Here is a 112,279-nt window from a genome sequence, read left to right as displayed (position 1 = left end):
TCTCTCCACTTGCTTCCCACACACTCTTCAGCGAGCTCCAAGCTCCTGGTCCCCGCACGCTCAGGCATCCCGGCAGCAGCAGCACCGTAACCTCCCGCTCCCACACAGCCGCTCGCTTCCACCGGGGGCCAAGTGGGTGTGAATCGCTGCTGACTCACGGCAGAGCCGGCTCCGGTGCCTCAACGAGTGCCACACGTGAGCCTCTGACACCAGACGGGCTCCTGCCATGGGACCGGCACTCAGGGATGCTCTTCCTGGCCTTGCCAGGCCACTGTGGAGGGAGCAAGTGTTGGCCTCAGCTCAGCCGAGGTTGGTGGGGTGGGTGTACAGGAGATGAGCCCCGATTCACACTTGCCATGCTGTCACCCATTGCTCCTTGTCTCCTTATGGTGGAGATATGAGCTGCCCCCAGTCCTGTCCTACTGTTCTTCCAGCACATGACCCTGCAAACCCCTGCACAGCCAAACCCCTACCCTTAAAACCTCTGGGCAACTAAGCTCTTTGCCATCCCAAGGCAATTTGCCATCCCAAACCCTTGGGCAACCTAAGCCCCAGGCATTCTAACCCTCTGGGTATCCCAAATGCCTGGGCAGCTCAGCCCTTGCCATCCCAAAGCCCTGGGTACCCTGCAACCCTGGGTAACTGCAGCTCCTGCTATTCCCAACCCTGTGGGTATCCCAAACCCCTGGGCAACCTCAGCCCTTGCCATCCCAAAGCCCTGGGTATCCTGAACTCCTTAATAACTGCAGCTCCTGCCATCCCAACCCTCTGGGTATCCCAAATCCCTGGGCAACTGGAGTCCTGCCATCCCAACCCTCTGGGTAACTGAAGCCCCTTTGATCCCAAATCTCTGGGTATCCTGAACCCCTGGGTAACTGCGGCATCTACCATCCCAACCCTCTGGGTACCCCAAAGCCCTGGGCACCCCAAGCCCAGCCCAGCATGACCCCCTCCATCCTGGCCACAGGGCAGGGAGATGCTCCCACGTCTCCATCATGGTGCTGGGCTATACTGGGCCAGCACCATGGGGACTGTGGGTGTCCCCCCAGGCTTGGCTCAGTGCATGGCTCCATTTTCCAACACTGGCTCCCAACCTCGCTGAGGAAACCACAGCTCCAGCCCTGAGCATCCTTCCTGGCTCCTTCCTGCAGCACCGGGCACAGGGAGCTCCCCAGTCCCGAGCCATATCTCCTACATAACCAGAGCTCCACTACTTCAACCCACATTTCTCCCTGTGGCAGTTCTACCACAGGGCTCCTGGGCAAGGGCAGGTTCTGCTGCCAAATTGCAGTGTTCAGTTCTCAGCCACTTTGGCTTCCCCGCTGCTCAGAAAAGAGTCATTATGCTCCTTTCTTTTCTCTTTGCTTTTGTGGATGGGGAGAAAATGGGTATTTCTTATTCTCCCTTCCCACGAAACGGGAGAAGCTTTTCTTCCCTTCTCACACAAACCTTTTATACAAATTAATCTTGGGGCTGAGGCCAAGCCCGGGGAAATTTCATCTCAAATGGTGAATTTTCCCAAAGACTAACAGCAGTAATTACAGGGGGTTAGAAAGCAAACTCCTTCACAACTCGAACAAGAGCAGGCTGTGACCCAGTGCTTGTTCCAGCTAATAAAGATGTTAATGAAGCAGCAGCAGCAATAGGGATCTCCCATCACTCCTTCTTCCTTCTCTCTGCTCATCCTGGTCCTCTGGATGGGTGGAAGTGGGAGCAGCGGCTGCTGAACTCACATGAGCTGTGGAGTTGCTCCAAGAGGATGCTCATCCCTTCGGTGAATTATTGCAGTGTGTAAATGATGCTGATTGATTGACCAGCTTGAGAGTCTGTGTGTGAGTAAGGCCCCTTGCACATGGGCTGTGGGAAGGCAACTGGAAACCCATCCATAGGGACCACAGCAGACCCACTTATCTTATCCCAGGACCAGTGTCCCCCTCAGTGACAAGCCATAGTGGGAGGCTACGTGTGGATAACGGGCCCAGTGGTGAGTGAATCCCTTGGTGTGTGTTTTAATTACAAAGAGGGCATCCGTCGTGTGCTGTTAGTACAGAGCAGCTGCTCAGTGCTGTTTGCTCGGGGCTTGGAGGGAGATTTCATAGATTCACAGAGTGGTTTGGGGTGAAGGGAGCTTAAAGCTCATCCAGTTCCAACCCCCTGCCACGGGCAGGGGCACCTTCTGCTAGAGCAGGTTGCTCCAAGCCCCTGTGTCCAACCTGGCCTTGAACACTGCCAGGGATGGGGCAGCCACAGCTTCTCTGGGCACCCTGTGCCAGCGCCTCAGCACCCTCACAGGGAAGAGCTTCTGCCTCAGAGCTCATCTCAATCTCCCCTCTGGCAGGTTAAAGCCATTCCCCTTGGCCTGTCCCTACAGGCCCTTGTCCAAAGCCCCTCTCCAGGTTTCCTGGAGCCCCTTTAGGCACTGGAGCTGCTCTAAGGTGTCCCCTTCAGGAGCCTTCTCTTCTCCAGGCTGCCCCAGCCCAGCTCTCTCAGCCTGGCTCCAGAGCAGAGCTGCTCCAGCCCTCGCAGCAGCTCCGAGGCCTCCTCTGGCCTCGCTCCAGCAGCTCCACGTCCCTCTTGTGCTGCTGCCCCAGAGCTGGATCAGGACTGCAGGCAGGTGGTTGCATGGCTGGAGACACACAAGCCGGGGTGTCCATGGTACCATTCCCTGCAGCCTCACAGACCCTGAGCCCCTCTCCAGCTTCCCACCCCAGACTGCCCCCAATATCCCTGCCCCAAAGCCCCTTAGGCCCCTAAATCCCTGCTGATATCCCTTCTGGCCTTATCCTGAGCATCCTTCTGTGCCGGCTGCTGCCAGTCCCTGTGTTGGGGAGGTGCTGCCATGTGCTGCCTGAGGGCTGTCACATCTGCCCCCTCCTCCTGTCACCCCATTACCACTCCTTGTTGCCATGTGGTCTCATTTGAGGTGTTTAATACCTCATTTTTCCCAGCTATCCAACACTTCTTGTCCCTTTGGGAGCAATTCTGGCTAGAAACACTTCTGGCTAAGCTCTCCTCTCTCCTGGAGATTCCTGCTTTCCCTGGTGTTAACAAAACAGGGAGAAACAGGATAGGGGGGATTGAAACACGAGGTTTTCCCGTGCCTTATATTGGGGTATCTGATTATGTAGGGCTATACCAGCACCCCAGTGTGGTGATGTAGGGAGCCGGGATGATGCTTGACACCACGGGGATGGCCAGCCTGGCTGCTGCTGGTGCAGGGAGGAGGGTTCTCAGCCCATTGGCATCACCAGGATGGGTTTGCAGCACAGACAAAGGCAGGGAAAGGCAGCAGATGGAGGCTGAAGGTCACAGCTCGGACTTTGCCCGTGGCACCGGGAGCAGCTGCTCTGCAGGTGAGATGGGTGCTGAGGCTGCACTGTGGGCTGGTTCCTCCCCATTCACTCTGAGCCATGGGATGCAGGGAGACCCTATAGATGCAGTGATGCTCCAGGAGCTGCTGCAGTGGGTTTTTGGGCCAGGTCCTGCCCTCCAAAACCATATAGAGGAGGTGGGTGGTTTAGATCAGCCGCCTTGAATTGATGCTTGCCCTGTCTAGCAGCACAGAGCCAAAAGCAGGGCTGTGCCAGGGTCCTTCACTATAGATGCACCATTTCCCCTCCTCCCTGTACCCTGCTTACACTGGGCAGTGTCTCCTCTCATTTGACATGCCATTAAATAAAGGGATAGACAACTGCTGGAGCACTCAGCCTAAAATGAAGGACGTGTGGTCACCCATCACCTCTCATCCTTGTATCCAGACTGCTGTAAGATCCTGGCTGATGCCAGCATCCACCGAGGGCCTGGGACACAAGGAGCAATGCGGCGGCCATCAGCAGCCATTCCCTGAGGAAGGTTTGCATCTTCTAATCCCTGGCTTTGGAATCAGGTTTCGATCGATGAAGAAGTGCCTGCTCCAGCCCCGCTGCCCTGACTCAGCAGGTCCCCGCTGCCCGGCAGCACTGGGCACCGTGCTCACGCCCAGACTCCCCAGGGATGGCCACTGTGCCTTTGGGTGCTGACCGGGAGTGCTGGAACCTGCTGGGACCCCCGCAAAGTGTTTGGGATAGGGATGTGCTCCCAGTGTTTGGGATGCTGGCCCCAGGGAGCTGGGAATGGTGGCAGTGCAGCACCATGGGGGTGTCAGTGGTGACGCTGCTCTGCCTGCCAGGCACTTCCAGGAGACAAGCTTGCAGGGCAGAGACACTGGGAGCAGTTTGCAGCAGCATCAGGCCCTGTTCTTCCCTTTATCCCCCATCCAAAGCCTGCTGAAACCCCATCCTCCCTCCCATTGCTTTCAGAGCCCTTCAGCTCTGGCCTTGGGTCATCTTTATTTCATGAGCGCTGGAAGGCGTTGGCGGTCGATGCCTGGGAAAGGCAGTGCTGGAAGAAGATGCTGCCCTTGGGCAGGCTGGCTGGGGCTGCTCTGCAACCACTGCCCTTCCTAAAGTGCTCCTGAGATGCCAACGTGGGCCTGAGAGCTCGCCCTGCATCCGAAACAAAAGCTCTCCGTGTCCTGATGCTTGTATCATTTGCGGTACCCGGCTCCATCACGAGCAGTGACCTCTATTAGTCATGCTATTAGTCTCATCAGGGGTTCCTAAAGGACGTTGCAGCGAGGTTCTGCTGAGCAACTGTACAATTAGGGATAAATCAGCCCTATGACTGCAGCTGCTGATGGATGGGGGCCGTGGGGATGGCTGGGGGTGATGTGGGATGGCAGGGATGCAAGGGCAGGAGCGAGGTCATGTGGGAATGGCGCCTCTGATGGAAAAGTTGGATTGAAATGGAAAAGGAAAGATCTGCTTGAAGGTCAGGCAGGGATATACAAGGGGATGGAGAGAGAAACTGCTGTTACACTCAGCACCATGACTAGCAGCAGCTTTCTGGCTCTATCCCGTGTCCAGGAATCCCTGTGCAACCACCATGGACTTGCTGCCTCTCCCTCACGGAATCATAGAATGGTTTGTGCTGGAAGGGAGCTTAAAGCTCATCTAGTTCCAACCCCTGCCACGGGCAGGGACACCTTCCACTAGAGCAGGTTGCTCCAAGCCCCTGTGTCCAACCTGACCTTGAACACTGCCAGGGATGGGGCAGCCACAGCTTCTCTGGGCACCCTGTGCCAGCGCCTCAGCACCCTCACAGGGAAGAGCTTCTGCCTCAGAGCTCATCTCAATCTCCCCTCTGGCAGGTTAAAGCCATTCCCCTTGTCCTGTCCCTCCATCCCTTGTCCAAAGCCCCTCTCCAGGTTTCCTGGAGCCCCTTTAGGCACTGGAGCTGCTCTAAGGTCTCCCCTTCAGGAGCCTTCTCTTCTCCGGGCTGAACTCTGGGGTGAGATCTCTTTCCAAAGCCTCATGAGATATTCCACCCACGAACCCTTGTTTTGCCCTGGCATGGAAGATACCTCCCCTCAAGGCAGCAGTAGTGGGGCAGAAGGAGCCTGGAGGAATTAGAGCTCCAGAGAAGACCCCGTCCTGAAAGACCAGAGCCACAGGGGAGGGATGAGGTTGGCAGATCCCAAAAGGAAGGCTCATAAGGGCTCAGGGAAAGCAGGGATGTGGTGGAGGAAGCATGTGAGAAATGATGCGGAGGAGGGTGGAAAGGTGACGGCACAGGGCAGGGTGGTCACGCATGGCTGCGTGCTGCCACATCCGCCTCTAATCCAAACATCTCTGCTCCACTGCAGGTGTAGGAGCAAAGTCCAGGAGAGTTCGTGCCCCTGCAAGAGCTGGAGCAGATCCAGCAGGAAAATCCTCCGGCATCTACCCAGGATGGATCCAGAAAGCCAGGGCCAGGGAGGAGAAGGGAACGGGGAAGGGGAGGGACCACTGTCCCAGCTACGGGAAGAGCAAAAGCGAGAGCTGAGCTTGCCATCCCATCCTGGCAGGGAACAGTGCAGGAGTGTGCTCACTAATGTAGGCTCTTAGGAGAAAGGTTTTTAATAGCCAGGGAGCAACATGGGGTTAGTGAGGACAGGTTGTGCCAAACCCCTCTAACAGCTTCCTTCAGTGTAATGGGTGATGGAGATACAGGAGCAGCTCTGCACCTCCCAGCCGGGAGGTCACGCCAGGGCCACGGTGCTCACATTAAGACAAATGGGCTGCTCTCAATGTGAAAGCAGCCCCAAGGAGAAGGACTCGGGGGTGTTGGGTGAGGAGAAGCTCCCCATGACCCGGCTTCAGTGTGTGCTTGAGCGCAGAACCCCCCCGTGTGCTGGGCTGCACCCCCAGAGCGTGAGCAGCAGGTCAGGGAGGGGATTCTCCCCCTTTGCTGCGCTGTGGGGAGACCCCCCTTGCAGTCCTGATCCAGCTCTGGGGCAACAGCACAAGAGGGACGTGGAGCTGCTGGAGCGAGGCCATGGAGCTGCTGCGAGGGCTGGAGCAGCTCTGCTCTGGAGCCAGGCTGAGAGAGCTGGGCTGGGGCAGCCTGGAGAAGAGAAGGCTCCTGAAGGGGAGACCTTAGAGCAGCTCCAGTGCCTAAAGGGGCTCCAGGAAACCTGGAGAGGGGCTTTGGACAAGGGCCTGTAGGGACAGGACGAGGGGAATGGCTTTAACCTGCCAGAGGGGAGACTGAGATGAGCTCTGAGGCAGAAGCTCTTCCCTGTGAGGGTGCTGAGGCGCTGGCACAGGGTGCCCAGAGAAGCTGTGGCTGCCCCATCCCTGGCAGTGTTCAAGGCCAGGTTGGACACAGGGGCTTGGAGCAACCTGCTCTAGTGGAAGGTGTCCCTGCCCGTGGCAGGGGGTTGGAGCTGGATGAGCTTTAAGCTCCGTTCCAACACAAACCAGTCTGGGATTCTGGGATTCTGTGATTAAGACCTGGCCCCTTTCCAAGCACCTGAAGATGCCACCACAGGCATCAGCCAGAGGGATCCCTCTGCCCAGGGGCCAAGGAGATGCCAGCAGCCCTGGGGTGGGATTGTTCAGCATTTATTAATGGTAATGACCACACTCAGAGCGATGCAGGGGATACAGGACTTCAGGGAGTGTGAACAACCTCTTGTCCCAGCCATGGGACCCTGTGGGGCCATGGGGACAGTGTCCAGGCAAGCAGCCAGTGGAACCAGGTCAGCCAAGGACCCACGGAAGCCCTTGCAGCACCTTGAGTCTCACTCATCCCCCTGGGACCCCAAGCATCCATCAGTCCTTCGGACCTGGCCTGGGATGGACACTTTGTCCTCCCTGTGACAGACCCCATGTTGTTGTACCAGTGTCCCACAGCCCTCCAAGGTCTCCATCTCCCTGCCATCCCCTGGACCACTGCTCTTCATCCTTGGCTGTTCCCCAACCTAGCAGGGGACAGAGGCTTCACCCCATCCCTTCACATGGGTAACAGCAGCAGAGAGCAGGAGAGCATCCCTGATCCATCTGATTCTTCCCTGACACCACCACTAGAGCCTCTGGCACCTGATTTTGTGGAGGAGGATGATTTATGTCCTGCACATGGGATATTGGAGGGGGGTCCCTAATACAGGCTGGTTCTGCTCTGCACCTGCTTCCCAAAGCCCTCATCCAAAGCCACACTGGGAACAGGAGGGTTTGGGTATGGAATGCTGACAGCAGCTCCAATGCCATGCCAGCATCCATGCCTGCGCTGGCAGATGCTGTGGCTGTTAACACCCTGCATGCCTCCAGCATCCTGCGGGTTCCAGCAGCACACACCACTGCCTGGCACCGTCCCCTCCTGCCTCCGTGGTCCCCGAGGCTGGCAGCAGATGTCCAGCTCTGGATCCCTTTGGAATACATCGTGTGCTCCCTCATCCAGGGGCTCAGCCGGTGTGGAGAGCACCAGATGGGCAACCAGTGAGCTCCAGCACAGGGAAGCAATTCCCAATGCAGCAGGGAGCAGCCTGAGGATGAACCCGCTCCCGGCACCTCCTGGCCCCGCATGGTTGACCGAGCCTGTTATTCCCATGTGGATGGTGCAGGATCTGTTCCATGGCACAGGTGCCGGAATTCCCAAAGAGGCTGAGTACATGCTGCCTCCGCCGGGATGTTTGGGAATGTTTAACTGCCTGAACAGGGATTTGCAGTGTTTAAGCAGCATCTGCTGCTCTTCCTGGGTCCTCTCTGAGTGCTGGGAAGGAGCTGGGAATGGTCCTGGGAAGGGAAAGGATGAGGATGATATGAAATGGGAAGAGAAGGGAAGGGATGAAGATGAGGATGATATGGGATGGGAAGGGAAGGTATGAGGATGAGGATAATATGGGATGGGAAGAAAAGGGAAGGAAAGGGATGAGGATGATACGGGATGGGAAGAGAAGGTATGAGGATGAGGATAATATGGGATGGGAAGAAAAGGGAAGGAAAGGGATGAGGATGATACAGGATGGGAAGAGAAGGGAAGGGATGAGGATGAGGATGATATGAGATGCGCAGGGAAGGGATGGGATGAGGATGAGGATGATATGGGATGGGAAGGGAAAGAAGGATTGGGATGGAATAGGGTGGGATGTAATGGGAAGGACTGGGATGGAAGGAGTGGGTGGGATGGGAAGGGTTGGGATGGAATGGGGTAAGGTGAGATGGGAAGGGAAGGTATGGGATGGGGATAATATGGGATGGGAAGGGATGGGGATGATATAGGATGAGATGGCTAAAGTGTTCCTCAAGCAGCATCCAAGCAGGGTCTCTCCATCCCTTATTGATGTTTCAGGGTGTGGGTGAGCTCCTGCTCCCCCATGGCAGCACAACACCCCCGGGATGGGCTATTCCCACCGGGCAGTGCAGAGGGAAGCACGGGGGGGGATGTGTGGGGTGTGAGCTCATCCCTCCTGGGCTCCTGGGATCTCTCCAGCCAGGGGCGGGGGCTGTGAGCAGGAGCTGGCAAAGGCTCCTCTCCCTCTTCCTTCCATCCTCCTCCTCTTCATGGGTACCGGGATACAACGGGATGCATGGGAGGGGGTCTCCCACATGTACCGGGATGCGGGGGGGGGGGGGTTCCCACAGGTACCGGGATGCAGGGGAGGGTCTCCCGGGTGTCTCCCACCCCTCGGATGGGAAACTTCTGACTCAACCACTGCTGCTTCCCTGCTGGAATCCCGCTCCACAGCTGAGTGTCACCCAGTGACGCAAATCCTGCCACCCCCAGTGCCGGGAGCCACATTTGGAAAGGTTTCCAAGGGGTTTCCAGGCAGGAATCAGACACCCCCATGTGGGAGCTGCCGTCGTGTTCCACACCTGAAGGCATGGAAGGGTGAATCCCTGTGTGTGTGGTGCCATGGGGAGGACCCCCCCCCCATCCATAGGGATGCAGGTCACTGAGCCCTGTGATGGGGTCTTCTGAGCTCCTCTGACCTTCTCACTGGGAAGAGCTGCTGTGAGGAGGGTGGGAAGCTGTTGTAATTCCAGTAGAGGGAAAGGTCCATCCAGCACTGAACTTCCAAACCTCCACATAACCTTTTCCCAATGGAATAACATTGGACTTCAATTCCCAGCACACAGGGAGGACCGGGATGGTGGAGCGGGATGTGTGGATTCTGCTCCCACATCCCTTGTGCCTGCTCTCTCAGCAGTGATGTCCCATGTCTCACCACTGTCCCACCACACAGGAGGGATGCAGGAGCCTGAGCAGCTCCTGGGGGCTCTGGGAAAGCCCCAGCCTGGATCCAGCCTAAATCCAGCCCTTCCTGTGGGATGGCAAGGGGGGGACGTGTGGGACATGAGGACAGAGCTCGGCTCCTGCCTGCCCCGGGGTGCTGCAGCCTGGAGCCCTTCCAGCATCTCTGGGCACTGGGGACCAGTGTGAAGGGCTGAGGTGAACTGGGAGCACTGGGAGCACCGGGATGTGATGGCAGCATGAGGAACACCAAGAGGAACCGTAGGGTGCACTGGGAGCATGGGGATCCCTGGGAGCAGAGGGATGCTCTGGGAGCAGTGAGATACTGGGAGCATCGGGATCCCTGGGAGCACAGGGATGCTCTGGGAGCACAGGGATGCACTGGGAGCATCGGGATCCCTGGGAGCACAGGGATGCTCCGGGAGCACCAGGGTGCACTTGGAACAGAGGAAGCACCAGGAGCACTGGGAGCATCGGGATCCCTAGGAGCACAGGGATGCTCCGGGAGCAGTGGGAGCCCTGGGCACAGAGGGAGCACTGGGATTCACTGGGAGCATCGGGATCCCTGTGAGCACAGGGATGCTCCGGGAGCAGCGGGAGCCCTGGGCACAGCGGGAGCACCGGGACGCACCGGGAACACCGGGTGTCGGTGCGGTCTGAAAGCTCCTCCTCGTGGCTCCCGCGGAGAACTACCGGGCACCGGCAGCGGCCGCCGGGAGAGCCCCGGGGCACGGCCCGGGCCGAGGTGCGAGGCGGGACATGGGGCACAGCCCGGTGCATCCCTCCCACCCCATGGGGACGCAGCCACATCCCGGGAAACTGGGGTGATGGGGGTGCTGGGATGGGGCAGAGATGTCCCTACAGCTGCTGGGATGGGATGAGCATTCCAGATCACTTCCCACGGCCACCCCACCAGTGTGGGCCCAGTGCAGGATTTCTGCTGGCTTCCAGGAAGTTAATCCATGAAACAGGATTTCAGGCTGGGTACGAGTGTGGGGAGTGCTGCAGGTGGAAAATCACTTCTGCTGCCAGCAGCAGTTTCTGGTTTTCCCCTTGCTGGCAAAGGTATTAAAATAAGAGGGAAAAGAAGGAATGGGAACAACCAGGATCCACAGGGCAGCGCTCTGGGGAGACCCCCCCTGCAGTCCTGCACCAGCTCTGGGGCAAGAGCACAAGAGGGACGTGGAGCTGTTGGAGCGAGGCCAGAGGAGGCCCCGGAGCTGCTGCGAGGGCTGGAGCAGCTCTGCTCTGGAGCCAGGCTGAGAGAGCTGGGCTGGGGCAGCCTGGAGAAGAGAAGGCTCCTGAAGGGGACACCTTAGAGCAGCTCCAGTGCCTAAAGGGGCTCCAGGAAACCTGGAGAGGGGCTTTGGACAAGGGCCTGGAGGGACAGGCCAAGGGGAATGGCTTTAACCTGCCAGAGGGGAGACTGAGATGAGCTCTGAGGCAGAAGCTCTTCCCTGTGAGGGTGCTGAGGCGCTGGCACAGGGTGCCCAGAGAAGCTGTGGCTGCCCCATCCCTGGCAGTGTTCAAGGCCAGGTTGGACACAGGGGCTTGGAGCAACCTGCTCTAGTGGAAGGTGTCCCTGCCCATGGCAGGGGGTTGGAACTGGAGGAGCTTTAAGCTCCCTTCCAACCCAAACCATTCCATGAGTCTATGAATTCCAGAGCTCTGTGCCCCTTTCCCTGCCTGAATGGGCTGTGCCAAACACATTGTGTCCCCATCCCAGCAGGTTGCTCCCTGTCCATGCACCTAAATTGCATATTCCTGGCACAAGCCACAGGAATCCCTGTATGCCAAACCCCCATGGATGGAGCAGGGCCTGGCAGTGGCTGGCAGCATGAAGAGAGGAGTCGAGGGGGCTTGGGATCATTTTGGGTGCTGGGACTCTACCCTTTCCAGCTGATACAAGCAGGATGGGATCACACCCCGCTCTGACACCAGCTCCCATGGGAAGGGGTGGCTGGTTCCTTCATGGGCAGAGCTGCTCCCCCTTACGCTGTACCCTCCAGTTATAGATAACACAAGGAAAAATCAATACCTGGCTGCAAAAAGGAGGCAGCTGCGAGTTGCTTTTTATAGCAAGTTGTCCCATTTGCATCCTTCCTCCGTGCTGACCCAGGGACACCGAACTCTGGCTAAATTAGCTGTGTTATCCCAAGGGAAACAGGCTTTAAAAAGCACCAGCCAAAGACAAGGAGCTGACGTTGGAATATTCCAACCCAGCCATCCCTTCCTTTGCTCCTCGCTGCCCCAGTCCCATGCTCCTCACAGGGATATCAAGCTGGTTCCCAATGGCCTTATTAAGCCCCAAACTGGGCTGGGCAGTGGGATGGGGTGGCTGCCAGCAATCCCAGCCCCTATTTGGCATATCCTATAGGCTATCCTATAGGCTGGATGTGGTTCTGGCAACCTCATATAATGGAAGGTGTACAGGGGGTTGGAGCAGGTTGCCTTTGAAGGTCCCTTCCGACCCAAACTATTCTATGATTTTATGTCCCCTGGGATCCTTTCCCAGAGGGAATAATGGCTGTGGGCAGGAGCAGAGCCTGGCTACCCCTTCCCTTGGGCTGCTGTGGGCTCAGGGAGGGCAGAGAGTACCGCAGGGAGCAGGAGCAGCCCCATGGGAAGCAGGCAGAGGGATGGGGGAATGCTGCAGGTCCAGCCTGGGATGGAGATGGGCTGCACCTTTCCTTTCCCCTGAAGATATCCCACTTTTCCCCCTGGATTACAGAGGTGCCAAGGTAGTGGAGCTGAGCACGCTGGCATATCTAGGTCACTGATGTGAACAGCTACATGAGCTCCCTTATTAATTCCTCTGTCTCTGCATTGCACCTATAGGGGCTGGGATGTGCAAATCAGGCTCTGTCCTGACAAGGAGTGGATTTGGGAACCCCTGAGTGAGCGGGATAGACAGATGGGCCCATTATCCCAGTGAGACTGGAGCGAGATGAAAGATGGGGAATCTAATGTCAGGTTGGCAGGTTGAGAAGGCGGAAGGCATGGCATTGACAGGGATGGATGGATGGATGGATGGATGGATGGATGGATGGATGGATGGATGGATAGGCAGACAGGGGAGTATGGGCTCCAGTGTCGTCATATCACCCTTGGCTTATGGCTTCCCTGCCCTTGGAATGCTTTTCCTGCTTGCAGCACTACACTGGAGGCACAACTGAGTCTCAGCTGCCTTCCCCAGTTATCCCAGGTGCTGTCCATCAGCATCACACCTGCAGAAGATGAGGGATATAAGAGCAATCAAGGCAGGTAGGACCCTTTTAGGAGGAGGGCAGCCTGGCTTGTGGTTCTGTGCTGTGTCTGCAGGGAGGGCTGAGACCTGGGGCTCTGCAGCTGATGGTGGTGCATCAGAGGAAGGTGAGCTACATCCTGAAGCCTCTCTAGAGCATACGGGTGGGGGTTTTCCTCTACCTTCCTTCCAAATAGCTCCTTTTCCTTTACCATTGTCTGGCTGTGATGTGCCCTGCCCTGGGTGTGAGCGCAGCCCTTTCTGCTTGAGCTGCTTATAGAGTCATAGAATAGACTGGTTTGGGTTGGAAAGGGTCTTAAAGCTGATCCAGTCCCAACCCCCTGCCACGGGCAGGGACACCTTCCACTAGAGCAGGTTGCTCCAAGCCCCTGTGTCCAACCTGGCCTTGAACACTGCCAGGGATGGGGCAGCCACAGCTTCTCTGGGCACCCTGTGCCAGCGCCTCAGCACCCTCACAGGGAAGAACTTCTGCCTCAGAGCTCATCTCAATCTCCCCTCTGGCAGGTTAAAGCCATTCCCCTTGGCCTGTCCCTACAGGCCCTGATGTAGACTCCCTCTGTAGCATCCTTGTAGACTCCCTCCAGATACTAGAAGGCTGCTATGATAACATAGCACAGATTATAACCTGGCTGTTGGGGTTAAACCTGGCTGTGTGGCCATAAGACTTTTTCTTGCTCTCATTTGATGCTGCTTTTTAGTGGCTGAACCCCAGATCTTGGCCGTGGGCAGATTTGAGCCCTGCTGTCACATCACTGTGGTGCACAAGTTGTGTCCTTCCCATCAGCAGGATCCCATTCCTGGCTCTGGGAGGACTCTGGGTGCTTGTGGCTGTGAAGGGGACACCAGCCTCTGTTGAGGAGGAGAAGCTGCCTCTTGATGGTAGCATTAAGACTTCACTGAGAGGCCTTTGGGAAGCACTAGCACTGTGCTATAAGGCTGTGCTGTGCTCCATGCCTTGTGAATGGCTATAGTACTGGCATCCTCGGGTGAGCAACAGCAGGCAGCAACTGTGTGATGCTGGGTGTGTAATTGGTGTCAGTGTGAGCAGCTGAGGCCGGTGCTTTGAGGGTGAGTAATTACATCAGCCTAATTGTGACAATCAGGCTCTTAATGTGGTGCCAAGCTCATCTGCAGGACAGGCTGGAGCTGCTGGGACAGCATCCAGGCAGTGTGGTACCCGCGCATCCCTGGCCCCATGCCTGCCAGAGGTGGACAGAGCATGTCTGCATGTCCCTCTGCCCCAAAAGAGGAGGGTTTGCTGCCCTGTGAAGTGGGGAAAGGAGAAGGTGTGTCCCCACTAGCACCATCCCAGGAAGAAGGGATGGACAAGGGCCTGTAGGGACAGGCCAAGGGGAATGGCTTGAACCTGCCAGAGGGGAGATTGAGATGAGCTCTGAGGCAGAAGCTCTTCCCTGTGAGGGTGCTGAGGCACTGGCACAGGGTGCCCAGAGAAGCTGTGGCTGCCCCATCCCTGGCAGTGTTCAAGGCCAGGTTGGACACAGGGGCTTGGAGCAACCTGCTCTAGTGGAAGGTGTCCCTGCCCGTGGCAGGGGGTTGGAGCTGGAGGAGCTTTAAGCTCCCTTCAACCCAAACCAGTCTGGGATTCTATGACATCAAAGTCCTTGTGGATGCAGGGGGGGAGAGCTCTGGGGTGCGAGAAGGCTTGAGCCAGCATCCTGTTATTTTACCCTCTGAATTTACTTTTGTCCATGTCCTTTGGTATCTTGGTGGTTGTAAGGAGAGGAGAGACTATTTAGGAGAAAACACTTGAGTCTGTGCTCGAGTGAGCTCCAGATGTTCATGAATGCAGAGCCTGGGCATGGGCTTCCCAGGGTCTCCTGAAGCATTTACTTGCTTTTAAGTCAGTTTTCTTCCATTGAGAGGTGCTGTCAGTGTCCCAGGGTGAGGGTGGTTTGACTGCCAACACTGATCCCCCTGGCCTGGCTGCTCCTCTCCAAGCTCCACCACCCTGGCATTCCCACTCACCGCTGCCTGCCTGACTTTCAATTTAAGCTGCTGTCACACAGGGGCTGGCAATGAGGGGGCTGTGTGTGCCCTTGGCAAAATCCTCTTGCCCTGCTGCACATGGACAAGGTGTACTGATAACTTCTCCTCCCCACCAGGACCACAGTAGGGGGACAAGCTGGAGAGCAGTTAGCCTGGGGGCCAGCCCGTGGTATGTGAGCTGTGCTGATATAACACATCATCTTGGCTTGTCTAAGCATCTGTTTGTTTGTGTGGGTTTATCTCAACAGCAGCCGTGGCAGTTTGGCACGCAATATGGGAGCTGCTGCTCTCTGCAGCTTCTTTGATCAGAGCTCCAAGATGTAGCTGCCTACACAGCCAGCTGAACGGTCTGGGTGAGCAGCTCGGAGCTGGCACTCACACCATCCCTCAGCTTCTTCCCTCCCTTTGTAGGCTATGGTGGCCCAAAGCTATCTCATAGCAAAGGTAGAGAGTGATGGTGGCGTGTCCTGTGTCCTGCCCTGCCTGCGGTGCATCCCTACTCTGCTGCCTTGAGCTATCCAAGGATGTTTTCCATAGTGCTGGCTGCTGTTGCTCCTGGAATAGGCATGTCTGTGTGCCTCCTCTCGTGGATATTAGGAAGATCATCTTCACTAGGAGGGTGCTGAGGCGCTGGCACAGGGTGCCCAGAGAAGCTGTGGCTGCCCCATCCCTGGCAGTGTTCAAGGCAAGGTTGGACACAGGGGCTTGGAGCAACCTGCTCTAGTGGAAGGTGTCCCTGCCCATGGAATTGGATGAGCTTTAAGGTCTCTTGCAACCCAAAGTCTTCCTCCTCTGCTTGGCACTGTGAAGTGGCTGATCTTGTCCCTGCTGCTTGACCCTCCTTGAGGCTGTCCGTGTCCATAGACAGCCCCAAGTGTCCATGTCTATTCCATGATTCTATGTGCAGAGATGTGGGCTTGCTGGGAACAAGTGCCTGGTGCAGGTCCTATGTGGACACTTACTGAGATCTGCAGCTCCTCATGGACCTTCTGGGGTGATTTCAAGTCCAAGAGATGCCTGTGATGGGAGTTTGGGTGGTGGAGTCACAACTGCTGTCCCCAGAGCTTCACAGGTCCCTGTTTTACACCCTGTGGCTGTTTAAGAGGTGGTGGCTGGAAGCAGTCAGAGGGGAGTAGATGTTCCTCAAACCAACAGCATCCCCTGTTAGACCTCACACCCTCAAACCCCAGCACAGAGCTGCTCTGTTCAGCGTGTGTCTCATTCCGAGCTCTGCTGCCGTTGCTGCCAAGTTTTGGGATGGGGTTTTCTTTCCAGCTCTTTCCTTCAGAGACTTGTTTATGGCCGTCAGGATTTGACAGACTCTTGGCACCCTCCCACCCCCAGCAAATGCCATGGTAGCAGCAACTCCTGCCTGCTTTCCCCTTGCCCTGCCACTGCGGTTTGAGACCTGTTTGGAAGCTTGTCTTTGCAGGGAAATCAAGTTGGAGACTTCCAGAGCCAGAAAAGACCTGGCACAGGGATGACAGCAGCAGAAGCCAAAAGGCTCAGATGGTTTTAAATGTCAGGGAGAGGTGTAAATGTATCTCGGAGACAGCATGTCCAGGAGCGATGGTATTTTACAGACAGCCTGATCTCCAGAGCCAGCATCCCTATGGCTTTCCCCTCTCTTGGAGCTGTGACTTTGCCTTGGTGCTGCTGTGTGGCAATGCTGGGGCTTGCCTGTGGAGCACCCAGTGTGGGGATGATGCTGGTGGCCATGGCCTGTGGTGAAGAGGAGCAGGATGAAGGGTTGGCAGGGGGGAGAGCTCTTGATGAGCAGAAGTGCAAATGCATCTTGTCTCCTGCTGCCAGTGTGACCTTTTCCATTCTGAGATGATCTACACTGACACTTGGAGGTGGAGGGGAAGGAGGACGTGGTCATCATCTCAGCTTCACCACTGTGTATGTGCCTGCTCTCCTCTGTCACCCCCCCCAAAAAGAGTTTTAAGTCTCCAAGAGTCAGCAAGTTCCCTGTGCCAGCCATCTGTCCCATTTCCCTTAGCAACCATCCGTCCTTTTCTCCTTCATTAAGTATCTGAAGCAGATCCTGACTGTCAGCCCCTCTGTTTCCCTTTTTGCCTCTCTGGATCATCCCTCTTGCTTGTCACTGTGTCACAGGCTCTTTCCCTGGGAGCACAACGCCTTCCCACGCAGGGGACACAGCCATAGTCATGTTTGGATAGGGTCTGTTTGCTCACATTCTGGGCAGGCTCTGGGTTCTCTGCTGCCTGCTGGCTATTTCTTTCCAGCCTGATCTTTTCCAGTTCCTTCACCTCATCCTGATCCATGTGCTGCCTCCTCAGCTTGTGTCGTGCTTTTGGGGACTGAGCAGGAACTGGCACTATTTCTGTGGCACATCTGGGCTCTGACTCGTTGGGATGCAGGGCTACAATTAACCAGTAATTTCTGGGGAAGAGCCTTTGGATCTGGAGCTGTGGCATGTGTTAATTTGATGATGTAGGTACTGAACTACTGACTTCCACAATAACAGAGCTGCTGTGATTTAAAGTTGAGGGGAACGCTCACAGCTGAGGCTTGGGGTGGTCCCACCACCCCATCTCTCAACGCTTGCCAACCCCTCATCTCTGGGCATGGCCAACAGAGCTGAACGATTGCATTTCCAGCATTGCCTGCTCAGATTCAACCTTCCTTGTGCTGTTTCTGCTCCTCACAGAGGAATCCAGCACCCCTGGAGATGCAGCCCTGCTGTTTTACCTTTGCTGCTTTATCTGTTTCTGCTCTTTCTCCATGCTCTAGTTTGACGCAAAGGTGCACAAGGAAGAATCAGCCTGGGGTTTGCTGCTCTCCTCCCATCAGGAACAGGTTCTGGGTGGTGAAGGCAGCTCCAAGAGGCCACCTGGATGCAATACCTCAGCTGGGCTTGTTTTGTGCTTCTGGGGCAAGGATAGGTGTGTTGATGCCCCATAAAGCCCAAACCTGTCATGCATCTCTCACTGTGGCACAGCAGGGCTCTGCCACAGAGGTCCTGGAGGAGAGACCCACTGGGAGGAAGGCTGCCCTCTGCCAAACCAAGACCATCTTGGAGACTCAAGCCCAGTGGTGACACCTCGGTTGCTGCTGTAAGTACTGAAAAAGCTGTATTTAAGGGAGGGAGGATGTGATGCTCTGCAAGGGAAAACTGGGAATTCTCCATAGGATAATTATTTCAGGATATTGGTCTTCATAGCAACCTCTGCTTTGCTCCTAGGTTCCTTTCCCATCTGCCTGATGGGCTGTGATCCCAACACCCCTGTGCGCTGCTTACTGGAGGAGCTGTGTACTGCGAGGAGGATTAGGATCTCAATGGGATGCTCAGTCTCCAGGCAAGAGCAGAGCCTCCTCCTCACGCAGTTCAGAGCTGGGTAAAAGCCAAGTGGGCCAGAAAGGTCTTTGAGGTCCTGGAGAACTGAGGGATGGCTCTGCAGGAGGTGTGAGCAGTGGGAAAGGAGCCAGGAGCAGAGCCAGAGAGAGGAATCCTTAACATGAACCCTTCTGGTTTGGTACAGATGCTTCAGCCCTGCTAAGAATCACCCTTGGAAGCAGGCACAGGCTCCTGAGTGAGCAGAGAAGGGATTTGGCCTAATGAAGTTATCCAAGTGCCCTGGCTCCAGCTGCCGCTTCTAATTGCATCTGTCTGATGTCCAGAGACATGGCAAGCAGGGAGGGTGGCATCTTCCTTACAGCATCCGCATCCTCTGCGCTGTGCCTGCATCCAATAGTGGTATTCCTGTCCCCTTTTGCTTCCTAGAGAGCCTCGGAGGCTGCAGGTGCTGCTTGGTGAGGAAGAGGCAGACTTGGTGCTCTCTTACAAGTGCTTCTCTCTAGCACTGACAGGCACAACACAGCTGAACCATAAACTTCCCTATCCTGCTGCAGTGATTCCTGTCACAGGAGGTTAGCAAGTGTCTGACACCCGGGAAGCAGCTCCTTCCTGGTCAGCCCTTAGGGTAAAATCTCATGGTTTGCTATCTCAGCCAGCATCCCTCTGCAGGAAAGCTGTGTTAATGCCACCTGAGCCCTGGGATAAGGCCAGCTCTCCTGCTTGTGGGGGTGAATGCATCCCACATCCCTAAAGCTCCTGTTAAAACTCCTGATTCATTTCTGGGCTGGAGCTCTCCTTCCAAATGAGGCTTTAGCAAGGAGGATGGAGCCAAGGGCATTTGCGAGGTGGGTGGTGAGGAGGAATAAGAGCATGTAGGAATTTTGGGGGAGTGGGGGGGGGGGATTCAAGCAGATAAGGAATATGACATGTTATTGCACCTGAATTGATGCTGTGATGGAGCTGAGGTCTCTGCTGAGCTGCCAGCACTGCAAACACAACACCATGAGTCAGGTCCTCGGGATGAGGAGCTTGTGGGTTTGTATTTTGGTCCCCTCTGAGCCTTGAGGGTTCATTTCTACCTTTGTTTTCACTTTCTCTGCAAAGCCATAAGGCTGAAAAAGCAAACTCCAGCCCATGGCTTGTGAGAAATGAGAGGTTTGTCCAAGAGGGAACGTGTGGCAGAGCTGGAAGATGATGGCAAATGTACCAACAGCCCTGAGCACTGCTGCTTTCTGATGGAGAGGCCACCTGCAGCTGCTGGGCAGGAAAAAGGCCCTGAGCTTTGCTAAGCCGCCTCAGCAGTGGTGAGAAGCCCAGTGGAAGGTTATTTAATGTTCCTCTTCAGTGGAGATGGCTATTTACCAGTGAGAAATTTCTGGGCTGAAGAGTCACAGCTTGGCTAATGCTGGATAATGTCCTTGGAAAGGGAGGGGGGAGAAAAGTGCTGGCGGGATTTAGAGCAGGTCTTTGAGGCTTGGCTTCCATAGTTAGATCTGGCACAAATATAGCAAAGCAGCTGGAGGATGAGTTTGTGCTTGGAATCATTAGCAGCGAGGGCTGTGCTGAGTTACTGAATGCAACCTGAGGGGGGGAATGGTTTCTAGGCTCTCTGTGAAGTCCACTAAAATACATATGTCGTGCATGTGTATGTATCTGCTACATGACAAAAGCAAACCAACAATGGTGTAAAGGCATGGCATGCCCTGCTGGGAGATGACCTGTAGGGAAGTGACCTGTGGAAAGGGGGGATCCTGCAAAGCAGTGCCCAAGAAAGCAGCTTTGTGGCTGGGAAGGTGGTTTCACCTCCAAGGCGGAGCTTGGAAGCCTCATGGTTGGGCAAAAGGGGCAGCTGAGCAGTGGGGTGTCTGCTGGGGTGAAAGGGCTGTGCCCAAGGGAAGGAGCTGTCAAGTTGGCCAGGAATACACCAGCACTGCTCTTCCCTGCTTGCCTGAGATGGGCGCTGACCCACACCTCTGTAACGGTCTGTCTCTTCATATGTCACATATATAGGATCATAGAATGGTTTTGGTTGGAAGGGAGCTTAAAACTCATCCAGCTCCAACCCCCTGCCACAGGCAGGGACACCTTCCACTAGAGCAGGTTGCTCCAAGCCCCTGTGTCCAACCTGGCCTTGAACACTGCCAGGGATGGAGCAGCCACTTCAGCTCATCTCTAGAGCACCTCTCCCTGGGTTACACTGGCTGAGGCTGGAAGGTCTCGCCTCTGAAATGATCCTTAGCTTACAGCAGGGATTAACTTGTTTTAGGTGTTCAGGCACACAGGGTGGGACAGGAGCAAATCCAGCCTCCTGGGCTGCTCCATGTCAGACCAGCCTCTTGCCTTTTGAAAGGCACAAACAGGGACAAGGCATCCAGCTTGCGTAGAGTGGGAGCTTGTGTTTGTCCTCAACAGGAATCAAACACCTCTCCTGGGGTGCCCTGTGGAGTGTTTGAATTGGCAGCATCCCTGCTTTGCCTTGTGCAGGTCCCTTGGCCTTCACTTGGGCACTACAGCTGGCTACTTGCTTGTGAAATGCTACTGAGCATCAGTTTAAGAGGAGGGAAGGCTGGGTGCAGAGCCCTTAATGTGGTGTGGGGACACATCATGGTGCATGCTGTGTCCTCCAAGGCATGTTCTGGTGCTTGGAGAAGGACCTGACTCATCTTGAGGAGGATTTTAGCATAAGATGTGCTGAGCACAGGAGAAACACCTTTGTCAGGACTGTGATTTTTAGTTGAGGTCTGAGTAATGCTGTTTATCTGCAGTGCTGCAGCAGCTGGTCCTGCTGTGGGGCATTAGCGCTGGGCTCTATGGTGCCAGGGGAGAGGGAAGTGAGGAGGAAGAGGCAGAGGGGGCCAGTGTGGGAAGTAGTGGATTTGTTTGTTGGGATTACAGCTGCTTCTGTAGGTGTTGAGGCAGAGCAGGCTTCTGGGGAGATGTGATAGTGGTAATGAAGGACCTGGATAGATGGTGTGTATGGGGAGCTTAATCATGGGATGGTTTGTGTTGGAAAGAAGCTTAAAGCTCCTCCAGTTCCAACCCCCTGCCATGGGCAGGGACACCTTCCACTAGAGCAGGTTGCTCCAAGCCCCTGTGTCCAACCTGGCCTTGAACACTGCCAGGGATGGGGCAGCCACAGCTTCTCTGGGCACCCTGTGCCAGTGCCTCAGCACCCTCACAGGGAAGAGCTGCTGCCTCAGAGCTCACCTCAATCTCCCCTCTGGCTCATTAAAGCCATTCTCCCTTGTCTTATTTCCCCTATCCTATTTCCCTTCACATGCAGTGGAAGAAGCTGTGGGATGATCACTTGGTTGTGACAGTTTATGCTAAAGCAAAAAGGGATCTCAAGGCAAGTTTAGCCTTCAAGGAAATAGAATTGAACCTGCCACAACATCTTCAGTGGCCATGGGGGTGATGATGGGGTTCACCTTGGTGTGGTGTTTTGCAGGGCTTGAACAAGAGACAGAAGGTGGTTGAGTAGCCCACATGTTTGAACCACTGTGTCAAGGAGGCTGCTGTGCTCTCAGATGATCCCATATGGGCTTGTTACTATATTTTCCTATGATTTTATTGTAATCCTCATGGAGCGGTTCAGGGAAACTGGCAGTGTTGGGCTTAAGGAAGAGCAGGGCTCGTTACAACAGGAGGAATGAACTGTCTGGTTCTGACTGGGAGGCGAGCAGGAGCAGGATGGCAGAGCAGTGGGATTGGATGTGCTGTGTTTGGGGGTGGCAGGAACTAAAACAAACTGAATAATACCAACAATATAAAGCTCCCCATGTACACAGTTATTTTGGGTAGCTGATGGCTCTGGGGTTTGTACATTTGGGAGCCTTGTTACTTTCCCAAACTTCCTGCAGAGGGGTTTGTTTTGCTTTTAGGTTTAAGAAAATGTGAACCTTGATCCTGGAATCCCACTGGCTTTCATCATAGGGCAGAGCTGGATGGGTTCTCTGTTGAGTGCATCCTCCCTGTGCACTGCTGGGATGTTAAAGATCTCCGGAGCTTTGCCAAGGCTGCCTACAGTGATCCAAATTCTTGTCCTGGAGAGCTGATATCAGCAATTCCAAGGCTGCGGTGACAGCAGCTCTGTACCTGTCTGTGGGGTTGAAGTATGATGTGCTCCAGCTTAAAGAACAACACAGAATGTCCCCTTCCCTGGCGTTCTTGGGTTATTCTTCAGCCCAGCTTGGCTGCAGAACAATCCAAGAGTGAGGAGGGATGATGAGGGCCAGCAATTTATTAAGGCAGTGTTGCTGCTGAAGGTTTTATTGTGAAACTGATGGTGGTGTGTCAGTGGAGGTGGTGTCCTGATGGAGAGGCAATAAAGCAAGCTGTGTAAGTGCACTATAATAGGCATGTATCTGAGCTAGCCACTGTGATAACCCAGCTGATGGATGTCTCTTTGCTCCCCTACGTTCCACTTAAGATGTAGGACTTGTCACTGACACATGTACACCTCTGTGTCATTGCCCTGGGCACTCAAAGCCAAAGTCTTTTGTTTTCCCCAGGTTGGGAAGCTCCTAAGTTAATATTCTTGCTACAGAAGATGTAGGTGGGGACCAGGTTCACTGGGGCTTAGCGAACATCCCACCACCCTTGTGATGCACTCGAATGAATGTCTTAAGTAGCTTTGCTACTGGTGAGTAGTTATTACTGTGAGTGCTCTGCCACCTTCCCTCGCATGCGATGAGAAGGCAATGCCCTTTGTGCGACAGGGGATATGAGGGGTGTGAAGTCCTTCCATTAACACCTAAGGGAGCGTTAAGGAAACAGGTTAACACGAAACAAAGCCCACATTGGTGTGTAAATTGTGTCACTGCCATAGAGGAGTCTGGAAACGAAGAACTGCTCATAGCTGGGATGTGCTCCACGGATGGAGCTGTGCTATAAATATATGCTGGCCTTTGATAACCAGCAGCTCTCATGGAGCCGAGTTAGAGGCGCACATCCGGGCACCACAAGCAGAAAGCCTGAGCTGTATGAGTTTAACTGCCTGTGATGACTTGTGTAGTACATTAATTAGCAGGATCCAGGCTGGAATATACTGGGATGTACTGGGAATAAACTCTTGAGCACCTACTGATCGTATTTTCATTAATACACCAGTTGATTATGGTTTTCCTGACATTCCTGCTCCTGTCTGCTCCAGGTTCCAGTGCTTCCAGCAGCGTCTGCCCACTGGGATGGCACCGGCTCTGCTGACAATGGTTCATGCTGGAGGGGAAGACCTTGGAAGGATAAAATGATTTTGTCTAAATACTATATTTGGCACCAGCTTTTCATCTAAACCTGAGCCACTTTGCACCTGTCTGGAGAGATAAAGGGACTTAAAATGAGCGTGAGTGTGATTTTTGATGCCTGAACAGTATACAAAGACCTCAGGAAAAATGAATACCGGGGCTTCAAAGCCTTTGCTGAATGTTTTTCTACCACCTATAGCACTGTCAGGCTATTTTATTTTCAAGGGACGGTGATTTCACCAAGCAGACCGTTTGAAGGCTGCTCTACTTGCTTTAAGGAGGAATGGACAGATGGGTATGCGCTGCTATTCCCTGCTGGATGAGCTGAACTGTTTTCTGGGACACGCATTCTTACCCACAGGAGACTCTTTTTGCTACTTTTCTAGTCTTGTGCAATAGGAGCATCTAAATTATGACCTGGAGGATTGTGTTCAGCCTTGGGGAGCTCTGGGGATGTGAAGCTGTTGAGCGAGGCCAGAGGAGGCCACAGAGATGCTGCAAGGGCTGGAGCAGCTCTGCTCTGGAGCCAGGCTGAGAGAGCTGGGCTGGGGCAGCCTGGAGAAGAGAAGGCTCCTGAAGGGGAGACCTTAGAGCAGCTCCAGTGCCTAAAGGGGCTCCAGGAAACCTGGAGAGGGGCTTTGGACAAGGGCCTGTAGGGACAGGCCAAGGGGAATGGCTTTAACCTGCCAGAAGGGAGATTGAGATGAGCTCTGAGGCAGAAGCTCTTCCCTGTGAGGGTGCTGAGGCGCTGGCACAGGGTGCCCAGAGAAGCTGTGGCTGCCCCATCCCTGGCAGTGTTCAAGGCCAGGTTGAACACAGGGGCTTGGAGCAACCTGCTCTAGTGGAAGGTGTCCCTGCCCGTGGCAGGGGGTTGGAACTGGATGAGTTTTAAGCTCCCTTCCAGCAGAAACCATTCCATGATGTCCTTGGCTGATACTTTGGTGCTTGCTGAGTCCCTGCTGTGTCCAATCCAGGCCACCGCTGTCCTTCCTCCCACTGCAGTGCCATGACCAGGGGAAGGCTGTTATGATGTGTCCATCCTCATGAAGATTTTGTTGGTAAGTGAATGTGTGAGTCTGGGTTGGTCCATGAAGAGGCTTCCATGGTGTTCTGGGGAGGCTTTAATCGAGGAAGGGATGTTGGGAGGGCCAAGTATGTCCGTCAGTGGATGGTGTTTTGGGGGGATAAAGTTGCTTCATGCTTGGAGTGGGATTACATGGGGTTCTGATGGTGGGGTTGGGGTGTCCCCCTGGCTAGGGGCTGGCAGTGGAGAGGTAACAAGCACCCTCAGAGAGGTTGTGGCCTTGGTGCCAAGCAGGGGCAGGCGGAGGGTGCTGGTGCAGGGACCCCGGGCTCGGGCGGCCGGACCAGGGCTCGATCCCCGTTACCGGCCGCCGCGGCCGCTCCCCTCCGCCCGCACCGCCGCCGCAGGCCCACCAGGGGGCGCCGCCGCCTCCCGTACTTACGCGCGCGTTCTCCCCCCCCCCCCCCAGTCTCCCCAGCCGTCGCCATGGTGACCGCTGGGTGCGTAGCGGCCCTTACGAAGCTGACGCAGTGGGCGGCCCGGCACGGGCGGGGGCGGCCCCTGCACGGGCGGAGGCGGTGTTAGAGAATCGGGGGGCCGCGAGGCCCCCGGGATGGAGGCGGCGGCGGCCCTGGGCCTGCGTCGCGGGCGGCGGCGGCGGCTGAGGTGAGGCGAGGGGAGGCGGGATGGCGGCGGCGGGAGGGCAGGTCCCCGCGGGCCGTGAGGGGCGGAGGCCGCCGCGGCAGGTGCTAAGGGGCGTTGGTGCGGGCTGGGGGTGCCCCCCTCTTCACCCAGCCCCGGCGGTTGGAGGGTGCGGGCCGGGGCTAGCGGAGCCGTGCCCGCGGGGGGAGCCTCTCTCCATCCCGGGCGGAGGAGCGGAGCAGGGCCGGCGCGGGCGGGAGAGCCGCAAGCTTCCCCTCGCTGCCTCCCCCTCGCAGTGTGGCCTGCAGCCGGTGAAGGGGGCGATCTCCTCCACCCTGACCGATGTGGGGGCTCCGAATGGAGGCCCAAGACCCGAGTCCAAGCTGGGTTTGGCTGTCACCGCCAGCCTGGTGCAGGAGATGGGATGGGTGTTGCGGGCTGGCTGTACCGCGAGCAGCTGCTGGTGTGTGGAGGGTGGGTGTGACACATGGATTCTTTCAGTGTTCGTTGCTTTCCCACAGGGCCCGGTATGTCAAACAGTTAGATAGGGGTAAAAGTACTCCAGTGATGTGGATCTGCCACAGTGGGTGGTGAGCCCTGGCTGTAGAAATCCCCATTCAGGGTCACAGTGACCCGCACGCTTATAAAAGTAAAGGATATATCACTCTGAGATCATATAGCTGGGATGCTGCCAGGCTGCTCAGCCATGTGCCCAGTCTGGGAATTGGTACCTACCGGTGTGTTTGGGACAGGCTTCAGTTGCCACTTGGAATGTAGGAATGGTGGTTGCTGAGTCTGCAGGTCCCGATATGCGCAGGATGGTTCTTACAGCCCCAGCTCCAGGTGGGAAACAGCAGAGTGATTGCCAGAGGTAGTATATACAGCTCCTGGGGTGCTGGAGTGTTGCAGTGCTGGGTGCTGTAAGCAGCCAATCTTTGTTGGATGGGTTAGAGGGTGTGTTAAAAGAAAGGTTCTGAGGGAAAGTATAACCTCTGCCAAGGTGGGAAGGCTTTATCCTTGCTTGCCAGGATAAAACTTTGTGCTACCTGGTCTTCCTATATCCTGCTGGCTGTTGTTTTCTGGATGAAGAGGGAGAAGAGCTTGAGCTTTGTGTGGTCAGGCTGAGTGTTTTTAAAGTAGTCGTGGTTGGGAGATAATGAAATTGCAGGAAGTGGCTTTTGTAAAGACAAAGTCTTTAATGTCTTGGTTTTATTACATTGGCTTCGGTGAAATATGTATCTAGTGGGCACAAGTGGAAAGCTTTCTAAATAGGAAACGTTATCAGGGTGAAGTTATTTGTTGACCTAGGTGTTGGCTTTCTGTGTCATAAAAGTTACATTGGGTTCTTAAAGGTGCTGCTTAAATTACTGCTCAGCCCTGAATGCGAGTCAGGCTGCAGTAGACAGGCAGGCCAGGAACAGCTAATGGGGACAAGAAACTTGAACAGCATCTGCTACGTGGTAAATAATGTATGTAGCCTGGAACTTCTGTAACTAAAGCTCTTCAGAAAGGAGTAGGAGAAATATTCCTCTTTGAATCTGTATTTAAATAAGAGATTTGGGAGTTACCATCTGTTTTACACAAATTTTACTCCTTCTATAAGATGCTAAGAGTCAAAATGACTTGAGGATATGAATTATATATGGATTTTGGTAGCACTGACCTGTAAAAACCAGATTTGATCAGAATTCCATTTTAACTTCAGGCACTGGGCTTAGGTCCTTTGCCTGCTGTCTGCAAAATCAAATCAGAAGTCACACAGAAACAGGGGTTGCTGTAAGTCCCTGACAGCTCAATTGCTGTTGGGATATGGTGCTGAGAAAGTCAAACTTCATTGTGCTGCGTCCCCTGTTCCTCTTCTAGAGCCCTAGGAAGGAGCAGTTGTGCAACACGATATGCTCTGAGTGGTTAAAATTGCGAAATGTGTTGCTCCAGGGGGAAAAGTGGGAAGGATGAAAATCCTCCAATGCCAAAAAGTTACATTAACAAAATAGAGAAATAGGGTAAACCAAAATACCTACTTCATTAAAAAAAAGGAGAAAAGAATGTAGATATCAGACTGTTTAGAAGTGTTAAGACTTTCCGTCGGCAGAGACTCAGTGTGTTTGTGTTCTGCTAAACTTTGGCAGAGTTTAATTTCCCGGGAAACTGTCAAAATTCCTATGAACAAAATAGTTACGACCAAAAATATCTGTTTTGTATGGATATGCTTTTGGGCTTGGTGTGGGAATGTAAATGTCACATTCCTTGGGCTGGGTCTACCTCAGTTTGCTCTAAGAGGAGATTTTTATGTACCTCTTAAACACTGCATGCATCTAACCAGAAACTAAAGGCATAAACTTGCAACCCCTCTCGTTGCCCTTTGGAAAATCCACTTGATTTCCATATTTTTATCAGTCTCACTTGTTTGTGCTTCCCTCTTGTGGAAAAAACCCCCCAAATGATTAGCATTCCCCATGGATCTGAGCACAGGAGCTGTGAATTGTCCTTGTAACTCATGTGAAGTTCAGGTTGTGGCTCTATTTGTGATGTGACCTTTAATCCTGGGGCCCTGGAGGTACAGATGTTTAATGGTGCCAAGTGTTAGAACAGGCAGATGGATGTTTCCTGTGCAGCCTCCTCTTAGAAATTCATTAATTTTGAGTTAGCTCCTCAAAATAGGTCACTTTGGTGTCTGAGCTGGGATATAATTGTATGCATTTGCAAAAAATAGATTGATATGCTGCTTCCAAGCCTCTGTGACTTTGAAAACTCTCCTTAAAGCAACAGAAATACCCATGTTCTTGGGTTAATGGGTCTCTTCCAGGTAAGAACCCCCAAGCTGGAGGCTTGTAGGAAATACAGGCTTGGGACAGTGCTCAGCTTTGGGCAGCCAAGAGCCTCTGAGGCTTTGAGCTGTCATTTGCTCCATCCCTGGCAATGTTCAAGGATGGGGCTTGGAGCAACCTGCTCTAGTGGAAGGTGTCCCTGCCCGTGGCAGGGGGTTGGAGCTGGAGGAGCTTTAAGGTCCCTTCCAACAGAAACCATTCTATGATTTAGAGGCCTGCCTACAAGTCATTAAGCTTTCTTGCATTAAACAGCAGCCATTCTGTTGTCTTCAGCCAGGGAAAGGATCTTTGAGACTTCTTCCTTGGGTAGCAAAATGTGTTTGCCCTAGAACAAGAGGCTTTTACTCTGGGGAGCCTGCTTCCACCCTGCTTTTCCTCTGAGAAAGCAGCATGCTCCCTTTCTCAGCTTGCCACCTAGGTAGCAGCAAATAATACTGATTTAAAGCTAGCTGATTCTGACAGTGATCCAGCAGATGAATAAGTACATCCTGAGCCGGATTCAGCATTGGAGTTTGAGGAAGTTCCATTTAAAGAGACAGCTATTGAGATGCTTGGAAAAGAGCAAACTGTTTTCAGCTGCTTTGAGAGAGCTGCAGGGCTGGAGTTTTGAGAGAGCTGGGGGAAAGGAATTTATGAAAGTGGCCTTTGTGCTATCAGGAGCGTGACAAATGGACTCTGGGGATCTGTGGTTAGCTTTAGGATGTTTATTCCTACTAGAATAGATTCTTTAGAGTCGATTAGACTTGAAGTTACTTTGTGCTGATATCTTCTTTATCTGCCCTGTACATGCATGATACCGTTAATTTAAGTGTATCTCTGCCAGAACAGACACACATGGCACATCTATCACAGTGGTGGGAATCCTTGTGATGCTTCTACTTAGAACTACATTCCTTCCCTTTCAAGCCAACACTTCATTTTGTGTATTTCTGAAGAGAAATCAGAGGAAAAACATCTTGCAGATGTGGTTGGGTGCATTATCTGTGCAGCTTTGAACTCTGAAGAGAGAAGAAACTGAAATGATCTCTCTGCTTTTGATAAGAAATGGAAAATTTTGCCTACCGAAACCCTAAAATTACTGTGTATTTTAAGAGCACAACTAGCTGGGAGTTGATAGTTACTCACAGGGCGCAGAAATAAGACTCTGGAGTCTGCTCCCTTTGTGCAACCATGTTATGTTGGTCCTGCTCACTAGCTCTCCCTCTGCTTTCCAATAATACAGTATATTTCTTGTCCCCTACAGCAGCAATTGCTTTACTTATAATTCTATAGTGCAAGCTGCTAAGACTCTTAGTCTGCTTGCTTAGATGCATGAGTTTAAGTCATGGTACCTGGCATCTTGATCCTAAGTTCATATTAAACTAAGCGTCTATAAGAACATACCCAACTGAGCTGTTAATGTCTAAAATACTGTGGAATATGAACTCTTTGAAGCATCACAACAAGCTTAAATTATAATATGAAAATTGCTGGGTTTATTTATTAGAAGCAACATAAAGTGGAATATTCGAGTATAAAATGCATCCCAAATTTGGGCTTTCAATGCAAAGCATAATGTTGCTGTAGCTTGGTGGTGATTTCGAATACAAGGTAGAATTCCTACTGAGCTTGAGGAAAAATGTGCCCTCTGTCTTCAGTCCTTTCTGTGCTTTTCCTTCCTCTTTTTTACCCTTTTTTCTCCTCCCAGTGAAAGAGCTGTGGGTCCCCTACCTCATACACTGGATTTCCTTGAAAAGGTGTCAAGCTAAAAGATGAAATAAAAAACGTTGTTGATGATTTTCCTCTTCCTTGCGGCAAGAGTAGAAAAATTTGCACTGCAAGCAGAGCCTGCTTGGCTAAGGAATAGTTTTGTCGTGGGCTCTTAACCTGCAAGCTTCCAGTCTGCCTGCACTGATGCTTCTTTAACTGGGCTCATATTCCTGCAGACCCCTGGAATTCTTCCTCCTTCCCCTTCCACTGGAGTTTCTGTCTCTCTTTAAGGAGGCCTGGCCTTGTGGTCTCCTTCAGGCTGATTACAGATGTCTGCAACTGTGAATTCATGGCTTTTAGAATCATAGAATCATGGAATGGTTTGAGTGGGAAGGGACTTCAAAGCTCATTTTGTTTCAACCCCCTGCCACGGGCAGGGACACCTTCCACTAGAGCAGGTTGCTCCAAGCCCCTGTGTCCAACCTGGCCTTGAACACTGCCAGGGATGGGGCAGCCACAGCTTCTCTGGGCACCCTGTGCCAGCGCCTCAGCACCCTCACAGGGAAGAGCTTCTGCCTCAGAGCTCACCTCAATCTCCCCTCTGGCAGGTTAAAGCCATTCCCCTTGGCCTGTCCCTCCATCCCTTGCCCAAAGCCCCTCTCCAGGTTTCCTGGAGCCCCTTTAGGCACTGGAGCTGCTCTAAGGTCTCCCCTTGAGGAGCCTTCTCTTCTCTAGGCTGCCCCAGCCCAGCTCTCTCAGCCTGGCTCCAGAGCAGAGCTGCTCCAGCCCCTTCAGTTCTGTTCAAGTACAGCAGCAGCCAGCCTGCTTTTGGTTCTTGCACGTTCCCTTTGTGTGAAATTAAAACAAACGGAGGATTCCTCAGTGATGTCTTTGACCTTAATAAGAATTTCTCCCTGAGAACAGGATACAAGATACACCCTAGAGTCTTAAAAAGTCTAAGTTTCCTTGTTTCTTCACTCGCCTTTTCATCATGCGAAGCTGCTGTTCAGCAGGCAATGATAAAAACCCAGTGGAACTGATTTCTAGTAAGCTCATAATATGCTAAATTCTCTCTTGGTTGTTTGATCTCATTTCCATGACCTTATGCACAGATCTGTGTGGCTGCATTGGCAAGAACCTGGTGCTGAAGAGACCTCTCCTACCAGAGGCCTGCCGGTGTGTGGTTATTATGGGAATCCTAGAGAAGCCTGTTGGGGTGGAGTTTGTGCTTAATGTGTTATGTATATTTTCTAAATGCCTGCTGTTTCATAAGAAGTTTGGTGAGCTCCTTCCTCCACATAGAGGTTTGTGCTGCTGCACTCCCATTTTCTCTGAGTCTTCCTCAGAGTGAGAATGTCCTTGTGCCCTGAGGGGGAACTCGCTGAGAAAGCTGTCCTGGAGGGTGTCTGGGTCACTCTATCTTCATCTCCTTTCTGTCAGGCACTGGCATCTTTAGGGGTGAGTAAGCACTGAAGATCCTTTTCAGGATCTGTGGGATAGCGTCTTTGGTACAGTTGGTGCTCAGTGACATGGGAGATGGGAAGATTTGCTTGTAGCATCTAACTAACGTGTCATATTACTCAAGAGCTTATAACTTCGTGCTGAATGAGAGCAGAGACTTGCTGATACTGAAACTCTGTGAGGTTCTCCTCTTGTGAAGACATGGTAAGATAATTTTAAACAGCATTTATGGTTACTATGAGTAATTAGCTAATGGATAAATATGAGAAGGCTGCCTTAAATGAATAGGTGCTCTAAGCATTTGCCATGTCTTTTTTCCTCTGTAACATGTTTCTTTGTGGTTTGTTGGTCCAGACATACGATTATCAGCACAGACCTGAGAGATCCTGAGCTTAGATCCAGGCAGGCTTCTAGACTGAGTCCTTACTCAGTTGTGAAGAGCAGCAAATATGCAGATAAAATGGTGAATCCCTCAGACCGCCTTAACTGAATGATAGGAAGAAACAGGGAAATTCAGGCCCTGCTATTATAGTTTCATTGCAGTAAGTGCAATAGAAATGGTATGACAAAAACCCGTCCAGTTCCTTTCTCCCCTGAAAGGTTTCCATTCAGATCTGTTGTGTTGCTCCTTGTTAGAAGTTGGAATTTAAACAGCTTTGCACCTTTTGGAAAGAAGAATGAAACTGAATGTTATGTCATGGCTTGTCTTCTCAGCACAGAGCTCTGTGATGTGCTTGCTGGTGTTTACAGCCGTAGATAAAGCCTTGATGTATTTTTGGAATATAGACTCCAGCTCAAAAGTCTGAGCTTCTGAAGGTTTGTCTGTTCCCCATGTGATCTGCCAAGTGATCCTGGTTTCTCTCAAGGGGAATTAACCATTTCAGCTCCCAGAAAATAAAGACGAGTCAGAAGCTGCTTGTGAGTTTGCAGCATCTCAGCCAGCCTAAGGCTGCCCTGAATAAACTGAGTCCTATCCTCTTGCTCTGTCTTGCACATACAATAGTTCTTGGTCATATCAGGATCCCTTAAAAGTGTTCTTCCTGGGAATTCAACTTAGTGCTGTCTAATAACTTCCCTTTTTGCATGGCTTGTCTTTGTCACTGTCCAAAATGTGTTTTCCTTTTGGAACACAACTCAGATTTCAGCGTTTGGAAATTCAGCTGTCATAAGTAGTAAATGAAGTGAACTCGGTGCAGATCTCCATTGCTAAATGGTTCTGGACCACTTTGCTGCTTGTCTGCTCTTGAGATCCAAACAAGCCCCCTTTTGAAAGGGCACCAGCCAGTCTTCAAGAACTTCAGCCTCAGACCCTCTGGAACTGTTAGGTTTTCCAGCCCAATGGCCTGTCTTTTGTTCCAGGATATCCCTGTGAAGAGGCTCTGTCCTTCCCTTTCAACAATCCTCTGTGAGTGCTTCACCTCTCAGCCAGATTTAACCTTTTAAACCACAGTGCCCCTTCTGTGACTGGCTTTGTGTCTGATTCAGTTGTTTGTCACCATCTCCATGGTACCCAATGACAACCACTTCACTAAATGAGAGTATTCAGATAGGAACCTCTGTATATTTGCTTGGAGGGGAAACATGTGCCTCGAATCCTGTCAGAGGAAGTAAAAATGTTCCCTTTTGCTCTGCTGAATGGTGGATAAGTTACATCCTTAAAGGAAAAGACGCAGCAGCAATTTGCAATTTGTCTCTTAAGTTCCTGTTGCAGTGGATGCTCTTTTTCTTCCCTGACTAGAATGGAGAGTAATAACACGTTTCTTTGAGAGACTGTGTGCTGTGGGATTGCTCTTCCCTTCACCTTTGTCATTTTCACGATTTTCCAGCAGAGAAAGAGGCTGCTCTTTCTTTTCAAGTCTTCCTTCCGAGGTTAATATGGGGCTAAAATGATTTGGTGCATGAATAATGAAGCACACAGGAAGCCAGAGATGCCTTTCCTGCGATGTTACGTGCGTGTTCTAAAACTGGAAGGAGTAGAAGCTTTCCTTGAGCTAAAGTGACAGAGGAGGACAAAATGTGGAATTGTGTTCAACTTCATTCTCCAGGAAGCCACTTTTCTCCAGGAGCCCTTTCCCCTCTAAATTTCAAGCCTATTCCTGGTTCAATATCTTGCTTTTAGAAAACAAATCTTTTATCCTCATTGATTTTTTTCTGAACAAAAAAGGACCATGTTTTCCTCCAGACCTTTTGAACACCTTGGGGGCCATTGAGTTTAAGTTGACTTTAATTCAATAGGAAATGTGGACATCCACAAATGAAGTGTTGTCCTGTGTTGTTCCAAATGTTACTAGCCTGGAAGAGGCTGAGATAAAGAACTTTGGGTGCATAGAGCTATTAGTTTACTTTCTTTTATAGGACCCCAGCTGTCTGCTGGTGCCAGGCTGAGAGAGCTGGGCTGGTTCAGCCTGAAGAAGAGAAAGCTCCTGAAGGGGAGACCTTAGAGCAGCTCCAGTGCCTAAAGGGACTCCAGGAAACCTGGAGAGGGGCTTTGGACAAGGGCCTGTAGGGACAGGAGAAGGCTTTAATCTGCCAGAGGGGAGATTGAGATGAGCTCTGAGGCAGAAGCTCTTCCCTGTGAGGGTGCTGAGGCGCTGGCACAGGGTGCCCAGAGAAGCTGTGGCTGCCCCATCCCTGGCAGTGTTCAAGACCAGGTTGGACACAGGGGCTTGGAGCAACCTGCTCTAGTGGAAGGTGTCCCTGCCCGTGGCAGGGGGTTGGAGCTGGAGGAGCTTTAAGCTCCCTTCCAACACAAACCATTCTATGAAAGACAATTTATCCATTTCTCCAAGGCCTTGGTCTGACTTTGTCTTTCTCTTGCCTGAGGGCGGAGGGATTAGTACAGGCGGGTTTGGAGGTGGGAACCACGTAGGATGCTGCAGAAAATGTTGTTCTGCTGTGAACGGGTAGCTGAGTAAGTGTGGTGCATCCATCTCAGTGCCTCATGGGAGGCTGCTGCTAATATTTACAGAGTGTGTGAATTTGGAGTATGCAGTGCATGAGTTTTGTATGATGCAAGCCCAGAAGCATCAAGTGTGTTTGATTTGCCCTGGTGAAGGGGGGTGTGTGTATATGTATAAGTTTGTTCAGGGAGGGGTGGGTACAAAGCCTGAAAATCCACTGTGAGGTGGGGAGCAGAGATTTGGGGAGAAGAAACAGGGATGTGCATGCTTTGGACATTACTGTATAATCTAGTGTGCAAGTTGGGAGGACGCCTATTTGTATACGTGCAGGCCACATGCTTCTGAGTGGTGAGACATGCACAGGCGAGAAGAACAGCTCTACCTGTGCCCTACCTAGCATGAGGAACCTACTTTTAGCCTCAATTTTACTGCCTTCTTGGCTGTTTGTTCCCTGGAATGGCTTGAAACCCTCTGCTTAGGAACCCCATATTGAACTCAGCGTTCATTCTTTGGGACATCTAATGCTTATTTTGTGATGAGTTAGCATCACCAGCTCCTCAAGGAGATGATATCACCACAGAAATAGTGATTTTCTGCTGGGAGTGGTAAAGAGCAGAAGAACCCAGCCTACTGCTCTGTGCTGTTCTTTGCCCAGAACACATCCGTGTTCTCCTCCTGTGTGTGTCTGGGCCTGCTGATGGAGGAGCTGGGGGTGGCTGGGTGAGGCTATAGAAGGAGCTTTCAATACTGGAGGCGTTAACAGAGACACGATGAAGGAAGTGTCCAGTATCAAGCAACAAGCAAGGGAAATGAGCCTTTGCTGGAGGTGAACTTGTGGCACCGTGTGGATTGAAAAGCCAATAAGGTCTTGCTGCTGTTCTGCAGCTTGAAGTCGAGCTGTAGAAAAGCTGGGGAGGTGAAGCAGATCTGTGTGGAGGCTGCTTTTACTGCCTCCAAACTCTCAGAAGTACTTCTTGAGCCAAGAGAGTGGAAGGAAATTCCCTGTGTTCACTCTCTCAAGTGAGCAGGCATGCTAAGATGAAGCGCTGGGTTACTTTTTAAACTGATGTGACAGCTACTACTGGGTGTACAGGGTGCTTTTGTTACCCCCTTTGAGCTGCCTGGGGAGGCTGAGGAAGAGGATGGAGTTGCCCAAGGGAATGTGGAAGTCTCTCCAGCACTGATTATTCTGGACTGTCCCTCTCTGAACCACCTGAGTTGATGATTCTCTTAAAACATTGCAATGTTCTGCAATGGACCAGTCAATGTCCTTCATGCCCCCAGTGCTGTTGTATTTATCCTGTGAAGAACTGGTTTTCCAACTGCTCTGCTCATCTAGTGAACTCTTTTAATTTGTTATGAACAAAAAGACTTGGAAGTGGGGTAATGGATGGGCTTTGATTGAACAGAGGACAGCAAGAAACAAAGCTCTAGTCTTATTTCCTTCATAAATGTGTCCATAAGAAATAAGACCTTTGTTCCTGTGATCACAGCACTAGATGAGGAGGAATGCTTTTTGGAAACTAATGCTGTTAAACTGGAAGGGAATCATAGAATCATGATATGGCTTGGGTTGAAGGGACCTTAAAGCTCATCCAGTTCCAACCCCCTGCCACGGGCAGGGACACCTTCCACTAGAGCAGGTTGCTCCAAGCCCCTGTGTCCAACCTGGCCTTGAACACTGCCAGGGATGGGGCAGCCACAGCTTCTCTGGGCACCCTGTGCCAGCACCTCAGCACCCTCACAGGGAAGAGCTTTAGGCACCGGAGCTGCTCTAAGGTCTCCCCAGGAATCACACTGTTTCCTGTTGCTGTAGCTGCAGGTCTTTGGCATTTAGTGTCACTGCTCTGCATAATCATGGCCATGGAATGAAATCTTTTTGAGTGCAAAAGCATGAAAGGGTGTGGTTAAAGCCATCAGAACCTTTTCGCTTCAAATTACCTGATTTATGAAACGCAAATCTCAGTGTTAACATGGATTTGTTTTGCAAACCATTGGACTGGAAGTTACCTGGTGTTATGCCAGAACACTCCCTCTTGACAAGCATGTGAACATCCAGCTCTTGAACCACTGGTCTAGACCACGAGGGCTAAAGGCTTCTGAAGAAAGACTAAGTTGAACTTTCAGTTCTTTCAGCAGTAGCACACTTCATTTAATGTGAATATTTGACTAAGTCCTTTGGCTTGAGGTGAGTGAACCCCCTTTTCTCTTCCTGTTCTCTTCTGGGCTACTTTGATCATTCCAGTATGTCTGGGCTTGCAGCTTTTGTGTTGACACTATGAACTGTAGGTTGTTCTTCTGCCTTTGCATCTGGAGGCACAAACCTCTCTGCACTGGTGCCAGAGGGTGGGATACCGGAACTCCTGGTTGTCCAAGCCTGGAGAAGCAGGAGATCCTGGTTCCAGAAATGCCAGTCCATTTGTTTCCTTGTACTTTAGCTGAACATGTTGGTGTTTGCTCAACAGCTTTGCACCTCACTGCTGCCTCTGTGTAGGAGTTCTCCAGAAGTTTGTGTTTCATAATGGAGTTTTTGTTTAAACTCAAGGTTTTTGAAGAGGAAAAAGTGACAGATGCCAATGAGGAGAGAGGAAAAGGGAGGAAAACAGGATTATCCAAAGCTTGGTGGCCCTCAGGACTGTGTGGCTGCTGCTTCCTTTGTGTAGGGAGCAGGAGTAGGAGATGAGAAAGCGTTATCTTTATCTTCTCTTCAAATATGCAGAGTGTTCCTCCTGCACAGGAGCAAGGCTACCAAGGCTTCATCAGAGATTTCTGCTACTGGAAGAGGCAATGGGGTTGGAAGCAGTTGTGGCTCTTACGTTCCTATGGGAACAGATAGGAGCTGCAAGGCCTTGAATTCTCAACTCTCAGGGAATTTGTCAAGAAAGGTGGGAAAAGGATTTAATTTCTGATTTGAGTGGGAAACTAATATTCATTTTTCCCTTGTTTGGCTCCTGGCTGCAAGTTCTTTTTCTGCTGAACAGGAGACAGAGTTTTGTGCAGCGTCTTCAAGGCTGCTGAGGAGGAGGCAGAATCTTGTGCAGTGTCTTTGAGGCTGCTTCATGGAGCCTGGCCACAGGCTTAATTCCAACTTGGACAATGAGATCCCTGAGGCCACCCTGCTGCTGGTTTGCTGACTTGTATGATGAGGGGCAGCAGAAAGACTGCATGTCTAGAATCATAGACTGGTTTGGGTTGGAAAGGACCTTAAAGCTCATCCAGTTCCAACCCCCTGCCACGGGCAGGGACACCTTCCACTAGAGCAGGTTGCTCCAAGCCCCTGTGTCCAACCTGGCCTTGAACACTGCCAGGGATGGGGCAGCCACAGCTTCTCTGGGCACCCTGTGCCAGCGCCTCAGCACCCTCACAGGGAAGAGCTTCTTCCTTATGTCCAACCTGAACTTCCCCTGTTTCAGTTTGAACCCATCACCCCTTGTCCTATTGCTCCAGTCCCTGATGAAGGTCCCTCTCCAGCATCCATGTAGCCCCCTTCAGACACTGGAAGCTGCTCTGAGGTCTCCATGCAGCTTCTCTTCTCCAGGCTGAACAGCCCCAATGTTCTCAGCCTGGCTCCATACGGGAGGTGCTCCCGCCCCTGGTTATCCTCGTGGCCTCCTCTGGACTTGCTCCAATAGCTCCATGTCCTGCTGGATGAGAATGCAAACACAGCTCTCTCCCACTGAGCAGCGGTGCTTGTGGAGCAGGGTTAGTAACCCAGTCTGAGTGAATGCTCCAGACTAAACTGTTTCAGAATCCACTTTTACCACTCCATTTAAAGCAGATAAGATGTTGAGGGCAGAGACATCCGGGTTTATTTCCACTGCTCTGAGCTGCAGCCTGTTCTTAAAGCAGTTCTCAGCAAAGGTGGGACTTTGCCCAGCCCTGTCTAAGCTCTTCCTGGGAAGATCAGCCAGCACACTGTGAGTAGGTTCTCCCTGTTGAGAAAGATTGTAAGATTCCTGGTGTAGGAAGGAGAACAGCTACATGATCTGACCCAGAAGGGATTGTACTCCCGAAGTCAGGTTGCTTCGTCTGAAAACTGAAAAGGAAATGGGAAAAAGGAGCTTGATGAATGAAGAAGTTGAGGATTCTAACAAGAAGTGTGTTCTTTCCAGCTAAATACAGTGGAAAGCAGGCACCTGCCCAGGGGTGGTGCTTGGATGGGTGCACTTCCTGGCCACCAGCAAGAGCTTTTGTTCTTTTTAAAGAGAAGAGAAGAAAGCTGGTGGCTTTTGCAGCTTGTCGCAGTAGCTGAAGGTTCAGGGAACGAAGTGGTGATGGGCTTAAAGTGGGCCTTGTTGGGTGAGTAAAACTTGCACTTACCTCATAGGAAAGCTCCCTTTAATATTCTTTTATATGCATAATATTTTAACTGCACATCCTGGTTCTTTGACTGTTATAAAGCCAACCCAGTGCAGCCAGTGAGTAAAGCCAGGGCTGTGGCTCCTGCCTGGTGATCAGCTGAGCAATTAATGTGGTGCTTGACTGCAGGGATGCTTTGGCAGTGCTGTGATAAGTACTGGTTTGGTATTAGGACCCTGACTGAAGCAGTTGTGCATGGTGGAGCTTATCCCTTTGGGAGCTTCCAGGGCTGCTTCTATCTTGGGTTGTGGTCAGCACATCTGGGGTGTCCTGCCTGGAGGTTATAGTCTCTTATTGTATTATAAGGGGGATAACTGTCAGTTGTATGTCCCCAAATCGATGGGGTTTCAGTTAGTTTCTAGCTGACCATTTAGTATGATGTGCCTGATACTTAAACTTAGTGTAAATAACACCATTTCTTTGTAGTACTTGTGTTACTTTACATTGTAGAATGCAATTTGAATTAAGATCATGAGGTGTGCAGGAAAGTAAGTGCTTCAGTTGAAGAATAGCTCTGCCTTCCTTGTAGCCTTTACACTGAGGTGCTTCCTAAAGACCTGCAACTATTTAGAGAACGTGATTTCAGCTTCCTCACGGAGAGGTGGGGGAACCCACCTTAGAAATGAGGAGTTGAGCTGCTGTTCTTCACTGCAAAACCCACAATATTTTATGTGATTTCCCTAAAATGGGTTTGTGGCAAAGCAGTAGGTAGGTGCTTGAAGGCAAACTGCCTGTTAGCTGTGTGTTGTGGTGTGTGGTTCTGTGTCCTCCAGAGATGGAGAGCACAAAGGTCACTCTGCAGCCCTGGTTGGCAGCCCGGAGGAGGAACAGGATGCCTGGCTGCTGTCAGCTGCTGAGGGGTGTTATAGTGCCAGGCTCTGCTTGTTTTCTTTCAGTGTCATTAACACCTTCCCTCCTGGTTGTCTACTTGATGTTTTGCTGCTGGATTCTTTGACTGGCATCCTGGTAATGCTTTTGGTTTAGAAACCATTTCCAACTGTCTCAGAGTAAGTTGTACATTTTGTTACCAGCCCTGGTGGCCAAATGGAGGTGAGGCCACTTGAGTGCTGTGGCCTAGATCCAGCCAAAAGTGAGGCTGAGCATGTTAAGTACTATAGGCCCACACATACCTACTCAACACATGCATGAATGTGTGTATATATCAAAAGGAGTGTGAGCAGCGGGTCGAGGGAGGGGATTCTCCCTCTCTGCTGTGCTCTGGGGAGACCCCCCCTTGCAGTCATGCATCCTGCTCTGGGGCAACAGCACAAGAGGGATGTGGAGCTGTTGGAGTGAGTCCAGAGGGGGCTGCGAGGGCTGGAGCAGCTCTGCTCTGGAGCCAGGCTGAGAGAGCTGGGCTGGGGCAGCCTGGAGAACAGAAGGCTCCTGAAGGGGAGACCTTAGAGCAGCTCCAGGGCCTAAAGGGGCTCCAGGAAACCTGGAGAGGGGCTTTGGACAAGGGCCTGCAGGGACAGGACGAGGGGAATGGCTTTAACCTGCCAGAGGGGAGATTGAGATGAGCTCTGAGGCAGAAGCTCTTCCCTGTGAGGGTGCTGAGGCGCTGGCGCAGGGTGCCCAGAGAAGCTGTGGCTGCCCCATCCCTGGCAGTGTTCAAGGCCAGGTTGGACACAGGGGCTTGGAGCAACCTGCTCTAGTGGAAGGTGTCCCTGCCCGTGGCAGGGGGTTGCAGCTGGATGAGCTTTAAGCTCCCTTCCAAACCAAACCATTCCATGATATACTCTTTCCTGTGACAGCCCAGAGAGGAGCCAAAGCAGTGGCTCTGCTTCCCCATCTAGAATAATGGGGTTCCTCTGCCTGCTGTAGTGCCTCTGTGCTCCTGTGTGTGTAGGTGAGCTTTTTATCTCATAACCTAAGGTATTTCAGAGACCAGACTGTCTTTCTGCCTCTCTCAAGCCTATCCCTGATGGAAACACATAATTTTTCCATTTTGCTGTTTGTCTCCTTCCTGACTTCTTTGGGTAAAGCATAGAGAGAGGAGGAGGAAGAGGGAGAGGGAAGAAGGCTGCTGGTTTTGCAATTCAAAACCTACTTGTGGGGTCATTCTTGTGTCCTTTGGGTACTTTTCCCTTTGCCAGATGAACTTGACTCTGTCAGCTGGAACACCTTTAATGTTTCAGTGGTGCCAGGAGAGATCATTGACCTGATGGTGAATTATTCATGGTGTTGTTCCACCAGTATTAGTATTTCTTTACTCCAGAGTGGTCACTTTGGCCTGTTGGTATCATTCCTTCGGTTGAAGTTGGATACTGTTTGCTGGACATTCATTCTTGTGTGACTGAGGAGTGCAGAGGAGGAAGGAAGAAGCCTGTGGACATTCATTTTTTCCAGCTTAAGGAATGCTGGAATTCATCGTGTGCTGGGCAAGGTATTGCTCAAACGGGATGCTGCAGCATACTCTGCTTTCTGGGTCTGTCTGCTCTGCTGTTCTCTGTGCAGTGGAAAGAAGATCATAAATTATCTGTGTGGCTTCTGCCACATGATGTATTGGCTGCTGGGCAGCTGGAGATACACAGGAAGATGAGTTGTTCATGTGAATAATAGCAGCACTAATAGGCATAAATAAGAGTTCTTCATTATCTTGCTACCAACAGCAACCTAATCACTGACTGGTTCTGATCATGAATTCCCTGGACAGGGCAAATGCTGCAGGACTGTAATCAGGCACCTTTTAGTTGTGCAACTCCTGTCAAATACACCCAATGCTGCAAGTACTGGGTGCAGTTCTGGTGTCCTCAACATCAGAAGGACATGGAGCTGTTGGAGCAAGTCCAGAGGAGGCCACAAGGAAGCTCAGGGGCTGGAGCAGCTCCCGTATGGAGCCAGGCTGAGAACATTGGGGCTGTTCAGTCTGCAGAAGAGAAGCTGCGTGGAGACCTCAGAGCAGCTTCCAGTGTCTGAAGGGGGATACAAGGATGCTGGAGAGGGACCTTCATCAGGGACTGGAGTGATAGGACAAGGGGTGATGGGTTCAAACTGAAACAGGGGAAATTCAGGTTGGAGATAAGGAAGTTGTTCCCTGTGAGGGTGCTGAGGTGCTGGCACAGGGTGCCCAGAGAAGCTGTGGCTGCCCCATCCCTGGCAGTGTTCAAGGCCAGGTTGGACACAGGGGCTTGGAGCAACCTGCTCTAGGGGAAGGTGTCCCTGCCCGTGGCAGGGGGTTGGAACTGGAGGAGCTTTAAGGTCCTTTCCAACCCAAACCGTTCCATGATTCTAAGTTTGAAGGAAAGAACAGAGAGAACTAAACTGAATGATGGGCACCTGTAGAGGGGAGGGCTGGAGGGAGGAGGTGAGTGCTTGGCCAAGCGTGGATTCTTGAGGTCACCAGAATTTGACTGTCCAATGTTAGAAGCATGGATTTTCTCACTGGAGAAGGTGGGGTGTGGGAAATGCTGTCAGCAGGATTGGTATGAAGATATGTGAGAAGCTACCTGGCATTTAAATGCAGTTGTCTGGTGATCTGTTACTGAGTACTCAAGGAAATCCCCTTCTCCGAGAGATTAGTCATGGTTTGGAAAAGAATTGGAACCATCTGACAACTCCTCTGTAGCTTTTGGCCTTGCAAACTGTTGTGCACCCAGATCTCGGGCTGTGATTTGAAGGTAACTTTGCTGGTCCTGTGGGCTGTGCTTGGTGGTCTGCAAGGTCCGTGCAGTCTAAACAAAACCTTTCTGCCACAATGCTGGCATAACTCCTAGAATTCCTTTTCCAAAGGACATGGAACATCTTCCCATCTTGCCTGCAGGTAAGTGTAGGAAACCTCAGCTCTACGGTTTGTGCCTGTGTTCAGAATTCAGGTGACTGAGGGAAGAAATTGAGGAGCAGGGGGGAAAGAAGCAGCCCAGGATTAGGATGCAGAAGAGCTCAGACCTGGGCTGGGCTCATGTCTGATACTTGGGTGCTTGATTATGCTTTAATCAGGTGGATTAATTGCAACATAATATTGCTCTGAGGCCTTTAAGCTCTAATCAAGGATGAGGCTCTGAATCAAGGACTATAAGTGAAAAAGATGAACTAAAGATGTTTCGTTTGCAGGCTGTGAAAGTTCACTTGCGACACCAGTGAATGAACTGGTTACCAGACCTCAGATCCTGTGCTTGGGATCTCTTTCAAGATGATCGGGGGCTGGAGCACCTCATGAATGGAGACAGGGTAAGAAAGTTGGGGCTGTTCAGCCTGGAGATGAGAAGCTGTGTGGAGACCTCAGAGCAGCTTCCAGTGTCTGAAGGGGGCTACAAGGATGCAGAGAGGAGCTCTTCATCAGGGACTGGAGCGGTAGGACAAGGGGTGATGGGTTCAAACTGAAACAGGGGTAGTTCAGGTTGGAGATAAGGAAGAAGCTCTTCCCTGTGAGGGTGCTGAGGCGCTGGCACAGGGTGCCCAGAGAAGCTGTGGCTGCCCCATCCCTGGCAGTGTTCAAGGCCAGGTTGGACACAGGGGCTTGGAGCAACCTGCTCTAGTGGAAGGTGTCCCTGCCCGTGGCAGGGGGTTGGAACTGGAGAGCTTTAAGGTCCCTTCCAGCACAAACCATTCTATGGTTCTATCATTATAACATTCTCACCAAGGACTGTTTTTCTTCTGTAGCCCAATTGGAAAGCCTGAAAGAAATGGACACCTCATGGTTAATTGTAATTTAATTAAAGGAAAGGGAAAATAGTCTCCACCAAGGCCAGTCCTGCAGAAGACATTGCTGCAAAGGCACTACATGTAATTACAGGGATATAATGATGCATTGCTTACAGCATAAGAGGAGAAGTACTCTCTCTCTTGTAATAGCCTAGAAGTGTGTCTGCCCAGAGCCAATCTCTTGTCCTGGAGTATATGTGAATAAACAGCTTCTTTCTCTCCTTATAATCCTGTTTGGATTCTAAGTTCAAGTGTGAAGACTCAGCATTTGAAATTCTTTCCTGCTAGGCTAGAGGAAAAGAGGCTTCTCTTACAGAGACCACTTTAAAATCCATCCTTTTTCAAAGAGGGGCTGGAGTAGGAACCCTCTCCACAGGAGCCTGCCTCTGTTAGTAGGTTCTTTGCATGAGATTTGGAGTCAACTTCTGGTCTTTATATTCTTGATGGAACAGTGAAATTGCTTTTTTTTTGCTTTACAAACACTGCTAACTTCTTGATGTCTTAATTTGCCAACAGAAGGGAATTCAATAGGGATTTGAACTGGCTTTTGTCCTGGATGTACAGCAGCCAGGTCCGTCCTAGAGCTCTTGTATTGGACTTGGGAGCAGGTAACAAGGCTGTGTATGACTCTGAGGATGACCCTACTGATGATCTTCAGGAAAGATGACTTTTTCCATGTTCATTCAGACTCCAGTGATGGTTTCAGGAGCAAGTTATGCCAGTCCACCCTCTTTCCTTACTCCTTTGCAGCTCAGTGGCACCAAGGTGGTGTCACTGAGACCTTGTGCATAGGTTTTGCCTGCTTCTCTTTGGCAGGGAGAGGATACCTAGCTCCTTTCCCAACCCCTCTTCTGTGTTTTCTGATCCCTTCCATCTTTTTTCCATGATTCTTTTCTTGCTTTTTATTAACCATGGTTGTGATTTATGTTCTGAACAGTCTCCTGCTGCTTTCATGTACCTCCAGCCATAGCCCTAGCAGTCTGCAGCACTGGAGTTGGTGGACTCCTGTGTGCAGCCAGCTCATGCTTCCTGCACTCCATCAGCTTGGAAGAATTGCTCCTCATTTTCTGTCAGTACAGCCAGTTGTTAGCCATAGAAACAGACAGTTGCAGGCTGTGCTTTTTGGTTCAGGTCTGTACAGCTGCTTAAAGCCAAGGAATGTTTGGTTTTTTTCCAGAGTATTTCTACTGCTGCAGCTCTTGTCACATGGAATGTCTGCTTCTGTCTCACCTCCTTTCACCTCGGTTTTGTCCATCTTTTTTGTCCATCTGTCCATTACTCAAGTCATTCTAGGTACAGAGCTGGATGGGCAGGAGGGTAGAGATGCTGTCCTTGCAGTGACAGGCTCTTCCAGCTCCTGCCGGCAGCTAATGGGAGAAAGGGAGGAGTATATGGGAACAAGGAGAATGGTGGCAACAGGGAGACAAATACATGTGTCTTCATGAAAATAGCAAGGCAACCCTTGGGAGAGGCTGGAAACGCTTTGCTTGCATTGAGATCTTATACAACCAACTACAAGCTATAACACATGTGTTTGTATGAAGGAGTATGTAGTAATCATAGAATCCCAGACTGGTTGCGTTGGAAGGGACCTTAAAGCTCATCCAGTTCCAACCCCCTGCCACGGGCAGGGACACCTTCCACTAGAGCAGGTTGCTCCAAGCCCCTGTGTCCAACCTGGCCTTGAACACTGCCAGGGATGGGGCAGCCACAGCTTCTCTGGGCACCCTGTGCCAGCGCCTCAGCACCCTCACAGTGAAGAGCTTCTGCCTCAGAGCTCATCTCAATCTCCCCTCTGGCAGGTTAAAGCCATTCCCCTTGGCCTGTCCCTACAGGCCCTTGCCCAAAGCCCCTCTCCAGGTTTCCTGGAGCCCCTTTAGGCACTGGAGCTGCTCTAAGGTCTCCCCTTCAGGAGCCTTCTCTTCTCCAGGCTGCCCCAGCCCAGCTCTCTCAGCCTGGCTCCAGAGCAGAGCTGCTCCAGCCCTCGCAGCAGCTCTGGGGCCACCTCTGGCCTCGCTCCAACAGCTCCACGTCCCTCTTGTGCTGCTGCCCCAGAGCTGGTGCAGGATGCAGGGTGGTTTCACTAGAGTAGAGGTGCACAATATTTGCTGTCTGTGTGTGCAGAAGGTGCTGTGTGTGGGTGTTGCAGAGGAGGGATGTGTGTGCTGGTGTTGTGGAGCGCAGCTATTAGAGGCTCTGTCTGAAGAGAAGGGCTTTTTAGCTCTGGGTTATAGGAAGATACATATGTATAAGGCTTAAATCTGACACAAAAGCAGAGAAACCTGGGCTTGATTCATCCTTGCTTACATAAGCATAATGAAAATAGGATTCCAGCCTTTTATCGCATGCATCTAAATCTGGGATTCAGGAAGAGTCCAGCTCCTTCAGCTTGGCAAGATCAACCTGGGATTTCAGTTTCCTCCTGCTGTGTCATTAGGGAAACACCAGCCAGGCAAGAGTTGCTAGGAAGAGGAGGAAGCATATGGTCTGCTTGTCCCAGTGATCTGTACACAGAGGTATGGGACCTGTTCTGTTTGCTTACTTGTGCCTCTTGCAGCAGTGCTGTACATGTGGGGTTGCAGCATCTTTATCTGAAGCACCAGCTGGAGAACATGGCTCGAGGGAAACCAAAGTGATCAGTCACAAGGGAACTGCCTCGGTTTGATTTCCACTGGGGCTGAATTTAGGACTTAATTTCCTAAGCCAGGAGGGAGCTTTTGCTGCACGCACTGAGCACTTGGTGAGTCTTACTTCTTGCTGTGCTCTTCCTCAGTGATCTCCTCTGGGATCCTAATGGACAAGCCTTTTGGGCTATAGAACAGCTGCCAGCAGCTGGAAGGAGGAGCTTTGATTGTCTCAAGATACTCCAGAGCCTCTTAGCCACAAAAAGTGGAGGAATAGGTGGAGAGCTGCAAAGCAATCAAGGGAAACCACAGAAAATGTGGAGAAAAATGAGAAGGGCAGAAGAGAATGACAAAATAATGGGGGAGTGGGTTGTAAAGGAGAGGAAAAACGCATAAAAGGGAAGGGATTGAGTGAGGACACAAGTCATCAGTGCAGGACAGTGCTGTTACTACAGGTCTGGGACTAGGTATGAGAGAGCTGTGAATAGGAGAAGCACATTGGTGTGTGCAGAGCTGTGTGTGGAGCAGTGCAGGCTTCAGAGGGTCTTAGTGAGTCATAGAATCAACTAGGTTGGAAAAGTCCAACTATTCCCCAGCACTGCCAAGGCCACCCATGTCACTGAGGGCCTCGTCTACACAGTGTGTGAACACTTGCAGGGCTGGTGACTCCAGCCCTGCCCTGGGCAGCCTGTTCCAATGCCTGAGCACGCTTTGGGGAAGGAATTGTTCCTCAGCTCCATCTAAACCTGCCCTGGGGCAGCTTGAGGCCATTTCGTCTTGTCCCATCCCTTGTTCCTTGGGAGCAGAGCCCAGCCCCCTCCTGGCTCCAGCCTCCTGTCAGGCAGTTGCAGAGAGCGAGAAGGTCCCCCCTGAGCCTTCTCTTCTCCAGACTAAACCCCCCCAGGTCCCTCAGCCGTTCCTCATCACACTTGTGCTCCAGGCCCTGCACCAGCTCCGGGGCCCTTCTCTGGCCCCACTCCAGCCCCTCAATGTCTCTCTTGGGGTGAGGGGCCCAGAACTGACCCAGGATTTGAGGGGCAGCCCCACCAGTGCCCAGCACAGGGGGACAATCCCTGCCCTGGCCCTGCTGCCACACTGGGGCTGGGACAGGCCCCAGGCTGCTGGTGGCTTCTTGGCTGTCTGGGCACAAGCTGCTCCTGTTCAGCTCTGTCAGTCAGCACCCCCAGGTAAATGAGGTGATGAAGATTTGGGTTCCTGCAGCACTCGGCCCTTGAGGGGGGTTATTTATAGCAGCAACCACTGAGGCAGGAAAAGTTTGCTCAAGCTGTCATTTGTGTGAGCCAGAGAGCTGGAATCTCACTCTCCCTCCTCCCTCCTGCTCTTGCTTGTTCACATTTTCACTGTAATTACCAAGCTTTACATGAGCAGGGTCAGAGCAAGCAGCTTTCTTTAGAAGATTGTGTTCTCCAGGCAGGAATCAGGCAGGATTTTTTTGTCTTCTGGGAATACTTACCCTGATGGTTTGTGTTATTTCAAGGGCTGTTCTCATGCGCTGAGGTGGAAGCCATGAGATGGGAGGGACGGAACCACACCACATTGCTTCTGAAGTTGCAGCAACGAGAAGCCACCATCTGAAACTACAGAGTTTAAATGTTCACTTTGAGCTGAGGAGGGATAGAAAACTCCAACTACAGATTCTAATCTGTACTAATTTGGGCTTGTCTAAGATGAGAAAAGCATGTTAGTCAATACAAAGCTGTTGTCTTGTCGCTTACCTTCAAAAGCTATTTTCTTTCAAATGGGAAAAGCTGCTTTTTGAGTAGCCAAAGGGATGGATTGGGACCAGCAGAGGGTCAGTGTGCAGCTACAACTGGGTAATAGCTGTGTCTCTGTGACAGATGGTGGCAATGCTCTGCTGTCACATGCTGTGAGGCCTTGTACAGTGTATATCATAGGATCATGGAATGGTTTGGGTTGGAAAGGACTGTAAGATCAGCCAATTTCAACCCCCTGCCAATGACAGGGATGCCTCACACTAGATCATGTTGCCCAAAGCTCTCTCCAACCCTGGCCTTGAACACTGCCAGGGATGGAACATTCACCATTTCTCTGGGCACCCTGTGCCAGCTCCTTAGCACCCTCACAGGGAAGAACTTCTTCCTTATCTCCAAGCTAAATCTCCCCTGTTTCAGTCTGAACCCATCACCCCTTGTCTTATCGCTCCAGTCCCTGATGAAGGTCCCTCTCCAGCATCCTTGTAGCCCCATTCAGACACAGGGAGCTGCTCTGAGGTCTCCACGCAGCTTCTCTTCTGCAGACTGAACAGCCCCAATGTTCTCAGCCTGGCTCCATACGGGAGCTGCTCCAGCCCCTGATTATTCCCGTGGCCTCCTCTGGCCTTGCTCCAACAGCTCCATGTCCTTCCGATGTTGGGGACGCCAAAACGGCACACAGTGCTGCAAGTGGGGTCTCACAAGAGCAGAGGGGCAGGATCACCTCCTTGATAATATGTATGATATTATCCCAGTCAAGGAAACTTCCAAGCTAAAATCCACAATGCTACAGGATTTCAGCAGCATTTATGCTATGTGGGGTGTACGTTAGTTACAGCTACGGTGACACTTGGCTTGGTGACAACACACGTGTGTGTTCACGTGTCCTGAGTGACACATGTACACCCAGTAACCAGAGCTCATTACTTTGATCTCTGCTTCGTTCATGCCCCAGGGGGAGACTTTGAAGTGAAAGTGGATCTGCTCCATGACATGGACACATGGCCTGGATTGGAGCCTGGAGAAGCCCTCCTCTGGAAGCAACAGCCCTCTGCATGTTAGGAGATTATTAGATCCACAGATCTTGCTGGAAAGAAAAGGATTCAGGGGTTTTCATTGACATTCCTTCTCTGTAGTCAGGTTTGTAACAAGTAGAGTGAGTGATGGCAATATAGAGTTAGGTTTCTAAGCAGAATGCCATAAATATTGCTTTAGGTTCTGTTTTATTAAATACCGATATTTCTCTTGCAGTAGATCCTGATGTTATATTGATTTTCAGTGAAAGCTCCAAGAAATCCAGAGTTGTGGGCAAGAGAGAGAACAGATTCTGCTTGATAAGGGGCAAGGCTCATCCTCTCAGGAGGGATAAGCTAGGGGAAAGTGGGAAACTGGGAATGTTTGGAGGATAATGGGAGAAGGCAGATGTGCACATGGAATGACATACAGACATGGTATTATCAGGGAAATCATAGAACCATGGAATGGTTTGTGTTGAAAGGGACCTTAAAGCTCCTCCAGCTCCAACCCCCTGCCACGGGCAGGGACACCTTCCACTAGAGCAGGTTGCTCCAAGCCCCTGTGTCCAACCTGACCTTGAACACTGCCAGGGATGGGGCAGCCACAGCTTCTCTGGGCACCCTGTGCCAGCGCCTCAGCACCCTCACAGGGAAGAGCTTCTGCCCAAGAGCTCATCTCAATCTCCCCTCTGGCAGGTTAAAGCCATTCCCCTTGTCCTGTCCCTCCAGGCCCTTGTCCAAAGCCCCTCTCCAGGCTTCCTGGAGCCCCTTTAGGCACTGGAGCTGCTCTAAGGTCTCCCCTTCAGGAGCCTTCTCTTCTCCAGGTTGAACGAGCCCAGCGCTTGAAATACTGCTACAGAATGAGGTGGGCCCCTGGAATAGTGTTTTGGAGTCTGTCTACTGGGTGTTTCATGTGAACATTGGAAGAAAACAGGTCGGGAATCAGGGGGGGCTCTGGTAGGAGTCATGAGCTTCCAGGACTTCATAGTTTTGGAGTGACCTGTTGAAAGATAATTATGAAATACATTGACTGCATTTATGGGGCTGTTTGTGGGAGTGGAGAACGTTCAGAAATGGGTAATTTGAAGTTCTAAGAAGCAATCGTTAGTGGTAAATGACACGGAAGAACGGCGAGAGCTGAATTGAGTCATTTGCAATAACCCAGAGAGAGCTTTTACCTTCAGCTCTCATCCTGGGTGACTTGAGGACATGACAGAACACGCATGTCTTTGGGGTATATAACCTTCATGGCCCCATCTTTTCAATTATGATTTCTAGGAACATAAGATACAGGCATGTCCTTGCCTAAAGTCAAGAATATAAAGCAAAGTGGCACTTTGAACCCAAGTGCAGGCACAAGCTGTCCACCAAGATCAGCAGATGGGGTTTAGTGCGCATGGAAAAGTCAGATACCAGAGGAAAGAGGTGGGGGCCAGGTATTTGATTAGAAACAGAGCTCTTGGTCCAGGGTTCCATTATTAGGGAAGGCACTGAAATAACCAGGCAGCACGAGTAAGATGAGGATAGATCATATCCAGGTAAGTTTTAGACTGTTTGAGGCCCATTTCCAGTGTGGTTGAGCCTGGCAGCTTCATGGAGTTTGCATCCAGGTTTAATGAGTATAAATTGTATTAGAAAGGGTACATTAGGGTTTAGTCTGCCAAAGAGTTTGCCTCCAAGCTGTGGTTCTCAGTGCTTTTGACTGGCAACTGGGCAAGTTTCTGCTGAACCATGTATTAATGGGATGTGAGGAAAGGAAAAATCACAGGGTGAGGTGTAGTGGGTTGTGGAGCAGAAGTGTGGACTGTAGCAATAGGGCAAGGGGTGATGGGTTTAAACTTAAACAGGGGAAGTTCAGGCTGGGTGTAAGGCAGAAGCTCTTCCCTGTGAGGGTGCTGAGGCGCTGGCACAGGGTGCCCAGAGAAGCTGTGGCTGCCCCATCCCTGGCAGTGTTCAAGGCCAGGTTGGACACAGGGGCTTGGAGCAACCTGCTCTAGTGGAAGGTGTCCCTGCCCATGGCAGGAGGTTGGAGCTGGATGAGCTTTAAGCTCCCTTCCAACACAAAGCAGGCTGGGATTCTGTGATATCCCTAAGTGAGGAGGGAGGAGAGGCACTGCTTTAATTCCAGAGCATCCTTCCCTTCCAGAAACTCCTTCCTGTATCAAGCAGTCCTTGGATGTGAGCAGATCCAGCACATTTCCTCTTTCTCTCCTGGCAGTTGCACGTGAAGGAAACCACTCTGCAGCGATTCCCTTTGCTCAGGAGCCTGGGGCTGCCTCTGTGCTGCTTGCACGGGTGTGCTGCTGCTCTCCAGCATGTTTTTTGGGGAGGGAAACAGGGAAGTTCTGCCAAGGAATGGTGTTGACCACACAGTTTTCCCTAGTTTGGCACTGATCTTGCTGTTCTCCCACTTGTTTCGCTCCTCTCGTATTGGCAGCGGTGGTCCCTTTAGCTCCCGGAGAATGACTGGTGGCTTTCCCTCTCTGTGACTCATCCTCTAGGGAATTCCTGAAGCAGTGAGTCAAGTTATTGGGAAAACTGTTTGCCCACTAGTGTAAACGAAGAAGCCGGGGAGCCTGCCTGTGGTGTTGTAAAGGGGATTACTTTTCATTGTGGCTGGTTGTCCTCTCCCTTGCTGAAGGCAGGTCACTTCAAGATGAGCTGTAGCAGGGATACAGCAGTGAATAGATGGATTTTTACCTTACAACATGCTCCTTCTGATGGTTTTCCTCTTTTTCTTTCAAGGTGGCTGATCTGATAAGCATTCCAGGGTGGAGGAAAAGTGACAGGTTTGACTTTGCCAGGATTATAGTGAAAAATAGCTTGCCTAAAGAGATGAGGCTGTCAGATTGGCACCACTCAGCTACAGCTGCAATACTCCTTTCGTAAGTACCATTTACCATTTCATTCTGCCCTGGCTGACTTTAATCCAGCCTTTTGTTCCTTTGACTCAAGACAAATGAATGGTTGTGTGGTTTCCAACCAGGAATTAACTAATCTGAAATATTGCCATGGGATATTACAACAAAACCAAAGAACTTGGATGCATCCAGGAGGAATTACCTATTGTGCCACATATGTAAGTGTGGGTTGAGCAGGGTTGTTTGTGCTGTTGCCAGTCAGATTGAGGGTGCATTTTTAAAGCAAGGTGCTTGTTGTATCTTAATTCAACTCATCCAAACGTTCTCTTCCCCTGCCCCATTCAAGCCCAGCTTTTCTTGTCACTGCCTATTAAACATTAGCAGATCTTATTACCCAGTAGAACAGCAAGTTCTATTTAAAAATCCAGAATTAGTTTCACTTTTGAATCCATTTTTTTCCCCTTAGCAACTTGGCCATTTATTTTTGCTCAAGCTTGGAGGCTTCAGCAAAGCTCAGCTTGTGGGCTTCACTAGCACAAGCTGTAGGTGGTTGCAGATATGTCTGCACTGATACCATGATTGGGGGTTGGTTTTAACTAACTGAGCGTCAGCAGACATGGAGGGTGCTCCTGCTCCCCTCGCAGGTTTGCAGTCCAGTGGCTCATTTGAAGGTAAGTTCATCTGTCAACTCCTCTTGATTCTTGCCCAGTTATTCAGGAAGACTTTGGATATTGTCTAATCTGACAAGTACGAAGCTTGGAGTTCAATTGGGCTCCTGCTGAGGTCATGGAGTAAAGTACTAGTAAGCTTGGAGCTGTAGGATGAGAAGGCTCCTTCACCTCCCTCAGGACATTATTCTTCCTTTAATTTGGGCACTTGAAATGTCTCACAGTGATCATGGTCTTGATGTCCTCAACTGAAAGTGGTTTTAAGAGGACCGTGCTTATCCTTACGAGCTGATTTTTGCCGATGAAAAAATCCTGGCCTGTGGGGTATTCCAGCTGGAAAAAACCCAGGAAGCTCTGAACTGATACCAGCTGATTAGAGGAGGTATATTCCATACTAGAGAGTTTCTTTTTAATTCAGTGGCTCCCTTCTCCTGTTTTTACACTGGCGGTTGTGAAGTTGTGAACAAGTGCTGTGAATAGTAGCGGTTTGCTCTCAGTTAACTCTTACACTAAAACCAAGGAGATTTGCAAGATGATACTTTCTTCCCTGAAAACACCAGCACTGTGGACAAGTCCATGCCAAGCAGATGCAGTGGTTCTTCTGGTGTCTCTAATAAAAAGTTATCACTCAAAAAATGGCTTCAACTTTGAAAAGAATAACTGTCACAGGCTGAAGGCGAGAATCTTATAGAATCATGGAATGATTTGGGTTGGAAGGGACCTTAAAGCTCCTCCAGCTCCAACCCCCTGCCACGGGCAGGGACATCTTCCACTGTGTGGAAGCAACCAAGCAGGTTGCTCCAAGCCCCTGTGTCCAACCTGGCCTTGAACACTGCCAGGGATGGGGCAGCCACAGCTTCTCTGGGCACCCTGTGCCAGCGCCTCAGCACCCTCACAGGGAAGAGCTTCTGCCTCAGAGCTCATCTCAATCTCCCCTCTGGCAGGTTAAAGCCATTCCCCTTGTCCTGTCCCTACAGGCCCTTGCCCAAAGCCCCTCTCCAGGTTTCCTGGAGCCCCTTTAGGCCCTGGAGCTGCTCTAAGGTCTCCCCTTCAGGAGCCTTCTCTTCTCCAGGCTGCCCCAGCCCAGCTCTCTCAGCCTGGCTCCAGAGCAGAGCTGCTCCAGCCCTCGCAGCAGCTCCATGGCCTCCTCTGGCCTCGCTCCAATGGCTCCATGTCCCTCTTGTGCTGTTCCCCTTTGCATATTTTATGCTTGTGTGTGACTCCACTGAATGGAGGCAAAGGGATGTTGCCAACTTGCAGCATATTTGTTGTTTTCCTCTTAAATGATCACTTTCATGTGGTTTTTAGACAGGGGAAATGTATTAATCCTTCCACTTGCAGAAAAATGCTGGAAAACCTGAACCTTTTGTGTGCAGAGCCTAAACCCCTGATTTAAATATTTCAGTGGGAGCATCTCATTGTAAAAATACTTGTGGATTTTGACATCTCAATTAATGCCTTAGACTGCCTGGGATTACCAATACTATTGCTCAGGAGCAGGCAGTATGTCAGCGTTGGGCCCTTTGTGGTGTGCACAGCATTGTTCTGCAGGGAAATAACCAGTTTGGAGTGAATAGCAAATGTGATACTAAATCTTCTGTGTTAGTAGGAAGGTTTTTGAGAGCTGAATGTTTTTTTCCTGTCTCAGGAGAGAAAAGAGGCCATTTAAAGAAAACCTGATAAGAAGCTTTTGAAATTCAAGGGTGTAAGTTGTAAGGCTGAAAGGTTAAAGACGGGAACAAGTGGGAGACGTTGCCTGTGTTTGAAGATAGTGTGGGACTCATGAGACCTATTTCTAGCCAAGGCAAGAGGTGTTTGGAGTAAGGCACAAAGGGGATGGATTTAAGCGAGGAGCACATATCCATAGAAAACATCTCAATATGTTTGTGCTGCCTTAGGCAAAGGGGCTGTGTGAAGGAATATTAGGGAGGAATAAGCTGAGATGGAGATCGTGGACTGGTTTGGGTTGGAAGGGACCTTATGAAGAAGCTTATCCAGTTCCAACCCCTTGCTGTGGGCAGGGACACCTTCCACTAGACCAGGTTGTGCAAATAGCACTTCACTAACAGACAAGGTTCCAGCTCCATCAAGTCACCCCTACCTGAGCCCTCCATCCGTCTTCTCCTCACAAGGGTGTCCCACATGGGCTTTATACCCCTGTTGGGTCATTGTCCCTGCAGCTTACAGAACCTCCCTGTCCCATTAAATAAGCCTTTCTGTAAGCACTTACTGTCCTTGACGGAAATCCTCAATTAGAACTTGGATCCAACTTCATCAGGCCTCATCCAGCTATTTTTAAGAGCTTTAAATGGAGCTCTTTCTGCTTGAGCCTGATTCCTCACAATCTGGGAATTGTTATTCCCTCGCAGGGAGAAGGGAGGATGTCATTACATCCATACAAAGTGTCCTGAAGCTGATAGGAGGCACTTGCTTCCCTATGTCTGCCCACATAAAAACCCAGCTCTCCTCTTGCACCTCTTGCAGGACCCAGGAATACCTACTTAACACAATGTGGACCAGAGGCTCATATAATATAAGGTGGGGCCAAATGAGACAGCATCAAAGGAAGATGAGCCCTTCCAAGGCAGAGCTGCCTTTTACAAGTGGCAGAGGATCTCTGCTGCAAGCAATGCCCACAGGGATTGCAGGGAAAGCTCCTTCCCTGGGGGAAGATGGTACAGCAGCAGCCAGAAGGATGTGAGGATAGTTCGAGCATGACTATGATTAAGGGAACAGATCTGTACTTCAAAGAATACTGTATGTATTAGTGTAGTATCTACTTACAACCAAGCCAGAGGTGGCTCAGCATGGGGAGGGATGATGGCGAAAATCAATGGGATCTTTAATGCTGGACTATCACTTTCACACCTGCTTTTAAGATTCTCCTTTATTTATCCCATTTTCCAAGGAGAAGGAGATAAAATGAGTCAGTGCCAGAGCCTGGGGACTGAGGCATCAGGTTCAAGAAAGGAAAGGTTCAAAAAGCCTCTTGTGACTTGGCATATTTCAGATGCAGCTCCCCCCAGGATAAGGCCACTGCCCCACAATCATCTCACTCCAGTGTCCTCATCGCAGAGCTATATGATTAGATCTGGAGCTATAATACTGCCCATTGACACACATACCCAAAATACATCTCAGAGTAGAAGCTGACCTTCAAAACCCGGGGGACAAGAGCTTCCCCATGGGGCCCACCAGCTTAAATTGTACATGCTGGCAGAAATACAGCCTTGAGGTGCATGGTGATGGTCACAAGAATACTGGTAGTAACAAGAGCAGACTGTTGGCCCAACACTGGCTGGAGAGGGACTTGTTACAAGAGCAAGTAGGGACAGGCCAAGGGGAATGGCTTTAACCTGCCAGAGGGGAGACTGAGATGAGCTCTGAGGCAGAAGCTCTTCCCTGTGAGGGTGCTGAGGCGCTGGCACAGACTTTTCCCAGAGAAGCTGTGGCTGCCCCATCCCTGGCAGTGTTCAAGGCCAGGTTGGACACAGGGGCTTGGAGCAACCTGCTCTAGTGGAAGGTGTCCCTGCCCATGGCAGGGGTTGGAACTGGATGAGCTTTAATGTCCCTTCAACCCAAACCAGTCTGGGATTCTATGATAAAGAGGAAATGCAGATGTACCAGCAAGGGACAGAACCTGTTTTTGTTGATGGAGATGAGGAGGGCTGTGTTGTGCAGGAGTACCTGCAGGTGCCATCTTGTGTGGTAGGATGCAGAAGGCAGCTCCAGAGAAGCTAATGGGATAGAGTTGATCTGGTGGTGTTCAGACACTGTCCTGGTCCTGCCTGAGCTACTAGGGTGACTCTTGGGGCTTTCTGTTCTCCTCTTGGGACTCTGGAGGCAGTCTGCAGCACCACTGCTGTGTCCATAGGACCAGCATCTCTGGATACCTGGGCAAGGTGGCCTCAAGAAGAAGGGAGGGTGCCTCTGCTGTGGTGGCACAGGAGGAGCAGAGAAGAATCCCCAAGGAAATGCTGCTGTTGGAGCTCCCCTGACACAAAGTTTGTTCCAGATGGATTTTCCTGAGGAGTTCTAACAGATGACCAGTGAGACCTGGCAGTCCTGGGCTCCGGCTTCTCAGTGGGACAGCAGGTTGGAGCTGGGAACATGGGGGCATTTCATCCAGTACCACAGGAGTGTGCTGCTGGGATATGCTGCTGGATTCCAGCAACGGGTTTTGTCCTGCAGGGACTCCCACAACCATCTACAGAGCTAAGACCTAGACATCCCCTTTCTTTTGGCTTCCTGAAGGCAGCGAAGATGAATGTCTGGTCACTGGGCTTTGAACACTTACTTTGAGGGAGTTTCTCTTGGGTCAATCATACAGCAGGGCTCGAGGCAGAATTTAGGGAGACTGGCTCAAAGCATGCTTCCAGATAGCAACCAAAGATGCGTTGGGATTGATTTGCCATACCTGGGGCATGTGGAGTTGCAAGGAGGTCACCAGCTGAGGCTGAGGGGAAAGGTGGGTGATGGATGAGTTGTTTTGGCAGGGCTTCCTGCTGCTGGTGCCTCCAGTGGTCTGTCAAAGTGGGAAGAAGCTTGGTACGTCTGATTTCAGTGTGTTCTTGGCCTCCCATCTTTTGCTTGAGGGCAATAACAAGTGATGTTCTGAGCTTCAGGAGGTTGTGTGGGCCAGAAGGAGGTTTTGCAGGATGCTGAGTGAGTCTTCAAGCCCTTATAGATCCCCAGGGATGAGGGTTTGTAGGGGGTTAGTGTTTTGGGCTGTGTGGGTGCGACTGTGCTTCAGGTGCCTGTGTGATGGGTGAGCTTAAAGCTGCTCGTGGGTTTTTGGGTGGTGGGGAGTAGCTGATGCTCTCCCTTGCTGTTGGCATGGTGTGGGTGGTCTCCTATGGTGCAAGATCCATGCACAGCCCTTTTCCTCCAGCTCTGGCTGTGTTCAGCTTATATTTACTTGCATCCCTTCTCCCAAGGCTAATGTCAGGCGGGATGGGAGTTGGATTAGCCTAAATCTCCTTGGTTTAGCTGGAATGTTGTCTCGCTGGAGCATTTTTCTCCTTTGCTCTTTTCTCTAAGCCTTCCCCTTCCAGACAGCTAATTCTCCCCTTCCCCCACATCCTGTCATACCCCAGAGCATGTCACAAGGAATTAAGGGCTGAAAGGCCTGGATGAGGCTGCTCCTCTTGGAACAGTCTCTCCTTTCTATGACCAGGGTGGCCCCCTCTGTGTGCCCCTTTTGTGTCCCATCCAATTCCCCTCCCCCTGCCCATTCAGTCCATGCCAGAGGGAGAGACCAGTGGTCCTGAGCCTTTCCCAGCCCTACTTCCAGGATGTATGGCTCAGACTCCGGGATGACCCCAAACCGCTGCTGCAGTGCTCCTGGTCCAGCAGCAAGAAGGGAGGAGGTTTGTGCTGCTGCACTTGCTGCTGCTGGAGGGTTTTCCTTCTCTCCCATCTCTGTGTGGCTCTGACAGCATCACTCCCGGTCCTCCTTCCCACAATCCACATACAAGCTCCTCAGAATAGGGATGATGTCACTTCCTTCCAGAGGGTGCCGGGGGTGTGGAAGGGGGGAGTCACGACCCCTGGCATCCCTGAGGAAGAGCTGAGGTTGCTGCCTGCCTGGGAAGAGGGAGTTGCTCTGAAGATGATGCCCAGCTCTGTCAGCAGGCAGTCACCACGCCGCCCTTCCCTGTGCCGAGTGGGATTTTCAATGGCTGCAAGAAGAGTTTGCTGTTCCTTCCTTCACTCGTGATGCCTGTCTCCGTGGATATGCACTATTCCTGCAATACCCTTCTGGGAGAGAAGAATGTGCAGCAGCTGGGTAAGATTCCTGCTTCCATAGATCTTTGAGCTGAGGGTCAAGGGCTTTGGACTTGTTGTGCACAAAGCTCGTGCCTGCATGTGCTTCCCCTCATTCCTGTGTTGGGAGCTTGGTGCTGCTTGTATTGGGATTCAGGCTTCAAGATCCTGGGAATTTTTTCCACTCTTTGCAGCAATTTTAGGGGTAGTTCCAGGGGTTTTTGCAAAACTTGGGTCAGTGGTGTTGGGGCTGTTTGTGCTCTGACCTTCCACTTTCCTCCTGATTCCTCTGCTAGATCATATCTTCATCATCTGAAGCAACTCCTGGGATCTGCTGGGTTGAAGCCAGATTCCTCACACTGACAGCACTGCTTTTTTATCCTTTGTGGGCTTTATTCTCAGGCCTTCTGTCACTTTCCTTCTCTCCAAACTGGCCCCATCCCTCATGGGGTGGGTTTTCAGTAGATGGGCTTTGAGAATTGGGATTCTTTCTGCAGTGCACTGAGAGCGTGGTGAGCATGGAGCCAGGAGTGACAGTCCCTCAGTGAATGACAGGCTGCTCTGCTCCAGCCCCATCTGTTGCTGTGGATAAAGGAATTCATGTTGGATGGTTGCTGCTCTTGCCCATTCCCTGCCTCTTCAGCTGGCAGGGAAAGCAGGGAGAGCACAACCACTTGTGCATGGAGAGGTGGAAGAGTTGTTGGGAAAGTGGGAAATGCGTCGGTGGGATGCAGCCGTAAGCTGAGGGATGACGGGAATCAAGGTCTGAGCTTGGCTGGGAGGTGCTGTGGTGGCCAGAGGCAGCGTGAATGAGCGTGATGGAAAGTGCATCCCCAAATCCTGGGCAGGGATAGTGATATTCCAGGTATAAATGCTTCACGTGGGTGGGTTATTCAGGGCAGGGCTAGAAGAAGTCACCAGATGGCCAGAGGAGTGAGCAGTTTGAAGCTGCAGCGTACTGAGCGCTCTGATTGTAATGTGCTGAGGAAGTGTGAATCCAAATGGTGGTGGAATTTCACATTTGCTTTGTTTGTGGAATAGAGCATTCCCTCCCTGCACTGGGAGTGTGTCAGCCTGTTAACCATGGAATCTCCTGGATAGCGTGGAAGGTTTGTGTAGGTTTTCAATACTTGGTGACTGAAATGGGTGGGAAGGTTTAGTTCAGTGGCTGTGGGTGGTGGTTCAGGAGGGTCCCTCCTCTGTTTTGGGGTGATCTGCGCAGTACGTAAGTGATGGAGTAACCACGTCTGACCAGGGAATAGGTTTGAGTACTGTCAAGTCAGTAGCAGATACTCAGTGGTCTGTCGCAAACCCAACACTTGTGTTACTCTGAAGGTTCAGATGAGTTTAAATGTGATGGTGTCGCTCCTCCCTGCCCTCTTTTTCACCCAGAGCACTAAATCAGAGACATCACACACAAGTTTGATTGGGTTTTGTTGTGTGCATGAGGTGTGGCAGATGTTGTTCCCTCTGAAATGCTATTGGAAATCCTGAGTATATTGTAAGTAACAAACTTTGATTTTTGCCTCTGAGCATAACAGCACGGTGCCAGATCAGTACAAAGAGCTTTTGTTCCTTTGGAGATGCAGCTTTGGAGTGGTGTGGTCACTGCAGGTCAGGGATGGAGAACTCCAGCAGCAGTGCATGAACATGAAGATTGGGAGGTTGGTAGGGTTAGAACAGGGGAAGTACTGTGATTTTGAGCTGGGATGCATTAGTTGGGAGAATCATGGAATCCCAAACTGGTTTGGGTTGGAAGGGACCTGAAGCTCACCCAGTTCCAACCCCCTGCCATGGGCAGGGACACCTTCCACTAGAGCAGGTTGCTCCAAGCCCAGTCCAACGTGGCAGAACTTCATGCTGTTGAGATCGTGGCTTGGAGCAGAGGGGCACAGGCCAATGTGTGGTGTCCCCTGGTCTGGTAGCACATGAGGCTACAGGTAAGATGTGTGACAGGGGTTAGGGTACAGCACGGAGGGACAGGACTGACCACTGCAGTCAGGAGATCACTGCTGGCAGTGGGCAGACCACATAGACACAGTCCCAGAAACCAAAGGTTGACCAAACCAAACAGAAGTCATGGCTGTGGGTCGTGTTTGAAGCATGTTGTACAAGAAAGGAAAGGACTGAGCTGCTCTGATGCAGTGGACTTGGACTGGAGCAGGCTGGAGTGTGTACAGCAGAGCTGGAATGATGTGGGAGAGCTGCGCTGGGAGGAGGTGGTTGGGGAGCCCTGTGGAGTCTCGTGACTTTACACCACTGCTGTTGCTGTTCTTAAAGGGTTTATAAAGCTTTAAAAATAGGAGCACAAACAAAATGTGGGGAGGAACAGCCAGCTCCTCACTCTCTGACCTTTTAATTGTTAGTGCCCATCAGTGTGAACACAAAGACATGGAGCTGGCGGGGTGCTTCTGATGGTGGAGGGAGAGATCTCCTAGGAGAGCAGGTCAATAGCTTCCCCAGACACTGCTGCTAACTGCTAATGGGTATTTTGGCTTGCTGAGGGAGGAAGAGAAGTGTTGGACAACAAGAGAAGAGCCTGGCACAGTGGTGCCTCTGGAAGAACATGGTAACAGGGTCTTTTTCAGAGCTGAAGTCAGTATAACCTGCCCAAAGCACCCCCCAGTGACTGCTGCCCACCACACAAGCCTAACAGAATTCCAGGTAACCTTATGGACTGGAGCTGGGGAAGTGGTGATTATGTTCAGGGAGTTAGACACCGGCTGCACCTAATACTTCCCACTCTTTCAACTCCACATTCCCCTCCTGTACATCTCCTTCCCGAGCGTGCCATGCCCCCTGGTGCTGGAAGGAAGAACCTCTGCCATCTTTGGTGGAAAACAGGGCTCAGGTTCTATCCTTCTGCTGGTGTGGGGTTGTGGGGCTCTCTTGGGGAGGATCAGCAGCATGTTTTGGCTCTGTTCTTTTCCAGGAGGTGAGTGTTGTGCCTGCTGAACCCCCTCAGACCCACTAGCCATGCCAGGGATTGTCGTGTTTCGCCGCCGCTGGTCTGTAGGCAGCGATGACCTGGTTTTGCCAGCAGTCTTCCTCTTCCTCCTGCACACCACCTGGTAAGTGAGAAGGGCAGAATTCTCCCATCAGTTCTTTTTGTTATTCCTATTCCTTGCAGCTGTAATTCTTCCTGTGCTTATCCATGTGGCTGGAAGGCTTGTTTGGGGCATTTCTCATAGACACCAACACGTTCCCAGCTTCTTTGAATAAGTTCTAAGCTCCAGTTCCAGTTCCAAAGAGGGAGCCTGACCAACTCTCTGCATCCTCCTGTGCTACCCAAGGTTGTCCACTGGAGTTTGGGGCTGTGTTTGTGTCCAAGGGCTTAAGAAAAACGACTGGAGTGGCAGATCCCAGTGGGATAATGGGACTTGACACAGGTCATCAAATTGTTCTGACTCTGAATGGCTTGTGGGGAGGAGATTTCCAGACCAAATTAAGAAGCTGTGGGTGACTGAGGAGCCTCAGGAGCTTGGTGTGGGTTATTACATGCAGCTTGCTTTAGCTTCCTGCTGGTAACAAGCTGGTTTGTGACTGGCAGGTTTGTGATCCTCTCTGTGGTGCTCTTTGGGCTGGTGTACAACCCCAACGAGGCCTGCTCGCTCAACCTGGTGGACCACGGCAGAGGCTACCTGGGCATCCTGCTCAGCTGTATGATCGCAGAGGTGGCAATCATCTGGCTCAGCATGAGAGGCAGTATCCTGTACACAGAGCCCCGGGACTCCATGCAGTATGTGCTCTATGTCAGACTGGGTAAGAGGCAGAGGCCTGAGGCCTCCTAATGACTCAGCCTCCACACTGCCATCTGCTAGCGCAGAAGACTTCTCTCCCCACACCCTGACAAACACACAGCTTCTGAAAGACATCCAGATGGCCACTTGTATGTGCTATGCATCTGAATACATCACATAGGCAGCACCCTGTCGTTGCTGTAAGACTCTCATGCAATGCCCCAAATATCTTTCTAGCAAACCTTTTAACTTGCCATCCTCATTGCAATGCAGGTACATCCTTTCCCTCGAACCAAATGTGCTCCTCTTCTGGCTCACAACATAGCTCTGCCACAGTGAGATGCATCTACACCTCTCCGCCATCTTTTTTCCACATGTTTTCCTAGGATCCGGGCATGTGTCTGTGTAAATCATGGTGGTTCTGCCCCTGAGGCATGTGTGTGTCCTTGCCTGTCATGCAGACGCATCTACACCCACCTACCTTGAGACATATACTGGACCTCTTGACTCAGATGTGATGCATCTCCATCCAGTGGCCTGCACTTTGGTACTCCACCTCCAGGCACAGTGAGATAAATAGGTTTACCACCTGCTCACTGGTTGCATCCTCTCTCTGAGTGCATATTTGTCTTCCTAAAAACGTTTCCTGTCTCTCTCACCCACCAAAAAGTAGATCAGAAAAGAGAGATGGTTCCTTGATGGCTCACTCAAGGCTTCCCTTTTAGCTTGTTTTCCCTCCTCTGTTCTGTTGTCTTCCAGGTACAGAAACTTGAGCAGATTTTTTTCTGTGCTGTGTGAAGATTTTAAGAGGAAAGAAATCCTTTTGGAGCTGCAGAGTCAACCCCATTCCAAACAAAACACCTCATGGTTTTGCATCTCTGTTTTTGCTGGATTTTTTCCCTGCAGAAGTCACTAAAAGAGGGCTAGCCTTGCTTGAAAGCTCTGTCTGGGAGACATTTCCACCTTTTGAGTGCTAAGTGCAAGTCATTAACACAAAGAGCAAACAAATCCTTCTCTCCACTTTCCCAGACACACTGCAGCCTCCCTAGGGAAGCACGTGGAGCCTGACACTGAGTTACACTGTGTTAAAACCAGACTAAATGGGGCAAGGGAGGTAGAGAAAGATCCAAAAAGCTGTTTTCCTGCCCAAGAAACACCCACTTTTCTCCTTGTCTGCCTTAAACTATACATGGATCAGTATTTACACTGTATTTTGGGTCTTGTATGTGGTTGTTTTGTGCAGCTTTTTAGTCTTAATGGCTTCATCAGTTCTAATGATAGAAATAAGGAGTGTGACCAGCATGTGGGCAAGGTCCATGTGACTGTCCCAGTTGAAGCATGTGCTATTTAGTACATAGGAATCTGGGAAAGAGCTCCAGTATGAACCCAGGAAAGTCTCATCCATGCTCCTGTCCTACAGCAGGTAATCTCAGAGGACAGGCAAGCCACAGTAGGCAAAACCTAGCTAAGATTAAGCACATAGCTTGGGCTGAGCAGGAACTAGCTCCAGCCCTTGTTTCTTGCCCACTCCTGATGAAAACTCTTTGTGTCTCTTTGAACTGGTTTTTCCAGGCTGGTGAGAGCCTGTAGTAAGCCACTTGTAGAAAGATACCATGCCAACACGTAGATAAGGAGGGTGGCTGGTTGGGTGGCTAGGCTGGAATGTGGGTTTAGTCCCAGCTCCACCAAAGCCTTGCTAGGCATTACTAAGCAAGCTATTTACTCTCTCCATATCCGATTGCTCACCTGTACTTTGGGCTCGTAATGTGGAGAGAAAATGTGAGGATGGGCACTTAAAAACAGCGTTTCCCAACTTTTTGGTTCCAGGGAACCACCCGGAATCCCCAGTTTCTTGTTTATTCACAGACTGGTTTGTGTTGGAAGGGACCTTAAAGCTGATCCAGTTCCAACCCCCTGCAGTGGGCAGGGACACCTTCCACTAGAGCAGGTTGCTCAGAGGGTAAGATGCAAAACTGAGGAGCTAGTAAATGATGCCTTAAGGATTGTGTCCTGGGAACTGTTACTGGAAAGACTGCAAAGGGCAGAGGTGCTGGGAACATTTACTAAGTGTAGTAAGTAGAATTAATCCAGAATACACACTATTTACTTAATATCTTTGAATCGGGCCAGCTGGCTGAGGTGGTTAAGTCCTAGGTACTGCTACATAGTGATTCTTGTTACTCAGTCCTTGTGTCATTTAGGAGTAAGTTAAGGGCACATTACGCTTTTGGTTCATATCCTTGGAATATCACCTTCCAAAGCAACAGGGCCTAATCCTGCAGTCACTAATTGTGTGCAACCATCCTGCTAAAGAACCCCTCTTTGTGTTTCCTTTCCAGAAGATGGGGAGAAGCAGTGGTTAATCCTTAGGGAGATGCTGCCACTCTCCATTGTGTTCCTTTTGTTGCAGCTATCCTGCTGATTGAGTTTGTGTATGCTATCGTGGGCATCGTTTGGCTAACGCAGTACTACACTTCCTGCAATGATATCACAGCAAAGAGTGTCACTTTGGGTATGTATTTGGAATGTGGTTTGGGTGCATCCCTGTGGATGAGCAGACATCTCGCCTCAGAGAGCTAATTCATTCCTGCATGTGGGGATTGACTGTTGGAAGTGGATTGTGGCTGTAAATGTGGTGCTTGTTTTCCTGAGACATTATTGCTCAGAACAGTTGTTCTATTCAGTTGTTTGTGCTGTCTGTGCTGAGGCAAGAATTCATGTTCCCATGGAAGGGTCTGGCCGGGGAGTCTGGAAGACCTGCTTCCCCTTCTTCAGTTCCAAATGGCATTGCTGTTTTCCTGGAACTCCTTTTCAATCTTAGCCAGTCCCTTGGCAGGGGTGATGCTAATGTTTGCAGTCCCTCTAGACAGTCAGTGGATACTTAATGGCCTTTTTACATGGGCAATATCCTAAACCAGCTAGAAACTTAGAAGCTTTTCCAGAGGATTTCTTTTGCTGCAGCTGAATGCAAGAGTATTTTGGGGTGACACTGGGGTGACTTTCTCTGCCCTGCAGCAGTGGAGCGATGGGTCTGATGTGTGTGATGAAAAGCAGGAAGCGTTGCTGTCATGACTTAGGGGCAGAGCACCTGATTCCTCTTCTCTCCTTGCAGGAATGGTGGTGTGCAACTGGGTTGTCATCCTGAGTGTCTGCATCACTGTCCTGTGCGTCTTCGACCCCACAGGCCGGACCTTTGTCAAACTACGCGCCACAAAGCGGAGACAACGCAACCTGAGGACGTACAACCTGAGGTAAAGCAGCATTCCAGGAAGGATATCCTGCTTTTGTCAGTTCCTGACGTCCCTCCTTGCCTCGCTTCAGGGAAGCTTCCAGCTTTAGGCATTGCTTCCCTTTGGTGAGGGAAGGATGCAGCTCAGATTGTCAGGTGCTGTGTGTGGGCATCTGCATCCAAAGGAGGCGAAGTGATGCGGTAGCTGCCTGCGTTGTGTGTTAGTCACTGCATCTGTGAAGCCTTACGAGCCTCTTGAGCCAGTGCTGACCACAACAGCTTCTTTTGTCCATCCTGTAGCAGCCTTTTGCCTGGTAACAGTGAGGCAGTGCTTAGATACTGCTTAGGTTGAGACAGTATCTTCTTCCAAAGCCCCTTTCTTCCTCTATGTCTTCAGAATACTACCTCTTGCCCTGAGGTTTCTTGTATTTGCTTGTGGCCAAGAAGCAATTTCTTTTATGTTGGCAGGCAGATCTTTTAATTAAGAATTGATTACATCTTGGAGCTGCCCAGATGGGGATAGGAAAGCTTTTTATTTCACCAAGCAAAGCATTTTTCAGAAGGGGGAACAACACAAACAGCCTTTGTTTTCTTATGTGCTCTTGACATATGCAACTGTCAGCAAGGAATGTGGCTTTGTAGGACTCGAGGGCACTGGGTTTTGAACACTAAAAACTGAGGCTTTGAAAGACTACTCTGCAAATCTTGCATTTCTCATGAGGAATGTATATCCATGAGGGCATTTTGAATACATGCTCTTCCACTGGCTTGGAATGGGATCCTTCAAGTTGTCTTTTTGAGGGAGAAAGAGACTTTTCCAAGGACTGTGCCAGCAAGTTTTGTTTGAAGGAGCCTGGATTTCATTGTGGAATGCAAGACATTCTTCCTGACCTCTCCAATACGTGACACTAGCCTCAGTTATTTGGAGTTAGTGCCCTGTTAGCCTAATGTGTGTGACTGCTGCACTGTGGTCAGGACATTCCCAGGGGGATTGCATTAAGAAGCTTTGATGATACTATGGATCTAGTACTCAACACTCCTTCAAAGCTGTGTGGCTCACTGTTATTTTTCCCAAGGGAAACTGAGTGCCATGGATGGCAAAGTTTTTTTTGCCAGAGAACTTTAAAGTAAGTCAGAGCCCCCAGAATTCTCTCCCCTCTGAGGAGTTTTGAGATCTCAGACAGCTCAGAACAGACAAAAGTGTTCAGTTCTGGGCCCCTCACTACAAGAGAGACATTGAGGGGCTGGAGCGGGGCCAGAGAAGGGCCCCGGAGCTGGTGCAGGGCCTGGAGCCCAAGTGTGATGAGGAACAGCTGAGGGACCTGGGGGGGTTTAGTCTGGAGAAGAGAAGGCTCAGGGGGACGTTATCACTCTCTATAAGTGCCTGACAGGAGGATGGAGCCAGGAGGGGGCTGGTCTCTGCTGCCAAGGAACAAGGGATGGGACAAGAGGAAACGGCCTCAAGCTGCCCCAGGGCAGGTTTAGATGGAGCTGAGGAACAATTCCTTCCCCAAAGTGTGCTCAGGCATTGGAACAGGCTGCCCAGGGCAGGGCTGGAGCCACCGGCCCTGGGGGTGCTCACACCCCGTGTAGCCGAGGCGCTCAGTGACACGGTTAGTGGTGGCCTTGGCAGTGCTGGGGAATGGTTGGACTTGATGATCTGGAAGGTCTTTTCCAACGTGGTTGGTTCTGTGTTCTATCAGTGAAGGTGTTTGTCTCTTGGGCCACGGCCAGGTTTTCCCTCCAGGCCTGTACCAGTTTTGGATAGCTTGTGCCTGCTGTTTGCAGCTTCCCGCTTTCCAAAGGGAGTGTGAACAGATGTGAACAAGCAAAACGCTGCGGGCTCTGATGTGAAAGGCAAACAGAAGATGTTACTACGTGTTCACTACTAAAGCAATTGTTTGCAGAGAACACATTGTGAAATTCTCTGCCTGTTTCTGGATCATGATCCGGAAAAGATGCTGAGGGCCAGGAATTGCTACTGCAATCCCTCAGGCTGCAGCAATACGTGCCTCTGCTGTACAGCAGGAGCTTGACCTTTGTATTATCCTTAACATGAGCTGTATTTCCTCTGTCTTCACTCATGAATAAGCTTGATTTGTTGCATTAGGGAGATATATAACTTTGCCTTCCCTTTGGTGGTGCTTTGCTGTAGGTGTTGGACTCTTACACAGAGGTTTTCCTTCACCAGTGGCATCGTGATGTGTGTGGGCACTTCTGTTCTTGCAGAGCTAAGAAAATAAAGCAACAAAACAAAAGGCTCAGCTGATTGTGCTGAGGCTTTACTTGCTTCAGAGCCCACTAAACATGTGGAAGTTCAGTGTTAGGAAGAAAGAATTTGGGAAAAGTTGGAGTGAAAATAGCTCAGAGCACACTTGGCTTGTTCAGCCCCCGCCGTGAAGTTGTGAAGTTCTTTGCATTGCTGGCCAAGTTCTTTGGCATTTGGTGGAGCAAACAGAGTACTGCCAGCTCTGTCTTGGGATGCTCGTATTCTTCTTCCTCTTCTAGAGTCTTCCTTGGATGTTATGGGTAGCTGAAGATGACCAGGGCTGGAGCAGCTCTGCTCTGGAGCCAGGCTGAGAGAGCTGGGCTGGGGCAGCCTGGAGAAGAGAAGGCTCCTGAAGGGGAGACCTTAGAGCAGCTCCAGTGCCTAAAGGGGCTCCAGGAAACCTGGAGAGGGGCTTTGGACAAGGGCCTGTAGGGACAGGCCAAGGGGAATGGCTTTAACCTGCCAGAGGGGAGATTGAGATGAGCTCTGAGGCAGAAGCTCTTCCCTGTGAGGGTGCTGAGGCGCTGGCACAGGGTGCCCAGAGAAGCTGTGGCTGCCCCATCCCTGGCAGTGTTCAAGGCCAGGTTGGACACAGGGGCTTGGAGCAACCTGCTCTAGTGGAAGGTGTCCCTGCCCGTGGCAGGGGGTTGGAACTGGATGAGCTTTAAGCTCCCTTCAGCCCAAACCACTCTGGGATTCTATAAGAGTTGTTTTCAAATGCTCAGGTGTGAGTTGATGGATTGCCCTGTGGGATTGGCTCCTCCTGTGCAGGCCAGTACTCCTTTATCAGCATCTTTTTCTTCCAGGTACAATCCACTTTCTGTGCTTTGGCTTTTTCTGATGTGAGAGCCTGCCAGAAAAACAGAAGTGGTCTTTTTTTGATTGCTCTGACCTGTGTTGAGTTAGTCTGTGTCCACATTAAAGACCCTGCTTCAGGAGAGCTGTGGCCTTTGGTAGCATTGCACTCTGGCACAGACTCACACAGTCACCCACTTCAACACCACGAAGCCTGGCTTGAGCTCAGGCTTGTTAGCAAGTATGCCAGTCAAAAAGAAGGGACTGTCACCCTGCCACATGTAGTAACTGGGACAAGCTGACAACAGTGGAGGCAACTCAGCGCTGGTGCATTGAAACAGGGTTGTCCAATTAGCTCATTTTGAAACTGAAATTGAAATGTCACATAAACCACATGTGGGTTGAGCTAAACCTGCTCTATTCAGCTTGTTTTAACCTTGTCTAAATAGAAAGAGACCCTTCAGCTAACTTTCCTTTTCTTTCTGGTGAAAGCTAGGCACCATGTTTGAATAAAGAGTGCAAATTGCTTCAGTTCTAAGCCTGTACTATGTTTAATAAATGTATTTTTCCCAAATAAGCTATTTATTGGGGAAAAAAATTGCCCAGCTCCTCTCATACTAAGTGCTCAGGGTCTTTTGTACCATTCCCACGCCCTTGCCCTGAGGTAGAGTTTTCCTACTGAGCGGTGGGATGTGCTGGCATGTGATAGAACTGCCAAGTTGCCAGTGGATTCTCCTTACATCTGGAGCACTGGATGCTCTTGTCCATCTTGCTTCAGCAGATGCATAGAACAACAGGAGTTTCATTATGGCCATCCCATTCAGGTGGGACACCATGTATATAAATAGAGAGGACAGTTAGATTTATTGACCTTCCTATCATAGAATCCCAGACTGGTTTGTGTTGAAAAGGACCTTAAAGCTCCTCCAGTTTCAACCCCCTGCCACGGGCAGGGACACCTTCCACTAGAGCAGGTTGCTCCAAGCCCCTGTGTCCAACCTGGCCTTGAGCACTGCCAGGGATGGGGCAGCCACAGCTTCTCTGGGCACCCTGTGCCAGCGCCTCAGCACCCTCACAGGGGAGAACTTCTGCCTTATATCCTACCTGAATGTCCCCTGTTTCAGTCTGAATCCATCACCCCTTGTCCTATCACTCCAGTCCCTGATGAAGGTCCCTCTCCAGCACCCTTGTAGCCCCCTTCAGCCACTGGAAGCTGCTCTGAGGTCTCCACGCAGCTTCTCTTCTCCAGGCTGAACAGCCCCAACTTTCTTAGCCTATAAAGTGAGCTAAGTTATTAATCTCTGTGTGCTCTCCTTGCCTCTGCTAGAGCAGGATCAATAGAAGAATATAGTTTAGCACGTGTTTTAGCAGTGATAGTGTAGACTGGGTGACTTTGTATCCTATTATGTGTTTGCAGACGTGTTCTCCTGCCTGTCCTCATGCTCATACTCTACCCTTCATTCACAGACACCGCCTGGAAGAAGGACAAGCCAGCAGCTGGACACGAAGGCTCAAGGTTTTCCTTTGCTGCACACGGACAAAAGACTCTCAGTCGGTAGGTACCAAGTATCTCATGTCAGAGCAGGAGATAGCATCCTGCCTGGGTGATGTGTGTCTCTTTACAGTGGGTGTTTGCAGAGATCTGGAGGCAGAAGGAGCCTTTTGTACATGCAGGGACTGGAAAACCCTTCCAAGAAGCATTCCCTCAGGATGACCAGGCTTGGAGCTTTGCTGCATGCAGATTCCTTTTCCTTCCTTACAGCCCAAGTAGCCTGAAGGAGCCCTTGCATTTCTGCAGGAGGGGACCTGGGTATTCCATGCAGAAGCTGATGTTTCCCTCTAGATGCAGATGTAACATCACTGAGTAGGGCAGTTACAAAATGACTAATCTTAGGCCACTGGTTTTGAATATTGGAGAACTCTGAAGGTAAGGTAAGCACCGAAAAGCAATGTCAGTACTAAACTCCTCTGAAGTTGTTCTGTACTTTGATGTTGCAGTGAACTGGGATAATAACATATAAGTAAAGATAACAGTGGAAGAAATACCTATCTTCACTATGTTTAAGCTCAGCATTTCACTTGGTGATCAGCTTCCGTTTGCTCAGGCAGTTTCTCCTGTTGTTTGCATCAGTTGCATGCACTTGAGGAGGAGAGAGGCCTCTCTGAAAACAGGAAAATGTAAACCTGCCAAGCAGCAAAAGACTACTTCTGGATTTACTAACAGTCAAAACCTACTCCTTAATCCCTAGATTCACAGGGAGATAATTGGTTTGAAGTTTTCATGTGTTACAGTTGGGATTTTCCCTTGTTATCCAACAGGGAAGGGTAAGGGGCTTGGTATTGCTTCCCCAAAAGTTAGCAGTGGGAGCAGGTTTGTGTCTTGAGGTGGTATTCAACAGGATTCCTGAGGACCTGCTGAAGAGGTGACCAAGAACATGGAAAACTTTGCTGATCAAGACTCCTAATGTTTAAATGAGTTAGAATTAGGAGTATTTGAGAGCTCCTGAAAGATCAAACAGAACCAGGGTGGTGTTATCAAAGATAGTTGTAAAGAAAGACCAAGTGATGAGTGCACATGTGAAGAAACAGTTTAAATTACTTACATACACTGGCTCTGAATTAGTTCCAGCCTCTCAGGAGAAGAGCTTGGAGTTATCAAGGACACTTTGTCAAAGACATCAGTGCACAGCACTGGCCAAAAAATCACAAGAACATTTAGCATCAGTAGAAGGGCATAGAAAATGACAGGGAAACCACCAAGGGAATGTCCACATCAGTGATGTCCTCACTAAATATAGCCTGGGGTTGGGTCTTCTCAAAGGTGCAGCAGAGAAAGGAGCATATTGGAGGGGATATGGACTTAAAGAAGAAATGAGATTGGGATTTGAACCCCAAAAAGGAAAAGGTGGAATAAGTTGAGAAGCTGTATAAGAGTAATGGAGTCAGGTGAAGGCTACCTGAACATTTGTTCATCACAGATGGCAACCAGTATGAATTAGATTAAAAGGGTTTGTTAGGAAGTGCTGTGGAATTATCCCCAGGGTGCATTCCCAAAGTGTGGATGGCTGCAGGAATTGTCATAACCCTCTTGCAGAAGTCCAGCAGTGTGTCCTGGCACATGGATCCTCCCAGCGGCACTGGATGCAATGCCACCATGTTCCCAACGTGCTGTCCCACTGAGATGTCACAGCCCACGACTGGCAGCTCTCACAGCTCATCTGCTGGAGCTGCTGAGGAAAATCCATCTGGAAAGCTGAAACAAAACAAGCTTTTGTGTCAGGGCAGCTCAAACAGCAGCATTTCCTTGGGGGTGCTTTGCAGCTCCTCCTGTGCTACCACAGCAGAGGCACCTTCCATTCCCTCTGGGAGCACAACCAGGTCACCTTACCCAGGTACCCAAAAGTGTGTGTCCTATGGGTGCTGCAGCCTGGCTCCAGAGCCTTGGATGTCCTGGTTTCTGAACAACTCTGTTTTATTCAGGAATGTGAAATATTTCTCTGTATCAAGCTTTTTTTTTAAACAAGCTTCTCATTCTGCAGTGCCTGTTTCTACTTTATATGTTTTTCTGTAGTTCAGGATAAAAGCAGATACCACAATCTTCAAATTCTTTGTGCTATTGAGTTTCCATTTTACATTCAGCTTGAGCAATTCCCAAGACTCTTTTCTGTACAGAAACAAGCTCTGACATTGTGTGTCCTGGCATGACAGCGTGTGGAATGAATGCGTGTGTAATGGATGAGAAATGAATCCATTGCTGTCTCTCCCAGTCTTCATGGAAAAAAAATGTTCTAGCAGAGAATCATCATCATCCTCTGGGCTGGAAAATAGTTCTGTGGAGTGGACGTGGTGTTTGGGGCAAGAATGTGGGTCTGGGGTGAAGTGTGAAGTCTCCAGCCCTGGAGCAGAACACTACAATCAACCATACAATAGAATATGAGATTCTCCAGCAAAAATTCATCCTTTGGAACCAATCATAGAATACTTTGGGTTGGAAAGGACCTTAAAGCTCATCTAGTTCCAACCCCCTGCCACGGGCAGGGACACCTTCCACTAGAGCAGGTTGCTCCAAGCCCCTGTGTCCAACCTGGCCTTGAGCACTGCCAGGGATGGGGCAGCCACAGCTTCTCTGGGCACCCTGTGCCAGCGCCTCAGCACCCTCACAGGGAAGAGCTTCTGCCTTATCTCCAACCTGAACTTCCCCTGTTTTAGTTTGAACCCATCACCCCTTGTCCTATCACTCCAGTCCCTGATGAAGGTCCCTCTCCAGCATCCTTGTAGCCTCCTTCAGCCACTGGAAGCTGCTCTGAGGTCTCCACGCAGCTTCTCTTCTCCAGCTGAACAGTCCCAATGTTCTCAGCCTGGCTCCATACAGGAGCTGCTCCAGTCCCTGATCATCCTCGTGGCCTCCTCTGGACTTGTTTCAACAGCTCCATGTCCTCCTGATGTTGAGGACACCAGAACGGCACCCAGTGCTGCAAGTGGGGTCTCACAAGAGCAGAGTAGAGGGGGTGTTGCTGCACCTTTGGGTTAATAAGTGGTTTTACTTTGAGGCTGCATTTCATGTGTGCTTATAGGAGCTCTGTTAAGCTTTATGGGGTCAGTACTTGAAGGCTGCTGCAGTTGTAATGTCACAGAGGTTATTGCCAGTCCATTTGCTCTTCAAAAGGCACAGCTGGTGTGGAAACCTGCACAGTTGGCACCTACAGCCCTGTTCTTAATGGTTATTTAACTTACTTTTGTAGGCAAGTGAAAAATGAAAGAAAGTAATCTCGCACTCCAGGAGTTTATCAGAGATGAAAGAATGTAGGTCATTCCCTGCAGGACTGCTTGGGAGAGATGGGATTTACTTTCTTCCCAGTCAAACAAGAGACATAGAGAGATCCTGGCCTAAAATTCAGCCTTTCTGTTAGTGCACTGCTCAGGTTTTCTACAGGCAAGACTGCAATTGCATGGCTTTAGGTGCTGAGTAATGGATGCTCTGAAAACACAGGCTAAAAGTTCAGGGTAAGGCTGTGACAGACCCTGGTAGGAAAGGTTATTGATGGCAGGAGTCAGAATACCAATACCATTGGTGCACTACAGCATTTGCTTAGTGAACCAACCTCGTGGTCACCCTTGTCTTTAAGCCTGTTGGTCGCAGAGATGGCCAGGTCAGCATTGCCTCACGGTCCAGCCCATCTCCAACCTCCCAGACCATTCTCCCTTAAGATGTTCTGTCTTTGTAGTAAAGACCAAAAGGGAAAATAACATTTTTTACTCTCAAAACACCTTTGTCACTCTGTTTTGGAGCCTTTGCTTGAGCCTTTCAGGTCACTTCCACTCTCTGTCCATCCTGTGGTGTCTTCTTTTTTTGGAGTTTGGTCACCTTCTCTTCTGGCAACTCTGCGTTTAATGGCTTGGATCTTTCTCCAAGTTTTCCCTTTCAGGCCCTTTTGCTTGGATGCAGTCCAGGATAAACCTGGAAAAGCCTCATAACTTGGTCAGCTCCTTCAATACCAAGAGCTGCCATCTGTAACACTTGTTGCAGTGAACTCTTTGAAATCACATTTCAAAGAACATGATGGTGAGCAGTGAGCAGCTCCAGGCTGTGGAGTGGCAGGATTCAAAAGCTGACACTGTGATCTGCTTGTGGTGCTGAAGTCTGGGTTAAATATGGACAAAATCAGTGGGGTTTTTATCCTGAGGAACCTTTGCTCAAATAAAATTGCTTTTGAGGAGCAAGGATGACTCTGAGATGATGCTGGGTTGGGATTTGCTTGGTTCTCATACTTCCTCTGGCTTATTTACAGCGTAGAGATGAGAACACTTCTCTCCCTTTCTGCCTGCTCTGTTTTGATGGGGAGGTGCTCTGCTTGCCCACACATCAGCACCAAGTGTAGTACAAACTCAGCCTCAGCTAAGGCCCTCTCAGTGTGACTATGTAAAAATAAACAGGATCCTCATCTGATCAGACCAGATATGGTGTTCCCTAAAGGAATCTCGTGGATGTTTTGGAGAGCGAGCTATAGAAATGAGGCCATTGCTGCTGCATTGGTTCTCATTCCGTGGCCTGTTTTGAGGCTTCCCATACCCAAACTCCTCCTCCTTTCTCCTAAACTCTTCTCTCCTTGGATTTTGCAGGATGCCTACTCAGAAATTGCCTACCTTTTTGCTGAGTTCTTCCGAGACCTTGACATCGTCCCATCTGACATCATTGCAGGCCTGGTTCTTCTGCGCCAACGGCAGCGGGCGAAGCGCAACGCTGTGCTGGATGAGGTGGGTGGAGAGGGCATCCCTCTTGACCTCTGACTTACCTGCTGCTCTTGACTCGCTCTGTGAGTCTGCATGACTCTGCCCACCTCATTTCTAGTGTGTGTGATGGGCTATTGCCAGTCACTGAGCTGTAAAATAAAGGTATAAATTGCTTGAACAGCTTTTCCCAAGGCTCCCAAAAGGCCCAGCTGACACTGAGTCAAGCTTGGGAAATCCATCGTCTTTTCTAGGCAGGTGATACAGATTTGAGTGTAGAGTCTAACCCCAAATGGGCTTGAAGAAGTTGGTAGGTACATGAGAAGGAATGGGAAGATTACTCCTCCTGTGTACACAGTGATGTGGAGAAGATTCCAGCATCTGGGTAAAGCTGCAGGAGGAACTTTGGGGCAAAATTCCCGAATTCCCAAGCCGTGATTGGATTATCAAGCCAGTAGAAAATTGGGTTAGTTTTTCACTAAAGGTGGGTTCAGACAGCAGTGATCAGATCAGGCAGAAATAGAAACAGCACAATTGGAACCAGTTAGAGGAGACTGGTTGGGATACTTGAGAGTATCTTGTCCCAGTTTGCACAGTACATTCTGTTTCTCAGGTGTAGCTTTGTCTTGGTGTCACAGAGAAGAATCTTTATGTGTGTTTGTGACTTACAGGCAAACAATGACATTTTAGCTTTTCTGTCTGGGATGCCAGTGACCAGGAACACAAAGTATTTGGATCTGAAAAACGCGGTAAGTGGCTGCACTGTGAGCTTGCAAACCCATCCTGCTTCCCTATGTCGCCTGTTTTCTCTTTCTCAGTGGCTTCCTTTACTCCTTTCTGTCCCTGTCTGGAATAATCAAAGAAATGAAAGATTAGTACAACAGAATCAGACTGGTTTGTGTTGGAAGGGACCTTAAAGCTCATCCAGTTCCAACCCCCTGCAATGGGCAGGGACACCTCCCACTAAACCAGGTTGCTCCAAGCCACATCCAATAATAATAATAATAACAACACTTGCTCTCTGGAGGGTTTTAAAGCATCACTTGTAAACCATTATCTCTGCCCTCTGTGTGGTGGGAAGTGGTAGGATTCCCACTCAGATAGGGAAAGGCAGCGTGAGGTTTCTCCAGCGCCAGAGGTATGAGCTGGGTGCTGCATCCAGGAGCTTTGTGCAGAGCTCCATATGGAAGTACCACCAGGCAGGGCTCCACCTTGGAAAGGGCAGGAGCTGCCTGGAGTGAGGTGGAGCCTTCCTCCCTGGGGCTGCTTGTCAGCAGCTCTCAGAATGGGAATGCCTGCTGTCTGTTCTGTGTGGATTAAGCCTGGCTTTTCTTCTGGCATGCTGCTATTGCAGCCCTTCATGGGGCAAACTGTATTCAACCCCTTGATTAGACGATACTGCTGCAAGACTGACCCAATTCCAGCACCTCTGATCAAGTGGTTCTGTGATTAACCTGTTTGTGGCTCTGCTGTGTTTAACACTCACACCCTGCTTGTGCTCAGGCTGTCTCTCCTTCTGAATAGGGGAGTGTGGGGAGAGATGGCAGCAGAGCTTATAGGAGACACTGCTGAGGTATGAGGCCCCAGACTGGCTTTATGGCCCTCTCTGTGCATCCTATGGCCTGTGACTATGTAGAAGAAGTATATTCGGAGAGCTCAACTTCTTGTGGCTTCACAGAATCCCAGACTGGTTTGTGTTGGAACGGAGCTTAAAGCTCATCCAGCTCCAACCCCCTGCCCCGGGCAGGGACACCTTCCACTAGAGCAGGTTGCTCCAAGCCCCTGTGTCCAACCTGGCCTTGAACACTGCCAGGGATGGGGCAGCCACAGCTTCTCTGGGCACCCTGTGCCAGCGCCTCAGCACCCTCACAGGGAAGAGCTTCTGCCTCAGAGCTCATCTCAGTCTCCCCTCTGGCAGGTTAAAGCCATTCCCCTTGTCCTGTCCTTCCAGGCCCTTGTCCAAAGCCCCTCTCCAGGTTTCCTGGAGCCCCTTTAGGCCCTGGAGCTGCTCTAAGGTGTCCCCTTCAGGAGCCTTCTCTTCTCCAGGCTGAACCCTCCATGCAGGAGAACAGGAGTAGCTGCACTGAGCTGTCCTTGGGAGGGGTTGGATCTCACCCAGCACCACCAGCTTGTGCTCTCCTGCAGTCACCTGCAAACGCTGACAGTGCTGCTCTGCTGGTGCTGAGAGAGCAGGTTGATGCTCACAAGGGTGCACGTGTCTAATCATGAAGGAAAAGGGAACCAGTAGGAAAACTCACTGTCTCTAAGGGAATAAGGCCTTTAGCAAGTCTCTTGTCTCTTTCAGCAAGAGATGCAGCGGTACAAAGAGGTGTGTTACTACATGCTGTTTGCCCTGGCTGCCTATGGCTGGCCCATATACCTGATGAGGAAGCCCACATGTGGACTCTGTCGCCTGGCCAGATCCTGCTCGTGAGTGGCCATCCTGTCTATCACTCTGCCTTCTTCCCTTTCCCCTTCTGTTCTAGAAATACCCTTTCCTTCACCAGTTTGCTCTCCATCACCCCTCTATTTCCTCCTCTTCCTTTTCTCTTTTCCTCCTTTCCCTTCTCATGCTTTTTCTTTCCATCTCCAACTCTGGCCCTTCATACTCCAATATCTTTCCCCTGTATCTCTTCCTTTATAGTTGCTTATCTGCTTACCTTGTTAAATAAACCAGACTGTTCTATGCTGTATCCTCTGGTGCACTAAGGATCATGCCAGTCCTGTGCAGTGTGAACAGCCAGTGGAGAGAGCCCATCTGGTGCAAGGCTGCTTTCACATTGAGTCAAAACAGCTGTCTGGGAGCTCAGAAATCAGATTTATCAGCGAGCCCAGATATGCAGAGAGTTGACATTTGGGTCTTTATTAAAGCATTGGCAAGACTTGGCAGGTTTGTGCTGTGTTCTCTGTGACTAATTGTTTTCTTCCTGCCGTGCTCTGGAGTGCTCACCTCATGGTAGCAAGGCTGTAGTTCAGTGCAGGATCATATTGGGTTTAAAGGTTTGCTTTCAGCTGCTGTAATGCTGTCATCAGCATCTCTTTGGGGTTGAGCTTTTTGCACTTAAGCAGGTGACTTCTGTGCTGAACCTGTAAGGAAGAATCTCCTTCTTTTTATTTAGGAAGTGTTTCATAAGGGAAAGAAGGAGAAATAGATCTGTGCTTCTGTTTTTGGCCTGGGATGATGATTCTAGACCCGTTTTCTGGTTTTGTTATAAATAGACCTTGAGCTCAGTATGATTCTAGACCTGCTCCTTGTTATAAATAGATGTAGAGCTCAGTACATGCTAGCTGCTTTGTGCGTTGAAGCAATATAGGACTGCACTGGGAGGCATAGTATCCCTTGAGGAGAGATCCCAGCCCCACCATGCATCGGTTCCTTGGGGACTGGTGGCACTGCAGCTCTCTCTGGTGCTCAGAAGGGAAACTACATCTGCTCCCAGTGCCCCTTTTTGATACTGCAACATCAGTTGTGTGCTCCTTGGTGCAAGAGCTCCTACCAGGGAAGGGAATCACTGCAGCTGAGACGAGGCCAGTGTGGCGTGCGGGGTTCTGTCTTTCCCCTATCTCTAGGAATTCTGCTCTAAAGCCAATCTCTTCCACTTTCCTCTCTTCCTCAAAGCTATTGTTCTTCTTCTGCAGATGTTGCTGTCTGTGTCCTTCACGTCCCCGCTACGCACCTAGTGTCACCATCGAGGAGGACAACTGCTGTGGCTGCAATGCCATTGCCATCCGCCGCCACTTCTTGGATGAGAACATGACCTCAGTAGACATTGTCTACACATCATGCCATGATGCGGTAAGGAGAACCTGCAACCCCCTTGGGGCATGCTCCTAAGCCCCTTCCTAATGGGATTTATGGGATTCCAGGTGTAGTGGTACAAAGGAGGAAGCTCGAAGCCTTTTTTCTGACCCTAGAGCTTCCCATCTTATCTCTCCATTAAGGAATTCTGTCACTTGGATAGAAATATTTGCTACTGGCAAAAATCAGATCATTCAGAGGAGTTGCTTACACATAAAGCATGACCTGTCACACCATTGCCTCCTCTTCCCTGAGAATAACTAAACAGGAATATCTCACCTCATTGTTAGTCCTGGGTCTTTTCCAGGTTTATGAAACACCTTTCTATGTGGCTGTGGACCATGATAAGAAGAAGGTGGTCATTAGCATCCGAGGAACTCTGTCTCCAAAAGTAAGTGCCTCACATCCCCTTGGCTACTTTGGCAAACTTTCAGAAGGGTCTCAGACCTTCCTGACTCATGCTTGGTGCTTGATTTACCTGAAGGACAACAATGGCTTTTCTTCCAGGATGCCTTGACAGACCTAACTGGGGATGCAGAGCGCCTTCCAGTTGAGGGTCACCATGGTACATGGCTGGGACACAAGGTGTGTAAAAGAAAAGAAACCCCAAAACAAAAACCCAACTCCCCAAAACCCCCAAAGAAACAAAAACCCAACCCAATCCCCTCAAAATAACCAACCCAACCCCAAACCCCACACTTAGTGCTCATGTTTTGGCTGGAGAAAACAAGTGTTCTGAATTGCTTGAGATACTTCTAAGGGAGTTACATGATTGCAGTGAAATGGTTTGGAGCTGTTAATACAAAATCCTTAGTTGTAACTGTTAAAATCACTATGTGTGTAATTAAACCTCCCCGTACAATTAGTGAAAACCAAGCAGTAAAAGATGTCTGTGGAGAACTAGAACAGAATTATTGGATTCGTTGAGATGACTTCTTCTTCCAATGACCTTTTCAGAACTTGCAATCAAACCCTGAGGATGTGTTTAGAATTCTCTGGCAAGGAGATGGGCACTGAACCTCATCCAAGGGAACTGGCAAGACTAGTACCTGTGTAATGAGACTGATGCTGTGGGTGTGTGTTAGTGATCAGGTCTGGGCTGATTAAATCCATTGATTCTAAAGCTGATCTTTACCCCAGTCCAGTAAAATAGTGACATGCACACTGAGTTTTAAGATTATCAGAGATTTGGCAGCTTCTCAAGATGCAGGACCAGATTGGGAAGGAAAAATCCAAACTGGAGGTTGTGTGTGTTGGAGGGAATGTGGAGGTTGCTGGAAATGCTGCTGCTGCTCAAGGAGATGAGATGCTGCTGATCATCTCCTTGAGTCCCTTCAGGGCAGGACATTGAGGTTGTAACTCCATGGGAACAGGGAGGCGGGAGCTCTCGCTTCCTTCATGATGTCCTACCTGGAAGCTGAACCTTTTCTCTGTGCTCTGATGCTCTGCTTTGGGAAGTAGAGGGTAGTAGCTGATAGAAAACTACCTGCTCAAGTGCTCAGCTGGGTATGGGTCTGGTAAAGAAGTGTTCACCTAAAAAAGTCTTGCTTGGACTCTGCAGTCTCCAAGTCTCCCAGAGTAGGTTGTCTTGAAAACAGTGTTGTGTACCTCCCATTTGGCTAATGGGCATTTCTTTTGTTTCATAGAATCAGAGTGGTTTGGATTGGAGGGGAGCTTAAAGCTCATCCAGTTCCACCCCTTGCCATGGGCAGGGACACCTTCCACTAGAGCAGGTTGCTCCAAGCCCCTGTGTCCAACCTGGCCTTGAACACTGCCAGGGATGGGGCAGCCCCAGCTTCTCTGGGCACCCTGTGCCAGCGCCTCAGCACCCTCACAGGGAAGAGCTTCTGCCTCAGAGCTCATCTCAATCTCCCCTCTGGCAGGTTAAAGCCATTCCCCTTGGCCTGTCCCTACAGGCCCTTGTCCAAAGCCCCTCTCCAGGTTTCCTGGAGCCCCTTTAGGCACTGGAGCTGCTCTAAGGTCTCCCCTTCAGGAGCCTTCTCTTCTCCAGGCTGCCCCAGCCCAGCTCTCTCAGCCTGGCTCCAGAGCAGAGCTGCTCCAGCCCTCGCAGCAGCTCCGGGGCCTCCTCTGGCCTCGCTCCAGCAGCTCCACGTCCCTCTTGTGCTGTTGCCCCAGAGCTGGATCAGGACTGCAGGGGGGGTCTCCCCAGAGCACAGCAGAGGGGCAGGATCCCCTCCCTGAGCTGCTGCTCACGCTCTGGGGATCAGCCCAGCACACGGGGGGGTTCTGGGCTACAAGCACCTGTGAGGAAATGAATGAGGAAATCAACCCAGCAATTACACAGGGCGTGTTATGGAAGCAGATAAAAGAGGTAGTATTTTGTCACGTAACTGCTATTTACCTATGGGAATCTTTATTATGTATTTAACATTGCTGGAGTGTTGTGTTTGCTGTTGATGATGATGTTGCTTCGTTTTGTGCTAATTCATTTAGCTCAAAATGACTTTGCACATCAGTGGGATCAACAGCTCATGCTAAGGAAGGTGAAAGGAAACGAAAGGGCAGCGAGGGGAGGTTGTTCTGGTTTTAATGTACAGAAAAGCTCCTAATGGATCCTTGCAGAAGTTGGTTTTACTTTTGATCTCCATGTGAAAACGTTCATGTGCCAGTGACTTACACAAAACATTATCAGCTCATTCCCTTGGTTCTGTATTGAGATTTTGTTCGGCCTTTATGTTATTTCTGTTTTGACTGGTGCTAGTACAGAACTATAAGTTTTATCTTAAATTATTATCAGTATGAATCTTCAGACTATAATGTACTGCTGATTCCTGAGGGGAAACTAATGGAGATAATAGAATTTAAATCCTCCATCCTAATGCATTTTTAATGTCCAGAAGTCGACTTGAATATACAAATAAATGAAGTGCTTTGCAAATACACTTAATTTGGAGCAAAGGACTTGGCCATTCGGGAACTTCCTGTAAGTTGTTTGATATCTGTTCTTGTTCTTGCTGGTTCTGTCCTGCACATCCAACAGGCCTCTTAGCTGCACCTGCAGAGCTCTCCTGGTGCTGGGCTTCATGTGGTGTCGATCAGACATCCCACAAGTTAAACCTCTTGGTGTTCACATGAGCCACCTTATCATTCCACTGCTACCCCAGCTCAAAGTGTTTCACTGCTTGGGTTGATCTGAATGCCACAGTTTGCATATATATCATAGAATCGTGGAATGGTTTGGATTGAAGGGATCTTAAAGCTCCTCCAGTTCCAACCCCCTGCCCCAGGCAGGGACACCTTCCATTAGAGCAGGTTGCTCCAAGCCCCTGTGTCCAACCTGGCCTTGAACACTGCCAGGGATGGGGCAGCCACAGCTTCTCTGGGCACCCTGTGCCAGCGCCTCAGCACCCTCACAGGGAAGAGCTTCTGCCTCAGAGCTCATCTCAATCTCCCCTCTGGCAGGTTAAAGCCATTCCCCTTGGCCTGTCCCTACAGGCCTTGTCCAAAGCACCTCTCCAGGTTTCTTGCAGAGGTCTCTGAGCTATTTTGCATCAAAACCCATAGCTGTAACTAATATTTGGGGCTTAGCATGCCAGAAAAAAGATGGATTTTTACAATTTGGAGGGGAATTAACCACAAAAACCAAGCCAGCTTCACAATATTTAAATAAAACCCATTGATTTGGTAAAAAAATTAATTTTAAAATAATCATAAGGCAAGGACATCAATGAACACTTAATTCTGGTGAACTTATATAGAACAAAACTACTAAAATGATGATGTTATAGAGGTTGATTTGTGGTGCTGAGCCAGCTGGGATGACAAGAAGCTGCCAGAAGGAAGCTCAGCCATGATGACAGCTCTTCCCACTTCCACAGAACACTCAGTAACAGCAAGAACTTTCCATTCAAGCTCTTTATTCTACCCAATAGACCCCCTTTATGGGTTTTCACCCCCAATTCAAATATCACTGAGCAGTTTCATGCCTTCAAACTGCAAACCAATACAGACCATCTCCCTTTCCCTCCATCTTCACTGTGGTTATTTACACATGAGCTTTGATAATGAAGCCCAGATAGTTGTATTCCTTGAAAACTTAGGAAACAGAGTCCATTTTAATGGCTAGTCTACATTTAACTCTGCAGTGATGAAAGACTCATTCCATACTATTAAAATCACTGTCTATATTAGAATATCATCATCAAACCTATCGCTATCAGCCTGACTAACAGCCCATTATTAATATCACCGCAGATTTAGGTCATGCAATTCAAAAATAGCATCCCAAATTCATGTTAGAAATTTATATAAGTAGTTTTGTCATTCACTTCTCATTAGAGAAGGAACTGGAGACTCCTCTGCTGCAGAGAGACGGGAACACAGGCGTGGAATGTCGTGGCATCTGCTTTTGATGGTGCTGGTGGTGTTACAGGTGTCCCATTTACAGGCTCAGCACAATCACCATGCTCTGCTCTTTCTCTCCAGCACTCACACTGGGCTTGATGATGTGTTTGATATTGAGGGCTTTGAATATTCCACATTGCTTTGCTTTTTGAGAGGGGCATCAATTTTATGCCCATGGCAGGGGGTTGGAACTGGATGATCTTAAGGTCCTTTCCAACTCAAACCGTTCTATGATTCTATGTCACAGAGATTAAACAGTGCTCAATAACATGCCCTTTCTATTTCAGCTGTTTTCAGGTAGGGGTGTAATGGAAGACATCAAAGGAGATGATCTTCCTGGGTTCTCACCAACCCAGGCAATGTGAATTATTTGAGATCTGTCACCATATTTAAGCAGATCATTTCTATTAACCCATGTTCACCCTGGACTATATCACTGGTTTTCAGCCCTTGTACTTCAGGCTTGCCTAGCACTGAATTAAACTGTAGTAAAGGCGTAACCAATGGCTTCAACCTGCCAGAGGGGAGATTGAGATGAGCTCTGAGGCAGAAGCTCTTCCCTGTGAGGGTGCTGAGGCGCTGGCACAGGGTGCCCAGAGAAGCTGTGGCTGCCCCATCCCTGGCAGTGTTCAAGGCCAGGTTGGACACAGGGGCTTGGAGCAACCTGCTCTAGTGGAAGGTGTCCCTGCCCCTGTGGCAGGGGGAGTTGGAACTGGAGCAGCTTTAAGCTCCTTTCATCCCAAACCACTCAGGGATTCTATTTATGCAACAAACTGAATTGTAGTTGCTTGTTTGTAACAGATCAACTGCATTTGTAATTATTACACAAAGGGAGAAACGCTCCTCAGCTGCAGCCATCAGCAGAGAGGATAAATGTTTAGAACCAGACTATTGGCTTGTTTCATATCTTCCAGCAGTTCTTAACCTCTCGCAAATAAAACCCCTTTAATCATATGTGAGAATCATAGAACCATGGAATGGTTTGGGATGAAGGGAGCTTAAAGCTCCTCCAGTTCCAACCCCCTGCCCCGGGCAGGGACACCTTCCACTAGAGCAGGTTGCTCCAAGCCCCTGTGTCCAACCTGGCCTTGAACACTGCCAGGGATGGGGCAGCCACAGCTTCTCTGGGCACCCTGTGCCAGCGCCTCAGCACCCTCACAGGGAAGAGCTTCTGCCTCAGAGCTCATCTCAATCTCCCCTCTGGCAGGTTAAAGCCATTCCCCTTGGCCTGTCCCTACAGGCCCTTGTCCAAAGCCCCTCTCCAGGTTTCTTGCAGAGGTGTCTGAGCTATTTTGCATCAAAACCCATAGCTGTAACTAACATTTAGTTACTTAAACACAACCTTGTGTTTAAGAAGTGGGTTGTTCTGTGGTGGTTGTTTCATTTCTTTGCACCATAAGCCCAGGACTCAGCCTTTGAGTATTATGTTGGTTTAAGAACTGTCATGACTTCCAAGCAGTCTGCGGCTCTGGTAATCAGTGAGGGAGGACATCTGCCTAATGAAGTCTATTCCTAACTGTGGAGTGGATTCAGTCTTCTTCCTCAAGCCTGACACATGCTGTGTGGCACTCTGGAGCTTATCCAGCCTTCGGGGCAGTGTAGTGTCTGCTAAATGTTCAGATTGGGAGCTGATATGTGACCATTTACATCCTGTTCTGTCTTCATGTTTCCTCAGGGAATGGTGCTATCTGCTGAGTACATCAAGAAGAAATTGGAGCAAGAGATGGTGCTTTCTCAAGCTTTTGGAAGAGACTTAGTGAGTATTAGTTTTCTCTTATCCTTGTGGGCTATACAGAAGAAGTGATTTCCCTAAAACACTGGTTTTAGGGAAACCTCAGTGTCCCTAAATGTTGTACTAATTTCCCAAATCTTTCCATCCCTCTGGATTGCCACACAGGGAACTGGTTCATTATTCCCCCAAGGCTTTTTATTGTGATACCACCAACACTGCAAAGCTCCTGCTGATGGTTTTTGTTTTTCTCAAGCAAAGCTAAGGCAGGAAATCCCATTTGGTGGCAATACAGGACAGGGAACACTAAAACCAAATCGACAGGAACTAAAATCCCATTTCTATGGAGATTCTCTTTGGAGACAGCAATGGGATGCCATGCTGACTGCCTCTGTGTGCACATTTCTTGGGATAGAGAGCTATCAGAGGACCCAAGAGAGGTGTTAGGAAGCAGCTTACCTTAGCTTATATGTCAGTAATAGCAAAGTGTTGCCCTCTTTGGAAGGGAACTTCTGAACTGCCTGATTCCCTGCTGTCAGACAGCTGTCCTCTTCCCATGCCCAAAAAGTGCTTGGTCTGAGCAGTGCCCATGGGGAACATAGCAGTAGCTGAAGGAAGAATGAAGAGAGGGTTAAAAGCCTCAATGGTTCCCCTAAACTTGAGTCAGAATCATAGAATCCCAGCCTGGTTTGTGTTGAAAGGGGCCTTAAAGCTCCTCCAGCTCCAACCCCCTGCCACGGGCAGGGACACCTTCCACTAGAGCAGGTTGCTCCAAGCCCCTGTGTCCAACCTGGCCTTGAACACTGCCAGGGATGGGGCAGCCACAGCTTCTCTGGGCACCCTGTGCCAGCGCCTCAGCACCCTCACAGGGAAGAGCTTCTGCCTCAGAGCTCATCTCAGTCTCCCCTCTGGCAGGTTAAAGCCATTCCCCTTGTCCTGTCCCTCCAGGCCCTTGTCCAAAGCCCCTCTCCAGGTTTCCTGGAGCCCCTTTAGGCACTGGAGCTGCTCTAAGGTCTCCCCTTCAGGAGCCTTCTCTTCTCCAGGCTGAACAAGCCCAATCACATTCTTTCCTGTTTGAAGCTGGCTTTATGTATGAGGGGCCAACCTCTAACTGAGGAAAAATAGTGTAATGAGCTGGACCTGACCTGCAAAGATGGAGAGAGTTTGATTAATATGGAGCAACCCTCTTCTGTGTGGAAAATTAAGAGCTGTCTGAAGCTGAACTGTGCTCGATACCTGACAAAGTGCTGTGGCCAGAACATAAATGCCATCCCATGTGCTACCAAAGGTACATCTAGCCCAGTGCACTGTTTCTTAACAATAAACCAGCAGTTCCACAGTTGCCAGCAATAGATATTCAGGGAAAAAAGTAGAAGTGAGGTGTATAAAGTCTTAAATCTCCCCCAGCATTCACCTCACTGACTGTACCAGGCAGGATGGCTGCTTGGAGGTGGCCTTGAGAAGGAAAATGACACAAAGATAGATCTTTCTTGTGACCTGGTCTTATGTTCTATGTGTGCTTTGTCATCTAATGCAGAAGTCCAAGTGTAGCCACAGGTGCTGGATAACAAGAACAGTCCAAAACATTAAGAAATACTTTTGTCTCTTTATTACTTGAGCAGTATCCTGCTGTTAAGAGCATCTCAGAAGACTGTGGTCAAACTGCTACTTGGATTCCTGGTTTTCAGTGCTGGCATTACTGAGAGCAAGTCATTTCTAGAACCTGGGAGACCTCAATGTGTGAGCCTGGACTCAGATATTATCAGAAGGCTCATATCAAATCCTAAATAACTTGTGTATATTCCCTTTTTCATCCTACCTTTTCTGTTTTAGGGAAGACCTAGCAGGTCAAACACTGCCTGATAGAGATGTAGAGAGAATAACAAGAGAATGAATTCTAGCATCCCTCCAGCAACACTACAGGGCACAACTATACCACTGTGACTTCAACTAGACAGTGCAAATCAGAACTCTGCTTCCATTTCATATCTAACATACCCTCAGTAGTTCCTGTTTGTGGAGGAGCTGGAGTCTGGAGTATTCATGTACAGGAAAGACTCACAGCAGGGGAAAAGGGACAGATTTTGGGGGTTGTGGACTTGCCTTTGACTCTGAGCTCAATTTCTTGCTTTGTGGCTTTTGTTTCCAGGGGAGAGGAACGAAGCACTATGGCCTGATTGTGGTTGGTCATTCCCTAGGGGCTGGCACAGCTGCCATCCTGTCCTTCCTCTTGCGTCCACAGTACCCATCACTCAAGTGCTTTGCCTATTCTCCCCCAGGTGGGCTGCTGAGGTAGGTGTTGGGATGGACTGGTGAGAGGAGGGCGGGTTATAGTTATAGCTGGGTCAGATCCTGTTTGTGATGCTCTGAGGAGCAGTAAAAGACAAGTCTCTGCCCTGAGAAACATGCAGGAAAATGGAGAGGCTGAAAGCTCTTGGGCAGCCTTTGCTCTGTGTTAGAGTTTAGGTTATGATTGCAGATGGCCACTCTCCCAAATATCCTGATTTATGACTTAGTTGTTTGTGGCTATAGCTCTCATTTCACCCTGACTAATCGAAAATGCTCACTGAGTGGACAAGGTGCAATTTCATAGGCTCATAGAATGGTTTGGGTTGGAAGGGACCTTAAAGCTCATCCAGTTCCAACCCCCTGCCATGGGCAGGGACACCTTCCACTAGAGCAGGTTGCTCAGATTTCCTTATTCTCTGCACAGTGCCAGTGCTTCCTCTCCCCATCTGCTGTGAATAGATGTACAATAAGGGAGATACTTGACCAAATGTAGGTGTCTGCACTAGTTGATGTAGTTATTTGGACTTCTTTTGCAGCTGACAAAGAACTTGGCAGTTCTTGAGGGTGATTTCTGTCATTCTAAAGTAGGTGCCTAGAATAGGTCAGGAGGGTTGTGCTTCTTGGGTGCCTGTTTCTCTCCCTTGGCTATAGGGGGGATGTAGGGTAGCAGCCCTGGACATCTTTAAAGAGAAGTGTGGTGAATTCCTCCCACTGTAGATTGGGACACACAAACACCAGACCTGTTGGTCATGTTATTTATGTGGCAGCCAAACCAAACCATCCCACTTGGTTGCTGTGAGGTGAGATAAAGTCTTTCTACTTGTGACAAACCTCATGGGGGCACTTAAAAGCAGATATGGATTATCGGAAGCTTCTTATGATAGTTCCTCATGTTCCAGGAGCAGATAAAGAGTTTTACACCATCCTGCTAATGAATCTGGATACTGGCCTTGTTGTGATAAGTTATCCCTGCTCATCAGCTACAGAGGAGTTGCTCTGTATGATGTTTTATGAGGATTTGATAGCTTTTTGCTCAGAGCTTCCACTCTGAGATCCCTCAGGCCAAGCTGTGCTGTGTTACCTCAACTGATTCAGAGGTGCCTTTAACTGCCACACTTCTGTTGTGCTGTGTGTCATGCCCAGGATCATCTCTAGGTTAATGATGCAGCCTCTGCCTCTGGAAACTGGTTTGGAATATCTCTAAGAAGGCAGCTGATTGCAGAACCAGCTCATAGAGTGGAAGCCTTAATTCTGTCTTGTCTTGGTACTCAGGTTGCTACAGAAAATGGCCATCTTAGTTCTACAGCATCTTTGTAAAGTAATCTCAGGAGGATGGGATATCTTCTTCCTTTCTGCTGTCCTGGCCATTCCCAAACTTAAAAATGACTATGAAGCATCGAGTTAAAGTACTTTTCCAAGTATATTCAGAGCCATATGCAGAGTAATGTTGCCTGGGGCATGGGATGTGAATGATCAGGCTTTTCTCTATCAAGGTGGAAGTCCTTAAAGCCTTGGGCATCTTGGGCTGTGGTTTTTATGACCCTGGTTCACTGTTTGGTAACGAGTCTGACACCAGTGTCAAATTTGGGGATGAAGTGCAGTTAGTTTGCTGCTAGTGAAACACTGTTTGCTTCTTCTTGGTCCTGTTTCTCTTCCAGTGAGGATGCCATGGAGTATTCAAAAGAGTTTGTGACTGCAGTCGTGCTTGGCAAAGATCTAGTGCCCAGGCAAGTGGAGAAGTGTCTCAATGTCTTGATGAGTATCTGTTCTATACCAAAGTCACCTCCTATCAGAAACACCTCGATCATATCTGTCTCCACTTTCCTTATTTATCTGTCCTTGTTACTTCTTCCTTGTCTTCCTGTATTGTTGCATCTTTCACCTGGACACCTATATTGGTGTTTCACACACCTTTCTGTAGGCATATCCCTCCCCATCTCTCAGCTGCCTGTGAAAGAAAAGGGTGAATATCCTGCCTCTAATTGCAGTATCTGACATGTCAATGCCATCTTGCCTGTGTTATCTTGGACTTCTTTATACTCTGCCCTGAACTAAATGTCCTGTCATCTCATTTTGTACTGTTTGTCCCTGAATACTTATTCCATATCACCTCACCTCTCTGAATCAGCTCCCTCATTTCTTGTGTCTTGGCATCTCTCACCTCTCCTCCTGGGACATGTTCTGCTGAATGGGGCATTGGATTAGGAGCCAGACAACTGGGTTTTCCTTTTTCTTCTGCCCCTGCTCTGTGACCTTGGATAAATGGTGACATTTGTCTGTACACATATAGAATTCAGTGGAGGAAAAGTACTACACAATATTGAACATGCCTTTGGGTAACCTGAATGACAAAGTCTTTTCTATCCTATAATCTATTACTGGTGCCACATAACTCTGTGACACCTTCACTTACCTGTTCTGTGTCATCCTATACTTGTCCTTGCTCACTTGTTTCTGTGATTGCATCATCTTCCTTATCTGTTCATTGACCTCTCTCATACCTGTGTTCATTGATCTCACTCTGTTTCCTACTTGTTTCTTGTCATGATGGTTTCCTGCAGCCTCTTAACCCTGGTTACTTGTCCTGGCTGATGCCACAACCCTCCTCTGAAATGATCTGTGTTGTTGTATTCTTGTAGTAGCTTTTGTAGCGGTTTCGTGTTGTTCTGTGCTGTGTGTTCCTACCTTCCTGTTCCCTGACATATCTTCCTCTTTTCCAGAATTGGACTCTCTCAGCTGGAGGGATTTCGCCGGCAGCTGCTGGATGTTCTTCAAAGAAGTAACAAACCAAAGGTAAGAGTAAAGATTAACAAACACCTGAAGTGAGTCTCTGAGCAATGATGGTGAACTCTTAGTGTCACACAGCAATACGGCAGACTGCTTCTGCCCTTCAGTCATACAACCATTAGAATCAACCAGGTTGGAAAAGACCTTTAAGCTCATCCAGTCCAACCCTTCCCCAGCCCTGCCAAGGCCACCACTAACCCATGGCACTGAGGCCTCGGCTACACGGGGTGTGAACACTTGCAGGGACGGTGACTCCAGCCCTGCCCTGGGCAGCCTGTTCCAATGCCTGAGCACCCTCTGGGGAAGGAATTGTTCCTCAGCTCCATCTAAACCTGCCCTGGGGCAGCTTGAGGCCGCTTCCTCTTGTCCCATCCCTTGTTCCTTGGGAGCAGAGCCCAGCCCCCTCCTGGCTCCATCCTCCTGTCAGGCAGTTGCAGAGAGCGAGAAGGTCCCCCCTGAGCCTTCTCTTCTCCAAAAGCCCACTGTGACCACTACTTACCTGACCAGAGGAGTAATGATGAGAGCTTGAAGGCAGCTAGAAGGGTCAGGGCAAAGGGCTGTGCTCCATTTGCAGGCTCCCTGATGACTCTGCCTCACACATCACAAGTTCACCATCACAGGTCTACACTGAGCAGGATATTTTCTCCTCCGAGCCTGTTTTGAAGTCTGTGTTCCAACTGTAGCTGTTCTTGGCCAGTAACAAATGGTAACAGGCTAGGAAGTACAACAGTTGTCTGTGTGTAGACACTGCTGGTGCTGTTCTAGGATAAGCGGTCTGTTCATGTTTTGGAGATAGGATACGTGGGAAGTTGTTCCTCCCCAGGCTTCTTTACCATTACACTGAGGTGGAAAAAACATAAAGCATTAAGATTACTAAGGGTAAAATATTATAGAAATGACCTGTAGAGGGAGAAAACTGACATTACATTTTCTTGTTATTGTTCTATGGGGTTTGTGTTTTGGCTTTTGGGGTTTAGGTGAATTTTGGGGGGTTTAGGATTTCTTTTAGTGCATAAAGGCCTAAACAGATTGTTTTGTCTATGTTGTATAATCTTTTGCTTATGTTTGTACATTAAACATTCAGATTTCATCTACCTTGTTTAGCCTGGAAGATACCAAGTTATCAGTTGGGGACAAGTTGGTGCTTGCTCTAGATCCTTAACTACAAAATCCTCCAGCAAAAAGAAGGAATCATAGAATCATGGAAGAGACCTTAAAGCTGCTCCAGTTCCACCCCCTGCCACGAGCAGGGACACCTTCCACTAGAGCAGGTTGCTCCAAGCCCCTGTGTCCAACCTGGCCTTGAACACTGCCAGGGATGGGGCAGCCACAGCTTCTCTGGGAAAAGTCTGTGCCAGCGCCTCAGCACCCTCACAGGGAAGAGCTTCTGCCTCAGAGCTCATCTCAATCTCCCCTCTGGCAGGTTAAAGCCATTCCCCTTGGCCTGTCCCTCCAGGCCCTTGTCCAAAGCCCCTCTCCAGGTTTCCTGGAGCCCCCTTTAGGTACTGGAAGGCTGAGATGTTGCCACTTCTAAAATGGGGAAAGGAAGAAACAGCCCTTCCAGGCAGGATTCTCTCTAGCTCTATTATTTAAGCAATTGGGTATAAGACCTGTTTTTTCTGGTATCAGGTATTCAGATTAAACCTCCCAGTAGTCTCTTGAGATGACTCTGCTTTTCTGTGTTGCTTTTCTCATCTCAACACTCTCCCTCCTTTCTCTTGTTGTTGGACAGTGGCGCATCATTGTGGGTGCCACAAAGTGCATCCCCAAGACAGAGCTCCCTGAAGAGACAGAAGAAAACTCAGTCACAAGTAACCGCCTCTGGACCCACCCCAGTGACCTGACTATTGCTCTGTCTGCAAGCACACCCCTGTACCCACCAGGCCGCATCATCCACGTGGTGCACAATCACCCTGCAGAGCAGTGCTGGTGAGTATCTGCAGAGCAGCACAACCAGACCATGGTGGGGGTGAAAACTGCCCTTAGGAAAAGACTCCCCAAAACAGAAACCCATCTATGAAGGTGATTTTTCTACCTGCACACACTGTCTTATAGTGATTGTGTCTGTGCTGTCAGAATAAAAAGATCATAGAATGGTTTGGGTTGGAAAGGAACTTAAAGCTCCTCCAGTTCCAACCCCCTGCCATGAGCAGGGACACCTTCCACTAGAGCAGGTTGCTCCAAGCCCCGTCCAACCTGGCCTTGAAAGATGGTCATGTCACTGTTGGCTAGGCCAGAGTTTTGGAGCAATGGCAGTACCATGTGTACTTTAATATCTTCTCCCTCTGTTTCCCCTCCTGTTGCTTTTCTGTCTCTGCAACCTGCTGTTCCTTTTGCATGCCAAAATACTGGCTTGTTCTTTCATCCCCTGCTCTCTGCTTTCCCTTCTCTTTGGATCCCAACTCCTTTTCCAGTTGCTGTGAGCAAGAGGATCCCACTTACTTTGCAATCTGGGGTGACAATAAGGCATTCAATGAAGTGATCATCTCGCCGGCGATGTTGCACGAACACCTCCCATACGTGGTCATGGAAGGGCTCAACAAGGTAATGCAGAGAATTAGGATCATGGACTCAACCAGGTTGGAAAAGACCTTTAAGCTCATCAAGTCCAACTGTTCCCCAGCACTGCCAAGGCCACCACTAACCCATGGCACTGAGGGCCTCAGGTCAAGGGGCAGTTAGTTAATAAAATGAGTGCCTTGGCATGGGTCTTTACACAGGATAGTGTCCTTGCCCAGGAATCCTGGCTGTTTAAATACACAAGACCATTTACTTTGGAGAGGAGGAGGAAATAAGACTGTGCTCTGGGCCAGTTACACACAGGCCACTAAAGTTGAATGTAATGAGGTCTGGAAGTGGAATATATCTCCATTCCAATACCCAGAGTCCTGGAATAGGTCCTCTTTCCAAATATAATGATAGAATCCCAGCCTGGTTTGTGTTGGAAAGGAGCTTAAAGCTCCTCCAGCTCCAACCCCCTGCCACGGGCAGGGACACCTTCCACTAGAGCAGGTTGCTCCAAGCCCCTGTGTCCAACCTGGCCTTGAACACTGCCAGGGATGGGGCAGCCACAGCTTCTCTGGGCACCCTGTGCCAGCGCCTCAGCACCCTCACAGGGAAGAGCTTCTGCCTCAGAGCTCATCTCAATCTCCCCTCTGGCAGGTTAAAGCCATTCCCCTTGGCCTGTCCCTACAGGCCCTTGTCCAAAGCCCCTCTCCAGGTTTCCTCTAGGCCCCCTTAATGTTATAAGAAGAGGTTTGGTGGCATTTGGTTCCTTCTCTCAACACCTGCCCATTACAGGCTGTAGTTCAGGTGAAGTTCAGGCTGTGACACAAGTTTTCCATGCTGCAGCTCCTTTGTTAATCTGAGGGGTGACTGGGCTTATGTATGATGGTTGTAGAGTGGGTCTCTGTCCCCAGGCTCTACAGTTCCCAGCCATGCAGCTCTACCATGGAGGTTCAGCCAGGTCTCCTCTGCCCTGCTGATCAGAAGGCACTTCCCCAGCACTGGATTCCCAGCAGAGCACTCTGACAAGATAGGGTGTATTAGAATGTATTGATCTAACCCTTGTTCTCAAGACCTCACCCTGTGCTTGCAGAAGGCCCTGGTACAAAATAGAAGCAAATCCAGCTCTTTGAAAGCCCTGAGCTGAGAACAGTCTCCAGTAAAGCACTAACTGTTCCTCTGCTTCCCTTAAATAGGTCCTGGAGAATTACAATAAGGGGAAAACAGCTTTACTTTCTGCAGCCAAAGTGATGGTGAGTCCTACAGAAGTGGATCTCACCCCAGAACTGATCTTCCAGAGTCAGCCCTTGCCCAGTGGCCCCTCAGTGCAGATCGGAACTGGAGCCATAACAGCGGACAGGAGGAACAGCAGTACTAAGTAAAGATCTCTTTGGTTTCTTGGAATGGTTGTTGGCTGTTTGTGGGTCCTCTTTCTCTTGGGATGTTGTGATTGATGTTTGTGGGAAGGGTGGATCCAAGGGCTGCCTTCTGGGGGGCTTTTACTTAGCTTCAGTATGTCCTGTGTCATGTTGGGAGGGGGGAAATCCTTTGTGTGCTGCAAGGTGAGGAGAACCTGGAAGTGTGAGGGGATGGAAGAAACTTCCTTTTCTCCTTTTCCATTCTTGTCCTGGCAAAGGACAAGAGATGGAGGAACGTCTAGAAGGTACATAATGGAGTGATAGGGGGAAGAGCTTGTTCTTGGTGGTGTATGTAAACAGCTTTCCTCTAGGAGCCAATGGCAAAGAGACTCCTTGCAGACTTTCAGATGACATTTGAGGCATTGCAGGACCTCGGACTTGCAAGAAGCAAAGAAAATAAGTATAAAAATGTGGGCAAAGTCTTCTTTCAATGTTGGAACACACAATTTCCATCATGGAATTGCATTACACAGGCCAAATTTGCAGACAAAACAGGGGAGATATGAGAAGGAAGATGGTTTGTAGTCACAGATAGCAAATGGTGGTCGTGAGTGGAAACAAAGACAACATTGTGGGTGGGAGAAGATTATTTCTTTGCAAGGGAAGCACTTCTGTGGAGATTGCAGGTAGAGACCCAACAAGAAGCTGTGTGGGTGGGAAGAGGCAGGGTGAGATGGTCTGTGCTGAGTACCCTTGAGATAACAGGAGTGAAGTTTAAGCTTAGAAGAAACAAAAGACAGCAAATAATATGAAAATGAGTGAGGTTCTTGTCCCAGAGAGAGTGAATGGTCAGAGACAGTGAAGGAGAACTTAGAAGCAGAACTGCAGCTGAGATGAAACAGCAGGAGCAGGGATCAGCCACATTGTGAAGGCTACAATAAGCCTGAGATGAAGTAGGTCACACAGCAGGGAGAGGAAGCAGTGGTTTCTGTGCACACCCAAGGAGCTGCTTCCCTTTGAGGTGAGTGAAAACAGAGGGGGAATTCTAGGATATGAAAGGGAAGAGGGACAGGGAGAGGGCAGAGAGGCTGAAGGGAGGTGCTAGAGTGGAAATGGTTGTAGGCTGCTTGTGTTTGATCCAAGGTTAGAGCCAGTTTACTGTGTCACACGCCCTCTTCTGGGGTTCTGGAAACCTGTTCTTAGATCACTATTCAAGTTAAAGAGATCAAATATTGGCCTAACTTACAAGCCTTTCTCTATACTTCAAGTCCTTTTGACAGCAATCCTCTGCCAAGCTCAGGCTCTTTTCCCAGGTATTCCTTCCTTTTCCCAGAAAGAATTCCTTCCCTGTGAGGGTGCTGAGGCGCTGGCACAGGGTGCCCAGAGAAGCTGTGGCTGCCCCATCCCTGGCAGTGTTCAAGGCCAGGTTGGACACAGGGGCTTGGAGCAACCTGCTCTAGTGGAAGGTGTCCCTGCCCGTGGCAGGGGTTGGAGCTGGAGGAGCTTTAAGCTCCCTTCATCCCAAACTATCCTGTGATTCTATGATATTTCCTTAAGTTCTTGTCTTTAGGGCTGTTGCTTTGGCTGCAGCTCATCCCAGGCTTTATGTGTGCCTGGTGTGGGGAGCTTCTTCCCTGTGTCTTTGACATGGTGTCTTTCTGGAGGAGCCTGCCTGATCCTTTCAAGTCTTAGTGTAACTGAAATCTTTTCCAAGATCTTCACTTGTCTTAAGCTAAGTAAGTTGCTTTTTAACCTGTTTTAAAGTCTGCCACCTGAAATGGGAGCTGAATTGGGCATGGGCAATGCTCTAACAGCCTCCTGGCATTGGTGGTAGCAAGGTAGGGGTTGCCAGCATGGAGCAGGAGGGGAAGGCATGAGACTGGAATGGTTCCAGAGTGTAAGAAAGAGAATTATAGTAGGTTAACTGTAGGCTGGTCCTTCAACCTCTCTTGTCCCAATCCTTTCTAATACAGAGAGAGGGGTTTGCATGTGTGGAAACTTCAGTTGGGAGCACTGCAAGTTTCACTGGGAACAGAACCATGGTCCTAAGTGAAAATGGTGCTTGAGTGGGAAGACATTTAGCCAGAAGACAAGGGAGAAGGGCAAGAACCTGAGAAACTCTACCTAATACTTTCAAGTGGGAGGATGGAGAGATAAGAGGTTTCTTGCAGTTGTGGAGGGCTCTGGTTAGAGCAACCAGTGTGTACCAGAACCTCTGTGCCCAAGACCTGGTTCCTCTGGCTGTTGTGGCAACGTATGGTTGGTTCTATGATGTGATGCAACCTCACATTGTCTGTTTCTCATTGCAGGAGCAAATCCCATTCTGAGATCAGCTTGGAGGGCTTTTATGAGACAAAGCCACTTTCCCCTGTGCAGAAAGACCCCGTGGAGCTGCTTCTCCTGGACACAAAGGAACGTCTGTCTGTGGAGCTGCAGGACCGCCGTGCCCCTCTTGCCACCATGGAGAGCCTCTCAGACAATGAATCCCTCTACAGCTTTGATTCCAGGCGCTCCTCTGGTTTCCGGAGCATCCGGGGCTCTCCCAGCCTCCATGCTGTCATGGAGAAGGATGAGACACACTGCTTTTATATAGACCCTGTTATCCCTGAGGAAAACCCTTCCCTCAGCTCCCGGACAGAGCTGCTGGCTGCTGACAGCCTCTCCAAGCACTCCCAAGAGACTCAGCCCCCTGACAACGTGCTCAACAGTGGTGGCACTACCCCACAGCGACGCTGCAGTGAGGAGGGAGCCAGCAGTGAGGGGGACCGTGTTTCCTTACCCCCTCGTGAGGAGCTGTCTCTCCAGAATGGACGTCTCACTGATGTTCCCAGTCCCCAAGTGTTGGAATTTGCTGAGTTCATAGACAGCCTCTTTAATTTGGATAGCAAAAGCAGCTCCTTCCAGGACATCTACTGCATGATGGTGTCAGACAGCTCCAGTGACTTTGCAGAGATGCCCAAATCTGTCAGTGATCAAGAGATCCTGTTGAGGGCACAATATGAACCCAACTTAGTCCCTAAGCCCCCGAGGTTGTTTGCAGGCTCAACAGATCCTTCGTCGGGCATCTCTGTGTCCCCTTCTTTCCCCCTTAGTTCATCTGGAGAACTCATGGACATCACTCCTACAGGTGTGAGCAGCCAGGAGTGCCTGGCCACTGAGAAAATCCGGACTTCTACCCCCTCTGGGCATGTAACCAGCCCTGCCAAGCAGGACGACCTCATGATTTCAGCCCTCTAGTTGCAGGGTAAAAGGGGTGCAGCTCTGAGAGCTGATCCCATAGGCTGAGTGCTGGGATAGTACTTGGAGGAGGAGGTGGTCATGGGGCAGTTCAGATCAGAGGAGACAGCTGGAGATGTTCCTTCTGGGGGTGACACAGTGATGGCACGTTGGTGTCTATAGAGGATGGGTTGGGAGAAGCAGCATTGCCTCACAGGGCCTGCTGCAGGGTTTGAGTCCCTAAAGGTAGATGCAAGTTCCCTACCTCAGCCTGTCTCTTTGCATTTCTGAGGCAGATTCCTTGCCCCAGGGCACCTGCTGAGATTGGGAGTGACATATCCTGCTTCACGGAATCCTCTGGAGTGAAGGGGTGGATTCTCTGAAGCTCAAGGATTGGATAGAAGTGAGGGGGTCAGACCAGATTCCCCCCTTTGGTACTATGTCAGAGGGTTTGGAAATGAATGGATTGAGACTTGGGCACTATTGCACTACCAGGTTGGATCTGGCCCAAGATCCAATCCATCCCACTTCCATAGGGATTGCTTTTGTAGGACACTCTCCTGTTTTAAAGCCATTGGGGCTGTATTCTCCCCACACGCAGTCTCCTCTCCCTGGCCAGGCAGAGCAAGAACAGGGCTGGCACTGTGCTTTCTCTCCCCTGAGTCCTTCTGTGTTCAGTGACCACCAGGCTGCTGCTGAGAGGGAAGGACACTGTTCTTGAAGAGCCCAAGTCCTCTGCCACATCCCTCTGTGCCAGAAAGAGTTCTCCTGGATGTCACCACCATCACTTCTCAGCTCCCTGGACCACTCTGAGCTGGCCACATTCCTGCAGGACTGACAGGATCCTCATCTCAGAGCTGCATGGATGGATCAACTCCGAACAACAACAGGCTTCTCAACACCCAGTGTTATGTGCCAGGCCCCTGTGGAGCCTGGGAGCCTCTGCTGGGTCCTCACACCACCCATATGCCATAATCACAGATCAGTGCCAGCCTCTGTCATTGGGAGTTCAGGGAAAAGATGGACTTTTACTAAGTATTGAAATCTCTTGTATGTTTACAGAGCTGCTAAGCTTCTTGGAAGGTATTTATTAAGCAAATAGGGAGGCTTTCCCTCAGCAAAAAGCATGTTCATTCTCTCCTTCCTGTGCTTGTTCCCTCTGGGATCCAAGGGGAGAGAGGATGGGCAGGTATGATTGCAAGTCCTCTGCTTTTCAAGTGGCTCAGAGCCTGGGGGGAAGCATTGTGCATCCCTCAGCCACCCTCCCTTGGCTGCCTCTCCATTGCACACCACCACACTGCAAAGCTTGACCAAGGCACCAGGAGAACTCCCTGAGCACTGCTGTGCAGAACCTCAGGGCCTGGAGGAGCCTCCAAGACCTTTCCAGGCAGGCACTTGCCACTGATGGGAGCAGGAGAGAAACTACCTATTGAGAGAGTTTAAACATACTGTGACCTGTAAAAGGCCTTTCATTGACACAAAACCTTCATATCCAAGCTCTGCAGTTACCAATCAATCTCGCTGGAGATCTGTCCTCCCTCACTGGAAGAGAAATTCCCATTTTAGCTTCCTTGTAATCACAGAGGTATTTATGGCCCTCTTTTCCCTTCCTTACTGTGATCTTTCCACTGTGGGAGGATGCTGTGCTTCCCAGGCTCATAGCAAGCCTCTGGGCTTCTGTTATCCCTATCCTGTTATCCCACAGCCTTTAGCTGTGATCACCGAGTAGTCTCTGGAAGCCCCAGCCATGAGTCAGGGCTGTTCTGTGCTGAGCACCACACAAACAGAGCACGAGTGGCATCAAATGCCATCAAGTCAGGACTGGAGCACTTTATTTCCATCAGTGCACACTGAGGTTATAACCTCAGGTGCATGGAAGTGAACTGGACTTTGTGTCCAAGTCCCACACTTTAGCCTGGGATGCTGTGTTCCTGCTCCTTACACATTACAGGGCCTTCAGAAGCACAGGGGCTTTGTTAAATGGGCAGTAAAATACTGTCCCTGGGGTTTTAAGTTCCAAAGGTGACCTTTTCTCTACTGTCTTGAACTAGAGGGAAGAAACCCCTTTGAATTCCAAGTAATTTCTAAAAGTAAAATGCTTTTAAAAGCAAAAAGAAGTTACTTTTCCTCTTTGTAGATCCTTCAGGAAAGAGCAGTGTTGTTCCCCTTGCTGAGAGCTTGTTCAGGAGCTCCCCTAGAGCAGTTGTGTAAGTGCCATCACATCACCCACTCTTGCAGAGCACAGGGTAAGGCTGACTTGCTTCACACACCCAACACACGCTATAAAGATGGTGTCCAGGAATGCACATAATGAACTGGAGTGGTTTTGAGGGGGAAAGGGGATGTTGTAGCATAGGGAGGCTGAGGCTAGCAGGCTGGCTTTCCTCCTGATGCAGACTGCTTATACATGTTGCTGAGAGTAGGGGAAAGGAGTTAATCTCTGCCTTTAATCATTGGCAGAAGATGGGTAGTAATCACTTAGCACTTAGGCAGAGCTTTATCTCTGCAAAGCACTTTACGAACACTAAGGAAAGGATCATCTCTGGCCCTAGCAGTGAGGTGGAAGGAGATGGGTATCTCTGTGACTAGGTTGGAACTACTGGTGCCCTACCAAGGATGGTGGGGAGATGCCTCCAAGTGAGGAAGGTGGATTAGCTCCCTCTGGTGTTTCAGTGATGACCTGAGGATGTTTAATGGGTTATAATATTGCACTAGAAAGTCACTTCTGAGCTTGGGCAAACATCCACTATGTCCTGGAAGACACAAATCCTTGTGTGTGACTCTTTCCTTCTCTGTGCCATTGGAACTGTGTCCCAAGGGAATGGACTTACCTTGTCCTGACCAGCTGCAGCAGGAAACAGCCTGGCATGCTGCGTTATTTGTGCTCCTCTGTGGTTATTAGGCTTCTACTGAAAAGCCTGGAAACACCTAATGCTTGTGACCTGGGCTTGCCATAGATCAAGGCAGTAAAGGTGCAAAAGAGCCTTTTTAGTTAAAAGGTATCACATTATGTGTAATTCTTGGCTTCCTTTGTTCTCTCTTGACAAACAGACCTGTTCCCAATCACAAGCAAGTCCACGTTCTTGGCATTATTTCTGCTTCAGATGGCTTTGTGTGTCTTCATTCTCATCACTCGTTTGCTCTAAGAGCATTTGGACAGGCTGACCTCCTGTTTCCTCCTGGAAGAGTGTATCTGGAGAGTTAAACATGAAGCCTGTAGCTACCTCCTTTGCACTGCACATGGTTGGCTGCTTTCTCTGCCCTCAATCCTCTCTGATGTGCAGCATCTTTGGAAACGTGAAGTTATCTTCAGACTTCTTAATCTCTTGTCTTCTGGTTCCTGCTCTTAAGCTTTGTGCCTTCTAATCTTTAGATGTTCCCATGATACTTCAATGGAATGTTCCACCCCACGTGGAGGCAGTGCTGGAAGTGCTGTTCATCGTGCCTGACACCCCAGCTAAGCAGCAGCAGTTCATCAGCTCCGTGCCACATCCTTAAAATCTCCTCCAAGAGCTTTTTGGTGTTCATGGAGAGCAGAGAGTGGACTTTGTGCACCTTAAAGTGAAGTAAGTGAAACCTGCTCCACCAGCACAGCTCTGCTGGAGTCTAGCAGGGTTCTCTGTCCCTCCGTGATCTCCTGGTGTGGCAAATCTCAGCTGACTCTCTCCCTGGCACTTGCCATTGCATCCTTCTTCATGATGCTCTCAACAGACTGTAGTGGAATGTAATCCTGAAGCCTTGAAGCATTCAAGGGCAACATGGGAGGCCCTTGACTAGGTGCATGTTGAGCTTCATCCCACAGCTTAGCAGGGTGAGAGGCAAATCCTGTGTTCAAAGGCCAGGTTGGACACAGGGGCTTGGAGCAACCTGCTCTAGTGGAAGGTGTCCCTGCCCGTGGCAGGGGGTTGGGACTGGATGAGCTTTAAGGTCCCTTCCAACCCAAACCAGGCTGGGATTCTATGATTTCCATGGTTGACAGGAGCCCTTCTGTATTTCCCTTGGGAATTGGCTGGGCTGGAGCAATGCTTGGGACTGGGTTCACTTTGTCCTTATGTCTGCCCACCGCTGGGATATTCTCTTCCCTTGGAGGATTCTGGCTTTGTAGGAAAGGTAGAGTAGCATTTGATTACCATTGTTTTTAGGTATGATGGTTGCAGCTACCCCCTGCAGAGCATGTTAAGCCACATAGGTCAGTCATTTGCTGATAAAGTGGTTTATAACTCATTAAATGTTACACAGAAATACTGGCAGACATTTAAAATAACCTCTAACTCTCTAGCTAGCAGCTTTGCTGTGTGCTGAAAAGCTCCTTCTGCTTCCCTCCTATCTATAGCATCATATTTGTTCCTTTCTGCTCAGACAACTGAAGTCTGAGATGGCTTTTGCTGACAATCCTTCCGTGCTGTCAATGTTCATCATCCCTTCTCTTTAAATTCACTCCACTGAAGCTGGATTTCTGTGGAGAGCTGTTATTTCATTCTGCTGCTGCCAACAGACTCTCACAGAGCTGCTCTGCACTTTAGGAAGCTTATAGACAATCTCTGCTATCCTCCTTCTAGTTGGAATAGCGTTGGGTGAGTAGATTTTTCTGCCCTGTGAGGGTGCTGAGGCGCTGGCACAGGGTGCCCAGAGAAGCTGTGGCTGCCCCATCCCTGGCAGTGTTCAAGGCCAGGTTGGACACAGGGGCTTGGAGCAACCTGCTCTAGTGGAAGGTGTCCCTGCCCGTGGCAGGGGGTTGGAGCTGGATGAGCTTTAAGGTCCTTTCCAACACAAACCACACTGTGGTTCTTGTTGGATAAGTGCTCTCTCATTAGGGTTCTGTAGCAACAGAAGTAATGAGTTCCAGAAGTAAAGTAAAAGGGAAGTGGGTTGAATATTTAACACACTGAACCTGAAAGCTCAGTGTAATAACCAAGACAGATTTAACACGGATGGTTGTTTCTTAGCTGTGAAATCATAGAATGGTTTGGGTCGGAAAGGACCTTAAAGCTCCTCCAGTTCCAACCCCCTGCCATGGGCAGGGACACCTTCCACTAGAGCAGGTTGCTGTAGTGGGAAGATGCCAGGTTCTTCCCTGCTTGCAGTGAACCTGGTGCCTCTTCAGCCTCTGTGAGGAAAGGGAAGGTTGGAAATCCCACAGTACTTTTGCACAGGCTGCTCTGGTGCTCTGAAGGAATATTTGGCTCTGAAGCACTGGAAAGCACTGGCTGAATCAGGCTCGTTGCACATTCTCCTTGGAGCCTGTGCAGCGCTGAACTGGGATTTAGGGAAGAGCTGCATCTCTAGTGCCAAAGCTCCCTCTCATGGTGCTGCTGTGCGGAGGAGCTGATGCTCCGTGTCGCAGGCAGAGTGCATCCTGCTGGAGGCAAACTTTCCTGGCACCTACAGGGAGACTGGGACAGAAGAGATTGCAGCCAGGTAGTGCAACTTGGGCTGGGAATTCCTTGCTCCCCAGTCAAATGCTTATACTGGTGGTAGGGGTGAAGTGAGAGATATGTAAAATAGCGTATCACATCCACTGCTGTCCTTCTCCCTCTTGCCAGCTCCTGAGTGGGCTGTGTCTGCCCTGGTTCCTTCAAAGGAGGAGCCACTGCCCCTTGGAGTGAGATGTGGCAGGGACAAGCCTGGGGTTTGTGTGCTTCAGGGTTTATATTCCAGCTCTGAGAGCCAGGGCCTTCACTGCTAAGAGGGATGGGTGTAAGACCTCTGGTGGACAGAGCCTGAAACCTAAGCCCTATTAGTTTGTGAACTCGGTGTTGTTAGAGTGGAGAAGTACTTGAGGAAGGAGGTCCCTGCTGTGTGGAGGGCAGCGTGTTCCATGTGTGGCAGGACTTCTGCAAACAGCTACACTTCTGCTGTGCTTCTGTCTTTCCCATCTCCCAACTGTATCTGCATCCAGCACCTCCCTGAGAGCTGTTACCCTTGGCATGGGAGGATGTTGGTAGCCTAAACTTCGTCTGCTTAAGGGCACACACATGGAAATTCATAACAATCCAGGAGAGAGCAATTCCTCCCTTTGCCATAGGGACTTGCAGTCCTATAAAGCATCATCTGTCTCCAAGCACTTTGCTGTCTGTTCCTGTTGGTTTCTTTTTCGCTTGTTCTCTTGAGTTCATACCTGTTGTGCCTTTGCTTTCCTTTGGCTTGGGACAGGACATCAGCCAGCTTCCTTTCTTCTGCATGTCATTTCTTCTCTGAGTCTGTGAAAGGGAATGCAGCGTGGCCAAGGACTGGTTCAGAGTTGCCTTTGCTGCCAGGTTCTCCCTTTCTGCCTCAGATTCCTGCCTTAGGTCATATCCAAGTGCCAACAGCAAAGCCTGACCTGAGGCAGGCTCTGTCCTCAAGCCCACACCACCATTGGGCCAGTCCCTCCAATCTAGAACCTTGTACGAAGTGAGTGTTATCCATGTGGAAGGAAGGGAAGGCTTCCTACCACTTCTTACCTTTGCTGTATGTGACCTCAGTCAGTGTTTAACAGGTCTGTTCATGAATAAAACTTCTTCTTAGGTCTCTTCATGAGTAAAATTCTTTCTACTCTTCAAGTTCTGACTCTGGTTTTACCAGAAGGGGACTTCCCATGTTCTGAATTGTCCACTGCAGTTATTTAGTGACATTTCTCACTGGCTCTGGAACATCCATCTCTCAAAGGTGAGCTCTCTTCTTAGAGATTTGGGCATTTTGCTGCTTTCTTTGTTGTGTTGGACACCTTGGACCTCACCACATCATCCTGTGATCTGCTTTTCATATACTGAAGTTCTCTACCTGCCCGGACAAGCTATATAATGAGGGAGAACCTCTATCTGGCTACTTACTTCTACAAAACTCATTGAACACAGAGAGCACAGGAACAAGCCTTGGGTTTTATTGGGATTCCACTGCCCTGCTTTCCATCCCGGGCTTTGTGCAGTCCTGATGGCTCAGAGATGGAGATACCTGATGCACATGGCAGTGCTAGGAACAACCCAAAGCAGCGCATCCATCACTCAGCCTGGCTTGGTGGCACCTCTACAGTCTGTCCTCTTGATGCACTGCTTTGGGGATGCTGCTTGTGCAAGGTGATCACACCATGAAGTGTTTCCTAGTGCCACACACCTTTTTGGGTCTTAACTCCTTTATCACAGCACTTGCTGATGGTCCCTGTCTGGTGGCAAAGTGGCTACTGAGGTTACAGCTTCCCAGCTTTCCCTTCATGTGTACTGCAGCAGACTGAAGAGGTGATGGCCAGGGAATAGTCTCAAACTCCTACTGTAATGAATAAACTTAGTTACTCGTGTCAGCACAGGGATTATTGTGATGGGCTCCCTGCCTGTGTGCATGGGGCAGCAGGAGAGGAGCACTCTGCCCTGTACAACCCTTTCCTTTGGCTCCATGCTCTGCTCCAGTGTCCTGCTGGGACAGCCACTGGTCTGGCCTGTCCTCCCTTATAGCTGTGAACAAGCAGAGACAGCAAGACCAGAGGAACTGGTGGAAACTATTCATTTTCTCATCTTTTTGGGCTTTTTAGTGCTGGCTGCGTTGGGTAGAACCCAATTGGGTGGCCTCATGCAACAGGAGCAGCACTGGCACACAGTAACTCACCTCCCACTTCTCTCTCTGTCAGTGGATACCAATGCCTCTGGCAAAGCCCTTCTGCCTGCTTCTGTCACGTCTCACACCATGTGCTGGGGCAGCTCAGGGTAGGGTAGCTATGAATTAACCCCAATTGCCTCTTTATAGCTAAAGCCTTTTGCGTTAATGGGAGAAACAGTCCTTCTAGGGAGCTCAGAGCTGCTCTGACTGCCTCTTGCAGGGCTTAGAGCGCTTGCATATGCAATCAGAGGGGAGACAGCACAGGGTCCTGTGTCCCCATGCTCAACCAAGAGGTTACTGCCTGTCCTGGGAATGCTGCCCTCCAAATCCCTGCTCCGAGCTGCCCCAGCATGAAGACTACAAGGAAACTAAAGCACTCCTCACGTGCCATTCTCATGTGACTTTTTGTACCTATGTATGAAAGATCGAAACTAATATTGCTGTAAAGAAAGAGACAGATTAATATAGCATATTCTATAAAGATATATGTATATAAAAGTTTCTGTATATTATGTGGCACTGTGTATAAAATGGATGTAGAAGCATGACTGGTGTATGTGACTGTTCCCACGTCTGACCTGGAGAATGCTAGTTGTGATTTGCTTGAAGTTATGCCTTCAAGGATTGAGTGTGAGTTTGAGAGTTGGAAGGAACTGCACTGGGCTCCCTCATGGCAGAGCGATGAGGACAATGGTGTTGGTGCATCACCACAGCTCCTGGAAGGCTCCTGGGGACAATTCAGGTGCTGCTGGGGCTGATCATCACCTCACTACCTCTGTTTGTTCTGGAGCTTGGCCTTTGATGGATATATAGGGTATATATCTGTTCCTTGGGATGAGCTTGACACTTCCATGCCCCATGCAGCCAAGGGTGGAGCTGCAGGAGCCTCAGCTCTGTCATCTTTCTTCTTCAGTGAAGACTTAAGGAAGAAGCTTAAGGCTCTAAGTTACCAAGTATTGAATTTGACAGCCATACAAATAGAATGACATTAGTGCAAACAGAGGCAGTGGGTTACAAGAGGCTCTTTGGAAGGGTATGAGAAAGTGGCAGGGAACGGATGGAGTGAAGCAAGAAGGGTGTAGGAGTTTGCCCTGCGGAAAACCAGCAAGGTGCTGGGATCCTTTGGCATGAAGGTGAGTTCAAACTGAGAAGGAAGAGTTTCACACCCTGGCAGTAGATGCCCTGCAGAGCATCTTTGTAGGTTTGTAAAGCAGGATGTCGATGCTGGTGCTGTTTACAGCTGAGTAAGGCTGTAGTAACTCATATTGTGGGAAGGGGAAGCGGTACTTGTGGCTTACAGGGTCGAAGGAGAGGAACAGGAGCTTTCTGCCCAGCCATGAGCAACACAGGCAGGAAAAGGAATGCCTGGAAGAAAGTTAATCCTATTAATGGCTGCATGGAGTAGTTTTTATGGTTGCTCCTGAAGAGACGAAGTACTATCAGGGAATTAAGAGCTTAAAGGTGGCAGAACTACTGAGTTCCTATAAAAATGCCTAAAAAAAGTGCTGGTGTGTGTAAGTGCTGCCTCTTGATTGTAGCTTGTGGCTTTTTCCTTACCTATGTCAGCCTCATAAAAGGCTATTGCCTCTTCTCTAAACACTTCCTCTCATGGCGAAAGCAAAGAAAAACCCTGCATAAAACCCATGTATAAACATGAAGTAATCCATGCTTAGGAGTAACTGCTTTAATACAGTTTCTAAGGAGAAAGATCTATGAATGTGTACCCAGCAGGCATGGAGGATGTTGCTTTAAACCCTGTTTTACTATTAAAAGCCTTCACTATTGAACGTAGCTAGGGATGGAGTTGTTATTTCCAAGACAACTCTCTGGCTGTTTGGTATGTTGGTGGCCATAGGAGGAATTTCTTACTGAGGAAAGTGGGATTCCACCCACTGACCATAAAGCATCCAGAAAACAAGGTTTCCAGTGATTTCTAAGCTCCAAAGTGATGCATTCCCAAGCAAGCAAAGAACGAGTGGAAACTAATGGAAATATGTCAGTAAAGCTGTGATTTAATTGTTAATTCCTGGTAAATGGAAACCAGCATGGCCCAAAACAGCTCATATTTGGTCGTTTTTCAGGGATGTTAGGTTGTACTTCAGCTAGAAAAGAGACAAAAGCAAAGAAACAGTGATCTGAAGTGATTGTACAGAGGCATATCTAAAAATCATGCTATGAGAGGTTATTTCATTAGCTTGTAATTTTCAGAAGAGGCGATGTTCTGCCCAGATGCATCACACAAAACCTTACTTAACCAAGTGATTCTTCCTGGAAACGGTGCTAAGATTAAGGGAAATAAAAGCAATATGTGTGGAACCTGTGCTCTGGAGCCAGGCTGAGAGAGCTGGGTTGGTTCAGCCTGGAGAAGAGAAGGCTCCTTAAGGGGGACCTTAGAGCAGCTCCAGTGCCTAAAGGGGCTCCGGGAAACCTGGAGAGGGGCTTTGGACAAGGGCCTGTAGGGACAGAACAAGGGGAATGGCTTTAACCTGCCAGAGGGGAGACTGAGATGAGCTCTGAGGCAGAAGCTCTTCCCTGTGAGGGTGCTGAGGCGCTGGCACAGGGTGCCCAGAGAAGCTGTGGCTGCCCCATCCCTGGCAGTGTTCAAGGCCAGGTTGGACACAGGGGCTTGGAGCAACCTGCTCTAGTGGAAGGTGTCCCTGCCCATGGCAGGGGTTTGGGACTGGAGGAGCTTTAAGGTCCCTTCCAACACAAACCATTCCATGATTTCTAGCTGGGTGGTGGCTCTATCTCTAAGTGCTTTGATGCAGGTTAACTTGGTGCTTTCAGTTAACAGGACACGAGAGAAAATAGGGGTGCTGCTTGCAAATACAGGGTGATGCTCACTTGTCTAAGAAGGTTGGATTAGTGCAAAGAGATCAGGAGCCAGGTCAGGCTGCCTCAGGGTAAGGAAAAACTTGGAAAACTGGTGGAAGAGTGGCATGTAGTGATACAGAAGAGGGAGAGTGTGGGTCAGAGCTCACAACAGGCCACAAAGGCGGAGCTGGAGTGTCTATAAGGATGCAACTTGTGCAGAGTAAGCCCATGTAGTAGTAGTGTGTGTATTGTGAAACCACACGTGAGATCCAAGGGCTCTTCTGTCAGCATCTGGATTTCACTGCCTTTTCAGCAATATCTCCTTATGCTGCTGTTTTTCTACTAACAGAGCTTCCTTGCAAGGCAATATCAACTTTATGGGTTAGTTTGTTCCTCTCCAAGTCAGCAGAGGGGCTCAATGATGTCCTTGAATGAAGCTGAGATGTCCTTGTGGGGAGATGCAGAAGCAGATACAAGACACTTTGCAGCAGAGGGTGCTGTGCCCGTGCTGGCAGTGCTGCCTGCTCTGGGTGCTTCCATCTGTGGAGTTCCCAGTGCTCAGCTGAGCATCCTGCGACTGAAGTGTTGGTCTCTGTTTCCTCTGCAGCTGGGAATTGCAGGCCTGGGGAATAATGATGATAGATATGTGGGAATGGCCTTTGGAGGGGGGTCTCACCGCTGGAAGGGCTCAGATGTGCACTTTCAGTCCAGAACCCCGCTGTGTGCTGGGCTGATCCCCAGAGCGTGAGCAGCAGGTCAAGGGAGGGGATTCTTCCCTTCTGCTGCGTTCTGGGGACACCCCCCCTGCAGTCCTGATCCAGCTCTGCCCGTGGCAGGGGTTGGAACTGGAGGAGCTTTAAGGTCCATTCCAACACAAACCAGGCTGGGATTCTATGTACTGTGATCTGGCACAAGCTCTGTGGGGTGCTCCTTTCCAACCTGCCCCGAAAGGTTTGGAATAATCTTTTCTTGTGGAAGTTTTCTCTTCTCCCTTTGTTCTCAATCCCAGTGGTGCTAATTTGAGCCCTTGTGCTTGTGATTCTGCTGCTCTCTAGTGATGCAGAGGTCTCCCAGTATGGGTGTCCCTTGCCAAGGGCCATCCTTTATTCAGTTTTTAAATCAATGGTGGTATTCTCTGCATCTTGGGAACTAACCTTTTGCCGTTAATGAATAACCAGGGAGAGATTTAACAGTACAGGTCTCCTGCCAAGAGGAGATAACAGACTGAGCCCACAACCGTCTGCTTCCGTCTCCACAGTGTGGGAGCTCCCTTGGGTGTGTACAGGACATTGGAGAAGGGCAGCATTGCATCCTCTGCTGTCTTCCCTCTCTATAGTCTCATACTGAAGGACACTCACAGTCAAAGCAGGCCATGGCTGAGAGAGGCTCTGTGAGGACACATCTTGGGCTGATGAACCTCTACCTGCTCCATCTGTCTGTATTGGCACTTGTGGTGGTGTGGTTGGGTCTCACCCGAAAGACCAAGGTGCTTGTGAGTGGGATGTGTTATGTGGGAGAGGTGGGCTTGTTCGTCTGGAGAAGAGAAGGCTCCTTAAGGAGAGACCTTAGAGGAGCTCCAGTGCCTAACAGGGCTACAAGAAACCTGGAGAGGGGCTTTGGACAAGGGCCTGTAGGGACAGGCCAAGGGGAATGGCTTTAACCTGCCAGAGGGGAGACTGAGATGAGCTCTGAGGCAGAAGCTCTTCCCTGTGAGGGTGCTGAGGCGCTGGCACAGGGTGCCCAGAGAAGCTGTGGCTGCCCCATCCCTGGCAGTGTTCAAGGCCAGGTTGGACACAGGGGCTTGGAGCAACCTGCTCTAGTGGAAGGTGTCCCTGCCCGTGGCAGGGGGTTGGAACGGGAGGAGCTTTAAGGTCTCTTTTCCTCAACTTTCAAAGTCCATCATGTCCACAAAGGCCTCTGTGCCCATCACTCTGACATTATTATTCTGTGCTGTGCAACAGCAGTGTTTGCAGCAGAGCCAAACTGGTCTCCTGCTCAGATGTGTGTTGTTATGAGACATCTTGCCCCCAAACTGTTGATGGGTACTACTGAGGGTTCCCTCTCCTTGGCTTTTCACTGCATTTTGGGTACAGAGCTTCTCAGAACAGCAGCTCTTCACTGAGCATTGTCTTGCACCCTCCAGGCTGAGGATGCTCCTAGCAAGACCCCTCAAGAGTCCTGGTTTGCCTAGAAACCACCAGGAATTCCCTGAATCCCAGGTTGAGAGGCAGCCCGAGCAAATGGCATTGTGTTTAGGAGGCTGCACCACTTCCATGCTAAACCTCCTGTGTTCTGCACATCTGGGGGCTCCCAGAACAACCACGCTTGGTGATGAGGGAAGAATCACAGCAGTGTTTGAGATGCTGTAGCACAAAGATGAAAGCTTTGGGGCAGCTTGGAGGAGAGACCCACTGAGATGTGGGGGAGAATGAAACCTACCATGGTTTCACAGGTTGCTGTGCTGGCTGCCTGAGGGAGCACTGGAGAGATGTTTGCTGTGTAAGGCCAAAGGAGGATGAAGGGTAAGGAGAAAGGGTATTTAAGGTGGGGATATTTGTCTAAGGAGAATACAGGTTCTACACAGGCTGAGCTGCATCAAGCCCTGACAGACACTGTGTAGAGCAAGGACAAAGCTCCATGGACCCATCCCCAAATCAACTCTTTAAGCAGCAGATCCTTTCTCACTCAAACACCCAGTAACCCTTGTGGAGTACATGTAACGTGTGTGGAAGCCTTGGCAGCTCCTATAGCAGATGGGTTGTTGACCCTGTCACCTACGCAGTGACACATTTCCCCAGGTCAGGAAGCCAGGATGGTGTCACAGGGTGGCTGCCAGGTTTTCCCCTTGCATTAACCCCGAGAGAAGTCCAAATCCCCTCACTGCAGTGTGGAACATACCAGAGTGACCATCACCCCTGAGTAACTCCAGAGTGGCTTGCCAGCTTGTGGAAGGGAGTAGTGGGAGCTGAGCGAGGGACTTGCTGGAATATGCTCCTGAATTACAACTCATAGGCTCCTTTAAACCTTCTGGCATCTGTGAAGAGCAAAGGTTTGTGCTTTAGGCAGTTACTACAAATATTTGCCACCATAGTGTCTTCTTTCTGCAGCCTTCAAGAGTGGCAGTAGATTGGTGTCATGGTTTCTCTGGTTTTCCATAGAACCATGGAATGGTTTGGGTTGAAGGGACCTTAAAGTTCATCCAGTTCCAACCCCCTGCCACGGGCAGGGACACCTTCCACTAGAGCAGGTTGCTCCAAGCCCCTGTGTCCAACCTGGCCTTGAACACTGCCAGGGATGGGGCAGCCACAGCTTCTCTGGGCACCCTGTGCCAGCGCCTCAGCACCCTCACAGGGAACAAGGAGCCATCTGACGTCTCTTGACCCAAATGCTCAGCTGAACTTCACATTAGCTGGATCCATGGCACAGGGACCGAGGTGTCCATCCATGCTTAGTGCTGAGGAGGGAAGATGGAATTAAAAGGCCTTCCTGTTGTGCCTGAGCAGCCTGGGTGTGGGTCGGGGTGTGGGGAGGGATGGGGTGAGGGACAACTACTGCTGAATGAATTCTTTTTGTGGTTGTTTTAAACTGGACTTTGAAATCCAGCACTGGAGGGAGCAACAGCCACACCTCCCATGAGTAATGTCCCTCCACCCCTTCCCTGGCTCACATTCCCGCCCAAGCACTTGGGATGGGGAGAGGGGTGTTGGCAGAGAGGAAATGAGGACGTTTGTGTATATCCAGAGGAGGCCACGAGGATGATCAGAGGCTGGAGCACCTCCCATATGGCGCCAGGCTGAGAACATTGGGGCTGTTCAGCCTGGAGAAGAGAAGCTGCGTGGAGACCTCAGAGCAGCTCCCAGTGTCTGAAGGGGGCTACAAGGATGCTGAGTTAGGAGACAGCTTGTGTTTCACACCCTGCTTGCTTGGATTGGGATGAGTGTGGCCACTCTGGCTTCTGCCTTCCCCATGCAAAGTGGGGGTGGGACATCTTAATCAGTGACAGACCTTACTCATATAGTAACTTAGTATGGGGGAGTGTGCTAATGGCACCGTGCAGGTGCAATGGTGTTGAGCCTGGGATACCACGGCTCTGTTTTGGCTACAAACACTTTAATGCTGTTGCCCGAAGGCACTGAGTTATTTCAGGAATCATTTCTGGGCCATTGCCCTGCCTGTTCCTATGCTCACTTTATAGCACGGACAATAGAGGTGAGAGTTGTGTCTATCCTGCCTCCCCCCGCTCTTAAGAAACCTTAAGGTGTTTCTCAGGAGGATGGTTTACAGCCACTTTGCAACGGTTTGGCTTGTTAGTGCGTGGCTCTCAAAGGGGTTTTCATGTCTCCTTGGTGGGGTGTGTGACTGGGAGGACTGACTGGTCCATGCCGTGCTGTGGGGAGGGTGAGTTTGCACCTTGGAGGTTGGGAATCCCATGCAAACACTAATATAGTGGGTTCAGAGGGTTCCACATCCGAGGCAGATCACTCCGAGGGTCATTTGCCTTTCAAATCCTTTGGTCATCTTTGGACCCAGCTTTCGGGTCCATAACAGGCAGAAACTCGTTCTTCTGCCAGCTTGGCCTGTTCACAGGTTCTTTTGCTGGCTCTGCTGAGCACAGTGAAGTGACCCAGAATAGCCTTGGCCTTCCCTTGTTGTTTTATTGTGCTTGAGCAGCCGAAGCTTCAGCTCCTGCCTGCCGCTCCTCTGATTTATTAGCTGCCTCTGGGGGATGTGGAGGTGATGCACTGGAGGGCTGGTGGCACAAGAATAACGCTTATGGGTGGGTAACATCGCAGTGACCCATCAGGGAGGACAGAGGTTGTGTAAGCAAGACCTAGCGAGGAGCAACTGGGGGGGGGGGCCTTTTCTGAATGCCAGTAGCACTAAGCTATGTGCTCAGATGCTACATGGAATCACAGACTCACAGATAGTTTGTGTTGAAGGGACCTTAAAGCTCACCCAGCTCCAACCCCTGCCATGGGCAGGGGCACCTTCCACTAGAGCAGGTTGCTCCAAGCCCCTGTGTCCAACCTGGCCTTGAACACTGCCAGGGATGGGGCAGCCACAGCTTCTCTGGGCACCCTGTGCCAGCGCCTCAGCACCCTCACAGGGAAGAGCTTCTGCCTCAGAGCTCATCTCAATCTCCCCTCTGGCAGGTTCAAGCCATTCCCCTTGGCCTGTCCCTACAGGCCCTTGTCCAAACCCCCTCTCCAGGTTTCCCGGAGCCCCTTTAGGCACTGGAGCTGCTCTAAGGTCTCCCCTTCAGGAGCCTTCTCTTCTCCAGGCTGCCCCAGCCCAGCTCTCTCAGCCTGGCTCCAGAGCAGAGCTGCTCCAGCCCTCGCAGCAGCTCCGGGGCCTCCTCTGGCCTCGCTCCAGCAGCTCCACGTCCCTCTTGTGCTGTTGCCCCTGGTACAGGTCTGCAGGGGTGGTCTCCCCAGGGTGGAGTAAAGGGGCAGAATCCACTGTGAACACAGTCTATTGCGTTCTCAGGTGTAATGTGGGTGTCCAGGGCTGTGTGTCGCTGGGAACTCTGTTTCCACCATCTTCACCCAGGATGCTTATGCTGAGCAGGGATAACATGTTGTTGTGAGGATGGGGGACCGAAGGTCAGGGCTTGAACTGTAGCAGGAGCATTTAGCTCTGGGGTCTCATCTGATCTCAGGCCTAATGTCTGACTTGGAACTGACTGGATTTGGGGCCAGCAAGAACAAATCTACTTCCTTCCCACGCAGCTTGTTCCCAGAGATGGGGGAGGTGGGTTTGTGTGCCCAGGAACAAGGGGTGTGGGGGAACAGAGAATAACAATTGTCTTAATGGAAAGAGACAGGGAGAAAGAGAAGAAAAAAGGGCTGTTGAGCTCTTTCTCTCCATCCCCGACATAATAGACCTATTACTATCCCCAAACCTCGGTCCCTCTCCCCTCCCTAGAGAAGAATTGGTCACTGCACAGCTGTGAGGGCTGGGAAAATATATTTATATATCTAAG

At 50.2% G+C, this 112,279-nt stretch overlaps 1 protein-coding gene across 3 annotated transcripts; it reads left to right on the top strand.

Moving 5' to 3' along the window:
* Positions 1 to 24,985: 24,985 nt before the first annotated feature.
* DAGLA (diacylglycerol lipase alpha) lies at positions 24,986 to 102,210 on the top strand. Of its 3 annotated transcripts, XM_030483593.1 has the most exons (22): positions 24,986 to 25,079; positions 51,055 to 51,194; positions 57,473 to 57,626; positions 60,537 to 60,675; positions 61,155 to 61,366; positions 63,755 to 63,856; positions 64,457 to 64,595; positions 69,105 to 69,192; positions 73,758 to 73,892; positions 74,537 to 74,614; positions 76,171 to 76,295; positions 77,505 to 77,661; positions 77,972 to 78,055; positions 78,172 to 78,249; positions 83,705 to 83,785; positions 85,908 to 86,050; positions 87,706 to 87,774; positions 88,768 to 88,840; positions 90,567 to 90,763; positions 91,249 to 91,378; positions 92,536 to 92,717; positions 95,007 to 102,210. In XM_030483593.1, exons 4-22 carry the CDS (start codon positions 60,581 to 60,583, stop codon positions 95,932 to 95,934), a joined length of 3,096 nt encoding a protein of 1,031 aa, XP_030339453.1. In that variant the 5' UTR covers positions 24,986 to 25,079; positions 51,055 to 51,194; positions 57,473 to 57,626; positions 60,537 to 60,580; the 3' UTR covers positions 95,935 to 102,210. The 3 variants fall into 3 exon arrangements, with proteins under 3 accessions (XP_030339453.1, XP_030339451.1, XP_030339452.1); XM_030483591.1 differs by lacking the exon at positions 57,473 to 57,626; XM_030483592.1 differs by lacking the exons at positions 24,986 to 25,079; positions 57,473 to 57,626 and adding an exon at positions 41,997 to 42,055.
* The last annotated feature ends 10,069 nt before the right edge of the window (positions 102,211 to 112,279 follow it).

The sequence above is a fragment of the Strigops habroptila genome, chromosome 4 (genome assembly GCF_004027225.2).
Source record: "Strigops habroptila isolate Jane chromosome 4, bStrHab1.2.pri, whole genome shotgun sequence".
NCBI lineage: Eukaryota > Metazoa > Chordata > Aves > Psittaciformes > Psittacidae > Strigops > Strigops habroptila.
This window is presented reverse-complemented; position numbering and strand designations above follow the sequence as displayed.

What these genes read in the sequence shown, in the direction of transcription:
- DAGLA (XM_030483591.1), top strand. Translation starts at nt 60,581, where the DNA reads ATGCCAGGGATTGTCGTGTTTCGCCGCCGCTGGTCTGTAGGCAGCGAT. An exon ending in AGCAAAGAGTGTCACTTTGG is followed by an intron (nt 63,857 to 64,456) that starts GTATGTATTTGG and finishes CTCTCCTTGCAG; the next exon opens with GAATGGTGGTGTGCAACTGG. An exon ending in AAAGAAGTAACAAACCAAAG is followed by an intron (nt 88,841 to 90,566) that starts GTAAGAGTAAAG and finishes GTTGTTGGACAG; the next exon opens with TGGCGCATCATTGTGGGTGC.